The 112,500-nt window shown below is 37.8% G+C and overlaps 1 protein-coding gene and 1 long non-coding RNA gene across 2 annotated transcripts; both read left to right on the forward strand.

Moving 5' to 3' along the window:
• Nucleotides 1-9,877: 9,877 nt before the first annotated feature.
• LOC121866880 lies at nt 9,878-35,224 on the forward strand. The gene is made up of 3 exons (XR_006089043.1): nt 9,878-9,907; nt 20,184-20,273; nt 34,516-35,224. It is a non-coding gene; the product is annotated as an uncharacterized LOC121866880 (long non-coding RNA).
• Nucleotides 35,225-50,270: 15,046 nt separating this feature from the next.
• LOC121866821 (zinc finger protein PLAGL1-like) lies at nt 50,271-77,891 on the forward strand. The gene is made up of 4 exons (XM_042366555.1): nt 50,271-50,332; nt 59,039-59,095; nt 59,187-59,265; nt 73,452-77,891. The coding sequence occupies exons 3-4, from the start codon at nt 59,244-59,246 to the stop codon at nt 75,248-75,250; spliced, it is 1,821 nt and encodes a 606-aa protein (XP_042222489.1). The 5' UTR covers nt 50,271-50,332; nt 59,039-59,095; nt 59,187-59,243; the 3' UTR covers nt 75,251-77,891.
• Nucleotides 77,892-112,500: the final 34,609 nt, after the last annotated feature.

Genomic DNA, 112,500 nt, shown 5'->3' on the forward strand with positions numbered 1-112,500 from the left:
TCTCTCTCTCTCTCTCATTATGAAGGGGCTTTAGCTCTGGAGGCAGACAGGATGGAGGGGCAGGGAATATGTATGAAAGGTATGTGTGGCCAGTGTAGCACTCTACTGATTCACTCTTACTTGAATGTTTCACCTTCTTTCTCGAGCAAAACCCTCCCCACCCCTCTTTAGGGAAATGGGGTATAGATTATGATGATGATGATGATGATATTCACGTACACATATCATGGTGAAGGTTCAACAAAAGGTATGTAAAGACCCCATTAATACATTTTATTCAACATGCCAGTACAGACGTATGTATTGAACTTCCAATACTATTGTAATATAGTTCCATTTACATGTATTAAAAATAGTAACAATTGGAGATCCATCCTAAATTCCTAATGTTTCATCTACCACATAACGCTGTTATACTCTGCCTCAGTTGGGTATCTTCCTATGCTATGTATGGTTCCACTTTAGCTAGGAGTATGTAAAAAGCATTGATATCCATTCTCATGTAGTTGGTGACATCACGGTCACTTCCATCTTGTAGTTAACGTAATAGCGTCATATGACTTCCCAATACTTCTCTCCTACTTAACCACTATTTACACCAGATCGTTTTCTGCTATACAGCGCTATTTTCTTCTTTCCAACTGTGTTGTGCATGGTGATACAGCACTCGGGCTGCCGACCACCTACTTGCTACTGCCTGACCACCTACTCAGCAGTGTGAACAACATCACAGTCATGCCCGACAGACTCCGCCAGTCACTGTCCGATAGTGTGGATGGGGCTTAAGAGTGGGTGACACAGTTCAGTCTGGCAGCCACCCACCTGACATAAGAGAGTGTGTGGCTGCTGCACTGTGTATGCCGTGACATCACATTAGGGGAGCCAGCAACGTGACTGGTAACACACCCATGCTCCTCATTTTTCTTATTTTATATTTTTATTTGATATTTTCATTATTTCTTAGTCACATTAGAGTAGTGAAATGATTTATCCACTACTTTTATGGTTTCATTACATTTAACAATAGCAACATGCCTCTCACAGGCCACAGTGGACTGGCAACATTTATTATGTTTTGAGTTGTGCACTTCGTTCTAATTAGCTGAAATTAAAACAAACAACTGTTTGATTCTATGACATTTTAAAAAATGTTTATCTTAATTTTAAGTAAAGAGGGAGGGGGGTGATGAACTTCATTACATCTTTACTTTTCATGCATACCTGAAAGTACACAAGGCTCCAGGGGATGGGAACTAACCTAGAAGACTCTTCCACACCAATGAACATGTTAAAGGCTTTTCCCTCAATGAGGGACGAAGTTAGGGCAATGGGGCGATAGTTAGAGGGATTAGAATGGTCACCCTTCTTCGGGATGGGCATGCTTCCAAGAAGAAGGAAAAGTTTTGGTTTTGAGGCAAAGGCGAAAGAGGCAAGCAAGCACAGGGGCCAGGGCTTCAGCACACTCCCTCAGAACACGAGGGGGTATTCCGTCCGGTCCATGCGCCTTACTCACATCCAACCTGGATAACACACCGGCAACCCTGCGAGTGGAGATTATAGGAAAGTGCATAGGTTCAGTAGGAGGTGCAGGGGTAGGAGGGATAGAGTGGGAATCGTCTAAGGTGGAATTAGAGGAGAATAAGGTGCCAAAGAGGTTGGCTTTGACAGGGGGAGAGTTGGCTATAGAGTTATTGGGATGGAAGAGGGGAGGAAAAGAAGTCGTGCAGAAGTTGTTACAGATGTTTTTAGTTAAGGACCAGAAGGATTTACTAGAGGAAGAATTGGTCAGGACAGCGGTCTTTCTTTTAATAAAATTCCGCTTGGCCCTACGAAGAATAGCCTTACAACGATTCCTAGAAGTAATGAAAGAGGTAATGATTGTAATGTGAAAGTTTTGGTAGAAGATGGGATAAATGCACTCATATACCGCCCTGCATAACCCCAGCAATGCTGTCAGCACATACTGAGGCATCCCGAGTGGAAAAGCAACATTCATCCCAAGGAAAGTCGGTGAAGAATTCTCGCAAGGATTGCCAGCTTGCCCTCCGATAGTGCCATAGTTGACGTTTAGAGGGGGGTGGGGGAGGTGGTCGTGCCCAGTTTGATTTAATAGAAATAAGGTTGTGATCAGAAGACCCTAAGGGGGCAAAAATTGTGTATGAATAGTATGAGGGGTTAGAGGTAAAACAAAGATCAAGAATGTTAGCAAGTTGATCGTGTCGATCAGGAACGCGTGTAGGGTGTTTAATTATTTGTTCCAAATCATTAAGTAAGGAAAAAGAGAGTGCCTCAGCTCCACCTGGGTCATCCCTTGCAGAGCCAAGCCACTCTCTGTGATGTACATTGAAATCCCCTAGGCAGAGGATCTCGGTGTTGGGGTGTGTGGATAGCAACGACTCATGGCAAGAAGTGAGATTCAAAGAGTTCGAAATAGTTGGTAGAGTTGGGAGAATAGTATAGGAAACAAAGAAAAATATTCACAGAAGGTAGAGATATTTTGAGCCAGATGACATCATAAAGGGGAGATTCAAGATCCGTGAGTCGGGCTATAGGTGTACGTGTATTGCAGTAGGCGCATACACCTCCCTTAGAACGGAAGTAGGTATAAAGGTTGTAGTTAAAGACTTGAAAAGGTTTGGGTGAAGCTGCTTTGGTCAGTTGAAGTTCGGAGAGTAGTAAGAGGTCGGGGGAAGAGGTTGAGAGATGGTGCTCCACAGAAGAAAAATTGGATCTCAGTCAGCGAATGTTGGAAAAATGAAGCGTGAAAAAAGCCGATCCTCCAGCAGCCGTGGTGGCGTCAGTTGAGGCCCCAGTAGCTTGATGATGATCAGGTCGACCCTGGGTTCCATAACCTTCCCGACCAGTGGGACCCATCCGAGAAGGCCCCGCTTCAGTATTAATATCAACTGACATAGGAGAATAAAATAGAATGAATAAAACAGATCAAGAATGAGTACGGTTTTATTTGTGGTGTTGTCAATATTAAGAGAGACAGTTGAGACCCTGCAATTGTGTGTAAATGAGGCAGAAAGATAGATCATGTAGTTTCATGTAATTTATCCTTATTTACATTGAAATACATTACGTTTCAGCAAAACTACTATTTATTTCTGAGAATATGGAAATGTAATAACTTTGCTGAAATGACGTACGTATTACAGTGGAAAGTGACGAAAGAAATGACTTTTGCTTTCTTTCGTTGAAAAGATGTTACCGTAATCGCTTTTCGAATGGTTTTCAGTTAAAAAACTGTTGCATTACAATAATATTCTATCCGAATTCACTTGTGATGCAACAGTTTTTAACTGAAAATCATTCGAAAAGCGATTACGGTAACATCTTTTCAACGAAAGAAAGCAAAAGTCATTGTTTCCTTCACGATTTTATCCCACTTTCCACTGTAATACGTACATCATTTCAGCAAAAATATTACATTTCCTTGAATGTAGTATATCAAGCACAGTATGAATAGAATATCATTGTAATATACAGTAACAGTATTTTAACCGAAAACTTAAAAAAACGAGTAACATCTCTTGAACATCGGAAGGTTAGGTAAAGTCTTGTTTTCGTCATGTATTTTATCCTATTTTACATTGAAATACATCACGTTTCAGCAAAACTACTATTTATTTCTGAGAATATATTCATTCAGGTGCAGTTTAGGTAAAATATACATGTGATGTAACAGTTTTTTATCTGAAAACGATTCGAAAAACACGTACCCTCTAGCCCTGTTCAAGGAGAAGACTGGGAGGAACTGTTTGGTGCTGAAGACGATGACAAGGAAAATGATTTTGATGGATTTTAATGAAAATATTCAGAAATATGGTATCGTAGTATTTATTCAAGTGAATTAGGATAGAATATTATTGTAATACAACAGTAGTGACGATTTGGAGGAGGCGGGGGGGGGGGAGTGGTGACGCTGGAGGCGGGAGGAGGGACGAGTGGATATGCCAGCCAGTACATTACGGGTGTACAGTATTAATTGTTTTTATAGCTCTTTTTGCATTTTAATAATAAATACTGTACATTACATTTCAACAAAACTACTATTTATTTCTGAGAATATGCAAATGTAATATTTTTGCTGAAATGATGTACGTATTACAGTGGAAAGTGGGATAAAATTGTGATGAAAGCAATGACTTTCGCCTTTCGTTCAAAAGATGTTACCGTAATCGCTTCTCAAATGGTTTTCAGTTGTGGGATTATGAGGGTAATGATAGGATAGAATATTATTGTAATACAGTACAACAGTTTTTTAACTGAAAACCATTCGAAAAGCGATTACGGTAAAATCTTTTGAACAACGAAAGAAAGCGAAAGTCATTGTTTTCGTCATGATTTTATCCCACTTTCCACTGTAATATGTACGTCATTTCAGCCAAAATATTACATTTCCATATTTATTTCTGAGAATATGTTCATTCAGTCACAGTTAAGGTAAAATATACTTGTGATGTAATATTTTAATGAAAATACGGTATCGTAGTTTTCTTTTGTTTCAATTTAATTAACAAAAATTGATGTTTCAAATGTAATGAACAAAAATCTATGTACAGTATCTATAAATAAACTTTAAAAAATGAATACTTTATGTTTTACATCGTCCTGTGCATACCATACCATGCATTTGGCTACTTTGGGCTTGCTATGATGACGCAAGAGATCTGCCCTGGCAACTGTACCGACACTCACAGCTGGTGGTGCGTTGGTGCATCGTTTCCATTGTTTACTGGTAGTTATTGGTAAATATTTTTCAACCTAACGAAACTATTACCCATTTAGCGGTCGACCCCCAATTTTTTGCCAAATAATTTGGTCTTAAAAACTCGAACTACACACAGGTATATACGGTAAATAAGGACATGGGGAGCCAGGGTTTTTTTAGGGGGGCAGCAATAGTACACGGATTTTTAACATTCACGGGTATCTCTGTTACCTAACCCCCTCGTATGTTAAGGGCCGACTGTATCTCCAAATATCAAGTGCACAGGTGTTCAAAGTGGCCTCAAAATGTCCAGCTGGGTGGGATCGCTGTGCTCGCCATGCTCCCCCACCCACAACTTCTTGGACCCCCTCTTTTAATATTCCTGGATCTGCCTTTGATATTGGCACTACTTCAATAAAATGTCTTAATTCTTGAAAAAATCTGAATTGCAACGGTACTTTTATTTCAATTACTGTACTTTAGTATTTTATAAAGTTAATAGTTTTTATTTCTACTTGAATTAACATAAAGAAAAAGTACTTTTATGTTTACCTGAGTAAGTTTTTGTCAGAGTAACAGCAGTGTACTGTACAGTACTGTACCGTACTGTACTGTACTCAAATCTCTTTTTCCAGTACTCTCAGAAAGTGGCATTTTACTTATATACTTGTGCACATTTCAACATGCACACATCCTTATGCATTTACAGTACAGTGTACAGTATAGGTATTAATAATATTTGTCAGTTTTTTAAAACCTCCTACATATACTATTAGATCTCAGATTATAATGCATAAGACAAAGGAAAGGATTTTAAAACTGCAAAATTTCCAAAAAGCTTCTCATGTTTTAAAAAACCAAATGATAGGACACAAGACTTCAACAATAAATACAGTTCAGTATATAAAACAACATTGGTGTGTAAGACATGATACAATGATTTAACAGAACATGGTGATGTCATGGTCACAGGAGTACTGTATGTACCTATATTATATTAACGCCCACACTCATTCATATTTTGCAAATTCGCCCATAAAACATAATATTTCGTGAGTCATCCGTGCACACGTTCTCTCCAGTATCGGAAAAAACGATATAAAATGATGTCCTCTGTTTATGTTATATTCAAGATATGAATTACAGAACTCATGAACCTATATGTTTACCATTAAGATATATAGTGGTCCCTCGATTAACGAAATTTCGGTTAACGAATTGGCTCCAATAAGGATTTTCAATTCCATTAACGAACAAAACTTTGATTAACGACAGCTTTATGAGAAACACGCTTTGTTGTGCGCATCAGCTGATTGGCTAGTCCGCCAATACAGTAATTGGTTCTATGTTTACATTCGTTTTCAGTGGAGTAAGTATCAAGAAAGTTGTGCTCTTCAATATTTTTGCATTTTTTATATTAAAATTATTAGTCATTCTGAAATTTAGTTAACATATTGATATTATACAGTGCAGAATTTATTATGAAATATAACTTTTACTTTTATCCTCTTCACCACTGATCGGCTCGTTAGCCGCTTGGGCGATCGGTCACGTCTCTGTTACGCACTGTTGGCAAGTACTGGGCATGCACCGGTTCCTAAATGTACCTGAACCTGCTCTAGTGTTGTACAAGTCTTGTCTTGAAAGAACTCACACTCGGTGCCGTCACAACACTTTCTGGTGGATTGTTCCAAGAGTTCACAACTCTCACTCCGAAAAAGTTTGCCCTCACAATTTTCTGGACTTGTGGCTTCTTCAATCTTGAGCTGTGACCCCTTGTGGAGCGAGCGTCCGCCACCTCCAAGTAAGGAAACTCTACTGAGTAGTGCCCCTTGAGATGCTTATACACCTCAATTAGGTCACCCCTTGCCCGTCTGTAGTATAAGCTAGGCAAGTTCAGGCGCTCCAATCTCTCAGGGTAGCTGAGGTGCCGAAGTGCAGGCACCAGTCTGGTGGCCCTCCTTTGAAAATTTTCAACCAACTGACAGTAAAGTGGACCATTTGATCGAGAAATATATATCCAAGACCAAACCCAGTGTCTTCAGGAATACAAGAAGACCGCTACACATGAATTATGTGGCGGTCAACAAAGTTAAGAAGAATATCCAGAAATTCAATGTGTGGCTTAGGTCAAACAATGAGCAGGACAGGAGAATGTATGCAACATCCGGGAACCAAGCAAAGTGAGAGTGTAGAAGGGCTAAAAAAGGATTCCAGAGGCTGATTGCTAGCGAGGTCAAGTCAAACCCAAAGGCGCGTTACTGCTACGCAAAGTCGAAGTTAAAAGCGCGAGGAGGAGTATTGGAACTGAGGCTTTTAAATGGTAGTTATGCAGATTCTGACTTGGACAAAGCTGAGGCATTGAGCAATTTTTCCTCGGTGTTCACAAGAGAGGATACGAATAATTTTTCTGCATTTGAGGACAGACGGTTCGACACAGTGCTGACCCACATTGTGTTCTCAGAAGAGGTTATAAGAAATAAATTGTCAGAGCTAAAGGTTCATAAGAGTCTCGGCCCTAACAAGGTGCATCCCAGAGTGCTAAGAGAGTTGTGCAACAAGCTTGCTGAACCCCTGAAGATCCTGTTCTGTAAATGCCAGGATGAGCAAAAGGTCCCCAGTGATTGGAAAATGGCTTATGTGAGTCCTATTTTCAAGAAGGGTGATCGTCACTCCACGAATAATTATAGACCAGTGAGCCTGACCAGCATATTATGTAAAGTACTTAAGAGCATTATAAGAGATGCCATGATGGAATATATGCTGTGAAAGAACCTTGTAAAGGATTGCCAGCACTGTTTTATGCCAGGATGCTCCTGCTTAACATAATTACTCAAGGTAATGGATGTTTGGACCCAAATTCTGGAACAGGGTGGTAATTCTTATTGGCAATATATATCTAGATTTTGCCAAGGCTTTTGAGAGAGTACCCTATGAAACACTGAAAATTAAACTGGAAGGCTACGGGATTTGGGGAATATCCGAGCATGGATCGGAGACTTTCTCCATGATCGCAAGCAGTGTGTGGTGAATAATGGCACAAAATCATCATGTGTACCGGTGACAACTGGTTACCACAGGGCAGTGTATTGGGCCTGCTGCTGTTTGTTTGCTTCATAAATGACATGCCAGAAGCTATACACTCCTCCATACAAATGTTTGCGAATGATGCCAAGTTATTTAGGGAAATTAAGAACCAAGCAGACTGTGAAGAGCTGCAGAAGGGTCTCTGTGAGCTTCAAGAATAGTTGAAGAAATGGCTGCTAAGATTCAATGTCACGAAGTGTAAGAGGACTCGCTTGGGATGTACAAACGGGATGAAGAAACTCCATTAATTGAGACTGAATGTGAAAAGGACCTAGGTGTGTATGTTGGCAATGAAGTGAAGTTTTCGGGCCATTGTGAGCTGAAGGTGAACCAACCAACTAAATTATTAGGTCTTATAAGAATGTCTTTCAGATATCTAGACGGTTCGTCCCTCGTAACGATCTTTAAGAGTGAGGTGTTTCCTGCCTGGAGTACTGGCACCCCCAGAGATATGCTAGGGACTGTCAGTTGATTGAAAATGTCCGAAGGAGGGCCACCAGACTGTTGCCTGCACTTTGGCACCTCAGCTACCCTGAGAGCTTAAGAGTGCCTGCAATTGCCAAGCTGATACTACAGACGGGTAAAGGGGGACCTAATTGAGGTGTCTAAACATCTCAAAGGGCACTACTCAATCGAGTGTCCTTACCAGGAGATGGCAGACACTCGCCCCACAAGGGGTCACAGCTCAAGGTTGAAGAAGCCGCCAGTTCAGAAAACTGTGAGGGTGAACTTTTTTTGAGTGAGAGTTGTGAACTTTTGGAACAATCTGCCAGAGAGTGTTGTGACGGCACCGAGTGTAACCTCTTTCGAGCCCAGACTTGACCAACACTGGAGCAGGTTCAGATACATTCAGGAGCCGGTGCATGCCCAGTACTTGCCAACAGTGCATGACAGAGATGTGACCGATCGCCCAAGTGGCTAACGAGCCGATCAGTGGTGAAGAGGATAAATGTAAAAAAAAAAAGAAGTAAATGTGATAACAGGTGCCACAGACACTTTGATGGAAATTAATGAACAGCACTAACTTTTACTTGGATTAACTAAAACTTGCAACAAACAAAATAACATTGTATTTGCTCTGCATATTATATTTAGGAATGCTGTAATGGTCTTTGGTCTCTTGTAGAAAAAGGAAGAAGTACAGTGGCTATATGTACAGTACTTGCTGGATTTTCAGTGACTGAAAAGTCTTGAAAGGTACATAATGAATTAAATAAAAAGGTTGAGACAGGTATATATATATATATATATATATATATATATATATATATATATATATATATATATATATATATATATATATATATATATATATATATATATATATATATATATATATATATGGAGCAAGCAGCATACTATTATTTTCGTTATAATAGATTATTAACCTTAATACATTCCACGAAGAGGCATTGTAATGTATGCACGTGTACCATATTGATGAATATACAAATTATGATGTGCCACGTCTCATTCATCAAACGGTGAGTTTAATCAAAACGAGTTTTGATTAAAATGTTGTGATATATTTTTTATTTCATTGCGGTGCAGCGATTACGTTTTTATATTTTTACGTATGTTTGCATTCTTCGGTATTCTTAGCCGTCATACCACTCATATTTTTCGTCCTGTACGTAAATATAAGCATATATAATGCTATTTAGAGTGATGTAGGACGCATGCAGACGAAATTCCACAATCTTCAAAATTCGTACCCTGTTGTTTACAAACATTTAAAGGGACCGCTCATGAATGGCTCTATGCGCCAGCATAGTACAACCCACCAATCACTTCAATGGGTTGGGAGTAGTAGTATGACGTCACGAGCAATCGTAGCTCAGCCATTATTCTTGTGCTAATAGTATAGTGTTTTAAAACAAAATTAAATAAAACGTTCAATTTGCTAACTATCAAAGATTCATCATTACTATATAATTGTTAATGCTCAAATTATCAATTAACAATTTATTTTTCAATAAAGCTCATTCCAAGTTATTATTACCTTGAGAAGTAAAGACGAAGTAACCTACATTTTCCCGCGTTTTTGTTCCCATAATTCCCTAATCAAAACATGTCTGCCACATGGGCCAAATCAAGACCTTGGTACGTACAATTTACCTTTTAAATACTGGTGTCATGTCCTGTAGAATATATTAATGCTTCTCGCAGTCAAAGTTTAGTTGTTTTTACAATGAAATCCGTCAATAATATGGCATGTCTCCATCTGATATGTTGGTGTTCGGAGCGTAAACAAGGAATTTTACGTCACGTGGTACGTGTTGTGTAGATTTTATGCGCAGTTTCTTGTTTGTAATGTAATATATAGACCATGCAGTCTCTATGTATGCTATCCTTCCTACAGCAGTTTGTCTTTTTCTTTATTGTATTTAAAATGAAGCCTGTAACATAATTTTCAGACTAGGGAGCTGATGTTAACGTAAAATAAGTTTATTAAGAAATTGGGTCAATCATGATTGGGAGCATTATCTCTATACAAAACGAAATTATTGATAATGCAAAACTGGCTTTTGGCCTCACAATTTATAACTATTTTTTCATATTAATGCCAATTTTATGCAACTTATTTTTGTGAATACGGTATACAGGGTATTAAGGTATACAGTTATGATGGTATAGGTAATAATTAATGGTGTTATTAAGCTTACACTAAAATCAAAATAATTATTGGTTTTCTATTTTAATGTATAATTGGTAAGAAGAGTTATGTATGTACAGTATTTACATTACTAAAGTATATCATCTCCAAGACATGGCAGTGCACCACTTTACACATACTTTCTATAATTATTGTCATGCATGGTGCAATCATGGTCATGTAGTTTAAGTCTTCAATATTTTGAGCTTAACTGACAAAGACAATCTATTGACAACACACATCAATAATAATCAAATCCGTGCCATAATACAGGGTCATTGTGAGTATCATTTTTATCATGAATATTAAATATTTGTAGGTCAGGTAAGGTAATGTAAGGCCCTACAGTGTTGTGCATTTGAAAAATTTGGGGATGAAAATGTGAGAGGTTCACCAGCTTTTTCACAGACTTACAAGAAGCTGACCATGAAGGAAGTTGGTCAGTATCACCAGTAAAATATAAGACATAATTAATTTTTATAGACAAAAGTTGAAGAAAAATAAATAATTTACCAATTTTGCATTAAAGCTATGGCCTCTCTTCCTTTGGTATTCTGGCAATTTAAAGTAATCACTGAATTAGGTCTAATTTCAGTAGGAACAATGTGCTGTGTACTACCGAATTTAAAGTACTGTGTATATATTGTTCCATGGTTCTCTCTTAAATTCAGACACATTTAGAGTATTTTTTAATTGTCAGTGTTAAAGGAGTTAGGTAGTGGTGCAGGAGAAGGCAAGTTGATTATTAATTTTCATTTAAAATTATCTCTTATCAATGAATTTCAACTGCTAAGTTATTCTAAATAATGTATTTTATGGTAAACTTTGTTCATTTAGTAATAAGCTGGCAGAGCTCTAATGGATTTTTACTCAGTTTTAGTGCACAGATGCTTGTTATATTAAAAAAACTTCACATTCATTACTATTGATATACTATTACCGAGTAGTAACCAAGCCTAAGCAAATGACCCTTCTGGAAATAACATCTGATGGCTTTATTTGATATCTTAAGTCGAATTGCCTTATTGTATACTATTGTTTTGTGGTTACACTCTTGTTACATTGGAAATTATATACCTGCACAGTCTATGCATAGTATACCTGTGTTGTCTGTAGTATGTACATATGCTGAACTGTATACTGTATATACTTTACATGTATTGCCTGTATACATGTCAGACCAATTGTAAGCTTATAAGATTTTTGGAGGAAATATTATAATTATTGTTATAAATGTTCCTCACAGGTCTTTCAGGAGTTTGTATATTTTATGCAGTAGAATTATATTTTTTTAAATGTACAGAGTGCATGTAGAAAAAATAATGAAATAATACTTGTAGTTAGATAAGATTTTTAGGTAAACCTATTGAAACATATGATTAGATTGTGGGACATGTAGACTTGAAAACTAGTTTCTTAAGATGAATCCCCAAATTTTGTCTTTGATGAAATACAGTAATCAGATTACCTATATATAGTACAGGTATACATTATCATAATGTCACCAATATGTAATGATTTGCCGGCTCCTGCATTGTGATATGTAATAAGGTTTGTATATCATATACAGTAATTTTTATTCAATTTCTCTCTTATAACATGATCCAATCAGTTATTCGAGTAGATATGAGTTACTAAAAAATATTAAAATTAAATATAAGTGTTGAGGTGAAAGAATTATGAAAATATTTTGTAAAGGTTGGTATAAGTTTTACCAGAAGAGTATTAGGTTTTATATCTAAAAGTGTAAGTAATAAGAGTGCAGAGGTCTTATTGCAACTACGGTATATCTTGTGCTAGTCAGGCCGCACCTCAATTACGCTGTTCAGTTCTGGTGTCCTTATTATAGAATGGATATCAATTCACTGGAGTCGGTGCAGCGAAGAATGATGAAATGATTCCGGGACTTAGAAACCTCCCATATCAGGACAGGCCAAAGAAACTTAACTCGCACTCCCTAGAAAGACGAAGAGTGCGGGGAGATATGATAGAAGTATTTAAGTGGGTGAAAGGAATCAATAAAGGAGATATAGATGAAGTTCTTATAATATCCGAGCAGGATAGGACTCGTAGTAACGGATTTAAGTTGGATAAGTTTAGGAGGGAGATAGGAAGGAACTGGTTCACAAATAGGGTGGTGGACGAGTGGAACAAGCTTAGCAACTTTGTAGTAAGTGCTGGAATGCTGGAAAGTCTTAAAAGGAGGCTAGATAGATTCATGGATGAGAGAGAGTGGTAGTAATTCTCGACAGGAGCTGCCATCACAGGCCAACCGGCCTATTGCAGACTCCTTATTTTCTTATGTTCTTATAATGTGTCTTTTTGCAGTTGGAGCTCTGATACTCATGCAAAGGTACTACAGGTACTATAGTATGCAGTATACTGAGCTAGAGTTGGTTTACTGGGATATTTACACTGTAGCATCCATTAACCTAACCTTGGTTGGGTTAATGGATGCTACAGTGTAAATATGCCAGTAAACCAACTCCAGCTTGATACTACATACTACTGTATAGTGTAAATATCCAGGTAGACAGCATTATATAGTAACACCCATGAAAACCTTCCCCTCAGCAAATGAGGAACATTACAGTAATCAGTTTTATCAATGACTTCATGAAAGTGTCTAAAATTGTTTGGTTAATTATAATAATATCCAGTATTCGTATAAAATTCTTGCAGCTGGAAAGGTAATATACAGCTCCTCCCCGACTTACGACCTACTCGACTTACGTCCACCCGCACTTACGACCTGCCTCTGTCGTACCAAAATTTTATCAAATTACTCATTTTCGAGTCCCAAAGTCAGTACACAGACAAAATTTTCATCTGTAATTCGCTTTAAAATGGCTGGCAAGCTGAAAATTGAGTGTTTTGTGGTGCTGAGAAGAAAAGGCGACCCCCATTTTAGATTTTCTATGTACTGTATTATTTAAGCATTTCCGATTTACGACCATTTCGACTTACGACCTGGATGTCGGTCCCTAACCCCGTTGTAAGTCGGGGAATATATGTATTTTTAAAAATGTGGTCGTCAAATACAAATGTATAAAAGCATTTATAGAAGATGTATACAATATAGCAGGCATGGGCAACCTTTCCTCAGTCATGGGCTGCATTTCATAATATGTTAGTGTTTCTTGGCATTTAACAGAAGATGAATTGATCAGTAGTCTGTGAATACGGTGATTTATCCTACAGTTACAGCATTTTCCTTATTTATGAGACACACCCACCAGAGTAATGTCAATGTTAAACTTGGTGCATGAAGAACTACAATGAAACAACCTATAGTTAATTCCCAAGTGACCCACTGCCACATAGCTAATCCATCAAACAGACCGTGCCGAACTTGGCCGTAAATTCACAAAAGTTAAAATGATTATATTGTTGACTATGTATACTTATTTCACTTCAGTACTACATTTTCATAGTTACTTACTCTTAGGTGATGAAACAGTAACGAATGGTGTGTGAAGATTTTTCTTTTAATAAATATCGCTTTACTCGCCATAAACTGGCTGCATCTATGAGAACCGCGGGCCACATTAAATAGAATTTCTCAATCACTACACGGGCTGCACAAAGACATGGCCTAGGCTGTGGGTTGCCCATGCCTGCAGTATAGTATACTGTACTGTACATATGGAACTATTAAGCTGCAGTGTGTGTAGAAGCATTTAGAGAAGATGTATACAGTACTCCCCTGTATAGTATACAGTACATAGGGAACTATTAAGCTGCAGTGTATGTAGAAGCATTTAGAGAAGATGTATACAGTACTCCCCTGTATAGTATACAGTACATAGGGAACTATTAAGCTGCAGTTTTTGGTAGTAGTATTTTTTTCTTACATTATACCGTACTGTATTTGCTATAGGAAAAATATATAACCTTGTTTGATTTATTTTGTAGACAATGTATTGGTAAATATATCTTTGTTTCTTTTTTCTTATGAAGCTATATATTTGTCAACCATGTATGTACAGCAGTAGCCTGGTTGACAGTACAGCGTATAGTTGTGAGTGATTTGAGTTTTTATAATGTAACACCATAATATTTGCTGTTATTAAATTGAATGTATAAATTGGCTAGGACCTTAGGATATACTAAGAGTAAATAGGAAATACTGCGAAGGATTTGGTTTGAGGCTCACAACAAGGCCTCCATCATTACAGGTATTTCAAATTTTTTTATTGATAATGTGATGAAGATGAATATGATATAGTAATGATGTCGAAGTCAGGCATTCAAGAATTTACCTGAATGGCATGGGGAGTGTGTGATGTAGAGGTGGTGGCAGCGGCAGTGGTGTTATGCTTGTGAAAGAATGTTTTGAAGTTGACATGGTGGTGGTTGTTGTGGTGGTAGATGTGGAAAAATAACTGCTGATGGTCAGTTGTTTGGTTTTATTTTGCAGATCTTTGGTAGTCTTTGTTATTTGTGTGAGTTGTGTTCCGAAAAAGCCTGACTAATAGTGAAATGACTAATAATGAATCTAATATTACCATAAGCCTAATATTACAAGCTGGGGCTTACATTTTTTATTCAAAACAACTAAAAAATATTGGAAAATATTAGATGTAATGTTAAACATTGAGATATACTTTGAATGAAGGAATGAAACTTTTTGGGATTTCGTTTGAATAAAAGAAATGAAAGTTAAAACATTAAAACCCTATAAATAATATTAAACATTGAGTTTAAGACTTGTGTAATATCCACACCTTGTTCCCCTTTTCAAAACACCATAAATCATCCATTTTCACTTCAAGACTAACACTTTTGCTCCTCACAGAGCTTGATGTGCTTGGGTCAAGCCCCTGTAGTAACCCTGCTTAACTGTGCATAATGTACTTGAATCTAGACCATGTATAAACATTAAAGGGTCACAATTTCTTGACCTTGTACAGGAGGTCCCGACTTAAGAATGTCCGACTTATGAACGCCCGCCGATACGAACAGAGTTTAACTTGAAATTTACTGTATTTTATTTACCTGACAACTTATTTTTTACTTTCATTTACATTATTTTGTCATTCTATTTTTTCTTTTGTCTTAAATTAAGTGATTTTAGATGTATATAAGGACGTAGGCTATGATATACAGTTGGGTCTTCATTTACGTGGTCAATTGAACCCACGTTGTACCGCGTAAAACGAGAAACGCGTAAATGAAATAACAGAACATATGGGATTAATTGAAATAGAGACTGGACCCACCCCCAAACTCCACTTTTTTCGACACAGTACCTACATTGTAGTAAGAATAACATCCTAATTTTATGATGGTATGCACACACACATAATGTAGAAGAGAAATATCATTAAGAGAATAATATACTGTACCAGGTTAAAGAAAAATCAAGGTTTAACACTTATGTCAGGTTAGGTTAGGTGAGAAAAAATCAAGGTTTAACACTTACGTAAGGTTAGGTTAGGTTAGAAAAAATCAAGGTTTAACACTTACATTAGGTTAGGTTAGAAAAAATCAAGGTTAGGTTTGGTTTAACACTTACGTTAGTAGAAGAGATGGGGCGGCGTACGGGAATGGCGGGTGGTTCCGAGGCAGAGGGCAGATTACTGGCCCTCAGGTGAATCACCATCACAATCCACCATAGTTGTCAGGGCCTCCCTGACAAATCCCTCAAAGTCACCATCAGTCACTATCACTGGCTTGGGCTGGCTGTGGTGGGTTGCGGGCGAAGAAGTCCGCGATGTTAGGCTGACGGCTAGTGTTGATGTTGTCGTGATACACCTTGATGTACGGCTCCATAGTGTGCAACAGCTGGTTATTGAAGACTTCATAGCGGTTATTGTCAGGGTCGTTGGAAAGGATGAGCTTCAGTTTCTCTACACACTCGATGGCATCCTTAACATTACCATGCGTTAACTTATGTTCTTCTCGGGATGACGCACCGCCTGTCTCTTCACTGACGTGATCATCTTCTAACATCTCGTCGGCAGTCACCTCAGAATCCCTTATCACCTCCATAATGTCGTCGTTGGTGGTCTCGGAGAAGCCTGCAGCTGTAACACTGCGCAGCTTCTCTGGCAAGGTCCACTGCCACTGCAACAGACTGAACCTCTCCAGTCACAGGTTGACTCTGCCTCCCACCTGGGATACCTTGCAACACATGTCGCCATGCGTGATGAATTGTTGCTACAGACAGCCGATCCCATGCCTCCACCAAGAAGTCAACAGCTTTCTTGACGTTAAATTTCTTCCAAAACTGTTTGACGCGAACTTCTTGATCCGCCAACTCTTGTTCCTCGTCCTCGTCACTCTCGCTATCGGTGTCACCCAGGTTACGCAACTCATCCTTGGTGTTGGTACAGTCGTTCAGGAGCTTAAACTTCTTTGTAGAGAATGCAGCCTTCACATTACAAATTAATTCTTGATCTATGGGCTGGATTAACGACGTAGTGTTGGGAGGAAGACCACTTTTACGTTGGGGTGACGATCCAACAGTTGGGGCGAGTGTCCTGGTGCGTTGTCAAGGGGCAACAAAATGTTGAATGGAACATTCTGTTGCTCTTAGAATTTCTTGACGTCGGGAACTCAAGTCATCAAACCAGGAGAGGGACAGAGCAGAGAACATCCACGCCTTACTTGCGGTTAGCCATTGGACATTTAGCTTGGTCATGTCCATGTTCTTGTAGGCGTGCGGCTTCCAGGCTGTGTGGATCACCGATAACTTGAGTTTACAGATACCGGAGGCATTGGTGGTAAACAGGACGGTGATGCGCTCCTTCTGCAACTTCCGGCCCCGACACTTGCTGGCAGACTTGACAACGAAGGTCTTGGAAGGTAGCTTTTCCAAAACAGACCAGATTCATCCATGTTGAACACCTGGTCGTCGGTGTACTGTCCTTCCTCCATAATCTCACGTAAGAAAGGAGGAAAATCACTAGCCGCAACACGGTCAGCACTCGCTCTTTCACCACCAATGTTATTGTTGGTGAGCTTGTTCCTCTTCTTAAACCCTTGCAGCCAACCAGAGGAAGCATTGAAGGGTTTGGGCTCTGCAATTCCCATCTTACATGCCACTGCTACGTACAGTTCACGTGTGTACTCTTGAACTGACCTCGTGTCCACCGCCATGTTCCGTCGTGCCTGACGAATCGCGTAGCTCACAAGTAAATTCTCTGTCTTGAGAAGCACCTTGTTCTGGCAGTACTTCAACATTTAAGCACCTGCAGACTTTGTGATGTTCATGTGTTCTTTTATCTTGGCTGCATCCTTCTTGATCGTCCGGATTGTAGATTCGTTAACACCATGCTGGCGTGCAAGATCAACCTGTCTTGCTCCTTTTTCTAACTCTTGTATTATACTGTGTTTCACCTCGTAACTTAGGGCACGTCGTATCTTCTTTGTCTTAGGGCGTCTGGGTCCAGGTAATGCAAGGTTTTTCTGTGGTGGTGGAGGTCCATTGGAAGCCATTCTTACGAGATTAGCGAGATTATCCGAACAATAGAACACAGTATACACGGGGTGACTGGGAGGAGAGTAACTGACGCGGTTAGGTCAACGGCTTCATCCCTCCCGCGGCAGGGCACGTCATATTACATTAAACCAATCACAGCTAGTGGGGAGGGAAGTAAGGATGCGTGGCCCAATCACAGTCCGATACGTCATATGACGTCACCGACAACGCAACAAAGACATACACTGCGCAACCTACTCGTGCCACTTACCCAATATGGCGGGAGGTTTGAATCCAAAAATGGCAATGCGTGAGAAGACCGCCAGCTGCTCTCCGCGTAAATGACCACATTTACCGCGTAAATGAAGCATCTCGCTTCTGGCAAAGTACCACGTAAACGAAAACCGCGTAAATCCAGACTCAACTGTAGTGGGATTTTAAACATTGTTCTGTACGTATGGTATGCACATAGCATGTGTACCGACTTACATACAAATCTGATTTAAGAACGTCCTCAGGAGTGGAACCCGTTTGTAACCTTAGGACCCACTGTATAGTTATCCTTCGATATACACATGCCTGATAAAAGAAAAATTATTTTAAACAGATGTCACATTTTAAGACCTTTTTTTCTCTTCATACAAAAGCAAACATCACACTTTGACACCTTTTTTTATCTAAAGTAAACATTTGCTTTAACGAATATCATTTGCATTTTGACACTTTTCTTTAAAGAATATGAAACTTTAGGTGTCATGTGGTCAAGATTGTCATCCAGGACATGCAGAGATGAATTTATGCTTTACTACACCTGTACAATGTTCATTTATTTTATTGACTTTATTCTTTAATATTATTTTTCGAGGACAGTGGTGAAATTTGTAAAAAAAAAAAGAAAAAACTTAGATGACCAACATTTCCATTCCTGGAACATAATTCCCAGTACAGTTAACCCTCACTTTATGCGGTTAATGTAACCCGGAGGGTCCCGCGTAAAGTGAGAAACGCGTAAAGTGAATAACATAACATATGGGATTAATTGAAATGGAGTCCGGGCCGATCCCCAAACTCCACTTTTTGACGACACACAACTATGTTGTAGTAAAAATATTATCTTAAACTTTATGATGGTATGCACACACAATTAATAATTAAGAGAAATATCAATAATATTAGGCTTTTTAACACTTACATTACTGTAGTAGAAAAAATGGCTGGGCACACGGGGATGGGCGGTTGGTTCCGAGGCAGAGGGCAGATTATTGGCCCTCACCTGTGTCACTTGTATCAATTGTATCACTATCCACCACAGAGGCTTGCAGGGCCTCTTTGTCAAACTCCCCAAAGTCCATATAAGTCCATATCCTCACCATAATTATCACTATCACTGACTTGGGCCGGCTGTGGTGGGTGGCGGGTGAAGAACTGGTAATGTTTTGATGACTGGGCGACCTTGTGCGCACCATGTTCGCGCAGCTTACACAACATGGCGGGTGGCGGGAGGTTTGGATCCAAAAATGGTGCGGCTCGCCAGCCGCTCTCCGCGTAAAGGGGTACACGCACCGCGGAATGTGAGCATCCTGGGTTCCGGCAGGGCACCGCGTAAACGTGGAAACGCGGAATGTGGGACCGCGTAAAGTGAGGGTTAACTGTATTACATGGGCTGTATCATTCATTATACTTTTGTTCCCCTGATTGTAACCCTCAATAATACATTGGTTCTACCATTTGATATTGTAGGTTTTCACTTAATGAAAGTACATCCAAGAACGCAGCTCCTTTGTATATCGGAGGATAAAAAACTGGTAGTCCCAGCTTAACACAATTTCATACACACCTTAGCATGAGGAACCATTTATGAAAACTTCATTTAGTTTGAAAACAAACTGCATCGTTACTCAGTGTCATCACACCAGCCTGCATTCAGTAGCTTACTGCCTCAGTCTACCTCTGACTGTCATCTGGGTCTATGCATATTATAGTAACCAGTTATTCTCTTTTGTTTCCTCATTAACCCTTATTAATCCCTAGTGTATGGGGGGGCCTCATTTGAATAAAATTGCCTGGCGTGTTAGCCAAATAAAATATTAAAAGTGACATCACTGTACAGTATGGAAGGATTTAGCTAGTGGAGATAGTCTACTAACTCCTCATGTGTTGGGGCCTCTGCTGGACTATACTGTACTGCACTTAATGCCTTTTTGATTTTGTGTTGTTTGAGAGTCCCATGATTTACTGGAAAATTATTTAAAAAAATGCTCTACATTGTAGTTTTCTATTTTTATTTTTGTTTTCAGCATGAGGGAGTCCAGGCAAAAGTGGCACCATGAGGGCTGCTGCAGTAATCTTGTGGCCCTAGCCTAGGATGACCCATGATTTCCGGTTATGTAAGTGTTAAAAATAAAAAAAAAATTATTGAAATTTGTAAGTTTCCTGTGATTCTTGTACAGTAATATGTAATTCTGTCTTTAACTTACCATACAGTGTATTGTACTGTACACTGTATGTATTTTTTAAGTTTGATACAGTACAGTATATCTCACTCATATCACTATAAGGCGATATTTATGTGATAACATAATTTAAAGTTTCCATGGCAACACAGGGGTAGTACCCTTATCCAAAATCCTTAGGGCCAGATGCATTTCGGATTTCGGAATTTTTCGGATTTCAGAATGTTTTTTATTTTTATTTATTTATTTATTTATTTTTTATATATATACTGTACAGGGATCAGACCATCTGGGCACAGGTCACTGACCCACATTGGGGCCTTGGGGCTAAAATGTAATAATAATAATAATAATAATAATAATTATAATAATAATAATAATAATAATAATAATAATAATAATAATAATCATAATAACAATAATAATAATTCATAGGTCTAGGTCGTGTTTCTCGCTTTTGATCTATTTTTCATTCTTGTATTTCTTTATTATTATTATTATAATTATTATTATTATTATTTTATTATTACAGTATTATTGGTATTATTATTATTATTATTATTATTATTATTATTATTATTATTATTATTTTTATTAGTTATTTTATTATTATTATTAATTTTATTATTGTTATTTTATTATTATTATTATTGTTATCATTATTATTTTATTTTTGTGTATTTTTATTAAAAATTTATTTACTATGAATAATTATTATTATTATTATTATTATTATTATTATAATTATAATAATTATTATTATTATTTTAATTATAATTATAATAATAATAATAATAATTATTATTATTATTATTATTATTATTATTATTATTATTATTATTATTATTATTAATTTTTGCCCTCCCCCAGGCCCCAATGTGGGTCAGTGCCCTGTGCCCGGGTGGTCTGATCCCTGTTAAAAAAAAAAAGGTTTCAGAGGTTTTCGGTTTTTGGAATTTTGGATAAAGGGTTGTCAACCTGTAATATGTTTTGTAATGGTTATAATTTTTATGTCAACATCATAAAAAGTACAGTATAAGTTATTTCATCACATTCAAATGCAGTATGGTACACTACTAATTTTAGTTTTGGCATACTCTTACTATACCGCACTGTACCAGACATATTTTAGATAAAAATTGGAAGTTAAAGATCTTTGGGTTATGTAGAATTGGGTGTGCGTGCGTGCGTGTTAGTTTAAATTGCACTAAACTATCTATAGATTAAATCCATCACCTGAGAAAGCATAGTGTAGTGAGAGATTTTTGGAGAAACTTGTCAATTCAACAATTGTGTTGAATTATGCTTTCCCAAACCTGCCAGAATCTTATGTTAAACATATTTTCTCGTGCTATTGTGTTTGCAAGTGGTGTGTGTTAAATGAAATACCCTGTAGGGAAATTGTACAGTTTTTGTTCAGTTTATTTTTTTTTGGTAATGTGTCAAATAGTACCATACAATATTCTATCCAATCTTGTTGAATTATTCTCTTCTATGTTCATCAGTGACATATGAGAATTGTTAAAACCATGAAGGATATACTGTACTTTACTGTATACTCTGATGAGTGTATTGATAAGTATTTTTAATATATTCAATTTAAGTTCAACGAGTTATTCACCAAAGTCATCAAAGTAAATTATTTCTCAACAGTTTCTCCAACCCCTAAAATTGTAAAACCTGTACCAGGTGTGAGAAGTAGAGTACTACTGTTAGATTGGACCATTATTTTGCCCCTCATTCATCATCCCTTGTACATTTGCCCACAGGTACTGTATAGTGTTCCACAACTGCTGTCTTCAAGTTAACGATTCATTCATAAAGTGATTCCGACGTTGCCACTTGTTCGGAAAGGCCACTGAGGGGTGGAACACTATACCTGTGGGCAACTGTACCTGAACACCTGTTTTGAGCAGAATCTATGGTTTTACTTTCATATTTGGCCTGAAGACCATTTTACAGCTTGGAAAGGAAATATTCTTGTTCACTGACTTGCTGTGTCTTGAATTCATCATCATGATAAGAAAACCGTCCTTTACCACCTTATATAATTATGTACTCGTATGTTTTGAAAGTGTCAAGTACTGTACTGTATAAGTGTGGCATTGTTTATTTTATGATAATGTTGTGTAGCATTGGTGTTTATTGATTATTTTATGATAATGTTATATTAACCTACCACAAAAATGAACCAAAATGATTTGGGAATTAAGGCAAAATAGCATACAACGTTATAAAGGGATTGTGGGCTGATAAGCACGGGAGGTGAGTGGCCCTTTCAGTCCAGCCAGCACTCCCTCCCTCCCTCTGCCATCCGCCACCTCCTCTCCCCTGGCTACACACCCACACATAGTTTTGTAATTTTTTCTCACTCCTTTTCTTTACATGCAAACCCTCCATTGTATAAGAACTGAATTAAGTTTCTAAACTTAATTTTTGGGTGTTGTAACACTGATTTAAATGTACATGGTCAGGTAATGTATACAGTAGTCAGGTGAGGTACGGTGTGTTGCCAAACGACCTGCTACTCTCAGATGCACTCCATCTTTCTTTTATATCTACAGTACTGTATATATATATATATATATATATATATATATATATATATATATATATATATATATATATATATATATATATATATATATATATATATATATATATATATATATATATATATACACCTAGACCCCGACTTACGACGGGGTTAGGGACCCAAATCCAGGTCGTAAGTCCGACATAGATAAAAAAAAAAAAATCTACAATGAAATACAGTACAGTAAAAGTAATGAATAATGATGAATGGATACAGTACAGTGAAAGTAATAAATAATAAGGAATGGATACAGTGTGACTGAGCACTTAACCTTTAATGTAGTCAGCTGAATGCACATGGGGCCCCCATAATTTTCTAATTATACATGGAGATTACATTAACTGGAAACGTTTCGGTATAGAAAATGCGTGTGTCATTTACTATATCTGAGGCGGTCGTAAGTCCCGACGGTCGTAAGTCCACGTAGTCGTAAGTCGGGGTCTAGGTGTATATATATATATATATATATATATATATATATATATATATATATATATATATATATATATATATATATACTTGACTGCACGGCAATGGTTGGTAGTCAGGTCAGAGGGTAAGGTAACCCAACCTCCTCACCTGGTTACAAATGGTGAGAAGGTTGGGTCACCTTACCTTCTGACCTGACTACCGACCAGTGCCGTGCTATTTAAAGATTAGTAGGGTCATTACCTAATACCTGACCATTGTGGACCTGGTCTCACCCGCCTCTGTATACTGTATATACACCTTGTTTTGTACTTCTCTTTAGTCTGTACTCACCCCTGAAGATGTGAATTACACGAAAGCGTTTGGGAACTTCGTGTTTTCTTCTATCCTTGTGGTTATCAGCATGTACCTAGATCACGTACACCTACAGTGATTTACTTGCATATATATATATATATATATATATATATATATATATATATATATATATATATATATATATATATATATATATATATATATATATATATATATATATATATATATATATATATATATATATATATATATATATATATATATATATATATATATATATATATATATATATATATATATATATATATATATATATATAATTTTCCTTAGTCATAAGGCACACTGGCACATTGAGATGACTTGTGCAAATTCTGTGATTACTTACAGTATAACAATGGCATAGCGTGCAGTCATGTGAGAGGTGACTGATGTATTTTGGTGTGGTAGAAACTTAACTTTTGTAGGTTTTTTTTATTACTTATTATAGTTATTGTTACATTATATTAGATGTTTTTAATGCCATTCATACATCATATTCGGATACACACAAACTTAGTATAAAACAGTGGAGGGTGCAGTTGACGTACAGTAGAATGTCGATTTAAAGCGATTCAATTTAAGATTATTGATTTAAAGCGACACCCACAATTAAGGACAATGTTTTAATTTATAGCAAATCTTTCCTATTTTGTGCTAGTCAATCCAGGGCATCATATTTAAAATTTTGCACCTAATGTTTTTCTGGGCACACTGCACTGTGCTAAAGGCAAAGCTGTACTGTTTATGTACAAAAAAAAATATACTAAATGATTACTAAAATTTTTGTCTAGTGCAAACTATAACATCATTATATTCAAATTAATCACTATCTTATAAGAATTCCAGCAATGTAAATTACATTCTCCCGGTCACTTCTGTGACAGTGTATAAGCAAAAAACTTAAACTCAAGCTAAAGGACATAAATAAACAAATAAATACTTCACTAGACCTTCGGCCCCAACTGTCAAACATGTCACTATCACTCCCCTCCCCCCATCTTCCCAGCCAGGGTTTGGTGTTTTAGGCTGAAAGCTTTTATCTTATATAATGTCACAGACTGAAGTTAGGAGAATATAATTTGTATTGCTGGAATCCTTGCAAGACAGTGAATAATTTGAATATAAACATTATACATTTTACACAAGTGATAAAATTTTTTGCTCTTTGTACTAAAATTCTTAAATTAGAACTGAAATTTGTATGTCTAATGCGAGCTATAGCATGTTTATATTCAAATTAATCACTATCTTATAAGAATTCCAGCAATGTTAATTATATTCTCTCATGTCAGTTCAGTGAGATTTTATAAGAGAAAAACTTGAAGTCACTAAGGACAGATAAATAAATAAGCACTAGACCTTGGCATCAACTGTCAAACATATAACCTCACCTCCTCCCCTCCCCCCATCTTCCCAGCCAGTAAACAGACCATTTGGCATCCCTTAATTTGAACTCTGTTGATTTATGAGTGTTTGTTTTAACATAATACTACAAAAAACAATGTTTTGTTTATTCTAGGAAATGGGGTGAGGTGCATCTGGGTAGACTCAATCTTTTTGGTATTTTGTGTCTAAAGTACCAAACTAAATTATTCCATTGAAACAACACTTCGATTTAGTGCGAATTTGGTTTAAAGCAACCTCTCTTGGAATGTATCTCGCGTTTTATCAACGTTCTACTGTACAGTATATGTGAAACAGTGAATAATGAAATTTTTTCCTGTAATGTACGTATATCTTAGTGACATGTTAAATGATAAATCAGTACAACATGTAGCGAGAACCCCTATACAGTGGTCCCTCGGTTAACGAACACAATTCGTTCCAGAAGGTCGTTCGTTAACCAAAACCATTATTTCAATGGGATTTTGGGTAATTGGTTCCAGCTCACCGAAAATTACATACAAACTAAAAATAAATGCAGTAAAGTACACTTACTTTGAGGTGTGCGTGTAGAAGGCTCCTGATTGATGATGATGATGATGGGAATTAGAAGTGGGGGTGGAGGAAAAGGGAGAAGAGAAGGCAGTTGGGGGTGGAAGAGAAATTATCCCATGCTTCATGCCACCATTTCACCTATAAAATTTTAAGTTCACTTTGTGTAATTCAAGATTATTTTCTTTAAATCAACACTGCACTGCATTATATATTGTCAATATGTAAAATAAATTTCAGAATGACCAATAATTGTACTGTAAAAATGTGAAAATAGTTATACAGTGACCCCTCCGTTAACGAACTCAATCCGTTCCAGAAGGTCGTTCGTTAACCGAAAAGTTCGTTAACCGAAACCATTGTTTCAATGGGTTTTTGGGTAATTGGTTCCAGCTCACCGAAAATTTCCTAAATTCAACAAATATGGTAGAAAAGTTCACTTACTTTGAGGTGTGTATGTAGAAGGCTCCTGGATGATGATGATGATGATGATGATGGGATTTAGAATGGGGGTGGAGGAGAAGGAAGAAGAGAAGGCATTGGGGTGGAAGAGAAGTCACCCCATGGTGCCATTTCACCCATAAAATTTTAGCTCTGGTGTAATTCAAGATTATTTTCTTTAAATCAACACTGCACTGCATTATATATTGTCAATATGTAAAATATATTTGAAAATGACCAATAATTTGCTTGGAAACACAGAAAAAAAGCGTTTAGTTGAAGAGAGTCTCAAGCAAGATGTTACCTCCAGTGAAAACAGAGAGACACTAACTCCTGTTTGCTGTGTTAAGAGGCTGGATGCCGCGCATTAAACTAGTCACTTTACCTTCAATTATGTTCAATAATTGTTAAAATGACTAAAAAATTGAATTTTAAACTTTTATAATTATTGAATAGTATAAACTTCTTGATATTTACTAAAATAGTAAGGAATTTAAGCCCTAGAACCGATTAATGTATTGGCGGACTGATACTAAAGCTGGTTGCCCGGTCAGTGCAAGCGAAAACATGTTGAGGTCGGTTCGTAAGAAGTTCGTTAAGCGAATTTTTTTTCGTTAACCGAATTGAAGATCCTTATGGAAGGCAGTTCGTTAATCGAAATTACGTTAACTGAGGTGTTCGTTAAACGAGGGGTCACTGTATGTTCAAGAGAGTCTCAAGCTAGATGCTTCCTCCACTGAGGAGAGACACAAACTGATGCCATTCTCGGTGAGTCAAGTGGCTGTTTGGTGTGCTAAACACTAGTTCCTTGTACATCAATTATGTTAAATAATTGTTAAAATGACTAAAAATTTTAATATAAGACTTGGAAAATTATTGAATAGTACAACCATCTTGATATTTACTTAAATGGCAACGAATTTAAGCCCTAAAACCGATTACTGTATTGGCGGACTAATACTCCAGCTGGTGAGCAGGCGAAAGCAGGCGAAAACATGTTAACATGATTTCATTAGGATTTTGTTAACCAAATTTTTGTTCGTTAAGCGAGTTGAAGATTCTTATGAAAGGTAATTCGTTAACCGAAATTTCGTAAACCGAAGCGTTCGTTAACCGAGGGATCATTGTATGCGCTTTATAAATGAGTGTTAAGAGAAGGACGGAGGCTATGTAAATAGACCTGTTAATCATGTCCTACTTGTGTGAGGGATTGAGTAACAATGTAATGAGTAGTGACCCATCGAGGGAGAACGGAATATGTACGCCGTCCTCCCTCGAGGGAAGACGGAACCGTCCACGATGGCTCTCAAATAACGTCTTTCTTTAGTCAAGGATATCAAACTACTGCCCGCCTTAGGTGGCCAGGGAGCCGGCTACTTAATGCCTTAACTCAGCATAATATGACGCAGCTTCCCATGGACACACCTTGTCACGTGCGCTGAACATGTCATCTCATAGCTAGTGGAAAGTTACAGGGGATGAATCAGTATATAAATCAAATGTAATTAACCCATTTATATAATCATTCTGTTTATAAAACAGGGGCAATTACACCAGGTCTTAAGTCGAAAATGCAAAAATAATACTGTAATACTGTACATAGAAAATCTAAAATGGGTATCTCTTTTTCATCTCAGCACCGTGAGAAGTCTCATTTTTATGCTTGCCAGCCATTTTAAAGGGAATTACAAACAAAAATTTTGTCAGTACACTGCGCGATCACTAACGTCGTGACTCGAAAATACATAATTTGAAAAATAGATGTTTTAATTCCCTGTATGTTGTCCTGGCGAGTTATTGCTAGGCATGAACATACCTAGGTATAAGCTAGGCGTCGCATTCTGGGTTGAACAAAAATATTTTATACGACTGGTGGTCGTATGTCCGGGTGGTCGTAAGTCGAGGAGGTCGTAAGTCGAGGAGTATCTGTATAGCAAGATGGCCTTAATTCATGACCATCATTAAAACGGAATATTGTTGAACAAGACATTGTTTATCGAGGTTTACCTGTATCTTGCTGCAGTAACAATTACTTCACATGGGTTTTATAAGGAATGTTGAATATCTCTTGCTTAAACCTCGATGCATTGTATAATGTAATTATGTGTATTCATTATAAGCCAGCCATCGCATAGGAGGTGCCTCATGATGGAAAAATGCAACGGTTCAAAAAATTTTAAGAAATGTGTATACAGTATTATCTGTTACAGTACGTGTGTTTGGAATACGTCAGTATGTACTGTACAATGATTAGGTGGTTCAACGAGTAAAGGAAAGGGCTACAAATATGTCTCTCTATCTTTTCCTTCTGAGTTATTATTTGGCAGTTGGTGGAAACTTAAACCAGGTTACGGGTATAGAACAAAGGGCTCTTCATAGTTTGTTAAATAAAAGGCTCTTCATACTTTGTTAAATAAAGGACTTCATGCTTTGTTAAATAAAAGACTTCATGCTTTGTTAAATAAGTCTTCATAGTTTGTTACATAAAAGGCTCCTCATACTTTGTTAAATAGAAGGCTCTTCACAGTTTGTTAAATAAAAGGCTTCATAGTTTGTTAAATAAGTCTTCATAGTTTGTTAACCCTTGGGCCCTGGGTGACGTTCCAGAACGCCCGACCAGCACGCCCCGGGTGACGTTCCTGAATGTCTGCCAATTATTTTTGGAAAAGCTGATTTTTTTCTCAATTTATCCCAGCGGTGGGGGCACTGCCAGCAGCACCCTAACCCGGGGCTTAAGGGTTAAATAAAAGGCTCTTCATAGTTTGTTAAATAAAAGGGTCATCATAGTTTGTTAAATAAAAGACTTCATGCTTTGTTAAATAAAAGGATCTTCATCCATAAGTTGAAAATCTCGTGAATTTATTTTATGCTAAATATTTAATAAATACCTGCTATTATCTTTCTTATAGTCACACTCACTCTTATGTAGAGAACTTCTTAAAGCGATAATACCTTCGTGATACATTTTCATATTCTATACAAATGGATTACTAGTACTGAATAAAATCTGAGACTATCATTTCTTTACAAATTTAGTAAGTTCTTCATGAATTGGTATAATGAGAGAAAATTTTCGGTAGCAATAATATTAAATTTTATAGTTATGTTTACTCATGAGGAAGGTGTCACCCTCAGCAAAAGGGGATTTAACTCACTCATGATTTGGATGTGACAGAATGGCACTCTTGGGTACTGTATATGGAATTATTAACATACTGTATGTACAGTACGGGCGTACTGTGTATCTTACGAACAGGGCTTTATAGGTAAATGTAAGTGCAGCAGTTGAGTGGATACAGCACTTGCTTCGTCTTCTGTGGGTTGGTGGTTTGATCTCCAGGCACTCCCAGTTCAGCCAACTGTGAATTGGCACCTAAGTTTACAACAGAGGAAGTGAATGCAGTCGAGTGCAGTATCAGCCATGGTGCCTCCTTGTGTACAGATGGCTTAGTATGCAGTGTGCTGTATCCACACTCTCCCTAATGGGTAATCATGCCTCTGTTCTTTGCTGTACGCGACAAAGAAAATGCATGTACTGTATCTTCTTGTCAAACTGTTATATTCCCTCAGTACCTCCGCAAGTAGTGACAACACATGTACCGGTAACAGTTTGTTTTGAACAAAATTCGGGTTTCTACTATGGGCATAGCTTAGCACCATATTCATCTCACTTGCTCTTTGAAGCTAAAGAACAAAATGTGATAAGAGGATAGTACAGGGCTGCCTCACTTATCACAAAGGTTACGGGCATGAAACTTGTTGCGAATAGCGAAGCAATTTCTCCCATAAGAAATAATGTAAATAGGGGGGATACGGGCATCTCGGTGGTCCCGGCCGTCAGATTTTAACACTTGTTTTACTCGATGCATATAGAACATAAAATAAATAAAGAAACAAGGGCATAATATCAAGTAAACATCAATAACAAAACACTTTGAGTATACTTTTACATGCTTGAGTGTTTGAATGTTTATGTGCGTAGGTGTGTGAGGTAAGTTTTAAATGTAAACTGTTACTTTACCTCTGATGTGCTGTGTTGCTTGCTTGCTGGAGTTGGCATTAGGAGAGAGGGTGAAGGTTTACTGGGATGAGAGGAGGCTGGGGTCATCAGCCACCTCACTCTCCTCACTGCCAGGGTCGTCAGCCACCTCACTCTCATCATCACAGCCAGGGTCATCAGCCACCTCACTCATTATCGCTGTCAATTTGCACTGAAAGCTGTTGTTCTCCACTGCTTTCTGTTGAATCATGCGTTGCGATAAAGGTGTTTTAAGGCGCTGGGTCTGGTCGTCAATCCACGTGCTCAACGTCCGCTCCATACTCTCCATCTCAACATCACGGAACCTCGTCACCTTTGTAGCCGTCAGTGGTGTTGCAGACTTGGCCATCTCCTTGATCTTTTTGGCGCTTTTAACTATAGAATGCACCGTAAATGGGGCCAAGCCGTGCACGCGCCCAATCACAGACGTTCCTTCTCTTTTTATGATATCCAAATTCACGTCCAACGTAACTGCCATACGTGATCTTTTAGCAACATTGCTGGGAGTTTTAGTAGCTGGTCGCTTAGGCATTGCGAGATCACACAAAACACACGCCAGCACGTGTGAGACTGAGGCGAGCAGAAGCGTGTGGCGTAGGAATACGTACACACGCTGTCCTATGCTACGGTTGAGGAGCGGTGCTCAAAATTTTTGCTCGTAAGAATTTGCAAATAAACGGGGCAACCATTGCGAATAGTGGAAATGGGTAACAATAAATTGATTGCGGATAAACGGGGTTACGAATACCGAGGCTATGAATAATGGGGTTTGCCTGTAGAGCAATTGCTATGCTTATGAATGTGCAAAGGTTTGTAATGGTGTGTCATGTTCCAAATTCAGGTTGTCAACTCTCAGATTAATATCATTTATCAATACAGTAGCCTTTAATTTTGTGTTTTCTGTTTTATAAATTAGAAACTCAGGTATGATTGTCTGTTACATTGTTAGTTTTTGTAAAATGGTCACATTTGGAGGTACAATTCAGTAATTTTTATTTTTAGTGTTCACTCAATAATTTTGAAATCATTTGTGCTGTTGGAATAAAACTAGGTATCCTTATACTAACCACCCTTTCCATTTTGTAATGTATATACCCTGCTGTATGTCTTGTACTGAATTTAGAATTAAATATAAAAGTCCAGTCATATTTCAAGGTAGCTTAATTGTCAAGCTTGTGTGTTTCAGTACTTTGATACTGATGATCAATGGATTTGAGATACTTGCAAGAAGTTTAGAAAGTTGATCATGTATCAAATTCAGAATGGCATCTTTCATGACAGGGCACTACTCATGGCTACTTATTTTTTGTAAATAGGGGGTCCCTGAGTTATTAACACTCGCTGGTACGAACGGGGTTAAACTTGAAATTTACAGTTCAGTGGTCCCTCAGTTAACGAACACAATTCGTTCCACAGAGTCGTTCGTTAACCAAAATTTTCGTTAACCGAATCCATTGTTTCAATTGGATATTGGGTAATTGGTTGCAGCTCACCGAAAATTACATACAAACTAAAAATAAATGCAGTAAAGTACACTTACTTTGAGGTGTGCATGTAGAAGGCTCCTGGTTGATGATGATGATGATGGGAATTAGAATGGGGGTGGAGGAGAAGGGAGAAGAGAAGGCGTTGTGGTGGAAGAGAAGTCACCCCATGCTGCCATTTCACCCATAAAATTTTAGTTCACTTGGTGTAATTCAAGATTATTTTCTTTAAATCAACACTGCACTGCATTATATATTATCAATATGTAAAATATATTTCAAAATGACCACTAATTTGACTGGAAACAGAAAAAAAGCATTTATGTTGAAGAGTCTCAAACAAGATGTTCCTTCCTCTGAACTGGTAAACAAACTGACGCCAAGCTTGGTGTGTTGAGTGGCTGTTTGGCGCGCGAAAAACTAGTTTCCTGTACTTCAATTATGTTCAATAATTGTTAAAATGATTAAAAAATTTAATATAAAACTTTTAAAATTCTTGAATAGTACAACCTTTTTGATATCTACTAAAATGGTAAGGAATTTAAGCCCTAAAACCGATTACTGTATTGGCGGACTAATACTACAGCTGGTGGGCAGCCAAATGCAGGTGAAAACATGTTGGGAAAAATTTTTAAGGAATTCGTTAACCGAGGGTTTGCTCGTTAACCGAAGTGAAGAATCTTATGGAAGGTAATTCGTAAACCAAAATTTCGTTAACCGAGGTGCTTGTTAACCGAGGGATCACTGTATTGATAATATACAGTGCAGAAACTATTATGAAACCTTAAGAAGGCATTAGAACCAATGCACTCTGTAAAGAATATTGCATGTCATCATCGACTGCCTCTACAATCAGCTGTTGATATGTAAACAAAGCTGTCGGGAATACGACATACACACCTAAAAGTAAGTTAAAATATAGTATACTATTTTTTTTTTTTTTTAATTATACAGCATACTGTACAGTACAGTATTTAGTTTATATTATGTTTTGTTAATTCTATTACTGGTATACAGTACTTTGTATGTACTGCTTCTGTGAGTTGGAACTAATTACCCAATATCCCATTGAAATAATAGATTCGGTTAACGAACGACTCTGTGGAACCAATTGTGTTCGTTAATCAAGGGACCATTGTATAGTACACCCTCGCTATTCGCAGGAGTTAGGTTCCAAGGAATGGCATGAATTGGCAAAACTGCGAATAGCAACTTATACTACTTTAGTGCACTACTGTATACTTATACTGTGTATGAGAAACTTAAGTCACCAATACTACTCTCCTTTGTATGTGGAAGTTTGGAGCTTGATGGAGTGTACTGTACAGTAGGATGAAATCTGGTTACTGAAGCATAGAGAGATCATCAGGATCACTGATTGAAGAGGGCGATGCGATGGTGGTTGGTGGAGAGGCAGGTGGTGGGGTGGTGCGTTGCGGAGAGGTGGGTGGTGGAGCAGCGGCAGCAGCTGACCGAGGGTGAGGGAGACGAATCAGCTGGGCTGGTTCCTTCTTGAAAAACATCATGATTGGTAGTTGTTTCCTCTTGCCTTTGAGGTCTCTTAACTGTTTCATTCCACTAGCATCACTAACTCTGACATTATGCAGTCTTTTAGGATCCATTTCACACAGAAAAACTAAAGTTTTGAGTACAACATGAGATGCTGTGTCGCAAGCACTGCGGGAGAGGTAACCTAGCCACCAACTGCTTACCTGCGAATAACAAGGGCTTACTATATATACTGTACTTTTTTTTTATGGGGATTAGCCCACCCGGGCACAGGTCACTGACCCACATCAGGACCTGGTTGGCAAAAATAATAATATTAATAATACATAAAAATAAGTACAAATTATAATAAAAAAAAAAATAATAATAAAGAACCATAAATAAATACAAAAATGAAAAAAAAAAGATCAAGAGTGAGAAATAATTTATGTATGTTGTCTTGCCAAAGCAAGAGAAACAATTGAAACCCTGGAATTAGGTGTAAATGAGGCAGAAAGTCAGATCAGCAACCTGGGACTTGGTCACAATTTTTTTGATGCCATATGGCAGCAGGGTCTACCATTAGACAACACATTATACTTCCAATATCTTCCCAGGCTGTAGTACAGTGCCTGCCTGTTTGATAGCTGCCTATTACCTACAACCTATTTGTATTATTGTTATCTACTGTATCTTTCTTTTAAATGCCAGCAACCATATTTTTTTATATTTCCGTGTGGAAATTTTGCTAAACCCAACATCATTTTGTAATTTACAAGTATGACCACTTTAGATAGTGGATGAAGCTTTTAATGCATTACGTGTCATGCTACTTTAACAGTCTGGGTCACCCTTAAGGACCACATACAAACAGTTATTTTGTACACTCACTTTGTAACTCAAACCACTTGAGGGACAGGACTGTAATGTTTTGAACTCATGTCACATTTTAAGGTAACATGTTGCTGTTACACTTTTACCACTGTACTCTTGTAAGATATCTGCAAGACATGCTTCATAGAATATGCATTTTCTGAAAGATGTAGTTTTCTAGATGTAAGGTCACATCAATAGAAGTTTTGATGGTGGTATATACCGGTATGTATATTATACACATTTGTTATACAGTGGATTGTGTTTCTATCATGTATGTTTATAAGGTTTATGTGAGATATACAGTAAAGGTCAACTGTAATTTCATCTGGTTATGATTGTTTTGTGTGAGTGTTATAATGGAATTACAATTTAATGAAGTGAAATGCGTAGACTTCAATATTTGAATTACAATTAGTCAGTGGCGTCATTACACATTTTGATATAATTTACCAGAATATTTGCATTGGATGGTTTGCTCTATTCTTTATATGAATAGTTTAAAAGCAACCAATTCTCCCCCTGGCTGGCCAGGTGAGCGTGTGAGGGACGCCTTAGCTACTGCATGAGCAAGTCATCTGAGGTGTGACCCGGCTTCAAACCTGTGAGTAATTCTACCACACCAGATACTTTAATCCAAGGAGAAAATGTCACATTTATTGACAACAATGCAAGCTTACATGACTATAACTTGGCTCATGAAATGAGATGTAATATGTTAAGTGTTTGAAAAAATACAATGACTGTAAATGAGAAGGAAAATGAGCACAAAACTGCATGAGTGAGTAATGTTAAGTCCAGTTGGAGTACATCACATAGTCATCTCTTGTAAGAAAATATATGCAAATAATTATCTGAAGTTAAGTGTGAGGAAGATATGCAATACTCTGAAAAAAAAAATGAAAATATGGTCTATCATGTCTTCTCAAGAGATTCTGAAAAAGTATTTAAGTCCTTGAAATTTATGCCCATCATAGGCTAAAGTGCAGCAAATACAGTACAGGTATAGACCCTCAAATCAGGGGCCTTTGGAACCATGACCAGACTGTTTTTGAGGGTTTTCCAGTTTCCTGGGTCCTAGGTCATCCATCTGTTACTCAAGACTTGCTAGTAGACGAAGTCATGTTTTTTGTCTACACACACTCACTTAGTTGAACTTTGTTTTACTTCTTGAATAACAAAATAAAAAACAATGTTGTATGCATAATTTAAATTTGAAAAAAAAATATATATAGTTTTATAAGAGTTTGTTTATATCTAGCTACCAGAACCTTCACATGCCAGGAATATAGAGAAAGGAAGTTTGACTCCCCTTAAAACCTATTATGTTCTTCGTGGCCTCTGATTGATCTCTCATCTATGGAGGATGCAACATAATAGAAAACTTTATGCTGTTACTTGGGTAACTACAGTATATAAAAAAGTGTTTTCCATCTATGCGAGACCCTAGAAACTTGTGAAAAAAGGGGGGAACAGTAAACAAAATAAAACAATAGACATACTGTATTTCTGAAGCATTTGTGGGTTATTTATTCATAATACTACATATATTTATGCTTAATCTTTTATTTAAATTACAGAGCAGTACATATTTCACTTGCATTTTCTTACTCATTAACCCCTTCACTATGGGGACTCCACTTTTAACCAGTTGGCTATGATGTAAATAATTAGCGGTAATATAAAATGTAGCTAAAAATAAGGCGCATGGTGTGCAAATGACATATTGTACTTAAAATTTTTATCATTTGATATGTTATTGCAAGTATTAAACATAGAAAAGTATATATACAGTATTCTGATTTGTTATTAGTTTTCTTTAAAATGAAACCACCTGTAGAATAATATACAGTACAAGTTCTGTAAATAGATTTGTTAAAAGATAATGTGTGTTGTCCATTTTCTGTGGTGAAGGCTAAAAAAAAGTAAACCTTTTCAGGTTGACATATACAGCATGCCCTCACAATTCACGGTCCTCGATTATTGGTGGATGACACCTTGGATGTACCCAAGAAAGTTGCTGGCATTTGTGTGGCTGGGACAGGGAGCCATTCGTTCTAGAGAGAGTAATTTTTACGAGGAAAAATTGTCATATGGCAAACCAACCAACTCGACTTTAATAACAAAGCAAAGTTGACTTGAGGGTACACCAACATTTTTTCTACATTTCAATAAATTTTGTTGCCTTATTTCCGATTATTTGTGAGAGGATTTTCCCATTATTATTTATTTGTGTGTGTGTGTGTGTGTGCGCACACACACACATATGCAGTACAGGTAAAAAAAATAATTGTCCTAAGAGCAAACATATAAGGGAATATACATTTCTTTGCACAAAAGTAAAAATATAAGCCCCCTCCCCCCCTCCCTTGTCAGCAAATGATATTCACGGCCATTTTGAGACCCAAGCTCCCGCGAATTTTAAGGGCGTGATGTACTTTGAAGTGCAAGGCACAGATTATCACAAATATTTCTACAATTAAAACAAAGTATTACAATGTAAATAATAATAAAGATAAACAACACACTTCGTTCTCTATCATAATCACTGTGATAAGCAAGTGATACCCTCTAATAGCAGATCCAGCAAGTTATGCCTTCTAATATATGATACAACATCACTTTTACTAGAGTTTCTCATGATAATTCTGGGGTTTGTAAGTATGTTTCCTTCTCTGTTCACCAGATGCCACCGCCATCAGGGCTCTTTAGAAACACTCAAGACTTATGTCACTGTCGTGAGAATGTTAAAAAGAGAAAAACTTTCTTTTTTGTTTTATGCCTTATTTTGTAGTTTACTGTACTGTACTGTAAAGATTACTGTACTGTAAGGCACTTTGATGAATACTGTATAGTATACATCATATTTTATCTAATAAATACTACTAAATCAGTATACAGTGAACCCTCACCCACCGCAGGAGTTAGGTTCCTCGAAAACGGCGTGTTGAGCATATCACTGCACCTCCCCCCCACGCTCCCTCTCTCCCTCTCCCCCATCTGCCCAGCCAGGGTTTTAGGCTTACAGCTTTTATCTTATATAATATCACAGACTAAATTTAGGAGAATATAACTTGCATTGCTGGAATCCTTGCAAGACAGCGAATACCCTGTAATTTGAATATAAACGTCATATATTTTGCACAAGAGATAAAAGTTAATCACCTGTATTACATTAAAGTACAGGTACTCTCCGACTTACGATGGGGTTAGGGACTGACATCCAGGTCGTAAGTCGAAATGGCCTTAAGTTGGAAATGCTTAAATAACACATAAAATCGAAAATGGGTGTCTCTTTTTCTTCTCAGTACCACAAAACACTCACTTTTAAGCTTGCCAGCCATTTTAAAGTGAATTACAGATGAAAATTTTGTCTGTGTACTGACTTTGGGACTCAAAAATACATAATTTGACCAAATTTGGGTACTACTGAGGCAGGTAGTAAGTGCGGGTGGACGTAAGTCGAGTAGGTCTTAAGCCGGGAAGTACCTGTAGTGATTTAAGAGTGCTAGTGTATATGTACGTATATATATATATATATATATATATATATATATATATATATATATATATATATATATATATATATATATATATATATATATATATATATATATATATATACAGTGGGGTATGCTATAACGAATCTAATTGGTTCTAGAACCTTGTTCGTTATAGCATTCGTTCGTTATAGGATTAATCCGTTCCAGGCCCCCAAATACAACCACTTAACACTGAAAAATATAATATAAAATTGTAAAAATTGTAAAAAAGTGCATAAATATGCATCTAAACCCCTGAAATAAAGAATATCATTAATACTTGTAATAAAAAAACAATAAATTAGTAAAAAAAAAAAATTTAAATAATGTTCGTTGTAGGAGTTTCGTTCGTTATAGCATTCTCTCAATTTATAGGTAAAACCGTTCGTTATAAATATTCGTAGTAGGATTTCGTTATAGCATACCCCACTGTGTGTATATGTATATATATATATATATATATATATATATATATATATATATATATATATATATATATATATATATATATATATAATATATATATATATATATATATATATATATATATATATATATATATATATATATATATATATATATATATATTATATATATATATATATATATATATATATATATATATATATATATATATATATATATATATATATATATATATATATATATATTATATATATATATATATATATATATATATATATATATATATATATATATATATATATATATATATATATATATATATATATATATATATTTTTTTTTTTTATAGTGATTTAAAAAGAGGTGATTTAGGGAATTTTAGGAGTGTTTCTGACTTACTGCATTTTGTTTATACTTTGTATGTACTTTTCTGTGAGCTGGAACCAATTACCCAATATCCCATTGAAATAATGGATTCGGTTAACGAACGACTCTGTGGAACAAATTGTGTTCGTTAACCGAGGGACCACTGTGTATGTGTATATATATATATATATATATATATATATATATATATATATATATATATATATATATATATATATATATATATATATATATATATATATATATATATATATATATATATATACAGTGACCCCTCGTTTAACGAACACCTCGGTTAACGTAATTTCGATTAACGAACTGCCTTCCATAAGGATCTTCAATTCGGTTAACGAAAAAAAATTCGCTTAACGAACTTCTTACGAACCGACCTCAACATGTTTTCGCTTGCACTGACAGGGCAACCAGCTTTAGTATCAGTCCGCCAATACATTAATCGGTTCTAGGGCTTAAATTCCTTACTATTTTTGTAAATATCAAGAAGTTTATGCTATTCAATAATTTTAAAAGTTTAATATTCAATTTTTTAGTCATTTTAACAATTATTGAACAAAATTGAAGGTAAAGTGACTAGTTTAATGCGCGGCATCCAGCCTCTTTACACAGCAAACAGGCGTCAGTCTCTCTCTGTTTTCACTGGAGGTAACATCTTGCTTGAGACTCTCTTCAACTAAACGCTTTTTTCTGTGTTTCCAAGCAAATTATTGGTCATTTTGAAATATATTTTATATATTGACAATATATAATGCAGTGCAGCGTTGATTTAAAGAAAATAATCTTGAATAAACCAGAGAGCTAAAATTTTATGGGTGAAATGGCACCATGGGTTGACTTCTCTTCCACCCCAATGCCTTCTCTTCTTCCTTCTCCTCCACCCCCATTCTAAATCCCATCATCATCATCATCATCCAGGAGCCTTCTACATACACACCTCAAAGTAAGTGAACTTTTCTACCATTTTTGTTGAATTTAGGAAATTTTCGGTGAGCTGGAACCAATTATCCAAAAACCCATTGAAACAATGGTTTCGGTTAACGAACGACCTTCTGGAACGGATTGAGTTCGTTAACCGAGGGGCCACTGTATATATATATACACAGCTAGACCCCGACTTACGACTGCTTGGACTTACGACCGTCGCAGATTTTTTATTATTATTATTTTTGTTTTTTTTTTCTCTCAAATGACACACGCATTTTCTATACCGAAACGTTTCCAGTTAATGTAGTCTCCATGTATAATTAGAAAATTATGGGGGCCCCATGTGCATTCAGCTGACTACATTAAAGGTAAGTGCTCAGTCACACTGTATCCATTCCTTATTATTTATTACTTTTACTGTACTGTATTTCATTGTAGATTTTTTATTAATTTTTTTTTTATCTATGTTTTATATATATATACTATATATATATATATATATATATATATATATATATATATATATATATATATATATATATATATATATATATATATATATGTATATATATATATATATATATATATATATATATATATATATATATATATATATATATATATATATATATATATATAAATATATATATATATATATATATATATATATATATATATATATATATACACTTGTAATCAACGACCTCACCAGCAAGGAATCGAACCCTCGACCTACTGGGTGGGACTAGGGAACGCTTACCGGCTAGGCCACAAGGACACTAAAAGCAGTTCTAGACTCTGTTATATTTCACACAAAGCCTGTTCATCGAGCTGATGGCGCCGTGAACCTCATTGGGAAACTGCCCGTGCCTCTTATGTGGTGTCAGTAGCATTTTACCGAATCCAGCTGGTATGAAACGCGAGGTACATATATATACTTCATTTTTAGTCCATTTAACACGCGGACTTTGAACATATAATCAACGACCTCACCAGCAAGGAATCGAACCCTCGACCTACTGGGTGTGACTAGGGATGCTAAATGATGTCCCGCAGCATGATGGAGTTTACATTTCTAAACTTTTTCATCATGTTTGTGTTCTTTTTATAATATTGTACTGTATTTATGTTACCAGTCTGTAAGTTCCATATTTATCCTTCATGTAAAAACAGGTTTTTGTAACTATTTTTTGTTCCAGTGTGTTGTTTGTATGTGTACAGTACACTAAAGCTTATTTTCCATATGTAGGGTGTGAGGATTGTCAGAAGAGTCATGAAGGTGATTGCGAGGAGCATGGTCCATTAAAGAAAGTGGCAGACACTGAAGTATCTACTAGAGCAAGACGTTCAATACCACACATTCTCCAGCTGAAAGAGGAGGACACTCATACAGGTAAGTCATCTACAAATGCTCTTAACACATTTAAAATTTCTGTCCACATAATATTATTTTGATAAAAGTCTTTGAAAATTGAACACATAATTTTTTTATGCCTCCAGTCATATTTAGTGAAGCTTATTCGTTTTATACCTGTCTGCCTACCTGGACTGCCATCCCATCCAATTTTGTTAGTGGTTTATGTAAAAAGCATTTAGGCTAAAACATTGAAGTACAGTACAGTATGTATTGTGGCTTTCTCTCTGTTTTCTTTGATTACCTCATTAGATTTTCTTGCTACAGTAACGCCTCTAATTTCACATCTACGATTTCACTAACACAATTTGTCAATATAGAAACACTTTACACATTATTATTATTATTATTATTACTGTATTATTATTATTATTATTATTATTATTATTATTATTATTATTATTATTATTATTATAATATTATTATTATAATATTATTATTATAATATTATTATTAATATTATTATTATTATTATTATTATTATTATTATTATTATTATTATTATTATTATTATTATTATTATTATTATTATTACAGCTACTCCTTGACTTACGACATACTCGACCTACAGCCATCTGGACATACGGCCGCCTCAGTCGTAACAAAATGTCAAATTACGTATTTTCGAGTCCCAACATTAGTGATTGCGCTGTGTACTGACAAAATTTTCGTTTGTAATTCACTTTAAAATGGCTGGCAAGCTTAAAAGTGAGAGTTTTGTGGTGCTGAAAAGAAAAAGAGACACCCACATTAAGTTTTCTATGAACTGTATTATTTAAGCATTTTCGACTTACGACCTGGATTTGGGTCCCCAACCCCGTCATAAATCGAGGAGCAGCTGTATTATTATTATTATTATTTACATGACTGACACAGTCGAGAACTACTCCCTGAGAAGCCAGCCACAAAACTACTGTACTTGAGAGAGTAAATTACATATTATTAATTGAAAAGTCAATAAGATTTTAATTAATAATATATACAGTCAACCCTCGCTTTATGCGGTCCCACTTTACGCGTTTCCACGTTTACGCGGTACCCTGCCGAACATGGAATGCTCACTTTCCACGGCATGTGTACCCTTTTACGCGGAGAGCGGCGCGAACAGGGTGCGCACAAGGTCGCCCAGTCATCAAAACATTACTGAGTTCTTCACCCGCCACCCGCCACAGCCGGCCCAAGTCAGTGATAGTGATAATGATAGTAAGGATATGGACTTATATGGACTTTGAGGGGTTTGACAAAGAGGCCCTGCAAGCCTCTGGTGGATAGTGATACAATTGATACAAGTGAGGGCCAATAATCTGCCCTCTGCCTCAGAACCAACCCCTCATCCTCGTGTGCCCAGCCATCTCTTCTACTAACGTAAGTGTTAAAAAACCTAATATTGATATTTCTCTTAATTATTAATTGTGTGTGAATACCATCATAAAATTAAGAAGTTATTTTTACTACAACATAGGTATTGTGTCTGAAAAAGTGGAGTTTGGGGGTCGGCCCGGTCTCTATTTCAATTAATCCCATATGTTATGTTGTTCACTTTACGCGTTTCTTGCTTTACGCGGGCCGCCGTGGGTTCAATTGACCGCGTAAAGTGAGGGTTCACTGTATATATATTTACGCGAGCCGCCGTGGGTTCAATTGACCGCGTAAAGCAAGAAACGCTTAAAGTGAACAACATAACATATGGGATTAATTGAAATAGAGACTGGGCCGACCCCCAAACTCCACTTTTTCAGACACAATACCTATGTTGTAGTAAAAATAACTTCTTAATTTTATGATGGTATGCACACACAATTAATAATTAAGAGAAATATCAATAATATTAGTTTTTTAACACTTACGTTAGTAGAAGAGATGGCTGGGCACACGGGGATGAGGGGTTGGTTCTGAGGCAGAGGGCAGATTATTGGCCCTCACCTGTATCACTTGTATCAATTGTATCACTATCCACCACATAGGCTTGCAGGGCCTCTTTGTCAAACCCCTCAAAGTCCATATAAGTCCATATCCTCACTATCACTGACTTAGGCCGGCTGTGGTGGGTGGCGGGTGAAGAACTCGGTAATGTTTTGATGACTGGGCGACCTTGTGCGCATCCTGCCCGCGCCGCTTCCCGCGTATATGAGTAGATGCACCGCGGAAAGTGAAAGTTCGGTTCTGGCGAGGCACCGCGTAAATGAGAAATCGCGGAAAGTGAAACCGCGTAAAGCGGGGTAATACTGTACTTAGTAATGCCACAGAATTTGAAATTGCAACCCCAATTGCAACTGGGGTTGCAATTGTTGAGGCAACTAGATATGTCTGATTACAGTAAATGTGTTATTGTCAATTTGTAGGTGAAAGATTTTATCCGCAATAGATGTAGGTTAACATTACACCTGGAGGCAAATGTTTAAAAATAGCCTAAGATAGGAAGCATATTCCTTTAACACATAATATCTGACCAGTATGGGGAGGATCATCGTGTCTCCGTCAGGGGGTCATGGAGTGGTGGTCCAGCAGGCGTCACGGATTTTTTTTTGGGGGGGAGGGGGGGGGGGCCACGGACGTATATGCGATCGGACGTTGTTTGGTCGGATGTTAACCGGCTCATGACTGTATATATATATATATACAGTCATGCTATAAAAGAAGAATTCCAAACCACCCCTTGAGCATAGTCTTGTCAGGCTTCAAGAACCAAGATGTTTTAAATCCACAGTCTAGCACAAATGTTCTTAATGAAGATTTGAAACAAGGGCATGGTAGCAAACCTTTACATGATCAATGTATATTGTATCACACACCTCAAAAATTCAGCAACTACAGTACTTTGGAAGATGCGCTATGTCATGTCTAGGAACTTTTGTTGCCCTTAAATTTGTCAAATTCTTAGAAAAAACTTTTAAGTTCAAAATATCCATCATGGTAGAAGTGCCTATACTGTACAATATACAGTACCATCAAAGTATGGAGAATCTGTCAAAAACTTGAACAGAGTGCACTGGAACCAACCTCACATGCAATGGACCATACCTGATGATATCACAATACCTCTCTTGGACTAGTATAATCTCATCCAACCTTACGTCGTAATAAACCTTTTTTTCTTTTTTTTTAATTTAATACTGAAGGACACTCATTATCCTCTGCAATCCAAAATTTATGAAGAGCAGAAAGTGACTAGCAAGCTCAAGCAATCTGCCAGATTCCATAGTGGGAAACCCACAAGACATTTTCAAAACTGTAACCTTCTTGCAATGAAACTCCCTCCAATGGAGTTTATCTTTACAGTACCTGTACTTTGAAAGATAAGGCGTGAATAAAAGATCACTTGAAACACTGTTACCTGTGAATGTTGTTATATCTTATAACTCCCAGGTAGGTTTGATTGGGATATTAGTCAGTAAACTTCTTATTGGCAGTGTGAAAATTTGTATTACAGAAGACATTTAAAGTTTTTCCCCTACTTGATTGCACTTTCCAAAGCAATTTGTTAATAATATGTATTCAGAGGAAAAATATATATATACCTGTATTCATTTTGTAGTCTAATATATCCAGTAACTGAACTGTGTTTAACTAATTTAATAGTGATTCTGTATTATTTGGCAACTTTTATTTTAGAGGGCACTTCGATGTCCTACACATGCTCAGTTCCCACTATGTAAAGGTGGGTTGGTAATAGGGCATCCATCCATAAAATTTGCTTAAAATTTATCCAATGGCAACTGGGACATCATACCATCAGGTAATCATGGCTAATCCCTGCAAGCGTAGAAATTACCATAAAATAGTGATGGTGATGCCAAAGGAGAAATCTTAAGGAAAGAAACAAGATTTAAGTGGTATCCTTTAAGCTATTACCTTCCTATCTATATAATCTAAAGGTAATAAATATTTCAATAAGTATTTAATTACTTTACAGTAAAAAACCCATAATTCATACTCCCCCAATTCAAAATCACTCATAATTAGTAATGTTTTGCAGTTAAGAAATATGTTATAAATTTAGTAATATTTGGTAAAATTTCAAAATACTTGTATGAGAGACATATAAAAATATTATGATATATAAATATTAACATTTTCGTAATACTATACAGGGGATCCCCAAGTTATGAACGAGTTCTGTTTCTGAGGACGTTCTTTAGTTGGAAATGTACGCAAGTTGGAACACATACCCTATGTGCGCTATACCTTAGTCTAAGTCCTTTTATACATCTCGAATCACTAAATTTAAGAGAAAAAAGAAATTGAATGACAAAATACAGTAAAGGAAAGTAAAAAATTATAATTGTTTTCCTTTTCTTGCATCAGATTTGCATTTGGGAGCCATGATGAGAGCAGAAAAATAGTTAATGAGCACAAAACAACAGTTTGCACTTGATCACACACGTTACTGAGGTGAGGATAAGGTGTAATGATGCTCCCTCAAGGTGCGTGGCTGAGTGAGCATAACTCCTCACCTGCCACTCTGCCTTGCCTCTACGCCACGCAAACTGGTTCTCATATGTTAATACTATGAACCAGTTGTACTTATGTCGGATTCTTAAAATAATTGACCTTATGGGACCTCGGTCGTATCTTCGGGTGTTTGTAAGTTGGACGTTCATAACTCAAGGACCCCTGTACTGCATTTGGTCAAATTTTGAATTAAGAGAGACATTTACGAATATGTATGATGCACATGTCGCCATGGGATGTTACCGCCTGCATCAGTGTAAACAAGTATACACGTGCCGGTCAGTTCACGTGAGTCAATCATGGAGTGCACGTCTCCAGTCTACCGTAGAAGGTCTTTCCATATGTTTTTCCTTCATTGCCCAGTATTTGAGCAATGTGTTTGTGTGTGTGTGCATGCATGTGAGAAATAGATTGTATGATGTGTCTTTGTTAATATCATTATTGATATTATTCATCTTGTATAATCATTCATTTTGTCACTAAACAAAGTCTTGTTGGTATCTAGGGAGCATGATTAATCTAGCAATATTAAATAATCCTAACCAGGCGTATATGCAAGGGAGCTGTTGCATAAAAGATGGCAGTTTGGTCCACTGCAAGCTGAGAGGGTCCTTGCTGGCAGCCAACAAGTAGCAGTTGAAGAAGAAATTAAGGAAAGGTAGGTCTACTTATTTCAATTTGATAGAAAAATATGATGGAAATGTAAACCTCACAGAACACTGAACATAATCTGTCTTGCTTTAAGACTCATTTCAAGAGTTCTGTGGTGGCATAATATTGATTTTGAATCTGCGTAGAAGAGGCATTGGTACAGTCTCGTTCAAGATTCTTCGAACACTGCTGGAGACAACTGGCAACTCAAGGCTGTTTGTTTACTATACAGTAGTATGTAGTAAAAATTAAGGAAAAATGTAAAAGTGATCAAAGTGATCGGTGATTGGTTACTTAGTTCCCCGTTGCTTAATTTAATGGTTAGGCTTTGTTTTTCATATTATTTTATACTACATACATAGTAAACAAACGGCCTTGATTTACCAGCTGTCTCCACCAGTGTTCGAAGAATCTTGAACAAGACTGTAGATTACTGAAGTAAATTATCTCCCTAACCTGGGAATTTTTATATACTACTGTATTGTTTGGGGGACCAAAACAAAGAATGCAGTGGCTGGTTTAAACTCTGTGCACTCCTAGTCCTCTATGCCATGAAAGGGTACCTAACTACACATATAGGGAAGCTAAGGTGCTTGAGTGTAATGCCTCTCACACTGCTGGCTTGTGTACCAAAGAGTTGCTTAGTTTACAGTGTGCTGTACTGTATTTACATCACCTCATCAGTCCTATGAGTTCCACTTTCATTGTTTACTCAGCCTCAGAAAATAAACCACAAGGAAAATTTTTCTTTTACATGTACTACACTGTATTCCAACTTATATATACAGTCAACCCTCGCTTTACGCGGTCCCACATTCCGCGTTTCCACGTTTACGCGGTACCCTGCCGAAACAGGAATGCTCACATTCTGCGGTGCGTGTACCCCTTTACGCGGAGAGCGGCTGGCGAGCCGCGCCATTTTTGGATCCAAACCTCCCGCCATCTCTCCCACCCTCTCCCGCCATCCGCCATGTTGTGTAAGCGGTGCGAGCATGGTGCGCACAAGGTCGCCCAGTCATCAAAACATTACCGAGTTCTTCACCCGCCACCCACCACAGCCGGCCCAAGTCAGTGATAGTGATAATTACAGTGAGGATATGGACTTATATGGACTTTGAGGGGTTTGACAAAGAGGCCCTGCAAGCCTCTGTGGTGGATAGTGATACAATTGATACAAGTGATACAGGTGAGGGCCAATAATCTGCCCTCTGCCTCGGAACCAACCGCCCATCCCCGTGTGCCCAGCCATCTTTTCTACTAATATAAGTGTTAAAAAACCTAATATTATTGATATTTCTCTTAATTATTAATTGTGTGGGCATACCATCATAAAGTTAAGATAATATTTTTACTACAACATAGTTGTGTGTCGTCAAAAAGTGGAGTTTGGGGGTCGGCCCGGTCTCTATTTCATTTAATCCCATATGTTATGTTGTTCACTTTACGCATTTCTCACTTTCCGCGGTACCCTGTGGGTTGAATTAACCGCGTAAAGTGAGGGTTGACTGTACATATATATATGCAACCAATTGTGTTGTTAGGGGAGTTCTTGATTAACATTTGTTTAACAGTGCATGAGTTTTTAAATGCCACAGTAACGTTATATATATATATATATATATATATATATATATATATATATATATATATATATATATATATATATATATATATATATATATATATATATATATATATATATATATATATATATATATATATATATATATATATATATATATATATATACAGTTAATTTCACTTAACGCCGTCAATTGAACCCAGAGGGTCCTGCTATGAAATACAAGAAGTGAACAACAGAACATATGGGATTAATTCCAATAGAAACCGCCCCACCCCCAAACTCCACTTTTTGAAGGCAAATACCTATGTTGTAGTAAAAATAACATCTTAATTTTATGATGGTACATGCACACAATTAATACTTAAGAGAAATAGAGAAATACAGTCGCCAGTTAATGTCCATTCAAATAATGGACTCAACTCTCCCCCCTCACACACTACACTCGCTGGCTCTTCCCTCTCAGAGAAATTTTGGGGAAACCACTAAATTTTAATAAATAATACCTCAAACTAAAGTTAGGATAATACAATTGACATTGCTGGATTTTGTAAGACCAGGAAATTTTTTGAATATAAATATATATTTTGCACAAAAAGATAACATAGTTACCTAGAGAAAAATTTTTATCTAAAAATTTGTATGTTTAATGAAAATATAGATGTTTATATTCAAAATGATCACCAAATTATAAGAATTCCAGCAATGTAAATTATATTCTGACCGGTAATTTGTATGAATTTTAGAGCTAAAACAACATTCAGTTAATAAAAAAAAAATAATTCTTCACAGGTAACAGATGGTCGGTCGGTCCTCCTCCCCCCACCCCACCAACCGTCCCCAAGGAGATGTGTGGATAACCACTAAATTTTAATAAATAATACTCAAACTAAAGTTAGGATAATATAATTGACATTGCTGGATTCCTTGTAAGACCAAGGAATATTTTGAATATAAATGTCATATATTTTGCAAAAAGATAACATAGTTAATTTGAGAAAATTTTTATCTAAAATTTGTATGTCTAATGCAAAAATATGATGTTTATATTCAAAATGATCACCAAATTATAAGAATTCCAGCAATGTAAATTATATTCTGGCCGGGTAATTTGTATGAATTTTATGAGCTAAACAGTCAGGCAGGTGGGGCACCAAAAATAGTCTGGAGCCGACACTCACCAAGATATGTGGAAAAAACTGCAGCTTATGAAAGTTCACATCTGGCAGGCATCAAGCGATATGATAAAACGCTAAGTGAAACCAAGTATGGGTAATACTGTATATATATATATATATATATATATATATATATATATATATATATATATATATATATATATATATATATATATATATATATATATATATATATATATATATATATATATATATATATATATATATATATATATATATATATATATATATATATATATATATATATATATATATATATATATTCACGATCTAAAAGATCTTAGATCACATACAGTCTGTGATCTAAAGAATTTTTAAGATCTCGGACTTTACAAGAAGAAGCCATTTGCTTACTCCTAGCATTTTCACCAATATCACTGATATATATATATATATATATATATATATATATATATATATATATATATATATATATATATATATATATATATATATATATATATATATATATACACACACACATACATAAAATCACAAATGAACACCAGACCTACTTCGACTTTATTAATAAATATCTTAAGCATATCCTAACGGCCGAAAATTTCTAAATGAGATAACATGCGAAATATTATGTATTTAGGTATAGCACTATATCCTATGCAATATATTATTTTTGTACTATTATATGTTTAATATATATATATATATATATATATATATATATATATAGTAACCAAATTGACTAAATGGATTTCGAGCAAATGGGACTTATTACTGAGTATACCAACCCTGCATGGTATAAATGTCATTTTTTCTTTAAAATCATACATAAATTTTTGTTCAAAAAAAACAAAACCAAAAAAACAAAAAAAAAAAAACACAAAAACACCAAACCCAAAAAACCACAAATTAAATGACACACTATTTTCTATACCGAACGTTTCCAGTTAATGTAGTCTCCATGTATAATTAGAAAATTATGGGGGCCCTATGTGCATTCAGCTGACTACATTAAAGGTTAAGTGCTCAGTACACTGTATCCATTCCTTATTATTTATTACTTTCACTGTACTGTATCCATTCATCATTATTCATTACTTTTACTGTACTGTATTTCATTGTAGATTTATTAAAAAAAAATTTTTTTTTTTTTTTTAATCTATATCGACTTACGACCAACGACTTACGACCATATCGGACTTACGACCATATCGGACTTACGACCTGGATTTGGGTCCCTAACCCCGTCGTAAGTCGGGGTTTAGGTGTATACACAATGTTAAAACATATTTGGTGCGGAAAGCCACTTTCCATATTTTAAATATAACATTAAATTTATATCATCTCATGAATTAAATCTGGTGAAATTAGTATATGCTATATATGTTTTTGCCAGCCCTCAATATACCACCTTGAAACCCTCCTGCATACCCCTTGGGGCTATGAACCCCAGTTTGAGAACCCTTGGTTTACAGTGTAGTAAAACTACTGGCATAGTCTGAAGAATTGCTAATGATATATTCTGGTAATAGCAGGAGAAAGTTTGCAAGATTGAAAAAAATGTATGCAGTATTACATTGTATATTAGTTAGCTAAGGTCATAGATGAATCTTTTTTCTTTTATTCAGGTTTGGCATTGTTTTCAAGATAACACAAGAGGAAGGGGACTATTTACTTCTTGACACACAACAAGAAGAGCGCAGCAACTGGATGATCTTTGTACGTCCAGCAGAGGAAAGCAGAACAGAATTTGGTGGCATTCCAATACAAAGGGGATATTTATTTTGCAACTATCAAAGTAAGTAATATGGCTAACTACATTACTTGAGCTTACCTGTATAATGATTCCTCAAATTAGAATAGTTTTCAGTGCATTGTTGTCTTTATTTTACTACCGAGAGGTATTTAGTATTTATCCCGTTTGTATGTGATGGAAAGGACTAAAATTTTGTGAACAAAATAGAAATATGCATGAATTAATCTAGATGTAGGGAGGCTAATGCACCAAAGAAAAACAAACATAAAAGATAATGACATACAGTGAGAAGGTTAGGGGTTGAAGACTATTGTTTGAGTGGTTATGGCCTTGTATGAGGGTTCAAGAATTGCTGCAAGAATAAAGGGTAAAGAATTTGGGGGGTGAAATTGAGCCCCCTTTGTTATCATTGTTCCTGACTGTATTGCACGATTTTATGACTGATCTACCTTGGGAGTTGTTGTATATAGAGGAATTTTGTTGATAGCAGAATTAAGATAGTGGAGAAGTTTAAGAAATGGAAGGCAGGAATAGAGTCAGAGGGTATAAGAGTGAAAGTAATGATTACTGGCATGGGAGAAGGACCTTTAGTGGAAAATTGCTACTGGCCATCTACTGTCTGTAAGAAAGCTGTTGGTAGCAACTCAATGATATGCAGTGAGTGTGGAGGGTGGGTACACAATACATACAATGGTGTAGATAGCATAGTGTGCTGTATGTGCAGATAACTGGAGTAAGGATGGAAAACTCAACATTTGAGATATATCTCTGGACTGTGTCAATGCATTCTGCTACCTTGGGGATATGATCATTGCTCAAGGTAGTGTTCAAATACGTAGTTGCAAGAGTCAGAAGTGGCTAGAAAATTATTGGGAGCTGTTTCCTTTATTGACAGCAAGAGGACCTACTCCATGTGAAAGAAAAGATGTATACAACCATCTCAGCCAATTTACACAAAACCTCACCAATACTCTCAATTCCCAGCCTCTCTCATAACTCTGAACAGGAACTCCTGTCTTTCAGTACCACATTACACATTCACCTCATCATTCTCATTTTGCTTGCACAAGTTTACTTATGTCATCCTCTTTAACTGCCCATATTTCACTGCCACACATCACACTTTTCACACCAGACACATACATTCTTTCTATCATGCAGAGGAAAGGTCCTCTTGCCTTCAATTAAGGCAACAGATCCCTAAACTTCCCCCATAACAAAGTGGCTAAGTGTTAATTTTTTGGTGAATCTTGCAAATGGTGATACAAGTATGAAAATTGGCATGAAGATTCAATGAGTTAATTATATATCAAATCTATCTGATTAGACATTCAAAACTCCTAGATGGTGGCCATTTTCCAAGATGGCCACCAAATGTGGAGGTCAGATTTTCCTTTTTGGCATAAAAATTATTGTATTCATCAATTTAGATGATTTCAGCGTTACTTGGTTATTGGAATATGTAACATGTAAAATAAAATATATAAAGAAAATCAGAAAGTGAACAGAGTAAATTGGAGGAAAATTTTTGAGAATTTAATTTTTTAAATATCAGAGTACAGTATGCAGCTCCTCCTCAACTTACGACGGGGTTAGGGACCCAAATCCAGTTCGTAAATCGGAATGGTCGTAAGTTGGAAATGCAAATAATAATAGTGGTCCCTTGGTTAACGAACGCCTCGTTTAACGAAATTTCGGTTAACGAATTACTTTCCATAAGAATCTTCAATTCGGTTAACGAACAAAAATTTGATTAACGAAATCCTTACGAAAATCACATTTTGTTCTGAGCATTAGCTGGTCATCCGATGGCCCAGTCTGCCAATTCAATAATCTGTTCTAAGTTTAAATTCGTTTCCAATGGAGTATTTTTGGAGTAAATACACCTGTTTCAATAAATTTCAGCTTTTTAATATTTTTGAATGTTTTATATTAAAATTATTAGTCATTTTAACATTAAATATTGATAATATATGCAGTACTGTAGAGGGAACTAACATACCAGTTTGCTGTTGTGAGAATCAGCTGAGGGGTACAGTACTCAGCCAATTCAGTAATCTGTTCTATGTTTAATTTCGTTTTCAATGGAGTAAATACCCTGTACAGTAGGGGGCAGGGAAAAAACACTTTTATTTGAGTTGCAGGCTGCACTTTTCAGGCATCGTTTGTATGGCTGTAACAAACACCTGTGCAAAATTTCATGCCATTTCATGCATACTTACCCTGCCGCATCGCGAACGACTTTTTGTCAACTTTTAGTGTATACCAAAAATTAGGTGTCATTTAATGTTTTCCAAGATAATGATAAATTTTACATGGGTGACATCGATTTAATTCACATGTTATTTTACAGGTACACCGTATAGAAAATCATTACAAGTTCATATTGAAATTCTTTTTTGTGCGGAACCTTGGCATCATTTTCCTAGACAATAATCTTTGCCTAATATATCCATCTCTCGATTCGTATCCCGTCACTTCAGTGCAAGCTTCAGTCATCACTTTTATGCTCTCTCGACCGCCTGAGTGCTGTTTGGCCACTTGGGCACCACTAATGGTGTCTCAAGAATGTCATTAACCTGTAGATTTGACAGAGAAGCAATGTAAGGAGGCTCAGTCTTGAGTTCATTCCTCCAGTTAATCATGGAATGATAGTTTTTGCTTGCCACTTTAGTTTCGGAGTCACCACCTTTCTCATGTTGACTACAGGAGGCACATCCTCATTCCCATCTCCATCTTTACCCTCCTCATCAGTATAGTTTAACAAATTCTCGTCAACAGCAGCATCAGAATCTTCCTCCTCCTCTTCAAATCTGCCAGTGCATTCTTCCTTTTGCTGATTCTCCTCTCTAATTTTTCTTATCATTGAGACAGCTTTTTCTCTAACAGTCATGTCCTCATCTGCACACATACCAAGAAGAAGTTGATCTGTGTGGGCGAAGTATGCATTTCTCTGGACAGCCTTCTTCACTATCGTCTCCTCCTCACTATTCAGGTGTTTCATATATAGCAGGGACTGGAATACGTTCCTTGAGCCGTGTGTTACGTAAGGGTGTATCTTGATGTAAAACCACATTGGAGCACTGAACTTTATTATTGTAATGACAATTCTTTTCAACTCATGGCTGGGTCTTGATGTTGCTACATACAGCCTGAGGATTCTACTCCATAAGGTGTTCCACCTTGACACACAGGGAGGACCTGGCTCAATAGCAGCCAAGTCATCTTCAACAACACCTGTGATAACTCCTTTACAAATCCTATACAGGTATTTCTGATCCCAGGACAGATCTTTCTCCACTTCATCATTAAACACAGGGAAATCAGGGAAACTGACTGGCTGGAAGGCGACAACTGGAAGCTCAGACAAAGACTCCTTGATCTGCTTTCCAATGGGACCACGCCAATGCTCAGGACCACTTGGTTTACCATCATAGTGATAAAAAACTGCGCGGAAAGGCAGCTCATTTCCGTGAAGCTGACATATGAAATAATGGAGCGGGTGACCAAGTAACATTTCAAGATGATGAATGACTCCATTTTCTGATCCTACATTTACATTGGTTCCATCACAACCAACACACACAATGGGCTGCTGGGTTAGATTTTTCTCCACCAGAAACTCGTGAATAGTTTTGGCAATCTGCTTTCCGTGTCCAGTCTTGGGAGTCACATGTGTGAGATATTCATTGCCAGGCTCAACCATGATGACATAATGATCTTTCACCATCATCCTCGAACTCCATTTCTCGTGGTGATCCTGCGGTGTGAACTGCTTAACGGTAACTATTTGAATAATTTCAAGTGCGCCAACTTACCCAGGTCTCCCCTACATTACAGTACAGTAACACAACATTGAGAAATGAAATGAGAAAAGGCTGATAATCAATATAGACATAGCACCATACTCATCTGATGAAATAAGAGATATGAAAAAAAGTTGATAAACACTGAACAGAACATTGCACCGCCACAGCGGCTGTTTGGCTAGTACTGTAGGTAAATTTAAAAATTTCAGTAGAAAATGCGGCAGACTAAACCTCGACTTATCAGCTTCAAATTTGGCATGGAGTCTTAGATATGTATAAGGAACAATGCCTGAAGAGTGCAGCTTTGAGCAAAATTTCACTGCCCCCTACTGTACAGTATCAATAAATTTGAGCTTTTTAATATTTTTGAATGTTTTATATTAAAATTATTAGTCATTTTAACATTTATTTAACATATTGATAATATTATATGCAGTACTCCTTGTACAGGTTCAGTCTGGCTTTGTTTACAATCGAGAGAGCAATTATTTTGTTGGTGTCTTGATTTTTGCATTTTTCATTGAAATTATTGGTCATTCTGAACTTTAGTTAACATATTGACAATATATAGCGCAGTGCAGTGTTGATTTAAAAAAATAATCTTGAATTACACCTAGTGAACTTAAAATTTTATTGGTGAAATGAGGTCTCAAGCATGTGTCCCCTGAAAGATGATTTCTCCTCCACCCCCACTTCCTTCTCTTCTCCTCCACCCCCACTTCTAATTCCCATCATCATCATCAACCAGGAACCTTGTACATACACACCTCAAAGTAAGTGCACTTTACTGCATTTTTTTTTTACTTTGTATGTACTTTTTGGTGAGCTGGAACCAATTACCCAATATCCCATTGAAACAATGGATTCGGTTAATGAAATTTTCGGTTAACGAACGACATTCTGGAACGAATTGTGTTCGTTAACCGAGGGACCACTGTACATATAAAATCTAAAATGAAATACAGGACAGTAAAAGTAATAAATAATGGATACAGTGTTACTGTGCACTTACCTTTAATGTAGTCAGCTGAATGCACACAGGGCCCCAATAATTTTCTATTTACAGGATACATGGAGACTATTATATGGATGAAGCAGAGGAGGAGACAGGGCTGGGTGGGTCATCAATGTTGCTTTCTTCAGACAGGTTTATGTACAGGGAAACTTGCTGGTTGAAGGTATTGGATCATCTTTAGGGAGTGAAGAGGCAGCACTGGTGGGGCATGAGGAGACAGCAATGGGGGACTTCTCAAAAGAGAACTCCAATTTAGATTGCACAGTTTGCTTTTTCTTTTCATTATAAATTTCCCTGTAGCAAGCAAGTGCATTTTGGACCATTCTGTCAACTTTGGCAAAACGCTTATAATTTTGATCCATTCCGTCAAACATTTGCATCCTCTTATTAATTGTAGCAAATGCCTCTGCCATTTGCTTCACTGAAAAATTTTTGGGGGGTGCAGGTCCTTCTTCTACATTTAGACTCTCTTCTTCCTCTGCATTTTTCTGTCTTCCAGTTATATAAGATCCTTGTTACTTAGCTCTCTTGCTACACTTTCAACCAACTGTTCAACATCTTCATTATCAATATTTAACTCAAGCTGTTTACCCAACTCCACTATCTTGTTACTAATCTCAGAAATTACTTAATTTCATTAAATCCTCTGAAACTGTTCACATATCTTTTCAGTACTTTCTTCCATATTCCATTCGTGCATTGTTCTGTAACCTCATCCCATGCTGCAATAATGTTTTTTATACATGTCAAAATGTTGTAGTCCTTCCAAAACTGTCTGAGCATTTTCTCACCTTCAGCAGCAGCAACAGCCCGAGCGAAGGTCATACGTAAATAATTAGCTTTAAAAGCTGCAATAGCACCTTGACAGTATGACAGTATCACCAGTCATAGTTGCTGACCAGCCTCTTTATGCCCTAGCAAAACAGATACAATGGCACCAGCCTGATTATGGAGAAGATAATTTGTGTTCATGTTTGGAGGGCTTCATATAGAGATGGCTGCACTGAAATCAGTTGGAATTCTGCTTCAGGACAGTGGGTGGACCAGCTGCATTGTAGAGGCAGGAGTGGCCTCATCTAGCACAGCAGTCTTTCCTCTTGGCATCTAGTGTCACAAGAACACGCCATGCACATCAGATTACTGCTTGTAGTCTGTACAAGGTTATGAAGGATGCATATAATGAGTACTGTTCAGGTGTATCTAGAGATACAGCCTTGGGATTTGAAGAGTGGTGTGACCAAAGGATTGATTTGAAAGTCCACAGTTCCAATTCTAGAGCCTTGTACTTGACATTTTACTTTTATCCTCTGCACCACTGGTCGGCTCGTTAGCTGCTTGGGCAATCGGTCACGTCTCTGATTACTTTTCCTTTTCTTTTATCCTCTCCACCAAAAGACCGGCGCATTAGCCGCTTGGGCGATCGGTCATGTCTCTGTTATGCACTGTTGGCAAGTACTGGACATGCACTGGCTCCTGAATGTACCTGAACCCGCTCCAGTGTTGGTCAAGTCTTGTTTTGAAAGAGCTCACACTCGGTGCCGTCACAACACTTTCTGGTAGATTGTTCCAAGAGTTCACAACTCTCACTCAGAAAAAGTTTGCCCTCACAGTTTTCTGGACTTGTGGCTTCTTCAATCTTGAGCTGTGACCCCTTGTGGGACGAGCGTCCGCCAGCTCCAAGTAAGGACACTCGACTAAGTAATGCCCCTTGAGATGCTTATACACCTCTATTAGGTCACCCCTTGCCCATCTGTAGTATAAGCTAGGCAAGTTCAGGCGCTCCAATCTCTCAGGGTAGCTGAGGTGCCGAAGGGCAGGCACCAGTCTGGTGGCCCTCCTTTAAACATTTTCAACCAACTGACAGTCCCTAGCATATCTTGGGGACCAGGCGGGGTGACAGTACTCCAGATGGGGAAGCACTTCACTCTTGAAGATCGTTACGAGGGACGAACCGTCTAGATATCTGAATGACCTTCTTATAAGACCCAATAATTTATTTGCCTGATTTGCCTTCTTCTCACAATGGCCCGAGAACTTCAGCTCATTGTCAACATACACACCTAGGTCCTTCTCACATTCAGTCTCAAATAGTGCAGTTTCTTCATTCCGTTGGGACATATGATACGCCTCCTTACCGTTGGTATGCCCCAGGTGCATCCTCTTACACTTCGTGACATTGAATCTCAGCAGCCATTTCTTCGACCATTCTTGGAGCCCACAGAGGTCCTTCTGCAGCTCTTCACAGTCTGCTTGATTCTTGATTTCCCGAAATAACTTGGAGTCATCGGCCAACATTTGTATGGAGGAGTGTACAACGCCAGGCATGTCATTTATGAAACAAACAACAGCAGGCCCAATACACTGCCCTGGGTACCCTGCTTGTGACAGGTACGGATGATGATTTCATGCCATTATTCACCACACACTGCTTGCGTTCATGTAGAAAGTATCCTATCCGCGCTAGGGCATTTCCCCAAATTCCGCACCCTTCCAGTTTGATTTTCAGCCTTTCATGGAGTACACTGTCGGAAGTCTTGGCTAAATCTAGGTAAATATTGTCAATATTACCACCCCATTCCAGAATATGAGTCCAAATATCCAATACCTTGAGCAATTGTGTTAAGCAGGAGCGCCCCGGCATAAAACCGTGTTGGCAATCCTTTACCAGTTTGTTTTGTAGTAGATGTTCCATGGCGGCATCTCTGATAATACTCTCAAGTACTTTACATATTATTCGTAGTAATCCGATCATTGAGAAGCAAATGTTGAAATGTATTGCGATGTTGTGTCAGAACTTATACCTTACTTTTTTGCAAACAACAATGTCAGCTATGCTCATTGGCTCCCTATTCACCTCAGAGATATGCTAGCTTTAGAATAACAACACCCAGAAGTAGCAAGGGAGTTCCACAAAGGATATTTTGTTGTGCATAAATCAGAAAGGCATTTCTCTTCACTAGCCATTGACCAGGCATCTGAACAAAATTATGCAGTCATAAAAGATGAGGGGGAGCCATTGGCCTGATAGTGGATCCAACAGCCCTTAGGCAATGGATGGTGGCAGGACTTGAAGTTAATTGTTTAGTTGCAGGCTATGATACATTATCATGAACAAAAGATCCAGAAGCAACTAACAGACATCAAGAAGAGAGTCCAAATGCTCAAAGTTTGTTCTTTGTTGTTCTTTGGCTAATACTCTAGCCAGACCTTCCACCAATAGCAGTGAGCTGCTAAGAACTGAACAAGTGGTCTTGCGAGAAAGACTGTGGACAGTGATATAAATGTATCTGCTCTGGTGTCACTTGCACATCGCTGTGTGGATGCACATTCCAGCAGCTGTAAATATGAAAGAATTCTTATAACAATATCTCCCAAGGGTATGAGCAAGATATAAACATGTTTCTCATTGTTTAACTAAGAATCTCTTACACTTATTTTTATGAAAAGAGGTAAAAGTATGCAGAACCATGACTTTATGCATAAAAGACATATCTGAGGATTCCCAAACAATCATAATCTTTTCCAATATGCTTTAAAACATAGGAATAGACACCTTATGTGCACAGATTGCCCAATAATAAGTCATTATATGTAAAAAAAAATAAAAATTGATTAGGCAAATTGGGCGGCTATCTTGGAATTTTGAATGTCCAATTGGATAGATTTGATAAGTAACCCATATTGAATGTTCATATCAAATTTCATGCTTTTATGATCTTTTGCATGATTTTACCTGTTATCCTCTATGCTACCAGCCACTTCTGACTCTTCCAACTGAGCAGGTTTCAACACCCTCACCAGCACTGATCATGTCATCCAGGTAACAGAACTCATCAATACAGCCATTTTTAAAATATTATAGATTACTTTGGCAACATAAAAAAGGCTTTTATTGATTATAACAAAATTATTTTGATATTACAGTATTACAAGTATCGGTTATCGAAGCTCGGGCAGTCTTCAAACTCTCAAACTGTTCAGGTATATTGTTTGTCAGTACAGTACTATACTTCTTTTTATTAATAATGAGGATATCAATTTTAGACTTTTGTCTCTTTACGTTTCTTTTCAGGAAATACCAGCACAATGTGAACTCAAAGTCTGGTTTTCAAAGGACTATGCAGAGAGGATGGGAACAAGAATACTTGCTGGTAAAGTTGATTTTTTTTTTTTAAATTTTCAAATAGTGTACTTTATATGAGTAGGGAAAATGGTATTGAAGTTTCACTTATTTATACTTAAATGTACATTTTCTTATGAATACAATTTGGTTAATTTGTACAGTGAAATATGAATGAATTTCATTGAGATATTAAAAGCACTAAGGATTGGACTTGAGGACCAAATTATTTTGGAAATACAGTACAGGTATTATGTACAGGTAGTCCTCACTTAACATCAAGGTTCCATTCGTGAATAAAACCTTTTCACATTGTATTTCTCCAATGAGTCACATTTACAGAGCTTTGCTCCATGGTATGTGTGTGAATAATAAATGGTTTATTAATAGAGTTGCAGCCGGTGGCTGAAAATATACAAGCTTACATGTGATTTAGACATAATAATATACATTCAATACATTTACAGAGCTGTACAGTACATGAATGAGGAGCTGTTTATTATTTTGACAATAGATGGGATGGTGCTGTTCTTATATCTATCAGTGCGGGCTCTTATGGGCTGAATTTTGTTGTAGTGGCGGACTGCGCGAGATGGGCGGGGGACTGCCGGTGGCAGTAGGTGGCGATGACGAGGATGGCGCAGTAGCCCACTGCCAAATCCTGCTAGTGCGCGGTGGTGGAGGTCGCTGAGGGATAGCATTTCCAGGTTGGAGAGAGCGTTGTTGTAGCCCGAGTAGTCTGCGCCGAGCATGATTCTGCAGGCCCTCTTCTGTACCTTCTCTAGCTGACGTTGTTGGGTTGAGTTGAGAGAAGACGACCAGGCTGGTGACGCATACGTTAATTTTGGGAGAGTAAATGCGTTGTAGATAGTCCTCAGCTCTGGCATGGGTGCTCCAAGTGACCTGAGTCGTCGTAGCATGTAGAGTCGGTACAAGGCTGCCTTGATTGTGTTGTTTACATGGGCCTTCCAGTCCGGTTTGTGGTCTATAGTTACCCCCAGGAGTTTGGCAGACTGCACTAACTGGAGAGGATGGGCACCCACTGTAACTGCTGGAGCTTGCACTGGAATGGTGGCGGTATTGAAGTGCATGTACGGTTTTGGTGTGATTGCTGGTGACCTTGTTCTCCGTAGTCCATGCCTGTAGCTTGTCCAGGGTGCCTTGTAGCGATGTATAGTCCGGTGAGGTGTTGTCCACTGTAACCCCCACAGTGCAGTCATCCACGTACTTCCACCTGTGAGGAGTGTCCGACAGAGCGTCGTTGATCAGGATTGGGAAGCACAGTGGTCCCATCTTGGTCCCCTGGGGAACACCGCAGGTGAGGTGTTGGAATGTGGAGACAGAACCCTGGTACCTCACTGCCTGACGACGCTCACTCAGGAAATGAGTGAGCCATGAGACCAGGTTGGTGGGCAGCCCTAGTGCAATGGCCTTGTCGATAACAGTGCAGTGATCAACAAGGTCAAACGCCTTCCTTAAGTCAACAAGGGCAACGGCCAGTGATGTTTTACATTTCTCCAGGTTTTTGTGCAGAAAATCCAGGAAGCTAACTAAGCAGTGTGATGTAGAGGAGGTCCTCATATTGCCAAATTGCTGTGGATCAATTGACTGACGAATACTAGCAAATGCCCATTCAAAAACAAAGTCTTTGCAGAGTAGACTGGGTATGGGGGTAATGGCAACTGGTCTGAGGTCACTAGGGGACTGTGGGGTGGGGACCTTGGGGATAGGGGTGACAAATGCGGTTTTCCATTCATTAGGTCATTTGCTTTGTCTGAGGGATGCAATAATAATGGAACAGAGGGGGGTGGCAAGTTCAACTGCAAACTCCATATAAATTTTGATTGGGATGTCAATTGGGGTTGTAAAGCATTTGGATTTAAATATCAGGAGTTTGTTGGCAATTTCAAATGGTTGAACACTGGGAGAGGAGGAGGGGGAGGGTAAGTAGGCAGGGAGGGGAATGAGGTCAAGACTGGGTAGGGTATGACATATGGTAGCAAAGTGGTTATTAATTGTCTCAGCTGCCTCCTCACTAGATAAATGAGAGATAAAAGGAAATGTGAGAGACTGACGGTTAAGACCACAGAAATCTTTTACCTCAGAGAACAACTGACCGATGCCGACTTCCTTGAGGCCGTGCACTTTCCTGGGATAATAAGACTTCTTGGCTGACTTGATTTCCCTGATGACCTGGTTTCGGAGACTTCTGTACAGGCGGTTGTTGGTGTAGTATGCCTTGTTGCGCTGCTCACTTAGTCTTTTGATCCGGGCTGTAATCCACGGGACACCATCGGGGTGGATCCTCAGTGTCTTGGCTGGAAAGAAGTGGTGGTAGGCTTTGGTGATAGTGTCCAGGTAATTATCCCACTTGTTCTGCACATCGTCTACCGTGATCACTTCAGTCCAGGGATACCGGGTCACCCATTGTCCGAAACGTGGCATGGCAGAGTCAGGGGTGGGTCGGTAAGTCCTGGTGACAACTGGCGGTCGTGAGATGGTAGGTGTAGGTGACCACAGTACAGACAGGTGGGGGCTTCGCCCCATGACGGGCAGTGGCTGGGGGGAAGGTAGTGGTTGCCGAGCTCAGTCATGATGAGGTCCAGGGTAGCATTCCCATGTGTAGGAAAGTCAACTATCTGGGCAAGGTGGAGATGTTGGGTGATGTTGCTGATGTCTGACTCATTAAAGTCACCGCATATCACTAGTTTGGCACATGGAAATCTCGATCTCAGGGAGTCAGCAGTGTCTATTATATGAGTAACCAGTACATTGGCAGTAGGGGCGTGGGGGGTGATTAGCCACTCAAGCAATGAGGGAAGCAACCTGGTGGAAGGTGGGAGTGACCTTAACCCACAAAGCTTCTACATCCTCAGGTACATTAACACCTAGGTGTGATGGTTTAAGGTCACTGCGACAGTAAAGCACCACACCACCACCTCGCCTGTTCTTTCTTAGGTGGTGAAATAACTCATAGTGTGTGTGTGTGTGTGTGTCGTCATCTACAAGGATTTGCATACCTTGCTGCATCATGTTGAACGCTTCTGCCTTCCTCTCGGGAGCTTGCGTTCGTTGAGGTTCTTCTCCATTGTCTTCATCGACAACGGGACTGTTTTCTGTTAGTTGTTGCAAATCTTCATTGGTGAGCTCTTCTGTATGGGATGCCAGGACGTCCTCAATATCCTCTTGATTCCAGCTCATCAAAGCCTGCTTCTCTAGCCAAACTGAGGATATTCCTATTCACTGCTGGGACTAAGTCCTTGAATCCCGTAAAACTGTTGATGCAATCTGGCCACATTTTACCCCACACACCATTCAGGCAACTTTCTGAAACCTCTTCCCATGCCTTGCTAATGTTGTTAATTGCATGAAGAATGTTGAAGCCACGCCAATATTCTCGGATCGAAGGTTTATTATCTCCGTCTGTAGCTTTGTGCAGCTGGGCCATGGTACGGCGTAAATAATATGCCTTGAATGCGGCGATGAATAATATTAAGGCTGGTAGAGTGAGGAAAAAAAAACCATAATATACTGTACAGGTGCTCCTCTACTTACGAACGAGTTACATTCCTGAGGCTTGTTTGTAAGTTCAATTTTACTCCTGTAGATCCCAAACATATTGTAAAAAATTAAAAGATTATGGATATTTAGTACAGCTATACCCTTTAATACAGCTTTAAAACCTGGCTCACTCTTCTTCTCTTAGGTAATGTTTGTTCTATCTGGAATTTTCTTCAAAATAATCCAGTTTCATCCACATTAAACACCTGTTCTGGCAGGTAACCCCCCCCGCCCCCTCAGTAATGATGTTTGTATCTCTGAAAGTTTGCAAGTTGAACGTTCTTAGGTAGAGGAGCACCTGTATATAATTTTTTCTCCTAAATTTGTCAATCCTTTTAGTTTCTGCCATATACAGTGGTCCCTCGATTAACGAACACAATTGGTTCCACAGAGTCGTTCGTTAACCGAAAATTTCGTTAACTGAAAATTTCATTAACTGAATCTGTTATTTCGATGGGATATTGGGTAATTGGTTCCAACTCACAGAAAAAGTATACATACAGAGTACTGTATACCGGTAATAGAATTAACAAAACATTAAATATAAACTTAATACAGTTCTGTACTGTACAGTATACTGTACAATAATAAATAAAAAACAATAGAATACTATATTTTAACTTACTTTGAGGTGTGTATGTCGTATTCCCGGCAGCTTTGTTTACATATCAAACAGCTGATTGTAGAGGCAGTCGATGATGACATGCCATATTCTTTACAGAGTGCAATGACTCTAATGCCTTCTTCATGTTTCATATTAATTTCTGCACTCTATATTATCAGTATGTGAATTAGATTTCAGAATGACCAATAATTTTTATGTAAAAATGCAAAAATATTCAAGAGACCAACAAACTGAATGTTCACTCCACTGTAAACAAAGTTAAACTGAGAAGCATTGGTGGGTAATTTGATCAGCTGATTGGCACACAAAAACTGTTCCCTGTACTGTCTTTATTTTCAATATGTTGACTAAATTAGAATAACCAATAATTTTAATACAAAAAATTAAAAAAAATCAAGAGCACAACTTTCTTGATATTTACTCCACTGGAAACGAATATAAACACAGAACTAATTACTGTATTGGTGGACTAGTCGATCAGTTGATACACACAACAAAGCGTGTTTCTTGTAAGGCTTTCATTAATCGATTGGGAAAACAGTTTAGAAGTGTATAAATCATCTTGTGTCATAGAAAAACTTCTGGTTGAATCAAGTTTGATTAGAGAAATTAATTCTGTAAAACTTAGTGATGGTCAGTACAAAACTGATATGTTACACAAATTTATTTGTCAGTGGCCCAAGGTTAAAAATGCTTTGAAAGGATTTGAGGTAGATGTAGGATAGATGATTAGTGGGTCTCATATATTTTTTGCCTAACTTAACATGACTAGTTACGTCGCCCTTTCTTATAAGCTCCTCTTGTGTTTGCGGTGGTGGTGTTGTGTGGATTAGTGGATGTCATGTTTTTGACCTGACCTCATGTTTTGTAAGGTCACCCTGTGTACATAAGCCTCTCTCAGTCTTTGTAATTCAGGTGCCTCTGAAGATGTCTTGAATAAAGACGAAAGCTAAGGTGCTCCATTGTTTCCCCCTTTCCTGTGTGATTTTATCAAGATTTATCATATCCACATTTCCATTGTGGACCTACATGCCTTAATATTACTCATATAAATTTTTTATTTCACCAATGTAAAGCGTAAAATTTTCACATTTTTGTTATCTAACACTTATTGTCCTTACTTGGTTGTTTGATGGGTAAACTACAAGTTGAATGTATTAAAAAACTGTAATGTGTGAATTCACATCATTAAAATTATTTCAATGTTCTTTTTTAACTTTTTCTGATTTCATGTGAAAGAGTGATTAATTGTATGTGGAATATACTGTACCTGTTTTTTTATGAAAAAATTGAACCAGTTGCTGAAAAATCTATCCAAAGAAAAAAATACAGTGTGGCTCTTTTGTGCAAGTTCACAACTAGCCTGTGCGTAGGGCGAGTAGTTGCTATAAATAAGGTGCTGCGCAAGAGTGTTAATAAAATATCGTAAAATTATAAATGTTACTGAAGAAAAATCCAGCACTCAACCTCAGATGATTTTTTAATTTGTTTACATAGCGAACGGCTGACCAGCCAGGAAGCCCCGGCATCTGCCTGTCTGTTATTTATTTATGTAGTAAACTCTTGCCATTTGCGGGTTTGCGATTCTCGTTTTTGACGATTCGCAGTAAGCAGTTGGTGGCTAGCTTGTGAGCCTCTGCCCCGCAGCGCAATGAGTCACCCCATGCACCCACAGCATCTCCTCTACCTCTGTTAGCACTCAACCAGTGCCTGCGACTCAGCATCACTTGTGTTGTACTCTCCAAATTATAGTGTTTCTGTGTGAAAATGGCCCCTAAAAGACTGCCTGGTATAAGTGGCCGCGGCTGGTCGGTTGTTTGGTGTGAACGAGTCCACAGTGCGGTACATAAGAAAGAATGAACAAACAATACGTGACTCTGTTCAAGAGAGTACTACTGCAAGTCTGTACTAAAATGGCACGGGTTGTTCGTGACAAGAACATTAGTAAAAACAGAAAAAGCACTGAACATTTGGATTGAGGACCAGCACTGCAAAAATGTTCCGATCGGCAACAATGTGATTCATGAAAAGGCTAAGAGTCTTCATGCCCATTTTTGTGAATCAACAGGTGGTGAAGGGGCTATTACAGCTACTTTTAGTGCCAGTAAAGGGTGGTTCAAGAATTTTAAGAAAAGATTCCATAATGTGAAGCTGACTGGGGAGGCTGCATCAGCTGACCACACTGCCCCAGATGCATTCCCCCAAAGTTAAAGAAAATAATAGAAGAGAAAGGCTGTTCCTACAAGTGTAAAAATATTTAAGATACACTGTACACTAGGCAGGTAATGACAATTTACTAGTACAGATAGTTTATTATTAAATATATTGACAAGTAGAAAGTTTTCAAACAACAATTATGATACATGATAAGCAAAGCATGTTGTACATTTTGTTGACAATACAGTACAGTATTTTCTTGTTTTAACAAACTAATTCAGGCCAGCCCTTTCCGTTAAATCAAAATTTCTGTTGAATCGAATTTCACTTATTTTTGCGCGATTTAGTGAACCATTTCGCTAAATCGAGCGTGATTTCGTTAAATTACTGGTAAATTGAGTTTCTGTTATTTTCGCTCGATTTAGCGAACAAGTTGGCTAAATTGAGCGAGATTCCGCTAAATTCCGCCCCAAATGCGCTGCTTGGCGCATGGGGATTGTTTACATCCTCTCAGTCTGTGTCCTGCCTCCACCGCGTGTGTTGTTCACTGTGACTTCTCAGTCTACATCTTGGTCAATTAACCCTTAGACCCCGGGTGACGTTCCAGAACGTCTGACCAGCGCGCCCCGGGTGACGTTCCAGAATGCTCACCTATTTCCACCACTGTTTAAATGCCCAGAGTGGGTTACCAGGTTCTAGTGTGACTTATTGCCTCTCACACCACACGCTCGGCCACAGGGAAGCTTCCTGAACATAATTACCTACTTTTGTTTGTTTCATTTTCATTGTTTGTCGATTTTATCATGTTGTATCAAAGTAATATTGATAAAAGTTGTGTAGCTGTATTGTAGGGTAGTATTACTGCAAAACAATGCTATGATTATGTTAAAAATGCATTTATTTGTGGAATTATTATTATTTTATGCATTACTTGCTCTACTAAACACAAAGACAGCCAGGCAGACTGGCGACCGACTGGTGATTGTTGCCAAGCACTTTTTTATGAAAAGTTATGCAAATAAGATATTTTAAGTTAATTATTTATAGCAAATAAGTATTAAGATCAGTAAATACATACAGTATTACCCCGCCTAACGCGGTTTCACTTAACGCGTTTTATCATATACGCGGTGCCTCGCCAGAGCTGAACTTTCACTTAACACGGATTTTTTCCACATATACGCGGTGAGTGTCCGGCTCGAGACGCTATTTTTAGATTTGCCCCACCCTGCCTGACTGCCTGTTTTAGCTCATAAAATTCATACAAATTACCCAGCCAAATATAATTTACATTGCTGGAATTCTTATAATTTGGTGATCATTTTGAATATAAACATCATATTTTTGCATTAGACATACAAATTTTAGATAAAAATGTTTCTCAAATTAACTATGTTATCTTTTGTGCAAAATATATGACATTTATATTCAAAATATTCCTGGTCTTACAAGGAATCCAGCATTGTCAATTATATTATCCTAACTTTAGTTTGAGGTATTATTTATTAAAATTTAGTGGTTATCCCACACATCTCCTTGGGACGGTTGGTGGGGGGTGGGGGGGAGGGAGGGACCGACCGACCATCTGTTACCCTGTGAAGAATTATTTTTTTTTTTATTAACTGAAGATATTTGTTTTAGCTCATAAAATTCATACAAATTATCCGGTCTGAATATAATTTACATTGCTGGAATTCTTATAATTTGATGATCATTTTGAATATAAACATCATATTTTTGCATTAGACATACAAATTTTAGATAAAAATTTTTCTCAAATTAACTATGTTATCTTTTGTGCAAAATATATGACATTTATATTCAAAATATTCCTGGTCTTACAAGGAATCCAGCAATGTCAATTATATTATCCTAACTTTAATCTGAGGTATTATTTAATACTAAATGTTAAAAACCCTGGAAGGGAGGATTGGTGGGGGGTGGGGGGGAGGGTTGGGACTGACCGCGCGGTTGGAAGAGGGGGGGAGGCAAGGTGGGGTACTTTGATTGACAGATAGTGTTGTGAAGATTATTTTTTTTTTTATTAACTGAAGATATTTGTTTTAGCTCATAAAATTCATACAAATTACCCGGTCAGAATATAATTTACATTGCTGGAATTCTTATAATTTGGTGATCATTTTGAATATAAACATCATATATTTTTCATTAAACATACAAATTTTAGATAAAATTTTTCTCTAGGTAACTATGTTATCTTTTGTGCAAAATATATGACATTTATATTCAAAATATTCCTGGTCTTACAAGGAATCCAGCAATGTCAATTGTATTATCCTAACTTTAGTTTGAGGTATTATTTATTAAAATTTAGTGGTTTTCCCCCAAAAATTTCTCTGAGAGGGAAGAGCCAGCAAGTGTAGTGTGAGAGAGGGAGGGAGTTGAGTCCATTATTTGAATGGACATTAACTTGGCGACTGTATTTCTCTTAAGTATTAATTGTGTGCATGTACCATCATAAAATTAAGATGTTATTTTTACTACAACATAGGTATGTGCCTTCAAAAAGTGGAGTTTGGGGGTCGGGCCGGTTTCTATTGGAATTAATCCCATATGTTCTGTTGTTCACTTAACGCGGATTTCACTTAACGCGGGACCCTCTGGGTTCAATTGACCGCGTTAAGTGGGGTACAACTGTACATTATTGGCCACTTCGGACACAAAGGCGAGCTAAAAATAGCTGCTAAGTGCCGAGGGACCACGAGGTCAGCTGTCAAACCAACACTGTCTCCTAATCTCTCCCCCTCCTCCCTCCCTCTGCGTGGCCAGAGAAGTTTCTCGAGGGTCAATATTTAGTTTTTTTTACTTATTTTTTATTTATCATTTTAAAAGGTTAAAAATTATTTTTGGAAAATTAGATTTTTCTCGATTTACCCCCGGGTGGGGTGTACTGCCACCAACACCCTAACCCGGGGCTTAAGGGTTAACTACTCTACTTAGACATCATGCAAAAGTCTCTCAGCAGTCTCAGAAAGGAACTGGTTTGGGTTAGAAAGTCAAGAGTGCGGCTATCAATTGGAAAAAAATTTGGTAATTATAGAAAAAAAATTAAAACAAATACTGTTCTCCTAGTTTGAGGTAAGCCATGAATAATGTTTCTAATGTGTCTATTGTACATATCATGTGTCTGAGGTGTCTCTGTAGATGTGAGCGTATTAACGGAATAAATCTCAATTTAGTGAACTAGTTCACTAAATTGAGTGAAAAATAATGGTTAAACTTCCTTCCGCAAATCGAGAGTTCGTTATATCGAATTCCGTTAAATTGAGAGTACTGTATGCTGTATATGGTAGTATACAATGTACTATCAGTATATGGCAACAAGCACACAGACTCTTGCCACTTGTGACAGTTTTTGGCATTTAGCCAAGTCGTCGTTAACAATTATTCTCTATTTAGACTGATAATGTCTTATATATACAGGTGCTTCCCAACTTACGATGGGGTTAGGGACCCAAATCCAGGTCATAAGTCCGAATGGTCCTAAGTCCGACAAATAAAAAAAAAAATATATAAATAAATAAATAAATATATATATATATATATATATATATATATATATATATATATATATATATATATATATATATATATATATATATATATATATATATATATATATATATATATATATATATATATATATATATATATATATATATATATATATATATATATATATATATATATATATATATATATATATATATATATATATATATATATATATATATATATATATATGCAAGTAAATCACTGTAGGTGCGCGTGATCTAGGTATATGCTGATAACCACAAGGAAAGAAGAAAACACGAAGTTCCCAAGCGCTTTCGTGTAATTCACATCTTCAGGGGTGAGTACAGACTAGAGAGAGTAATACAAATCAAGGTGTATATATACAGAGGAGGGTGAGACCAGGTCCACAATGGTCAGGTATTAGGTAATGACCCTACTAATCTTTAAATAGCACACAACGGTTGGTGGTCAGGTCAGATGGTCAAGTGACCCGGCCTTCTCACCTGATCACAAATCTTCTTAATTACAAAATTGTCCAGCTTGTACATGCCGTTACTCAAATTCATGTTGAATGCTTCGGTATGTTTAATAAGACTAGATTCTATGATGTTCCTACTATCAATTGAATTACATGGTAATATTGAGGAGGCATTATCCCAGTCAATGCAATGCTTGTTATCCCTCAAATGAACAAACAGAGCATTGGATTCCTGGCCTGTCCTAACACTGTATTTGTGTTGTTTAATTCTAGTTGCAAGATTTACCTGTCTGGCCTAAGTATAACATTTGCAAGGAACTTATAATGCAGCCAATTGTGTTGTTAATCAAGAACTCCCCCAACAACACAATTGGCTGCATTTATAAAGTTCCTTGCAAGGAATGTAATATGTTTTACTTAGGCCAGACAGGTAAAGATCTTGCTAACTGCTAACTTTTATTATGAATTTAGCTTCCTTTTTTTTTTTTTTGCTTAAACCCTTAAAAACAGAGCTAGAGAGCTGAAATTTTCATATGTTGTCTTGTAGCTTAGACATAGAGCTTTCCAAAAAGGTATAGCATGCCAAGATCAGATGATGATCAAGGTGTACACAAATAATTAAATGAACAAATGAAATTAAACATTAATTTACATTGAAGTTTCAACATACACTTTATAATCTTTATTTACTGTACAAAAAGATAGAAAGTATTAAACGAATCCCAAAACTATAGTACTGTATAGCATAGGTAGCAAATAGCATCATGCCAAGATCAGATGATGATCAACTTATCAAGGTGTACACTGTACACAATTTCAAAAATAATTAATTTGCATTCTCATACAACCTATCGGCCTTATTCATTATCCATGTAAACATGCAATACCAACCACATACACATTATATCAGTGCATTTTTATATAACTTATTGTTGGTCTTAGTTACATAAATAAACAGAAAACTCTAAACTTTAATGAAAAGTAAGTTTTTAGAAAATTTTGTTTGGCACACACCTTGGATGACATCCTGGTTATGAACTTATGCAGTACTCAGCATAACCAAATATATTGACACAAAAAAATCCTAATTAAATTAACAAATAAATAAGAAATGAAATTATACATTAGTTTACAATTACATTCTATGATTCTTTCAACAAACACTGACAGTCTTTATTTACTGTAAAAAAAAAAGCATTAAACTTTAATAATCGAAAAATTCCATTCACTCCGGCTGCAGTGGCTGGGCCTTCTCCATCGCCTCGACGTGATGCTAGTTGCCCTTCATAAACATCAGCCTCTCAAATTTGCCATCTGACAGGGTGGCTCTCTTGGCCCTCAAGATATCTTTGCACGTACTAACATGCAGTCAGCCAAGCGTGCCTGACTGGCTGTTGGAGACACACGTCGCGGCGTCACACTCTTACAACAGGCAGAAACAAACGTGTATAAATTTTGTTAGCGGACTTAAAGTTAGTGGACTAAATTTAGTGGAAGCAAATTGGCCAGCTAATGGTTTCCAAAGTTAGCGAAAACGCTAATTCGCTAACGAGAATGTTAGCTTCGCTAATTAGCAGTTAGCGGATTAGCGGAACTGTGCCCGCCACTGATTAAGACCTACCAGTAAGGTAAAGTAAAAATCTGATGCTAGTGGTGGAGCATAATTAGAGGTTGACATTTTATACCTGTTGTATAAGATGACCCCTATTTTTGAAAAAAAAAATTGGAGCTTCAAAAGTCAACTCAGAGGCCACAATATACGGTACAGGTACACCACCAATTTTCCGGCACTCTTGGTTCCAAAGCCTTGCTGAATTATCCGTTTTGCCTGACCCAACCAAGGTCAGGTAATACTAATTCAACAATACACCTCTGACCCACAAATTATACACCTCTTGTGTCTCTAAAGCACCATGGACTGCTAGAACCTTAAATTAAACAAATGTTAAATGTAGATTAAATGTGAAAAAGCCATAATTTTGAGCAACATATTACTGTACACACTGTACTCAAATTTACTACACTAAAGGACCAAAAATTTTATCTCTTGGACAAACTATATGATGTTTATACTCAAATTATTCACTATCTTACAAGGATTCCAGTAATGTAAGTTATATTCTGCTAAGTTTAGTCAGCGACATTTTATAAGATAAAAACTTTAAGCCTAAAACCACCTTCACCCGGGGTGGGGGAGGTGAGGTGTTGACAGCTGTGGAGGAGGGGAAATAGTGAAGTATACCCAGACAACGTTGTTTCTTATAACGTTGCTACACTTTAGATACCCATGATACCGACAACGTTGTTTTACGACCCAACCGATTCGTTATAACATTGTCACCCAACACGGACAACTTTGTATGGCGCACCACCCTCTCTCAACCTGGCGCCCTACGCTCTCCCGTGGAGCGTCACAGCGTCCCCAAGCATTTTCTGCCCAATCTTTGTTGAACTTCCACAGCGTACGTCGTGCGTAAGTGTTTTTGCTATAAATATTGTATATAACCATTCGAAATGGCTCCCAAGTGCCTATCAAGTGTTAGTGATGCTAGCCAAGGGGGAACCCCAGTCAGATTGGGAAGGGGAGCCCCCCTCTGGGTCAGTGACTCGCCACCCTCCTCTCCACTACCCACCACACACTCGCTTATAAAATGTCACTGAATTAACTTTTTAGTAATTATTTAGTACATTTGAGTACAGGTTTGCCCTTAGGACAATTATTTTTTTCCTTTTTTCACAATATTTATTTAGAATGGTGTGGGCATGTAAATGAGTAAAAATAAATTTAAAAAGTTCCATATGTTTACCCGAAAATACGAGTTGAAAAACTTGTAACTCAAATTTACTACACTAAAGGACTAAAATTTTATCTATTGTGCAAACTATGTTATGCTTATACTCAAATTAATCACTATCTTACAAGAATTCCAGCAATGCAAGTTAAATTCTACTAAGTTTAGTCAGTGACAATTTATAAGATAAAAACTTTAAGCCTAAAACTACCTTCACCGTGGCTGGGAGGGAGGATGGGAAGTTAAGTTCCCTCTCGTAATTATGTCCTGACTAAAGGAGGTACCGGACCATCAGTTCCCGGAAAATTGGTGGTTTACCTGTAGTGTATTTCTTTTTTGTGCTGGTTAGTTGAATCTACAGGTTGCCTGGATACCAGATAACTGGGATTCTACTGTGTTTATTTATTGGTGTAATGGTGTCACCTAGAGGATGATTATGAGAAGGGAAAGAACTATTTATGTTCTGTGTCTATAGAACTACAATAGTTTTTTTTTTTAGCCATGATTGGCAAAGGTTTACTTTACACTGCAAACTAGCCTGGGGCTGTCAGATGATGTTTTCTTCCTACTTTAACCATTATCCGAGCAACAGCATCAACAGCATTTCTTTTACCATTTCAATCACATCCTTTGGCAACTCCCCTTGTCCAGTCATGCTGTAGAATCTAGGGCATGTTGTCAACTCTCTTTATTTCCTTTTCCAACAACCTTAACTGTGGTATTACAGTACGTACTTTACTTTATGTTCGTGCAGTTATTGTCCTTTGAGTCTCACTCCTCAAATGTTGAGACAAATTCATGTTGGTTGATTCTCCTAATGGGTGCCAAACTGCAGCACAGGACAGTTTCTCCTTTTTAATACAGTATTTGTGAACTATGGTGATTCTGCAGACTAGCGCTTGTTACATAAATGGATTTTGCCTCCAGTTCCTTTATATCATCCCAACAGCTAACATCAGTTGACTAATTTACACCTTAGTAAGGGAGTGTCAAGGAAGTGCTGTAATTTAATTGAAATATTGTAAATGATAGTGATAAATATTATATTTATTGCATTTTTTTTTCAGAGGAGGGTGTTTCATGGCAGTTTCGCACTCGTCAGAGGTTTCGATGTCGTGGGTGTGAGGTTGTTTTCAGTAGTGCTGCTAGCCTGACAAACCACCGTTGCATAAGGACTCCCCAGACATCAAAAAGTGAGACTCCAAGTAGTCGAGGTAGGCTGGGCAAAAAGGGTGTCAAACGAGGTGGAGGTCAGTTTGTTGCAACGCCCTCTACATCAGGTAAGAGATCTGCTGCTAAGAGTATTTCACAACAGCAGCAGGCTGATAAACCAAAATCTAGTTTGAAGGAGGAACTTACCTCCCCTGCATCATCAAGTGACTCTGAGGAATCTGAAGTGCTTAGCTTCTCACCCCAGCGGAGAAGTCCGCGATCCAGCCCCCGGGGCCGTGGAAGTGGTTACTCTTGTAACGTTTGTCAAAAAGTGTTTCATAGCCCTGGAAAGCTAAAACAGCATTCATACTCTCATACAGGTGAAAGACCTTTTTCTTGCAACCTTTGTCTCAAAGCATTTTCATCTCGATTTAAATTAGTGCGCCATCAGTTAATACATACAACTGAACGGCAACATCAGTGTCCTCTATGTGAACGTAGTTTTCATCGTAAAGACCACTTAAAGAATCACATTCAGATTCATGATCCTAACAAACAGTTCAAATGTGAAAGGCCTGATTGTGGCAAAGAGTACAATTCTTATATGTCCTATAGAAAACATTGTGCAGTACATGCTGCAGAAGAAGGAGACTTACAGTGCAAAATTTGTCAAAAAATGTTTGAAACAAAGCCTGACCTGATTTATCACCTTAAGGTTCATGTGGGGTCCAGATCTGTCAAAAGTCCGAGTGAAAAGAAATTTCAATGTGACCAATGTGATAGGCGTTTTTTCACACGTAAGGATGTGAAACGTCATCTTGTGGTTCACACGGGAAAGAGAGATTTCAGTTGTAGTATCTGTCCCCAGAAATTTGGAAGAAAGGACCACTTAGTTAGGCATATTAAAAAAAGCCATGGAATTTCTGATTTAAGCCGAATGGAAGGTTTAGAATTCAGTGCTGCATCATCTTCTGCACCCCAAGCACTCTCTCCTAATGCTAGTGTGGCTTCGTCTCCTCCACCTACCTCGGGGAATCATCCCTTGCCTATGGTACTTTTACCAGAGCCTGTGGCAGGGCCATCTGGGTTGTCTGGTCCATCTGGACTCTCTGCTACTACAAGCCTTATGGGGCAAGCAGGGGAGACACACTTCATCTCACCATCATTCCAGCAAGATTTTAGAATGTTTGAAGAAACTATCAAAGAAGAACCAGAACTTCAGCCAAGCATGGAAGAAATTGGTCCTGGAGGAGATGATTTAAGTAAAATATTAGGAATGTATTTACCTTCAGGTTCAATCAACATAACAGGTCCCTCCTTACTAGACCCAACAACTCACCGTGTTGAAGAAGGAGAGCATCAACGCAGTCTGTTAGGGTCTGCTCTGCTACGTATACCACAGGAGGAACAAAAGGAATCCGTTTTATTAGGGCAGGGAGCTAGTTTCTCGAGAGAAACGATAGAAACCAGGTCTCTTCTCTCTGGATCCCAGAGTGAAGAGTTTAGTCAGGAAGGAATGATGCCTGCATCTTTAATTTCGAGTGAATCGTCAGGTGTGTCTGGAAGGTCCCTGCATTCCCCAGGGCCAGTATCCCAGCTCTCAGGAAGTGGAATCCCTGCTGTCACTACTGCTGCTACAACCACTAGTGCCACAGTCTCCACAACTGCCTCGCTTCTTCCCTCACTGCCAGGATTTGACCAAGTGTTCCCTTAATAAGTGGTGTGGGATCTGTGATACAAGCAGAGAAGTACCTTGACTTGTGCAGGGAAGAAATAAAGTGAATGGGAAATTAATTTTACTTGTAAAAACAGGCAGGGCTCTTTTTATTAAGCTGAGGTGCACAGGTTATGTTTGAGAAAATGGAAAATAGTACCGGGTATGCTGAAATTAGGTAACAAATTACTGAAGAGGTATGAAGAAGACTGGCATTTAAACCCTTTGATCATAGGGTGAACCAATTGCTTACTTTCATCACTTGTATGTACTGTAGTGCCAGATTAGGTTTAAGTGTCTGCTGCAATATTGAATCATTGTGAAATCTGGTGTATCTTTGATGAGGAAACAGTCGCAATATTTCCATTTATAAATGATTAAAACCTATGTCAGAGAGCTGTACATCTGAATGCTATAATTGAAAATTCTTAGGGAATATGTTCTATCTAATATTCTTAAAAGTTTGATAAAATGAAACCCAACAAAATCTCACCAGTCACATTTGGAACGAAGTACCTGATTGGCAAAATCCCCAAGTTTTTATTGTATTGCAGTAGTCATTGTGTTTGTGTAGTTCCTGTAGCTATAGTTTCTTTTATTTCTATATTTTTTCATCTTTTCTCTTGAATTTAGAGTTTTATTGCTTAAGATAATGAATTATTCTTCAAGATTAAGCCCTCTTCTACCTCTGTTAGGATTAAGAATGATGTAAGGAGTACAAAGCTGATGGTTAGGATGTCTGTGGCACTGTGGGTGACGTCTGCATTGGATAGGTTAAGTTTGATGCCATTATGTACATTTGAACCTTTGACCTATGTGTTACAAATACACAAGTAATGTTTAACCAGGTGACAACAGAGAACATAATTGGTTCCCTTGTTTTTAGCTAGATAGGTTATGTATTGGCTTCCCTTGTGGACACTTTGGAGTGCAAATTTACCAAACTTTCTTTTTAAAGATTTATGTACATTAAGAAGAAAATATTTACAAATGCATATTGGCATTTATACATGACTTTTGCAAGTGTCTTTGAATTGCCAACTTCTAACTTCAAAAATATTTTCACCATTCATTTTAATGACTTCGACGCCTCCTGGTGGAGCGCCCCAGTTTCAGAGATCTTCGTAGTAAGCATCTCTCCCAAGTGGAGGAAGCTAATCTTCTACACAAGCTTTGAGTTTTATCTATTAACATTTAAATGTTTTTCACGAAAGTTCTATGTTATTTGTTACTTGTTTTTGCCTTGCATTATTTGATTTTAGTTTTTTAAGCGTAAATTTTAATTCGGCGACATATGACCTAAGCTGGTGCGTCACCAGGGATGTAATCACCACACTCAATCACTCAATCTTTCTAATGTATAGGTTATGTGGGATGGTATTGCAGCTAACTTTTTCACTTGCCTCTTTTTATCTTGTTGCATATACTGTATGGCTCATAGATGTTAGGAACACAAAGGCAGAGAGTAGTCAGCAAAACAACCAGAACTGCAGCACATCACATTTTGTGACAGAAGAGTCCTTTAGTATGAAGTAAATATAACTTTACATAGCAGAGTTTACAATTTATTTATATTACATAGTAGATTTTGCTATTGGTATTTTTTTTTAAACTTTCACCTCCTGGGTGTATATAATGTTTTCTGTGAGTCTTTGTTTTATTCAGGAGCCAATTTTATTTTTATATAGTTTCTCCTTCTGTCGTTTCTGTTTTTGCAGAGTAGAAGGATAATTATGACGGATGGATTAGGAAAACCTAAGAGGACAAAAGACATATATAGTGACAGAGCACACTGGAGACATTTCTGTTGTGGTCATCTCCTCAAAGGGGAGGTCCATACAGGGGAAATGAAGCATTACAGATTAGATAAGTAAGGATAATTTTCAAGGTATGAATCTTTGAAAGAATTTATTTTTGACAGTATATCTGTACTATATATGTATGAAAGGATATTGTTCAAGAGTATTTATGCGGGGAAGAACATTGAGAATAAATTATCTGTGGAAGGATGTACAATATGAGTGGAAATATTGTACAGTACAATACAGTACAGTACTTATGCAGGGATATATGAAAATGTAGTGGAAACTGGCTAGATCATGATGTTTGGTTCAGGCTGTCCTAGTGATATTGATATCATACCCCCTCTTGCAGAGAGAAGGGAACAATGGACACAAGTGTAGCTGAACTGATCACTGGTTAGACATACTGCATGTGCTATACTGTAAGATGTAAAAGATTTTTCTTCAATTTACATACCTAATAGCCTTTTGTAAATCATTGTCACCAATATCAATAATACCATTTTATGGAAATTTTCCATATACTGTATGACACAAGCTCTTCTGAAATGTAATTACAGTACAGTACAGTACAGTACAGGTATCCCTCGTTATCCAAATGTTTGGTATCCTAAAATTCGCTTATCAGAAAATTTTATTCTTTCACCTATTTTATTCATTATCTGAAAGATGGTTTGATTGAAAATTCAAATCACCCTTTTGTGGTAAGCCCTGACTGCCCTCCAATTAGGTAATGTACACTCACACCAAAAAGTATCAGTGCAGGGTGAGATCGACGACTTCCGAAACGATACGTATACACTGTGATATGTCGGGAAGGTTGGTAAGTGTATCCTCATAACCCCCCCACTAGGTGTTGCCTTATGGCTGACAATCAGTGTGTTTGTTTCCTCTTTTCGGATTGTTGCTTTGTGTCGACTGAATGATGCACGAGGGTTCGGTCTCGGTGAACGTGGGTATAAAACGGAGACAATATGAAGCATTAGAGATCTACACATGCCAGACGACATGGAAAGCTCAGAGGGAACACGAGGAGCTATTATTGCCCTTCAAAACGAAGGGTTCGGCGTCACAGATATTAGCTGGCGGGTTGGTGTCCACAGGAACACCGCTGCACGATGGATTCGGCAATACCTCGAAACTGGTGCTACAGACGACAGGTCTCGGAGCGGTCGTCAACGCTGCACCACCCCTCAGCACGACCAGGTTGAGTGGTTTATTTGGTAGCATAAATCCACTCACATTCACTTTTCCCACACATACACACCCATGCTCTTCATTTTTCTTATTTTATAGTTTTTTATTATGTTTTTTATTTCTAGTTTTGTAATGATTTTTTTTCCACTTCCCAGTGAGTCAAGGTACAGTATTGCTGAACTGAATTTTGACCTAACGTTAATTAATTATTATTATTATTTTTATTTTTATTTTTTGTAAGCATGTCCAGGTATCCAAGCCGTCATTGGTCCCGATGAGTTTTGATAAAATAAATTGCACTTTAGTAATAGAGGTACCCGCGAATTTAAGAACATGAATTTGTATTTTGCAAATTATCGCGACTCCATCATATCAAGATAGGCAGATTGTCTAAGAATGACCATAGTGTCTGAATAGACGCTGAATTGGGATTCTTATTTTGGAGTCTTTTTATGGGAGTTACTCCACTGGTGTTTTTATTTGTTAGTCCCACTTTGAGAGCTCAGTTGGAATTGATTCCCATTTCATGGATTAGAAGAGATGGGATCATATGTATGTGTTCTGCTTTCTCCTGAATGTCGTAAATGAACTCAAAGTTGGAGTATTTACTAAAAAAATTCTCCACTAGTCTTTTCTTTTTCTGGCCAAAAGGGTTTAGTTTCTCCTTTCTGCATCAGCTTGGTCGTTATCATATCCAGCTTCCCTTTCTGAAATTGTGTGAGGGGGTAGGTAGAGACATGGTCTCATGCCATTATCCTGATATATAAAGTTACATGTGTGGATTTTCAAGGTAACTTTTGTACCAGGCTTAACCCCATGGGTATGAGGGGTCCCTTTCTGCTGAAAATCTTGTGGCTTTTGCCAAATTAAATATTAAAAGTGGTGTTCCTGTTACTTGGATTTGATGATTGGTCAGAAAAATGGGACACTAATTTTTATGACTGATATGGTTCATATCAATGGCCACTTTCTTTGACACTTCTAGAACTTTATCCACTATTCCACTTTCCTGGGGATCCTTTTGGGTGCCAAATAAATGAAATAATCTTCTGAGGAGGAGAAAGTGGATCCCAAAACTCAGGACAATACCAGAACTCTACCTAGGCAAATGGGAGTCTGTAAGATGTGTACCCATTTAATTTTTATAGGGAAACCAACACCCCATCTGGTTACATGCACTTGCAGAACTTGTTTACTGTCGGTTGTCTTCAGATGTTGTGAGAGCATAAAATGACACTGTTTCATTTTAACTGTTGTTTTTTTTATATTTTCATTGCGTAAAATACTGTTGACCCATGCCCAGAGAGCCAACCAAGTCTTTGGATAAGAAAGGTGAGAAAATATATAATATAGAAAAAGTAAAAAAAAAAAAAAGATCGGGCCTGGATGCACTAACATATTTAAGTTACTTAACTCTCTGCTGGCACACTTAAGTCATCTGTCTTAGCTAAGACGATATGCACAATGCAAGTTAAGTGCACTAGAGTGTGGGATCTTGGAAACTTAACTAAAATCCACTCCAGAATTGTCTTAAGTGAGCAAACTGGCCCTGTGTTCACTTGGGCAACACTGCTTTTAGCGTAGCATGCTGTGTTTTATGAATTTTGATCATTTAATACACTGGAAAGGTATTTTAAATTTTAATCTAAAAAAAAACCCCTCATATTTCATTGTTTTTCTTTTTAACTAAAATTTATATGATTGGAGCTTCGTACCTCCCCCAACTTCTTTTGTTTACACAAAGTTGGGAGGGTAACGGTTTCCCCTCACACACACCACACGCCTTCTCTAAGTACAGTACGAAGAAAGAAGGTAAGAAAAATAATTAAAGAAAGATTAATAAAGAACAGAATATGATTGATTGAAAGTAGAAAAGAAATAATAAATATAATTACAGAATAGAACAGAGAAGGTAATTAAAGATTTTGGAAAATAAAGGGATAAATAAACTTCAGTTATGACTTTGTTGATTCGCAGCTAAAATTTTTGGGTTGTAGCATTGTGGTGAATGTGGTTTTCCATGTGCATTTCCAGTGTAGTGCTATTGCTTCATAGTGTGGGATTTTTCCCACTAGATATAAATGACTGGCGGGAAATAGGTTTTCTTGTACAGGACACTTTATTAATTTAAAACACTTAAATGACAAGTTAAAAACGGAAAGTACAGGACACATAAACTTCACTAAAAGTGAGAACAGCTATGTTCAGTTAATTATATGAATCATAACAGGCTAGGCGGGGACTTGTCTCCACAGTGCAGGTGGGTAGGTTTGCTCGACAAGACGGACTCGAGAGGCCAGATGTCTGTGCGGGGTGGTGTACCTGTGTCGCCAGCTCTGAGCTTTCTGGTGCTCACCTCATCCTGCACCAGCACCTGAACTCTCTGCTGCACACCTACAGTCCGCAGTGGTGGTTGAGGGGGCCCGTAACTACTAAGACCACCATGGCTGCACACAACCACCACAATAGTACAGTCGACCCTCGTTAATTCGGACGAATAGGGTGGGAGGGTGTCCGTTTTAGCCGATTGTCCGAATTAACCGATTTAGGGGTTAATATCGCATTATATTTCAAAGTCATTGTTTTCGTCACGATTTTATCCCACTTTCCACTGTAATATGTAAGTAATTTCAGCAAAAATATTACATTTCCGTGAATGTATTATATCAAGCACAGTATGAATAGAATATCATTGTAATATAACAGTATTTTAACCGAAAACTAGTAAAAAAACGAATAGCATCTCAAGAACATCGAAAGCTTAGGTAAAGTCTTTTGTTTTTGTCATGCATTTTATCCTATTTAACATTGAAATACATCACTTTTCAGCAGATCTACTATTTATTTCCGAGAATATATTCATTCAGGCGCAGTTTAGGTAAAATATACGTGTGATGTAACAGTTTTTTAACTGAAAACGATTCGAAAAACACGTACCCTCTAGCCCTGTTCAAGGAGAGGACTGGGAGAAGCTGTTTGGTGCTGCAGACAATGACAAGGAAAATGATTTGGATGGATTTTAATGAAAATATTCAGAAATATGGTATAGTAGTATTTATTCAAGTCAATTAGGATAGAATATTATTGTAATACAACGTTTTTTAACTGAAAACCAATCGAAAAGCGATTACGGTAACATCTTTTGAATGAACGAAAGCGAAAGTCATTGTTTTCGTCACGATTTTATCGCACTTTCCACTGTAATACCTATGTAATTTCAGCAAAAATATTACATTTCCGTGAATGTATTATATCAAGCACACTATGAATAGAATATCATTGTAATATAACAGTATCTTAACCGAAAACTAGTAAAAAAACGAATAACATCTCAAGAACATCGAAAGCTTAGGTAAAGTCTTTTGCTTTCGTCATGTATTTTATCCTATTTTACATTGAAATACATCACGTTTCAGCAAAACTACTATTTATTTCCGAGAATATAATCATTCAGGCGCAGTTTAGGTAAAATATACGTGTGATGTAACAGTTTTTTAACTGAAAACGATTCTAAAAACACGTGTACCGTCTAGCTGATTGATACTCAACAGCTGGTGGTGCGTCATGCGTCATTGTAAACAATAGGAGGTTGAAGTAGATTACCGGGTATTATATTACGTGTGAAATATCGAAAAGGTTTTTATTACTAGGTATTTTTTGTAGATCAATGAGTACTGTGATACCGTATATGATATGATAAGTTAGCCTATGCTAAGAACTTCAACATAGACTACTGAAAACACGTTGTAAGGTAATTTAGCCTTTTCTAAGTTGGTGAGCTTCATTTGCTGAAGGAACTGCACAACTTTTCATTACTAATTGGTACATATTTTTCGTTTCCATTGTTTACTGGCAGTAAATGGTAAATATATTTCATTTCTGAAGCTAAAAGTTGCATCCCCCCACCACACTAGTGGTGGAGATGTTACATTTAACCAAAAAGATGCTGGTGTTTTATCCCAGCAGTGGGTGGACCAGCATTTTAGCTTAAGGTCCGCGTAGGTAATATTCCTAAAAAAAAAAAAAAAAAAGTTCGTTCAGATTTTGTCCGAATTATCTGAAATCCGGATTAAAGGGGTCCGAATTAACGAGGGTCGACTGTATCAGCTCTTCATACAGTCTTGGCTACAATAATCGTAAGTTCGGTTTCAGCATGCGAACTTAAGTTTTTGCTTAACCCTCACTTAAGATTTTGAGCTAAGTGAGCTATCGTGTTAGACTTCCTGTACGTCAGACATTTGTGCATCAGGGCCCAGAGGTGTGTCTGCCAATATGCACTGTTAACATTAATGATGTTCAAATTTTTGCCATGTTAATGGACTCTTATAGCCACTAATAGTAAGTTCAACCCTTTACTATACGTAAAGAATTTATCTTCCATTCCACTCCAACTGTACAAAAGGTATGCCTATATAATATGAAAGTACAGTACAGTACAGTTGAAAGTATCGTGCAGGGGACGTATTCTACCACGTTCTTATTTTTCATTAACTTACTTTTTTCTTCATTTTACTGTCTGTTGGGTTTACTTTTGGGTGGTTGCATAATAAATATATGGAAAATTGCATGAGTATTCGGGAAATATATGATTTAGTGAATCATATTTTCCTGGTAGAGGAACATTTATGAGTAACAGGAATTCTCTCTTAACCAGACTGGGAATCTATCAATCTGGTTGTGGGGTATTTTACTGTACAGTACTTCATAACTAGCAGAGAAATTGCTTAAAAACTGTTACCCGGTAATTTTTATTTTATTGCATATTTGCATAAATTATTAATGGACCTTATATATAACAAGAAAAAAAAACATCAGTCAGCTCATGGTTTCCTTCCCATACAGCAAACCCTATACAGTCTCTCCTCGACTTACGACAACCCGGACATACGACGGCCATGGTCGTATAAAATATTTTTCACATTACGTATTTTTGAGTCTCGACGTTAGTGATCGCGCTGTGTACTGACAAAATTTTTTTGGGTAATTCCCTTTAAAATGGCTGGCAAGCATAAAAGTGAGAGTTCTCTTGGTGCTGAGAAGAAAATGAGACACCCATTTTAGAATTTCTATGTATTATTTTCGCCTTTTCTACTTACGACCAATTTGACTTACGACCTGGTTGTTGGGACGGTACCCCATCGTAAGTCGAGGAGAGACTGTATGTGTGTATGGGAGCAGCAGTAAATGTCCATTAACATTGCTCTATAGATACCCTGTATTAGACAAAAAGAAAAAAGTTCCCAATCAGAGTACAGTATCCGGTATTCAGAGTTCTTGCTGTTGATGGTAAAACTATATTTATTTGTTCCACTGGAGAATTCAAAGTAGGCAACAAGCAAAAACTCGAGAGCAAACCTTCTTTTCACTTATCAGTTCTTTTTTCTTAAGTACCATAACAGGAGTGTTCTGCGATGGTATTCCTCTTCCACAGTAAGACATTAAAATGTACCCTTGTTCCAGAAAGTATCTACGATTTATTGAGAGACAATATGATACAATGGACGGAGGATTTTGACAACCCCTCCGTGAAGATATTTTTTGGAGCGAGTGTAAATTTGGTTTATCTTTGTCACTTCAGGCAACACCCCAGTGTCAATTATCAGTAATGTGCCCTTCCCCTAAAACTACTCATCATAATAGACTTGTATAGGCTAAAAACAGTAGAGGGAGGGGGGGTCATGAAATGGGTCTATCAAATGAAGTACTGTATCCACTTTCCAGTATTTAAATAGAGTATTCTTCTATGCCACAAACAGTTTAAATTTTAATAATCATCAAAGAAATATTATCATTATCTCTGGCAGCTTAATCAATAATATTGCTACCTGAATGAACAAGGCACTGCCACTCCTTCACCTAGATTTGTAATGCTACTTCCACACCTAACTTACTACTTCTGCTACCACATCCAGCTTAGTGTTGGTGCTATTACTCCTTGCCTAATACTTTTATTATCACTCCGATCATAAAATTGGTACTTCAACACCTAGCTTGCTCGCTCACTCACTCACTCACTCACTCACTCACTCACTCACTCACTCACTCACTCACTCACTCACTCACTCACTCACTCACTCACTCACTCACTTACTTACTTACTTACTTACTTACTTACTTACTTACTTACTTACTTACTTACTTACTTACTTACTTACTTATTACTACTACTACAGGTTGTACCTCTCTAGTCCGGCATTCTGTGGTCCGGAACTATTTTAGTTTGTCCAATTGGTAGATAGGCAGCTCTTTTTTTTTTTTTTTTTTTTTTTTTACTTATCTAAATTATTATTATTATTACAGGATTATTAAATTTTTGCTCCTCAGGCCCCAATGTGGGTCAGTGACCTATGCCCAGGTGGGCTAATCCCAAAAAAAAAAAGCCGCGGGAAATTAAGGTTTGCTTACATCCGGCAGTTCGGCTGCTCTCTCTCTCTGCTTGTCTATACAGAGTACAACATTTAACCCTTCAATATATATGAGCAGTAAATAAGTGTTGCTTTCATATTCTTATGTAGAGTAATGATGATATGTTTTCACATGTGCGCACTTACATACGCGCAGTCTCACTTTTTTTTTACCATTAATGGTTAGCTACTTATATTGTTCCATTTATTAACATTAAATAGCATTACAGGTACTTCAAACAACCATATTAATTTTTTTACATTAATTTTACTACAGCTACAATCAGGGTCTTATTTTCTTCAGTTTTATATGTAGAACCAATCAGTCACTGGTTTTGTAAGCTTTAACATAAACAATGTCGGCAGCCATCTTGTCTCCTTTAATATTCCACGTATTATTAATAAATTGTTTTGTTAATTTTGCACACACAAACATTAATTCAATAAAAACAAATTCATAAACATTAATTAAAATATATATGAACAGTAAATAAGTGTTGCTTTCATATTCTTATGTAAAGTAATGACGATATGTTTTCACGTGTGCGCACTTACATATGCGATCTCTCTTTTTTCTTTACCATTATCCTTAGCTACTTCTATTGTTCCATTTATTAACATTAAATAACATTACTTAAAACAACCATATTAATTTTACTACAGCTACAACCAAGGTCTTATTTTCTTCAGTTTTATATGTAGAACCACTCAGTCACTGGTTTTGTAATCAACGAAAACAATGCTGTGTCATTTCCTCGTGTGTTTTAATATTCTACGTATTATTAATTAATTGTATTGCTCATTTTGCACACATAAACATTAATTCAATAAAAAAGACATTCAGTAATATACAATAATGAATCTTTTGTACATAAGAATGACACTGTTTACACGTTTATGCACGTCATCTGCATGTTGGCGGGCCGTTCAAACCCATCGAAATTCAAGTTTCCGCCGTCAAAATTTTTACTTATTTTATTTTTTTGTGTGTTCCAATAAAATACGTTGAGAATTAAAAACTCACGAAATTTGAGAAGCTACTATACGACATTTAACCCTTCAATATGTCTTCAAAGAGACCATGATGCAGAGAAAGTGGTGCTAGTGCTTCCAAGCATAAGCACAAGTCACTATCTATCCAGGAAAAGGGTGAATTTCCATGGTCCAGCAATTTCCATGGTCCGGCACCGGTCAGGTCCTGAGGTTGCCGGACTAGAGAGGTACAACCTGTACTACTACTACTACTACTACTTTTTTTTTTAAATGGCCTCCAGCCTCTCCCAATAGCCATACATTTGCCACCATTTTATTACCATAATATTAAATATCCTAATATATAAGTAGCTATCCTAACTGTGTTGAGTTAGTTGAGCCACAGATCTATGCGGCATTCAGTGACTGTTGCCTCATAGTCAATATCTGCAACTGTTGCTGGCTTTGGGGCCGATGCTCTCTTTCCCCTGAGGCAGAGCAAAGCAGACCTAAGGAGAGAGAAGGACAGTCAACATCTCATCCAGGCTGTAACATAACTTCTGGGCTGCTGCTTCTGATCTGATAGCACCTCCGCAAGTCTGGCGTAGAAGCATCTTGCACTTGGTCCCATCCCACCAGAGGAGTGAAGCTGCATTGATCAACATTCTGAATTCTTTCCCCGTATGCCCTTATCTTGTCGTTCTCGTTCCTCGTAGCATCGAGAGCTAAGTTACGGTGACATGCGGCCATGGGATAAAAAATCCTGATGTCGAAGAATGCTCGCTGTCCCTGCGTCCAGAATCCTTGAGCACTGACGTCCACACAGGCTTCGTTAGATGTGTTTTAAGTCCTGTGTTGGAAGATCTCACCATCCAATGGAAGGAGGGTCGGTTCTACCATGACATCCCGGCAGATTTCCTTCAACATATTTGCTGTGAGGTCCCTTACCTCGTCATGCCTCATGCATATGAAGCCCCCTTTCTTGCACACCATGGCGTGATCACCATCATAGGAAGAGCCACACACGCATTGGGAGGGCAAACCTTCTACTGGCTGACCGTACCTTTGAGCAATGGCATCTGTAAATTCTTGTTTATTAAGACTGAAACCATTTGCCCTTATCAGTAACGTAGTTAACCAGTTCGAGGCGCCCACCTCCTGCGCTATAGCTACTTTTTTTTCACACTTTCTGGTACCTGCAGCAACAGTTGCTGCAACTTATCATTTTGGCAGTGCTGTCGATCTGTCGTAATGGACCTACGAATCTTATTTACCTCACTGGTATCCACTTTCCCTGTTGCATTCTGGGCTATTATGTGGTCCGTGAGGGCTGCCGTGAGCTTAAGTGAATTTTGATGTTCAGTGGCAGCAATCTCCTCTGGATTTGTTAGTCCCATCCCTCCCAGTCTTGATGGAAGTGCAAGAAGTGCTCTTTCTGCTGGGATTAAGTCAGGGTGTTTCACTAATTTAGGAATGAAATTGACACTGATAACTTCTTCCAGAGGGTGGAGGAGGGGTCTGATATCAGTGATAGTACGCATCAGGTAGTTCCAACGATGATTGACTCCATGGGTGAATGCAGCAAAGGCCGCATGTGGCTCTGTGTTAGCAATCTCAGACAGAGCTTGGATTTCACTAACCCACTTATTCACCTTTCCCGCTACGTACTCGGTCTTGAAGTCCGCAGTGCCAATTACTGCGCCTAGATGTCTTTGGCTGTCCTTAGTTATTTTGACCTCACTTCCGCCAAAAACCTCCATTGTCTGTTCATAATGTTCTGGCTTCACGATGAGGAAGGACTTGCTGGCGTTTGGGTGGTACCCTATTTGTGGACCTCGCGATGTTACCAAGTCCCACCACTTTTTGATTCCCTCCACTTTTCCTGCTCCTGTAAGGTCATCAGCATATGCCACTTGTTTGACCCCAGTTGTTTCAAATTTTATTTCTTGTTGGAGCACTGATAGGCCAATTGCATACATTGCCATTGCAATAGGGTCCCCCTGTGTTGTTCCCTCGGTTGACTGTAAGATGGTATCACCTCTTAGAGCCTTGTTGTTTACTATATAGAGGTCTGATGGATTCCTATACGAATTTTCACATACATTGCAAAGCTTGGACACTTGATCTTGATGTTGTGCAGTGCAGCCTTGCGGTTAAGTATGTTGAATGCGTTTGAAGCATCCACCAGGAGAACGGCCTCACAATCACGCTGCTCAAATATCAATCTCATGGCGTGAATGGCGGCCTGCCCGCTAGCCTGGTGGCCAGCACACACTTGTAGGTTCCCTGCTGCTGCCCTGACATCATCCTTTACCACCTTCATTATGCATTTTCCGATGATCCGCCTCAGCACTTCCCCCACCCCTATAGGCCTACATCCTGGTTTCTTTTCCAGAGGAATAAGGCGGCAGGCCGTCAGGGCCTGGAGGTGATGGCAGCAAGAGGATGCAAGCTTTCTTGCAAGGGCGGCAATGGCAGTGCAGAGATCGCTTGCTACAGGGCCAAACTTGTTTGTGCTGAGGATGACTCTCCAACCGTTTGCATCCAGACCTGAAGGGCCGGCTCCTCCTCGAGTCTTCAGTGCCTTTTTCCACACCATCTCTCCTGTTATTTTCTCGAACAGGACAGCGTTTGGTGGGGTATAGACACCCTCGAACCTGATGCCTTCTTCGTCGCTTGCAGGGGGATGTTTCTCTTTCAGTAGTTTTAATGTCTCTCTGTTTATTGGCATCACCCCACCGTAGGATTCCTCTGTGAGAAATCTTACCGCCAGAGACACTTTTCCCACACGCATTTTGTTTCCAAATTTTCTTGCCACATCATCGGTGTTTTGCTTTCCGTCACCCGTAATTTTTAGTCTCTCCTGCAGTGTTCTTGCTTCACATAGGAGATCATCAAGGGCCCCAGTCTGCCACATTGCCAATCTTCTCTTCATTGCTACCACATTTTCTTTGTGCTTAGTCTTTGTGTGTGTCTTCTGACAAAATAGATGTGGTATTATTGTCAGTATTTGAAGAGCTAAAGGGGCGAGGAAGCGGTCCTGAGTGTAATCAGTCATGAGGCGAGTCATCTCCCGATTCATTTCTTTGGTGGCCGCACACCTGGGTGGTTCAAATAAGTTAGTGGGCGACCACATGACAATTTCTGAATAGGTTTCTTTGACCCATATGTCTGCATTTTCCATTGACATGCCATTCCACTGAGGTGGCTGTCTCTCATTCTCCTCGTGGACATCTGCTACTAAGGGAGCAGCATTTATTAGTACTACATTTTCGGGTTGAGTACACTCACTGCTATCATTTCGGATATCATCGGGTGGTTGGGTCCCGGCGATATCCACTGTGGCCACCTGTGTCGGCTCCCTGCGACGTGGGTTCCGACACTGGTCTCGCTTCTTGCAATCCACACATGGTCGGTTGTTTCTCGCACAAACACAATTTGTGCAGTTTTGGTTCGGGTTAGCACAGACACAGCAATGAATGTTACCAGGCATAGTGAACAGCACCTTGGGTGACAGATACTTCCGCCTCCGACCTCTGCTATTGGGCCCATACGGACGAAGAAACTGGATCTTATGAGAATGGGGCACAGAGGTGACGGCCTGGCCTGCGGTGTCCGAGTAGTAAGGGCATACGCGCGCGCGTGGTTGTGTCGGGCACCCCCCATGTGGGCGACAATCCACACATCCGAATAATCCACTGGGAGCAAGAATTATCACACCTAACACTTGTTTATGTAACCTTGGCAGAGATAACCACTATTTCTATGGTCTCACTGATGTAATATTAGTTATATATACTCACTTGGTCAGCCGACACTACATGAAGTGGCTGTTACTCGAGGTGGGGGGGGGTGGGGGGGGCGACCGCAAGCGCGAGGCACTTGGCTCCATAGGGGCGAGAGTCGCAATGCCACCCCTGCTAAAGTAGGCCTATCGACACACTGGCACTAACACTTGGCAACTCCAGTCACTGACCATTCAAACACTCACAGGCTTACTTGAAGATCGCCGGTGAACACACGCAATATTTGCGTTTAATGCCGTAAGGGATGAGAAGAGCCGTCGACGACGATGCTCAAGGTGACATCCAACATTCATCGACACACTGTGAAATTCTCGCTCCCATAAACTGAGTATATCCCCACCAATAACACTTTAAATCAGGGAAGGCACCCCAACACACCCACGCCACCCGGGCCTACTACTACTACAATATCTTCTTTAATTTACCTATACGTTTCTGAATAATTTGAGTGTTTAATGAAAAATATTCTGGTATAGGTCATACCACTATCATTCACTCTTAGCTGGATATTAATCTAACATTAACCCTAATTGAAAATTCAGGTATGTTGATACCTTTAGTTGAAGAAATGGAATGTAAATCGCCGGATTCAATTACACATATATAATTGGCATTGCATAATACAAGCGTACAGTACTTTAATAGTGTTGTTACCAATGAACAGTAATTGACTGTATGGGAAGGCAGGATCTGAATAATAAACTAAATTTGGCACAATTATGGCTAATTGCACCATACTGATTATTTTTTAGTTTTGCTGGAGTTAATTTAAGTTTATGTTTTTCTCCAAAAGCAATATACTGTACTTTCTGCTCAGTGATAAGATAATCTGGAATTTCAAGGTAACCAAAAAATTTAACTGGTTTCTTGATTTTCTTGTATTTGATTACTGAAACAGGAGTTTGAATTTGTTTGTTTTATAAATGTGGGTAAAAAAAATTAAACAGCACCCTTAGTATCAATGGCTATTAACATTGCTGCCATATGCACATAATTACCAGTACCATGAGTATATTAATCTTCCATTAAATTTTCCATTATGTAGAGCATTCTACTATATTGTTACTCATAAAAGCTCTTTAATGACACTTGCATTAGTATATGTTGCTCAGTTGTATATACATGATTTTAAGGATTTTGGTTGTACAGGCAAGGGAATTCAGTCATGAGAGTTCAGTATTACTGTGTGCTAGTGATAAGTACAGCACAGTACTTGTATTGATGGATCATAGTGAGTGTATAGAGACTGCTACTTGAAGGTTATATGCAGCAATATATGAGAATGTTATCCCACTGCAGATGATTGTGCTATACAGGGTGACTAATGTTATTGGTTGACAAATCATCATATTATGGTGTTTGTCTGCTAATGATTCAGTGTGTTCATATATGTTATGTTTCTCCTCATGGTTATATTCATGCATCTTAGTACACAGAAATGGTATTTCATTAACTATATAAATTGATTCATTGCATAGAATCTTTATATACAGGTGAATTGAGTCAAACTTTTATAGATAATATTGGGGTATCCATCTACTTAAAAAATGAATTAGATGTCAGGGTATATAGCCATGAAGGTTGGAACATTGGCTCAAGTAATGATAAGGTGAGGCATGAGGAAGAATTGCCGTTACTTAGAGGCTACGTGGGAGGCAAAGGAGAGATATAAATATTATTTATATTTTTATACTTTCTCTTTTTTTATATTAGTTATTTCCAGATCACCAGTGGCTGATAATATATTGTAGGGTGAGACCTTAATGAAACTGAAGGCACATATATTTTCATTGTTGATGTTGAATAGGGTCAGAGTTGTGTACAAATATTTTATGTTTCAAATTCACTCTTTCACTTCTGCATTGTTTCAATTGCAGATGGTCTATCTTGATTTTGTAAGTTCCATAGTTTATATATATATATATATATATATATATATATATATATATATATATATATATATATATATATATATATATATATATATATATATATATATATATATATATACGTGGATAAGATAAATCTTGATAAAATCACGGAAAATGGGAACAACGCACCTTGGCTTTGTCTTTATTCAAGACATCTTCAGAGGCAACTGAAGTTGCCTCTGAAAGATGCAGCAAGAATATATATATATATATATATATATATATATATATATATATATATATATATATATATATATATATATATATATATATATATATATATATATATATATATATATATAAGCAGTTACCTATTATTTTAGGAGAGCAATGTAATAGAGAGAAATACCAAAGAACTAGAAGTGATGGAAAGTTCTTTAATATTTCTACTATAGATTATTAAAATCTTTAAATTATGGTGAATTTGAAAATTCTAAACAAAGGTATAAGATGCAGGTGACATGTTATGAAGACAACTACTGTTTTAATAAAAAAGAGATTAGTAATATAAAACCTCCCATAAGTGTGAAGGGCCACTGCCAAGTTGCTGTTTTGGTGCTAGAATGACTGGAGTTGGGTAAGAAATGTTACTCCAGCAATCTCTGGAGTTGGACATGATGGTTCAGAATTGTAAAGTTTCCCATTTTATATAATATGTTTAGTAAGACTGGGATGGAAATCATTGCTTCATTTTTGAAAATGTTAAGTTGTTTCAGTATAGTAAACATTAGATACTGTAAATTAAATGTAATACCCTGTAAAATCATATTATATCCTGAAGCATGAGCACATCCCAGTCATTAATTGAAAATAATTGTTTTTCCCATGTAAGTTTTTTTCATGTTTCATGTACACAAATTATTATATTATATTCCAATGTATAATAACAATTTTTAAATTTGCTATATTGCTATGCTTGCTAAATATTATTTATGCACACAAAAAAGTGTTACTGAGAGAAATGTCCCCTCCACTCCCATAATACATTTGCATTTGCCTGTGTATATGGACTAATTAATATATGAACCTATACTGTACTGTACTATATTGGGTGAGTTTAAACCGGTGAGAAGTAATGTAATGCCCTCGGTTATTAACAAGTAGAATTCAAGATCTATTAAGAGTGCATTAGTTGTAGATTTAAAGGTAATTGAACATACTCTGTATAGGATAGAAAAAAGACAAAAGGAAATGTATTACAGTAGTATATGTAATACCTGTATATCAGGCAGATTGACTGCATATTGAGAATATACTGTAGTGCATACTTAGAGCCATTCATTTTTATTTACACAGATTTGAACAGGTATTAAACTTAAATATTAGCAGTACACTATATGATAGAATATATGTACAGTATGGTACCGTAGTCTATTCAGCTGCCCAAAAGAAAACTCCTGGAATTTGCAGAAATCCCATGACTTGCTTATACAGTATGACAAATCATGTAATTTTTTCCAGTTCATAACCCTGAAAAACTGTCTGTTAGTTTATAATAAGTAATATCTCCATTAGCCAGAATCCCTCAAACCCGGAACTCTCCGATAGCTAGAATTTTAATTTTTTGGGAAAGTTGTTCCCAAAACTGGAAATTTCCAGAAAACTATGGTTTTGGGAAGAATTGCCCAAGGGGCACATTTTGGGGAAAAAATCTCGATAAATTTTTCCCGATAGTCGGAAAATTCTGGGGATGTTGAGTTTTTTGTCGGGGTTAGGGAGATGAAACTCAGGCGCATTTTCTGGAAATTCTGAGAAAAAATTTTGGGTACCTGAAAAATTCCGGGGATGAGGAATTTTTTTCCGGCAATGAGGGAGTTATCTCTTTACCTGGAAATCTCTCATTCCCAGAAGTGCTTTGCACCAATTGTTCCAGCTAGCAGAGATATCACTTGTATAAGTATATACAGGTATGTAGTAATACTGTATCTCCATTAGGCGGAATTCCTCTTATTCGGAACCCTCCGATAGCTGGAATTTAAATTTTCACAGAAAATCGTTCCCAAAACTGTAATTTTCTGGAAAATTTCAGCTTTGGAAACGATTCTCTGAGGGGCACATTTTCTGGAAAATTCTAATAAAAATTTTTCAGTACGTAGCCGGAAAATTCCGGGGATGGGGAGTATTTTTTCCGGGTTTGAAAGATGAAAATCGGGCATATTTTCCAGAAATTCAGAGAAAAATTTCTCAGTGTCCAGAAAATTCCGGGGATGAGGGATTTTTTCTGGCTTTGAGAGAGTCATCTCGTCCACGGAAATGTTTTATTACTGGAAGTGCTAACGGGAATATATATAATATATATATATATATATATATATATATATATATATATATATATATATATATATATATATATATATATATATATATATATATATATATATATATATATATATATATATATATATATATATATATATATATATATATATATATATATATATATATATATATATCATATTCGTTCCACAAAGTCGTTCGTTAACCGAAAATTTCGTTTCCGAATCCATTATTACAATGGGATATTGGGCAATAGGTTCCAGCTCACAGAAAAGTACATACAAAGTATAAACAAAATGCAGTAAAGTGCACTTACTTTGAGGTGTGTATTTCGAATATTGCTGGTTGATGATGGGAAATAGAAGTGGGGGTGGAGGAGAAGGGAGAAGAAAAGGAAGTGGGGATGGAGGAGAAATCGCCTTTCTTTGAACCCATGCTTGATGCAGTAATTTCACGAATAAAATTTTAAGTTCACTAGCTGTAATTAAAGACTACAGTATAGTCTGCATTTACGTGGTCAATTGAACCCGTGGAGTACCGCGTAAAACAAGAAACGCGTAAACGAAATAACAGAACATATGGGATTAATTGAAATAGAGACTGGGCCGAGCCCCAAACTCCACTTTTTCCGACACAATACTTACGTTGTAGTAAAAATAGTATATTAATTTTATGATGGTATGCACACACATATAATATAGAAGATAAATATCAATAAGAGAATAATATACTGTACCAGGTAAAAGAAAAATCAAGGTTTAACACTTACGTTAGTAGAAGAGATGAGTCGGCATACAAGGATGGGGGCTGGTTCAGAGGCATAGGGCAGATTAGTGGACCTCAGGTGAATCACTATCCACCACAGATATTAGGGCCTCCCTAACAAACCCCTCAAAGTCACCATCACTGTCACTATCACTGGCTTGAGCTGGCTGTGGTGGGTTGCGGGCGAAGAAGTCAGTGATGCTACGCTGATGGCTAGTGTTGATATGGTCGTGATACATCTGGATGTACTGCTCCATTCTTTGATCTAGAAGGTTATTGAAGACTTCATAGCGGTGATTGACAGGGTCGTTGGAAGGGATGAGCTTGAGTTTCTCGACAAACTCGATGGCAACCTTTACATTACCATGTGTTAACTTCTGTTCTTGGGCTACCGCACCACCTGCCTCCTCACTGACGTCATCGTCTTCCAACATCTCGTCGGCAGTCACCTCAGGATTCCTGATTACCTCCATGATGTCTTCATTGGTGGTCTCGGAGAAGCCTGCAGCTGTAACACTGTGCAGCTTCTCTTGCAAAGTCCACTGCCACTGCAACAGACTGAACCTCACCAGCCACAGGTTGCTTCTGCCTCCCACCTGGGATACCCTGCAACACATGCCGCCACGCGTGACGAATCGTTGCCACAGACAGCTGACCCCATTCCTCCACCAAGAAATCAACAGCTTTCTTTACGTTAAACATTTTCCAAAACTGTTTAACTCGCACTTCATGCTCCGCCAACTCTTGTTCTGCATCCTCGTTGTCGTCGCTCTCGTGATCTGTGCCACTCAGAAGGTTACGCAACTCATCCTTGGTGTTGGTACAGTCGTTCAGGAGCTTAAACTTCTTTGCAGAGAATGCAGCCTTAACGTTGTATATCAACTCCTGGTCCATGGGCTGGATTAACGACGTAGTGTTGGGAGGAAGGAAGACCACTTTTACATTGGGGTGACGATCCAACAGTAGGGGCGAGTGTCCTGGTGTGTTGTCAAGCAGCAACAAAATGTTGAATGACACATTATTTTGCGCGCAGAATTTCTTGACGTCAGGAACGAAACAGTCGTCACACCAGGAGAGGGACAGACCAGTGAACATCCACGCCTTACGTGAGGTTAGCCAGTGGACATTTAGCTTGGTCATGTCCATGTTCTTGTAGGCGTGCGGCTTGTGGGCTGTGTGGATCACCGACAACTTGAGTTTGCAGGTACCGGAGGCATTGGTGGTAAACAGGACGGTGATGCGCTCCTGCAATTTTCGGCTCCGACACTTGCTGGCAGACTGGACAACGAAGGTCTTGGAAGGTAATTTTTTCCAAAACAGACCGGATTCATCCATGTTGAACACCTGGTCGTCGGTGTACTGTCCTTCCTCCATAACTTCTCTTAAGAATGGAGGAAAATCCATGGTGGCAGCATGGTCAGCACTGGCTCCTTCACCAACAATGTTAATGTTGGTAATCTTGTTCCTTTTCTTAAACCCTTGCAGCCACCCAGAGGAAGCAGTGAAGGGTTTGGTCTCAGCAATTCCCGTCTTGCGCGCCACTGATGCGTACAGTTCACGTGCGTAGTCCTGTACTGCCTGCGTGTCGACCGCCATGTTCCGTCTTGCCTGACGAATTAAGTAGCTCACCAGTAAGTTTTCAGTCTTGAGCAGCACCTTATTCTGACAGTACTTCACCATTGAAGCACCTGCAGACTTTGTGATGCTCTTGTGTTCTTTAATCTTGGCGGCATCCTTCTTGATCATCCGAATCGTAGATTCGTTCACGCCATGCTGGCGTGCCAAATCAATTTGTCTCGTTCCTTATAAATCTTGTACGATCTTGTACAGTACTTAACTTTGTAATTTAGGGAACGTCGTATCTTCTTGGGCTTGGGGCGGCTGGGTCCAGGTAAATCAAGGTTTTTCTGGGGCGGTGGGGGTCCAGCGGATGCCATTGTTGAACAGATTAACGAGCACAAGAGAGAACAGTATACGCTGTGACTGAGAACAATGAGACTGATGCGGCTGGGTCACTAGCTTCCCTCCTGTGCCAGGCCACGTCATATAACATTAGACCAATCACAGCTAGCGGCGGAGGGAGGTAAGGATGCGTGGCCCAATCACAGTCCGATACGTCATATGACGTCAGCGATACTGCAACAGCGACATACTGCTCATCCATCTCCGCGCCGCTTCCCACGTATTATCGAGAATGGACTGCTTGAATAAAAAATGGCATGGAGGGTCTGGACCTCCAGCCGCTCTCCGCGTAAATGACCACATTTACCGCGTAATTAAAGCATTTACACTCCGGCAAGGTACCACGGAAATGACCAAATGCATAAACAAAGTCCGCGTAAATGCAGACTATACTGTATTTTATTTATATCAACACTGCACTGTACTATATATTATCAATATTAACTAAATTTCAGAATGACCACTAATTTTAATGTAAAAACGTAAAAATACTCTGTATTCAAGAGAGTGACAAACACTATGTTTCCTCCACTGTAAACAAAGTTAAACTGACACTTTGGCGGGTGAGTCAAGCAGCTGATGGGCGCACAAAAAACTAGTTCCCTGTACTGCATACATTATCAATATGTCAACTAAATTTTAAAATGACTAATAATTTTAATATAAAAAATAAAAAAATTTTGAAGAGCACAACTTTCTTGATATTTACTCCACTGAAAACGAATGTAAACATAAAACCGATTACTGTATTGGCGGACTAGCCGATTAGCTGATGCTCACAACAAAACGTGTTTGTCGTAAGGATTTCGTTAATTGAAGTTTTGTTCGGTAACCGAATTGAAGATCCTCATGGGAGCTATTTCGTTAATCAAACCGTTCGTTAACCGAGGGACCACTGAATGTATATATATAATTCAGAAACCAGGTTCATTGTAAAATAATGTAATAGAGTTGACAGGTGTTGTCATGGCATACAATAAGCTGTATCATTCATGAACGTTAGAAGTCCCCAACCAACCAACCAAGGACTAAAAGCAGTAAGGACAGACCTCTGTAATGTCATAAACATTAGCTCTGTCCCGTTCAATGACGTCACGCTAGCGATGCACATCATCTGGTGACCTGGGGGCAGTTACCAGATGGTGACGGCCTTACCTTGGTTGACATTTGATTGTTTAATTTTTTGAGAATACCCATAAGGCTAAGACATTTCTATGGCCAGGTATAACAAAATGAATGCCTTATGTTCACATATTCCTCCAAGTAACACCAGGGGGGAGGGGGGGTTCCCCTGGCATTTTGCTGATGATATGGAAGAAGTAAAAAAAAAAAACTAAATTTTTGAGTTTATTAGCAATGCAAAGATTTTCCTTTTACCAGACATGGTAAGGTGAGTGTCTGAGGGTACTCTCGATAACTGGATATTGCCTTTCAATGAATACATAAGAAAATAGAGCAAGTTTCTCTAGGCGTTAAGAATCAATACCGTCGTCGGTGAATTTAAAGATGTAACTGTTTTTTTGTGGGGGGGAGGGGGGCAATATTACTGTTTTCTTTTGTCAAACATGGCAAGAACAATGTCTCACGGTCTTCTGGATGACCTGATATTGACTGACATTGCAGAATTAAGAAATTACAAGAAATCTTCCCTCCCAAAATGAAATAAGCACAGTGTTGACACCTGAAACCTATGTACCAATGTACTTAACTTTAATTTTTTCAAGATTATTAAATGTTCAAAGTTCTCTTTGGCTACATACTGTATAGCAAGATGAATGTCTCACCCTCCTGTAGATACCTGAATATCAACAGACATTCCAGATACAATAGAAATATGAACTCTCTTCAAAGAAGTTCTCGGCTAGCCTATTGTGGTGTTTATTTTATCTGAGTGCTTGCAGGCATTTATTCATTCATAACACGTTTTCTTATCTCTGCGAAATCTGTAATACTTGATGTGCTCTCTGCTTGGGATTTGAGCATTGCTGGTACACCCGTATATTGCACAAATACCATAATTGTTGATACGTACACCGATCCTGGGAGTAGATGAGGGCACACACGGGGGTCACCAGATGATGTGTGTTTACAATAGTGACATCACCGAGCTGTGTATTGTGGGTAAAAGAAATGCTTGGTGAACTATCCTTACTAGTATTTTATCTTTGCAATCAACTACTGTACAGTACAATACTCCTGTTTAGGAAGTCACCTTATGGATGCTTTTAACAAGTTTAATCTTGACTGAAACTACAGTATGAAAAAAACATCTTTGTAGAAAATGCATGATGGCAGGTAGAGTTGAGGTTTTGTATTTTATTTATGGTAATAATTGTCATTTATAGCAAGCTGCCCCTCAGTAAATAATTCAAGTATAAGTGCAACACTAAGCCATTACACTAGACCCAGGAAACCTGTCATTAGTGGATCGAACTGATCTTACATTCAGTCTACCTCCCTTGCAGTATCCATTGCCTTGAAAAGAAGAGTAAAAGCAAAGGTTTTCTGTCATAGACACTGGGGTAAAGAGGCCTGAATAATCATATGCTATTATTTCTTATGGTGTACACCTCGCTCTTGTGATTGCATCAGCCATAATAATTTTCAAGGTGTTAATCCCCATTCAGTCCTGGCCACAACTACTGAACAGATAATCTCCTTGTTCTTATATGATAATTTAGCACTTTATAAGATGTTGTGATTAGTAGTATGTATTTAGATGAAATTTTGTTTCATATCACAGTACATTGTTGATCACAGTTTACTATTGATCTGGATTGGATAGAAATGATGTTTTGGCTTGGTTAACTCTTTCGCCTGCTGATGGCGTTATTTGTGTCACTACGCGGGCAGTTAGAAGTGAGACGTCTCCCATGACCCTGAGCGCTCACACAGGCGCATAAGATATTATCTTTCCACACATTTTCAGCTATCCCATATCATTTATACAACTATTTTATTTTATCACGTAGTCAGATAGTTCATCTTTATAACTCAATAAAAAAATGCATTAATTTTACTCTTAAATGGTAAATGAAAAATAAATCCAAAGAAAAATTTATGCATTTTGGGACTGGCTGGTCTATGGGTGAGATTTGGACCGGATGGCCAGCTGGCCATCAAATCCAAATAGCTTCAATAATGAAGCTAGATTTTATGAATGCTGTATTGATTAGCTTACACATCAGTACAGCTAACTCACATTAAAGCTTGGAAAATGGCTGTAAACTTTGAAAATATTTATGTGAATTCGCAGTGTGTAAAAAAAATTTGGATAAAATAAATCATCTAATATTTTGACTAACAAAGCTTTCTTCTATTTAATTATATACTGTACATTTTTTTTAATATATACCGTATTTAATGTTTTGTAAGAACTTTAATAGGGGGTTGAATTGCTGTAATGGGTTCTGTGGTCCCAAAAACTTAGCTTTTATTTTCCCATTACATAATGGATTTAAAATTGCACAATTACGCGACTGTTTTGAGGACACAATCCTGAGAAAAAAGTTTGCTGTACTGTAAATTGTGTTTCAGAGACCAGTGTTTTGCCTCATTAGTTTCCAGTGGCTCTCTACCCTAGTGAGTGCATTTGGAAGTTGGGTGAAAAGCTTAATCAGCAGTCACACTAGTCATTTATACTATTGGGTCCAGAGATAGCACTGGTTTTTGCCCAGCCATCCACTGGTGTTTGCTATTTGGGAGGCTTGGGCTAGACTTTCTTCACTGGGCAATTGAAAGTACTGTTAACTCCTTCATTAGGGTGATGCCACTTTTAATAAATGTGTTTTATTTAGCTAATGCTAGACGATGTTCTTCAGCTCTGAGGGGACCCCGTATAATGAAAATCTGTATTTTCCTCCCCTTGAAAATCAAACATAACTTCTCTTATATCATAATAAGAATGGTAAAACAATAAATACCCTATATGGTGAAATCAATATTTTGATTTAAAGTTTATAATTAGTGATTAAATATTGATCGAGAACTTATCATCCATTACTCAACAGACCTCTGGTGGTAAACAACACGTCAGCTTATGTTGTGCTAGAAGCATTGCATCACGGAACAACACATTTCTTGGTCTCAAGAGGCAGTACTTGGTCTACTGGATCTGCTGACCGTGGACTGGGTTGGCAGTCTTTCTGCAGTGTGCCCATAGCTTCAGAGATATTCTCTCTTTGCTGCACAATAGAGGTCTTTGGAATGTATTGATTTGCCATTTCCTTATATTTGTATAGATGCTGGAAAGGGTCACATGATTTGTAACTCTGGATCTGAGTACCATTTATAAGAGTTCAAAGGATGTAGGTAAACCTACAGTTGATCTGTGTATGTTCTGATCATTGATGCTGGTCTCATTCTTACAAACCCCAACAACAATGCCTGTACTTGCTACAGGTAGGGGTTTTTTTGACTGCTTCCCTCACCTTTCAGTTCTAGTTACCTTGATTCAACTTCTCTTTCTACTTTTGACTATTCTTCAAGTCTTCCTTAAACAGTATAACATATATTTATGATCCTGACTAGTTCCTCTCAGTTTGCAGTGCATTAGTAGTTGCAGGAATCCGACTGTTTAAAGATTTTCACCTCTTTCCTGTAGATTTAGCAAAAGGATTAGCAAATCAAGGTGCCAGGATATGGAAGTAGAGTACTCATACATTTGGAAGCCTGGTGACCCTTTTAAGTTGCTCTCGTTAGACACCAAGGCAAACACCATTATAAGATGCTTTAGTCCCTTAGAAAAGTACTTACTAAAAACATACCTGGGCAGCAGATTCTGCAGTTACATGATAATAATCCAGAAGAGTTGACTGGTGTGCCTGGTCTTCCTGTGATTTGAGATGGCTGCATGTCAATAGGATTTTTGGAGACAGTTTTGAATCCTAGGTTTCTCAGCTCAAGTTCCCTTTCTGTGAGAGAGAGTGTATGACTCTTATTCAGAATAATTCATTCTTAGGTGTGATTGGTTGACTCAAACTTTTTAGTTTAATGAATAAGTAATGTTCTAGTTCTGGGTTTAGTTGGAGTCAACAACTTTAGGATAACTGGCATTTCCAAATTTTCAGTCAGGGACAGTCTTATTTCTTCAATTTAATTTATAAACTATTTTTATATCAACTTTTGGATCCAGCAAGGCCTCTGCTAGACCAGTCCTCCTCAGGAGCTAGTATTTTGAGACTGATGGCAGATGCTGGGAGATGTTATGATCCAACTTCAGGATCCTCTCTTCACTAGTTTTAAACTTATTTAAAGCCAAAGTGGCTGTGAGGAAACAAGTGATTGGTCTTGTGAATTACCACAAGGAGTTCTTTGTGGAAGTGTTAAGAAACAGTTGGGTAGCTTATATTCTGCTTTGTCAATATGTTGACAAGAAACACTTTGATAACTTAATGACTTTTCTCTTTTCTCTAGGCATAACATTTTTGTAGAGAGTTTATGTACTGCTGTCTATGGAGATTGGTCCTTCTGCTTCTAAATCATGTTGTGTTAAACTTCTCAAGCATCTCATATGTTTCTTGTTTTTTCTTTCTCTCCATTGAAAAGAGGGAGAATCAGCATCAGCATGGAAGCAGGAGCTCTTTCAAGCCTACAGAAAAAGGCAGAAAGAAGCTCTACCTTTCAGATGGACAGGGTTGGTAAACAACCCACACTGAGTCAGGTTGGAACAGGTCTGATACTTCCTTGGGTCTGCAGATATGTAGCAGTAGTAGTTCCTTCTTAAACCAATTTTTTTTGTTAGTTGCTCTGTTTCAGAAAGGACTAGGAACATGGGAGGGAATTCTTCCATTCCTCCAAGTGCTTAGATGCTGCAGAACCTGCAGTATGTAGCCAAGTGATCTTGGGGGAAGCATTTTGAGATCTTACATCTTGTCTTGCTCATGGAAGAACCAACTGGGTAGATAGGCTGAGTATACTATAATTTGCTCCTGCTGAGAGTAGTCAGTTTATTTCTAAATCATTTCAGGTTTTATATAGGACATTTGATGTTATTTTTGGCTATTCTGCAGTACCTTGTGTAATAATGGTAGTCTTAGGAAAATAAGATTGCCCATTAGCAATTTTCATTGAACCTTTAAGGGATTTGATTACTATACACTTTTAAACAATATGAATCATAAAGACTTTTTCAGTATTTACTGTATTTATTTATTTTTTCATTAGAGAATCTAAAAAATTATTTTGACTTGTATGGTTTCAAGATTTCTTATTTGGAGTTTACAGAGGGAAAAGCTCTACAAATATGTTGAAGTAATTGCTATTGACCTCTTTTCATCAATATTTCATGATTTTTCCTATTATTGATTTTTACCAGTAATAATAATAATAATAATGGTTTATTTAGATAAATTTTCAGCCAAGGGTTGCAAATTCACAATAAAGAGAAATGAAATAAATTTCATAGGGATATATTGAGGAGTGAATCATTTAACATAAGCTTTCAATACAAAAAGAGGAGGAAACATGGGATAAATTTACAAGTTAACTAGTCTGACACTTTTAACTGTGGTTGGAGAGGGGATGCTCGTAGCCCAGATACAACTGTGTTGTACAGCTGGATGGTTACAGGGTGTTGTCAGCCTCCCTGATGCAGCTGTGGTGTTGTACAGCTGAATGATTGCAAGGTATTGTCAACCTCCCTGATGCAGCTGTGGTGTTTTACAGCTGAATGATTGCAGGGAGTTGTCAGCTCCTTGATGTAGCTGTGGTGTTTTACAGCTGAATGATTGCAAGTTGTACAGCTGGACAATTGCAAGGTATTGTCAGCCTCCCTGATGCAGCTGTGGTGTTTTACAGCTGAATGATTGCAGGGAGTTGTCAGCTCCCTGATGCAACTTTGGTGTTTTACAGCTGAATGATTGCAGGGAGTTGTCAGCTCCCTAATGCAGCTGTGGTGTTTTACAGCTGGATGATTACAGGGAGTTGTCACCCTCCCTGATCTTTACAGGTTGCTTGGTTTTTGGAACTAGAGTTTTCATTTCCCTGGTTCTATTGGAACATTTATGATAAATGAGTTGAATTGACCTACACCAGTTTTCCCATTTGCCTTAACCTCAGGAATGAGATTATGTTTTACATTTGTTTGAATAGATAAATTTGAAACTGAATCTAAAATTGTTACTCAAGCCTGAGACTCTAATTTAGGCTAGGATGTACTGGAAGATGGTTATTATCAGTGATTATGTGCTGTCAAAACTTCTCATTCCCATCTCAGAATTGGAGAACAGTTTCAAGAACAATTTTTTTTTAATCATAAATCTAAACATGAAGTTAAAAGTGCTTTTATATCCAAAAAAATTTTTATGACCATCACATAACCTAACCAGATTGTATAGCTCAAACCTATAACTTTAGGAGCCTTATTCTTCTATGGCTTACTCAAAGGGAATGTCCAGTCATTCTGTACTACAAAGAGGAACCTGAACCTTGGCTCGTATATTTGTGAGTCATGATTTAGACGAGGAGGACATATATATTTTTAATTGAATAAAAAGTGCAGGAAGTTATATGACTTAGGAAAACTATCTGAGGTATGAAGTTCCTCAGTGTTAATATTGGGTATAAATGAATTTTGGTAGGTAGTGGTTTTACTGAACGGAATTACAGCAGAGTAGTCATGGCACTCCCAGATGTCCTCATAGGCCCTATTGAGGTTATGTGGTGGTAGCAATACTTAGTGTAGTTTGTCAGAACACATATTGTGAAAATATCTACAGAATAAGGAATGGGTCAAGACATCCTTTCAGTGTGCAGTGCAGGAACTTAAAGGTATGGTCTAATGTCTATTGTTTTGACAGTTTTTTTATGCATGAAATCGAGGAGGGGAAGTACCCTAACACCACATGCAACCCACAGATGACAGCAGTATTCCATCTGAAAGAGCACATGACTTGCATGCATAAATGGTTTCCAACTGTTCTTCAGTACTGTACTGTACAGTACGGCCTGGCTCTCAACATGAATCCAAACCTCACCTAAACAGTTTTGGCTAAATTTGAGGAAAACTTTGTTATGGCAAGACTTGAAGTATGATACTTAAAATCTCAATGCTGTGTGATGATGGGCTGATGGTGTTGCCAAACTTTAATTTGAATTGTGATGTCATACTTATTACTAAATATATATTTTGTCTGGAGTAATACAGTATTGAAGGAAACCAAGCTGTATGCACCCCTCAACTTTGTGTGCAAGTCTTCCTGTAAAGATGAGGATGTATTGTGCGGCTTTGGAAAAATCATACAAATACTATCCCTTTCCTTATTATGGATACCATAAAATTAGGGTTGACTTCCTTCTATGGTACAATATTCAATTTGCAGTTGGAGCATTTAGTACCACCACCACCACCCCATTTCTAGCTGGCTTCAGATCCTCAAGTTGCTCAGTGAGAGTGGGTCCCATAGGGTATGACTGTTCATTCGGGACAGTGTGTATTCATTAGGGACAATGTGGATACAACACACTGTATCCTAAATCTTTGGTACACTAAGAGTCAGCATGACTGCACTCAACTGCATTCACTACCCTAAGTTGTAAATTTAAGTACTCATTTACAGCTGGGTGAACTGGGAGTTCCCGGAGATTAAACCACCGGTCCATTGAACAGGAGGCGAGTGATGCATCCTCTTGACCCCCCACTCTTCAGTGAAGGGTAGTTGGCTATAAATAAAGGATTCATCTTAAAATCCTTTTTTGTGGTTAAACCTAGAGCTTGCTGGTCCAGAAACCCTCCCTCCTGCCAACAGAATGGGGATCCATCAGAATGAATATTTTGATGTTACATGCATTTTCAGGCTTCTTCCCATTTAATACCTGTAAGGGTAAACCTTTACTTCTACTCTTCCTCTCAAAGTGATGGTTGTACGAAGTAGGGAACCGAAACTGATCCCAACCAGTAGTGTCAGAACCCCCTGGGTTTAGATACCTTGTTGTGCATATATTAGAATCATCTTGTTCTGGGCTTTGTTTTCAAATAAGATCTCAGATCAATACTTTACTTCTTTTTTGTTTATTGAATAGTACTCTTTTTATAAATGTACACATAAAAAAATGGGAGGAATCATATGAAAGGATCTTGAAATAAAAATAAATTTACAGTATACAGTGGTCCCTCGGTAAACGAACACACTTCGTTCCACAGAGTCATTCGTTAACCGAAAATTTCGTTAACCGAATCTATTATTTCAATGGGATATTGGGTAATTGGTTCCAACTCACAGAAAAATTATACATACAAAGTACTGTATACCAGTAATAGAATTAAAAAAACATTAAATATAAACTTAAAACTGTACTGTACTGTACAGTATACTGTACAATAATAAATAAAAAACAATTGAATACTGTATTTGAACTTACTTTGAGGTGTTTATGTCGTATTACCAACAGCTGATTGTAGAGGCAGTCGATGATGACATGCCATATTCTATACAGAGTGCATTGGTTCTAATGCCTTCTTCGTGTTTCATAATAATTTCTGTATTGTATATTATCAATATGTTAACAAAATTTCAGAATGACCAATAATTTTTATGTAAAAATGCAAAAATATTCAAGAGACCAACAAAATCAATGTTCACTCCACTGTAAACAAAGTTAAAAACTGAGATGCATTGTTGGGTGATTCAGTCAGCTGATGGGTGCACTAAAACTGTTCCCTGTACTGTCTTTATTATCAATATGTTAACTAAATTTCAGAATGACCAATAATTTTAATAAAAAAAATGCAGAAATATTCAAGAGACCAACTTTTTTAATATTTACACCACTGGAAACGAATGTAAACATAGAACCAATTACTGTACTGTATTGGCGGACTAGCCGATCAGCTGATGCGCACAACAAAACGTGTTTGTCATAAGGATTTCGTTAATCAAAGTTTTGTTTGTTAATCGAACTGAAAATCCTTATGGGAGCTAATTCGTTAACCGAAATTTCGTTAATTGAACCGTTTGTTAACCGAAGGACCACTGTACTGTACTGTACGGTATACTGTATGTGCAGAATTTCATATTTTAAGCAGATATAGTAACTGGGGTAGGGGACAGTTGTACATATCTTCATTTTTTCTTGCTAATTGTGTGAACATTTGCAAATCTTCTGTTCATGGTTGGCAATAGTAATGAGTGTGTAACAGATTTTAAGGCAATTGGATAAAGAGGGAAAATCAGTATACGGAGGTGCATTTTATTTACTAAAATTTTTAGTTACATGTACTGTCCAACATAATTTGCATGGTACTTGATTTTTACCACATATTTTCCAAATAAAAAATTAATATCAATGTTATATTAGCACTGGATTTTCCCATGAATTATATATATTTCATACCTTGGTATTACTGTAACTTAAATATGTGGCAGAAATACCGGTATGTTTAATTGATTGTAATTTTTAAACCCAAGTGCTCAGTGCTGTCTAAACTACCTTATACTACTAATAATGTTTATTTTCATTATCTACTTAAATACCTTTATTGTTACATGATATGAAATGGGAAGTGGTATTATTGTAATTTGGCTTTTTTTATATAATGGTTGATGCCTTTCAGCTTTGACTCCTTTCTTGTCATCTTATGTGGCAGTGAAGGTCTCTTGGTATTTAAGTGATATTGAGTTAGAGATTATGACTTAAATGCTTAATAAGGATATATCAATCTTAGTTATTTTAATCCTAACTATAATTTCTCCGTTATAAACAAATTATGAACTACAAGTCAATTTACAGTGCTGATAGGGTGTTGACAGGAGTCTGGGGGGATCATTATCAGGAATTAAGCCAAAACTATATCTTACGATTTATTTGTTCCAATTATACTGCTCTGTGGAGAGGAAGAGGGTGATTTTCCCTTAAAAATTAATACATAATTTTTATTTATTTTTTGTAATACCCGGTATACAGTACATGTAGGTGATGTTGCTCACATGTGAGAAATTTTATTGATGGACACATAACTTTTCTATGTTTTTTAACAATGATCCTCATTGATTATGCTTGATGTTCGGAAATCATATGTTCATTATTATTATTATTATTACCACCACCCTGTATTATTATTATTATTGCTTAATGAGGAATGTAAGTTAATTTTCCATTTTATATTGAATTCAAAAGCACTTGAGCATTTATAGTTGTACTGTAGTACATAAATTCTAGAATTATTAAAAACTAGTTGAAAGAGTATTTAAAGTGCCTGTTCATTGGCTACTGGACTTACATTACTTTATTTGTATGCTACTACAGTTATGGATTAATGTAACATGTCAAGTGTAGTTGAGCCATGGTAATATTATGACGTGCAGTTTTCTTGTCCCCGTGTTGCGGCACTCACCTGGCCACCAACTGAAATTCTGTACCAGCATATTGCTCTGGTCAGTTATTCAGGGAAATTGGTTAGTCGTAGCTAGCATTGACAATTTTGTAATTTTTTATACATAGAGCATTTGTAAATAATTCATTTATAGACTAATACTTCTCAAGTCCAATACTCCAATAACATATAATTCATCAATGGTCCAGTAGTCATTCTGAAGATTGTCTAACTCATTGCATTGATTTATTGTTTTGGTTTGTTAGACATGTTATGATTTCTCTTTACAGAATTCATATTATCATACATAGGTACATTATATAATATTATGACTGAGTGGTCTGGTTTTAAAGGATAGATCTCTGAAGGTCTATTTGGAACATTTAGTTAAGGTGAATTAGGCATTGAGTGAAGAATCTAGATGGAATGACTACTTAACTACACAATCCATTGCTGGTAGTCATGCAGACTACACCAGCACAACCATGTACCTGATGTCTAAAGCAGTCTACCATTTGTGCAAGAAATAAACACAACAGAGAGCAGTTTTTGTTTAAATTACACATATAAATCCTGTCTAAGCGGAGTTGATTAATTTTATTACTGTACTGTATTTGTTTTACTTTACGTAAGTATACTTCATAAGGCAATACAGTACTCTTGATTTCTTCAAGTTGCTTTTTCTAGCATACTTGCAAAGCGAAGTCTGACCACGAATTGTATCAATGTCCATGTGTCATATAGCTTGAAGCCTCTGCTAGTATGTTTAGTCCTGAAGAGTAGAGATTAACTTTTCAACATAGGCAGGTAATAAGCTTTAGTTCCTACCCCTTCTGCCATTTTTCTATCAACAGTTGACCTTTGAAAATTCATGGAGTTAGGGGCTACTAAATATCATTAATATGCATTACTAAAATTCTTAATTTTCAAGCTTGTGATGAGAATTTGGTTAGTGACTAGCAGGGTAAATATGTTGCCTAAGCACCTTCAATGTATCATACAGTACTAAAAATCCCCAAACATAAAGAGATATTCAAGTGAACGAGCATAATAAATCTACGACAAAGGTGTTATTTAAAAAAGTATAAAGACATTGTTAAAATGGAAGTAAGCAAGTGAAGGTTACAAGTAGGGTTAAAAGGGCAGTGGCAAGTTTGAGGATTATTTTGTGTAGAGCAGTCAACAGCTATGAATCAAACTTTTATAATAAATTAGAAATGGATAAACTTGATTGTAAGCAACACTATAATGTACTCCCCCTTCCCTCCAGGCGGTGTAGGAGATTTGTTGTCTCTGCAGGGTTGCATCCCACATGTGAGGCAGAACAGGCGGTGCAGGAGACTTGTTGTCGGCTGGGTTGTATGCCACATGTGAGACATAACGGCGAGGGAGTGGATGAGCCGGCCGCTACAGAAGATGACTGTCTAGATACACGAGATCTGTGGGAGAAGAGAGGGAGAAGGAGGGTTGTGGAGGTGATGAATGTTGTGCTTCCCTCGCGGCAGGTACAGAGTCCTCAGATGCGCCTGCTGGGGTGTGTGGGTCTGGGTCAGGAGCAGGGGCTGCATCAGGAAGAGGGTCTATGACAGCTGCAGGGTGCATGACAGCAGCAGGGTCCACGACAGCAGCAGGGTGCAGGACAATAGCAGGGAGTATCTGAGGGAAAAAAAAGGGTGTGTGGGGCCGCACTCAGGTGCATGGGCCGCGTCGGGAGCAGGGGCTGCCAGGCAGGAGCGGAGGAGGGTCCGCGTCAGGAGGAGGGTCCAGGACAGTGGCAGGGGGTACTGCTGGGCCGGGGGCGGCGTCTGAGGCAGGACGTGGTGCTTGGGGCAGGAAGAGGAGCTGGTGTCTGCTTAGGGAAGCAGTGCTGCTCTTGGGTGTCTAATCTGCAGTGTAGAGACAGTAGCTGTAGAGTCGATGAGAGCTGCCTCTGTGTGGATAAGCCAGTCTTCCATGTTGCTGGAAGTTTGGGAGAGTGATCAGTTTCTCCTCCAACCTGTGTGAGTGCAAACCTCCGGGGGTCACCATTTGTGGGGGTACGTGATATGGTTCAAACTCAGGATGGGATGGAGAAAGGAAACTTACAATGTGCTCTCTGTATACATATTGTATTGGATGTACAATGCAGCTTGGTGCTGGGAAGGCTGCATGGTTACAAGCCTTGAGTAGAGAGAGCTGGTTGGTGAGGGTGCTCAGAGGAGGACCAGCTTGTGGGTCGCCATGGTAGCCGGCTGGAGTGGGAGCCTCCAGGCAGGAGGAGGAGGAGGTGTTGCTTGCTGGTGGCTGTGGGTAGTAAGAGAGAGGTCACCACTAGGTGAGGTCTTATATAGCGGGGGTAGGCGTGGCTTAATAGTTGACCTCGGTCATTGTTAGGCGGCGCTGGTTGCCGACCTAGACCACGAGGCATACACTGGGGAATTCGAGGATCGGCTAGTCAGCGACAAACGGAGTTTGTAGGGGAGGAATCCACTACAGTATCACTTCTCATGTCATGCAGGACAGAGGTTCATACACAAAGAAATAAAACATATTCATTAACAGATATATATATATATATATATATATATATATATATATATATATATATATATATATATATATATATATATATATATATATATATATATATATATATATATATATATATATATTGGATCATATGAAGATCCTCCCCCCCAAACCTACTTGGGGGGGAGGATCTTCATATGATCTAGCCTGGGGGGGAGGATCTTCATATGATCAAGCCCAGTCGCGCTCATCTGAAGATCCACCCCCCCTAACCTAACCTAACCTAACCTAACCTAACCAAACCTAACCTAACCAAACCAAACCTAACCCAACCTAACCTAACCTAACCTAACCAAACCAAACCTAACCAAACCAAACCTAACCTAACCTAACCTAACCTAACCTAACCTGACCAAACCAAACCTAACCTAACCTAACCAAACCTAACCAAACCTAACCTAACCTAACCTAACCTAACCAAACCAAACCTAACCTAACCTAACCTCCCCCCCAAACCTACTTGGGGGGGAGGATCTTCATATGATCTAGCCTGGGGGGGAGGATCTTCAGTTGGATACTTTGGGGGGGAAGATCTTCATATGATCCTATATATATATATATATATATATATATATATTTTAATAATTTTAATACTAATAATTTATAATGATACTAATATAATTAATTATTATAATATCTTCGACCATTCCTGGAGCCCACAGAGGTCCTACTGCAGCTCTTCACAGCCCGCTTGGTTCTTAATTTCCCGAAATAACTTGGCGTCATCGGCAAACAAGTAAGTTCAGGCGCTCCATTCTCTCAGGGTAGCTGAGGTGCAGAAGGGCAGGCACCAATCTGGTGGCCCTCCGAACATTTTCAACCAACTGACAGTCCCTAGCATATCTCAGGGACCAGATGGGGTAACAGTACTCCAGATGGGGAAGCACTTTACTCCTGAAGATCGTTACCTTTTTTTTTACCTTTATCCTCTTACCTACTGATCGGCTCGTTATTTAGATCTAAGATGAAGCATAATTAAATATATGAAAATGAATAAGCATAAAAATGCCTTTGAAGAAAGTATGCAGTGTACAGTAATGTATATGAAAGTATATGTACTGTACAGTATAATTCTGTTGTTTTATTTATTGTTCACCGTTTTCTTTGCTGTCGTACGATCAACGCACAAATGAAAACAATCAAATAAATTATTCACTCTCTATTTACAACCATTTCCTATGATGTAACATAATTGTGTTCTCTCTCAATTTCAAGTCTCTGAACACGATATGAGGTACTGTAGTGGATTCCTCCCCTACAAACGCTTGTCGCTGAGTAGCCGACCCCGCGAATTCCCCAGTGTATGCCTCGTGGTCTAGGTCAACCAGCGACGCCTTACATGACGGAGGTCAACTATTAAGTCACGCCTACCTCCGCTATATAAGACCTGACCTCGTGGTGACCTACCTCTTTCTACCTACACCAACCAGCAAGCAACACCTCCTCCTCCTCCTGCCTGGCGGTCCTCGCTCCCGCCGGCAAGCATGGCGACCCACAAGCTGGCCCTCCTCTGAGCACCCTCACCAACCACCTCTCTCTACATCACGCTTGTAACCATGCTGCCTTCTCAGCACCAAGCTGCATTGTACATCCAATACAACATGTATACAGAGAGCACATTGTGAGTTTCCTTTCTCCATCCCATCCTGAGTGTGAACCAAATAACCCGTACCCCACAGTATTAAGAAATATCAGTTTCTGAGATACATAAGAGAAAACGGAAGATTCAGGCGTACTGAAGCGGTGAGAAAACGGACGTCTCAACTGGGGGACTCCATAAAGAATTTATAGCCACTCGTTTTATGGGCTATGGAGCGTAATATGAATCGTATGATTTTACGCTAACTAACTTGTGCGACCGTGGTCAGTACATCTACACCGTCTTCCATCTTCAAGCGCAAACCCCGATGACGCCAAGTTATTTCGGGAAATCAAGAACAATGCGAACTGCAAAGAGCTGCAGAAGGATCTCTGTGAGCTCCAAGAATGGTCGAAGAAATGCCTGCTGAGATTCAATATCACGAAGTGTAAGAGGATGCACCTGGGGCGTACCAACGGTAAGGCGACGTATCATATGTCCCAACGGGATGAAGAAACTGCACTATTTGAGACAATGTGAGAAGGACCTAGGTGTATATGTTGACAATGAGCTGAAGTTCTCGGGCCATTTCGAGAAGGTAAATCAGACAAATAAATTATTGGGTCTTATAAGAAGGTCGTTCAGATATCTAGACGGTCCGTCCCTCGTAACGATC

This window comes from Homarus americanus, unplaced genomic scaffold, assembly GCF_018991925.1.
Source record: "Homarus americanus isolate GMGI-L3 unplaced genomic scaffold, GMGI_Hamer_2.0 scaffold32583, whole genome shotgun sequence".
Taxonomy (NCBI): domain Eukaryota; kingdom Metazoa; phylum Arthropoda; class Malacostraca; order Decapoda; family Nephropidae; genus Homarus; species Homarus americanus.

What these genes read in the sequence shown, in the direction of transcription:
- LOC121866821 (XM_042366555.1), top strand. Translation starts at nt 59,244, where the DNA reads ATGGGAACAAGAATACTTGCTG. An exon ending in GGGAACAAGAATACTTGCTG is followed by an intron (nt 59,266 to 73,451) that starts GTAAAGTTGATT and finishes TTTTTTTTTCAG; the next exon opens with AGGAGGGTGTTTCATGGCAG.